This window comes from Apodemus sylvaticus, chromosome 2, assembly GCF_947179515.1.
Source record: "Apodemus sylvaticus chromosome 2, mApoSyl1.1, whole genome shotgun sequence".
NCBI lineage: Eukaryota > Metazoa > Chordata > Mammalia > Rodentia > Muridae > Apodemus > Apodemus sylvaticus.
In genome coordinates, this window is record NC_067473.1 from 146,105,049 (window position 1) to 146,213,164 (window position 108,116).

The following is a 108,116-nucleotide window of genomic DNA, read 5'->3' on the forward strand; positions in this document are numbered from 1 at the left end:
AAACTGGTCCCTCGGTCCACCTGTGATTGAATTTGCAAAGCTCCTCCTTATCTGAGGTCTGGTCTGTGGCTCTGCGTGCCCCCGGGTGAACATGCGGTGGCAGTAGCAGAGGGTTGTCGCCAGGCTTCCGACTGGTCCTTGGCCTGTGGCCAATCTTAGGGCTCCGCCACGGATGCGGGGCGCGACAGTGGAAGAAGGGCGGGGGAGAGTGCCCTGGGGCTGGAGGTGGGCGGGCTCCTCAGCGGCTCCTCCCCCGCGCCCGCCTCCGCGTGCTCCTGCCACCCCCGCGGCTGCCGCCACCGCACCGAGCAGCCTGGCCACCACCGCCAAACTTTCCCCGGAGCTGGTGCGGGTGAGTCGGAGCGCAGCGCGGGCAGGGGCGGGAACCTGGTGGAGGGCGGCGGGCGAGGATGCGCTCAGGCCCAGCTCTGAGTTCCGCCCCCCACACCCCCGCAGGGCGGTGGGGACACCCCGCAGGTGGCAGCACGAGGTGGGCGCGCCGGATGTTCGGGCGGCTTGGGTAGGGTAGCGGGAGCTCTAGCTGCTACGCCCCTGCGCGCAAACACCTGTGGCTTCCCGGAGCTGGGGCCGGGCGCACCCATTAGAGTCGGCTTCCCTACTTCTGGACCAGGGGGGCACCTCAAAAGCTCCCCGAGCTTCCTCGGGGTTTGGCTTTGATGCTAACTGCGAACACAGACGCTCGGTGGAGGTGCGATCTCCGTGCCAAGCTCCGGACATCCACTATCTTTCAAATCCTTCTGAATCTCCAGGACCCAGGTACTGCTAGTATACCCACTTTGCAGAGGAGGAAACTGAGGCTTGGGGAGGGGAAGCTGCTTAGAGAAGTGCCTTGAGCCTGAATTGGATGAATCCAAGTTTCTTACCTAGGTGAACCCCAAACCAGGTGTCTGGGTCTGAGAAGCATCTGAAGCAGCGCTCCCTCCTTTCCTATCTGGTTGTTTCATCTTTTCCTGGCCGAACCAAAAGGCTTGATGCTGTGGTCAGGGTGTGTTCTGGTGGCAGAGATCCTTGAGGGCTGCCCATTCCGGGAGAGCGTTAGGGGAAACCAAATTCTGGAATTTTTGCTGGGTTGCTCTGAAAGTTAGAATCTTGAACCAGAGCACAACTGTTCTTGACAGAAGCCACCTTTGAGGCGCTTGCTAGCCTGGGAGATGGAGATAGAGGATTGCTCCAGGCAGGGTGGCTGTCCTCCGACAGGGGGCTCCCACCTCCAGATGGAATGAAGCTGAGGGAACTGGAAGTATCCCTCCAGAAGATTCCCCAGGCTGAGTGTTTAAAGAGCGCATTCCGTCATTGGGGGATGGGGGAGAGGGAGGGCAGGACCCGGAGCCCAGGGTGAAGGGTGTTACCGGAACAGGAAGGAGAGGGTAGGTGGAGATCCGATAGACAGGTAGGGTTTGAATGCCACACTCTCCGAGGCCACCATCAGTCCTTGGAGACAGAGAAAGAGCCCACCCGAGATGGTTATGGATTACCATAGTTTACACAGCAGCCACGCAGGGCACCATTATTGAGCATTAGGCGTACACTCAGAGAGGTTAAATAGATTGCCTAGAGTTGGCCAGCTGGTCTGTGCTGGAGTGGATTGAGTACCAATCTTGCCTGTATCTTAGACTATCAGTGAAACTCAAGTGGCAGATGGAACCTCAGGTCCTTCTGTGCTCTGGCTGGCAGCTGTGGCTGGCAGCGGTGGAGATAAACAATAGAGGGGTGCTAGGCAACAGGGTCCACAGCGCCCTGCTTCTGCCTCCAGTGGGTTTCTCTGGGTGGGTTGCTGCCGTTGAGTAACTTCTTACAAGAATCCCTGCCCCACCCATGTTGATACCCTGCTGCATCTCAGGACTTGCTGGGCCACCTAGCTGCCCCCAGAACATTGCTCCTGGTGGAGGGCAGGGTTTGTTTGACTTGACTGATGCTGTTTTGAAATATGTCAAAGACCTGCAAAGCTAGGAGGTAGATGGGTATTATCCATCTATGATTTCAGAGCTGTGCTGCCTGCCAGGGTCCTAGTGCATCCCCCCAACCCTGGGCAGTTGTGGCCTGCAAGGGGTCCCCAGCCCTGAGCTGAGGATTGTGGGGAGGCATTTGAATGTGAGCTCCTTTGGTGCCCTCTCTCCTTTCTATAGTCAAGGAGCACCTGGCAGAAACGCAGTGGCTTTTCCTCAGTACCAAGGGATGGCACAGAGGTTGAAGATACATTTCTGGGTCCAGTCACCATGTTGTGTCTTATGCGCCGTGACAAGTTTCTACACCTATTTCTGTTTCCCCATGTTTTGATTGGAGATGTTCATAGTTCCTTCGCCCTGGGGGGGGGGGGGGTATCAAGAGAATTAACCATGTTCGCATTGACACAGCGCTGCAAAGGTACCTTGTAATTCACCAAAGTACCATGGTAAGTGCAGCAGTTGTCACTGTGACACTGACAGACCCAGCGAGGCAAGCCTGCAAGCTCCTGGACACTGTGCACCCCTGGCTGCCTTGGTTTTGTTTTGTGATGCTGAGAATCCAACCGGGAGCCTTTTTTCATGCTAGACAAATACTCAATCACTGAGCTACATCTCCAGCCCCAAGCCTCCTGACTTTCTCAGCTGTAAAATGGGGCTGATCTAGTTAGCTGTTGTATATGGCAAAAGTCTCCTTGCAGCCTCCAATTGTAACAGGTAGAGGACTCCTCAGCCAGCCAGCCCTGCGCCAGGGCCCAGGGAAGCTCCAGACATTGCCGCCAGGCTCACTGACACCCAGACCTGGCTCCTTCCCCCGGCAGGCTCAACGTTGTGCTATTGTGTGTTATGCGTCCTGGGAAGTTTTCAAACACATATTTTCTAAACGGAAGTGGTCAGGCTAGGGTGGACTTGGGGAGTCTTGGGTTGGAGGGCAGAGAAGCTGTTTCCTGTCTCTCAACCTGGATTTGAACTGTGTGGTCATTGTTTGGGTTCCCTGAGGAGAGGCAAGGGTCTCTTGACAATCACGGGGTTAAAGGGCATATGTGAGGTCTGTTGGGCTATTTCATAAGATCTGTCTGCATCTGTCCCAACAGAGGACACTAGCTAGCCACTGCCTCTGAGAGAGTACAGCTGGCTGTGGGGGTGCCACACGCCTTCTGAGCAAGGAGAGTGCGTTTAGGGTTCTGCAGGTTCTCTCTCCCAGAGAAGCACACTCAAGGTTGAAACTTATTTCCACCCCAAGAGCTGAATAACCGTGGACTCCAGTATCCTCATCTGTGAAATGGCCATGAATCATCCATACCGGTATCTGTTTCTCAAGATTAACTCAGATAGATAGGCAAAGAAAGGAAGAAGGGGAGGTGGCTGAGTATATAAATGGCAAAGAATTACATGCAATTGTAAATAATTCTCATTAGCATTCAGGCCGGGCATTAGCTGTAATTGCTCCTGATCCAAGATGCTTTATCTGAAAGCCATACCTGGCAGAGGATCATTCAAGCCTCTGTCACCCGCTGCCCTCTCTTTCACAGTGATGCGGAGCATCGCGGAGTCTCGGGATGTAATTATAACAAAGCTTCTGTATCTTACTTATAAGTGACTCACTTCTGCCATTAATGGTGGCAGAGGACTCGGCCACTCACACTTAGGGAACAATGCTGCTGATGCTGCTCGGGTGGTGGGGGTGGGGTGCCCTGCCTCTTTTGTGCATTCATCAACCCCTTGGTAATTCTCCGATGACCCTGCAGGAGAATCACATGGACTGAAGCTAACAGCCCTCACTTGCTTGCACGGCAAGGAGCCCTTACGCCTCGTTTCGGCTAGAAGAATGTGTGTTAGCAACCACTGTATCTAAAGAGGACGGAGTCAGAGAGGAGGGTGAAGGCAGCTCCCGGGATGAGTTGAGCGTGTGGCCAGTGGTGTCCACTGAAGTTGAGTTTGGATTTGGGGTCTGCCAGTTTGTCTGTGAGGTTTGGATGGGTTCTCAACTAGAGGATGACTCTGGTAGAGCAGGGACTGCACCTGCCTTACGAAAGGCACTCATGGATGCCCAGTGCAGAACTGAGCCTTGGCCTTTTCTTCTCTAGAATGAAGCCAGATAGCACACACATTCCCTAGGGTTTGCTGTGAGAACTAACTGATGAAATGTTGTGGCCAGAGTAAAGGACTCAGTGATGCCTTGGGCGACAGAGACAGACAGAGGAAGGATACTGTTGTCGAATCTAGGAAATAGAATGTTATCCTCTTACCCACAGTCTACAAAGAGCAATAGCACAAGCCAGAAGAATGACCTGTATTTAGGCAGCACTCTACAAGAGTGTTTTAGTATTCATTTCCTCCTACCACTGAGGCTGAAACCCGTTCTTACTTTCAGGGGAAGAAACTGAGATTTAAAAGGATTGATGGAATAGTGTGGATGCGTGTAGCTATTTCTACAAGCAAGATAAATGCACAACAGAGTCTAAAAGCAGTATGAGGTGGAACCTCAGGTCCTTCTGTGCTGTGGCTGGACAAACAATAGAGGGGCTCTAGGCAACAGGGTCCACAGCGCCCTGCTTCTGCCTCAGATGGGTCTCTTTGGGTGGGTTGCTGTGGTTGAGTAGCTGCTGCCGTTGAGTAGCTTCGTACCGGAATTCTTACCGGAATCCTTGCTCACCTGATGTAGATACCCGGCTGTGAGTCAGGGCTTTCTAGACCTTCCATCCAAGGCTACCTAGCTCCCTGCCCTGGCCCCCATTACTGCCCCTGGTGGAAGAAGATACAGTTACTCTGATTTCCAAGTCCCATGTTAGTGTCATGCTCTCTGTTCCCCTCTAGAGGGTGGAATGTGTAGTGTTTAGTCTTTCATGAACATTGTATCTCTTTTCACTGTAGGGTTTCTGTTAGAGCTCTGTTCACCGTTCTAAGAGAATGAATTTTTAATATATCCCCTCTGTCTCTGTGTCTCTGTGTATCTCTGTCTCTTTGTCTCTGTCTGTCTGTCTGTCTCTCTGTCTCTCTCTCTCTGTCTCTCCCTACCTCCCTCTCTCCCTCTCTCCCTCCCCTTCTCTTTTTTTTGGGGGGGGGGGTTGTTTTGTTTTTGTTTTTGAGACAGGGTTTCTCTATGTAGCTCTGCCTGTAACTCACTCTGTAGACCAGACTGGCCTCAACTCAGCAATTCACTTGCCTCTGCCTCCTGAGTACCGGGATTAAAGGCATATGTCGCCACCAGCCAGGCTCTTAATTTTCTCGTGATGGTTCAATACATCTTTTGTTAGACATATTCCCAGGTACTTGATAGCTTGAGGCTGTTGTATCTGTTAGGCAGTTATATCTTTTAAATTAAAGTTCTGTTAGTTTGTTGTTAGGGAAGCACATTTGCATTTTGCAAAATTGATTTTGTACCAGAAATATTGGCTAACCCTCTTACTAATTAAACACTGCCCTAGTAGATTCGTTAGAAAGCACGATGTATACAATGATAGAGATACAATGAGCAACTCCATCCCTTTCTAATTCTTGTTCATCCTAAGACCTCAGTATGATGAATTAAAGAGTCCTGTGGGCACTGAGCCTTTTGCCAGGCCTGTGTAGGAGCTGGTCTAATTTTCAGGTTTGACTCTAGATTTGTGGTAAATCACTGTCAGGTTGAAGAAGTCCCTTATGTCTTTCCCACTGTCTTTCTGGGGTTTTCTTTACTTCTTAGCCATAAATGGAAGTAGACTTTTCCAGATGCTTTTCCTATACCAGCCTGCATGACCAGGCGATCTTTTTCCCCATCATTTTAACTTGATAAATGACCTTGATTTTTGCTCCTTTGGCATAAACCTACCTCTCATCATCCTGTGGCATCTCAGCAGCCGATCTTTTTACCGTAGGCTTGTAATGCATGTTCATGAGTGAAATTCCTGGTGATTTACATATTCAGGCTTATTTATCAGACTTTGGATGCTTTAACCTCCTTCTGTGCTGGAAGCGGTTGCTGGAACAGGGCGCTGTTCTTCCTCGGGTGTTTCCTGGGGGTCACCAGTGAGGCCACACTGGGTGGACACACATGTGGAGGGTGAGGAAGAAAGCCGGTTCAGCCAAATCCCAGAGGAACGTTCCAGCACTGAGAGGCTCCGACTGCCTGGTGCAGAAACGTACAGAGGCTGCCAACCATCCGTCCTGAGTGGCATGGGGTGAGCCCAGTCATTCACACGGTATGAGGTGTCTGCCCACCCGGGACCCTCAGGGGGAGGAGTCTCAGCCAGGAGAGAAACTGGATGCTTGTGGGCTGCAGTTGAGTCACCTCCTGAGCTGGCTCCTGCTGCTGTGGCTCACGATTCATCATTCCCTAGGGTGGCCAGAGACTGAGGTTCTTGACTCCCCCCTCATCCTCCCCCATCCCCCCCCCATCGGTCCTCTTCCAGCTGGTGGCAGGGGGCTTTCCTCCCAGCATGCTAGTTTTTGCAGGACCTAATGCCTTTGACCTAATACTTTGTCTCTTCCTGACGTCATTCCCACCTCCTCCCCCACTCTTCTGGGTAGATCTGGGCTGAGGTTCTCAGATAGAATCTTTCCTTGGTCCTCTTTGCTGGATGTGCCAGGCCCTGTACTGATTTGGATGGTCTTTCTTAGTCACTATAACAACGCTGTGGGTGGTCACTACCTACCTGTTCCAGATGAGGAAAAGTCAGGGTGCTATTTGATTATCTTCATTGGTTTTGTGTTTCACAGCAGAACAATTTGCTTCTTGCCAACAGTTTCCCTAAGGCTCCCTCTTCTGTCTTCAGAATCTTCCTTCCTCCCTTATCTTTCTTCCCTTTCTTGCTTCCTGTATCAGAACTGGATGGCTTTGTGGAGGCACAGCGACAAGTGGAATGCCATGCAGCTGTAGGAACATCAGCAGCATGAGTCACAACTGACACCGGCTGCAGGCTCCTGCCTGGGCTGTGGTGTTCTGCTTTGCCCCACAGCAGAGGCAGGAAACGAGGTGGCTTCAAAGAGCTTGACCAAGGAACTGTTGCTTCGGGCATCAGGGTGAGGGGGTGTGCATGTGTGTGTGTGTGTGTTCTACCTGTAAGCCTAGAGGGTAAGAGAAGGGTATGGTTTTTCAAAGAGAGCACAGCTCAGCACCTGAACGTGCAGCCTCCCTCAGTGACCCTTAGCACAAGGTAGAGAAGGAGTCAGGCAAGAAACACTCATTCTCTTCCCAGCAAGCCTGGTGGCCATTGCTGGCTGGGAACAGGCAGACAGGTGGACTAGCAGACAGCAAGAGGCCTTCTGAGGTCTGTGTAGGTACCGAGGACGTACAGAGGAGTGGGGATTGAGCCGCAGATTTGAGGGCTATTTGTATAGTGTGTATTTTATAGCTATACCAAATGCCTTCCCAGGTGCATTTTATAGCTACCGAATGTATTTTAAGCTCCCAGATGCCCGCCTTCCTGGGCAATTTCCAGGTAGTTTCTTGATTTAGCTTGGCTTCTTTCATTTGCTCACTGGCTTCTCTCTGATCTTGAAGAGGTTCACAGATCCTCAATAAGGAACCGCACACGGGTGTCCCTTGCACAGAGTCATGGCTGGGCCACACATATGACCTCAGGGCTTTGAATGAGACTTGTCCCTGAGGGTCTCGTTCACTGTGGTTTTTGCAGTCCCAGGGACCTCTCTCTGTGTTCTCTGGGTGACTTGGCTCCAGGCTCCCTGGAGGGCTGCAGACAGCCTGGCCCTTTCCAGCGTTTCCCAAGGCTCCCTGTATGAATCTAGGGGAAGGATGATCTTGCATTTAAATCAGGCCATTCCTGTTTCTCCCTGAGAACAGGCATATTTGAAGCAGAAAGGGCCAGAGAGACTGTCACATACACAGATTTGACTGTACAGTGCCACTTGCCAATCCAGCCAGGGCTAGGGACACAGGGCTCTGTGTTGGACCCACCACCTTCCAGACTGTGTCCTGATCAAATGCCCTGACTTATCTGTAACTTAATGGCCTCCCTGTGTGGTTAGCTATGTGACTGTACAGTCTCGTGCCATATAATGATATTATGGGCAAAGCTGGATTAAAGGTAGGTCTGTATCTCCTAAGATTACCGTGAGGCAGAACAGACATTGTCATCACAGGAGGTGTGTTATAAGGCCTTTCAGCAGGACACATGTGATGGCAGAATGCAAGGCCTCAGTTAACATACGTGCTTATGCCTTATGTTTTAGCAAACATGGTTAAAAGGTAAACTAATGATAATGACAATCAAGGCAAGGCCTGTGAGAGCAGCCGCGGGAGGCGGGAGAATCAGGAGTGCATGCTCATTGCTGGCTACAGAGCGGGTGTGAGGCTAGCCTGGGAGACATGAGGCTCTGCCTCAAAAACAACACACACACACACCCCACACCACACACACATACACAGAAACAACCAGCAACTTCCACTAACACATACACACCCAACAACCTCAATAACACATACAAATACACACACACAAACCAACAATCTCCACTAACACACACACACACCAACCTCCACTAACACACCCCCACACACACACTCACGCACATGCACACACAGCTAGTAAAGTGGTTCAGTGGGTAAGAGTGTTAGTTGGGTTCAGTCCCCAGCAGCCACATGGTGGCTCACCACCACCGGAGCCCCAGTTCAGTGGGGTCTCATGCTCTCCAGTCCCATGGTCACTAGGCAAGCACATGGTGCATAGACTCCATTCATGCACGCCCATGCACACACAATAGACACTTTTTAAGTATTATAACCATTTTTCCAGAGGCTTCATGTACACTGTCCCTGAAGTCTCTGGCAGTGAACAGAACTTTCCCTAGGTTTTACGGTCGATAAATCCCACAGTAGTCCCTGCCCTGTAGGATCTACCCCACCGTAAGAGTAACAGCGGGTGGGCCAGTTTTCACTTATTTCATATATTTTGACTGCATCTTTTCTATATCTGGAATATTTATTTATTTATTTATTTATTTATTTAGTTAGTTAGTTAGTTAGTTTTTCCCTTAAAAAACTCTTTTATGTGTTTTGAGAATTTGCTTGCATGTCCATGCATGACTCCCATGTGTGCAGTCCTAGAGGAGACCAGAGAGGTCATCAGAGCCCCAGGGGCTGGAGTTGCCAATGGTTCTAAGCTGCCCTGTGAGCCCTGGGAACTGAAGCCAGGTGCCTGAAGAGCAGCCAGTGCTCTAACTGCTGAGCCATCCCTCCAGCTTCTGTTTATGATATATTTATTATAAACAAAACAAAACAAAACAAAAGTGCCGGGTGGTGGTGGTGCACACCTTTAATCCCAGCACTTGGGAGGCAGAGGCAGGCGGATTTCTGAGTTCGAGGCCAGCCTGGTCTACAGAGTGAGTTCCAGGACAGCCAGGGCTATACAGAGAAACCCTGTCTCGAAAAAACAACAACAAAAAACAAAAACAAAAAGACAAGAGCCTCACTCTGTAGCCCAGGATGATCTTTCTGTGTAGCTCAGGATGGCCACCTGTTAGGTTAGACATGTCCAGATGTCTGAATACTTACTGTGTGTCACTGCCACCTGTGGTATGTGGTGCTCTCACAGACTGTGCTGACTTGCAGCTGGGGGCAATGGTTCGTGCTATACAGCCTAGGTGTGAGGCAGCCTCTGCCAGTCTGGTGTGTTTGTGTGGCAATGGAATGGCACGTGTCTCATAATGAATCGTGTCACATCCCTGTCCCTCGGTGACGCCTGACAATTTACTGCCAGTGTCGTTTATGAGTATTAAATGAGTCATGAAGCTTGAGAGAATTAATATTTGAAAAGCATCTACAACAGGGGCATAGTGTATTAAATAAGTTGATTAATAAACAGCTGCCTGGAACATCTCCTCCCCCCAGGAAGTCAGCTATCGTTTTTTGTCTGGTTGTCGATGTGCAGTGGTATGGCCCTGTCCCTGACCATCAGGGCCCGTATGGCCCTTTCTGAATGGCATTACTGTTTTCTGAGGAGAAGCAGCTCAAGGGCTATAAGCTGCTGGGGGAGCGCCACCGGCTGCTTTGGTAAGGCATGGTACAGCCTAGGGGCAGGTGGGTTTGGTGGTCATCACTGGGACTTCTGAGCCTTATCCTGGACCTGTTTGGCTGCATGCTTGTCTGTACATACTGGTGCACACAGAGACCAGACCAAGAGCATCGAATCCCGAGAGCATCGAATCCCCTAGAACGGAATGACTGACTTATATTTGGGCGCTGGAAATCCTCTGGAACAACAGCGAGTGCCCTTAACCACAGAGGCTCTCTTCAGGCTTTTGGGCTCCAATCTTTGGCTTCAAGGAAGCATTTTAATCTCCCCGGCCTCAGTTTCCTCATCTGGAAAAGGGACAAAATGGTGATACTCATCTTATACCATTATTGAGAGCCCAGTGTCTCAGACCCTGCACCTTCCCATCTCTGGGTTCCCAACTGTCTCCTCCTCAGGAAGGACTGACTGTCTTGCTCCACCCCGTGATCTGAGCAGTCTCTCTTTGGTTGTCTGCACAGCTCCCAGCAACCTATAGGATAGGAACAGTATTTGCTAGCATCCCTTCACCTGCAGTGACTTTGTTAACAGCTGGCACCTAGTAGGTGCACAATAAAAACCTACCAAATGCAAGCCCACCACAGTGTCTCTGCTTAATGCGGGGCTGGCTAGCGTAGGGCCACTCAGACTGTGGAGCTGAATGGCCCAGGAAACCCTGGCCAGGGACAGGCACTCTTCACTATCGGTTCAGGAGCTCAATAAATATTTGTCGGTAATTTATCGATTGATTCTCACAGCACCCGGCACAGGGCTTGACTGAGGCCTTCCATTAGTAAGTCAGGAACAGGAGATGGATGGTGTTCCCTCCTTCGCCTCTCCTGTCGGGGGCTGGGGGAATAGGAGGCATCGCCCAGCTTCAGCTCTGTCCAACTGGAGGAAGATAAAAGACAAGGCAGCTGGAGAACAGAGTGGCACTGTGATTGCCAATCAGCAGGGCCAAGAGTGAGAGGGGCTGGAAGACAGAGCTGGCCGGGTTCCTGCCCAGGTGCAGCCGTGCTGGGCACAGGCCAGGCAGCCCCTCCTTCCTGGGGGGGGGGGGAGAGCCTGGCAACCTATGCACTGCCCACCGGGCTAGCTCTGGCTGAGTCTGTTTGCATATCTCCTTTTAGATCCGTGTGAGTGTGAGCGTGTGCCTGTGTGTGCAGTTGTGTGGAAGGTAAGTGGTAGAAATGACGGGCTCAGCTAGGGTGGGGAGGCATGCCAGCCCACGGCGTTGGGTGCTGGCTAATTACCTGTGTGAGCAGAGGACTGAAGAAATGGGGTCACTGGCCTTTGGGGGGGCTCCCATTCCACGGACAGGCAAGGAGCTGAGCACTTCCCTTCCTTAGGTCATCCTGTTTGCCCGGCTACTTGGGGAGGTGAGCGTTCAAGCACCCACTGAGGCTGGAGGTGGTGGCTGACACACCAGAGGCATGGGCAGACATGGGAAAACTGCTGTGGAGAACCGGGCAAGGGGAAACAACTATGGAGAGAAGGAGGCAGGGCAGGCTGTTAGGAGTCAGTGAATGAACACTGGGCAGGTGGCACGCTGGGGCAAGGGCAGGGGCAAGCGGCCATTGTTGGGGTGGGCTGAAGCTGTGTTCTTGGCTAAGCTCACTGCGTTTGTCTTTTTCTTCATTGGCGGACTCAGGGCAGGGAGAGTCGGTTTTACCCTGAGGGTAAACTAGACACAGCCTCATAGGTGGGGCTTCTGCAACGGATTAGGAATTCTGCAGGCATGGTGTTGCTTGCCCACTTAGAGGAGCTGGGAATGGCGCTCTCTCTGCTGCAGCAGCTGCATGGAGCATGCTTAGTGAGTACAGTCTGCAGGGCTGCAGTGGGGTCTGGACAGACGGGCCGGGGCCCGTAAGAGGTCTGGTAGACATCCTGACACATCCTTTCTGTACGTTAGTTTCCATAGATGACAGGTAGCTGCATCCCACTGATTGCCAAGCCCGTTCCCAGCATTCTCTCTGGTCCTTCCTCAGCCTAGACCTCCACATCCCTTCACTGGACCCTCATGTCTTCCCTGGTGCCTCCCAAAGCCCATCGTTACCACCGGAGATTGTTCCAGGGTAGAGTCTGATCATGTCACCTCCTGTTCCAAACCCAGTGATGACATCTAGTGCCCTTACAAGGAATGAGCCCTAGGCTGAAAACCAAGAAAGATGACTCGGATGAATGCACTGGCAGGTGATAAGTGTCAATGGCAGAATCACACGGACAGCATGCACAGTGTCCCCGTTACTCTTTTGTCAACTTGACACAAACCAGGGTCACCCAGGAAGAGGGAATGGCAATTGAGAAAATGCCTCCACCAGTTTGTCTGTAAGCAAGTCTGTAGGGCGTGTTCTTAATTGCTGATTGATGTGGGAGGGCCCTGGTCCTGGGTGTTTAAGAAAGCATCGAGCTATGGGGAGCAAGCCAGTAAACAATTTGTTATGGCTTCTGCTTCCGTTCCTAACTCTAGATTCCTAACTTTCAGTTCTTGCCCGGGGTTCCCTCAGTGCAGGACTACAAGCTGTAAGCAGAAATAAATCCTTTTCTCCTCACCAAGTAGCTTAGGGTGGTAGTGTTTTATCACAGCATAGAAACCTAACTAGCACAGAAATGAAATAGCATAGTGCCCCGGACACAGCGTGGCTCGCAGGCCCACGCTGACCAGGCAGCTTGGTACCTGTGCACAGAAGAAAGTAACCTGACTCTGCTCAGCCTCCTGACCCGTGGAACCAGAAAGTCTACACCCCAGGGCGCTGCATGTGTGGCAGGTGCTCTGCCTCTACACTGCCAGCCTGTGCTGGGGACGAGTTGCAGCTGAGGCTCACGAAGGTTGAATAGGAGTTGGAGGCTGTTTGTGGGTATCAGGAAATTCTGTGCCCCGGGGACGCTGTACAACTGTGGCCGCTATCCTGATGGGAGACGAGGTGGACAACTAAGAGGGACACAGGGAGGGGGCAAGGCTAAGGGAGAGTCAGAGAGTGAGTGACTCACTCAGCAGCACACAGCTTGGACTGGGATCCTCTGACTCCCTTCTACTGTGTCACAAAGTCACTTGGACTGTGATGCCACCTTCCTGATACAGGCCTAGGAATGGCCACATGTAACCGGTTCCTGCAGATCTTCATGTGGAAAGTCGGGCTGCTTTCCCCCATTTAACCCTCTCCTAACAATGAAGCGTGGGTGTTTGCAGGAGCTGTGTGTGTACCCAATGCCCAGAGACCCCAGGCTGGGCACATGGTTTTGGGGAACCTGATGTTGGTTGTTCCCTGCATGCAGGAAAAGCCTGCATAGACAAGACAGCCAAATACTGAGCCCTGGATCAAAGTGCAGCTTTGGGGAGAGTCACAGACCCAGACAACAGGTTCAGGACTGACACCGGGCTAGCATGCTCCACTGGTGTCAAGAGCTAAGGGTGACCTCAGTGGCTGGTCCCATGCTTCTCAGAGGAGAAATCCCTGCAGGCGTGAGCTTTCCTGTGCTGAGTGTGCCCTGCCCCTTTTTATCTCAGATGCAGAGCTGCGAGTGTCGGATTCTGAATGCCACTCTGAGAACACTTGTTTTCAAGTTGAGCATCTCCACATCTGTGCTTCCTGGGGAAATTGCCCTCATCAGGCCCGCCAACATCACCTGACCCAAGCGGGGTGGTAATGGTGTGTGCTGAGCCTCTGCTGGGAGTTGGGCAGGATGCTGTGCATTTGAATGCCGCCTCATCCACCCTCTGAGCTGCCCTGGGAGGTTGGGATTGCTGTTCTCTGCATCTTTGCGATGAACTGGGAGCCGGAAGAGTTGCATCATCAGTTTGTGTCACCTCAAGGCCCCTGCCCGTGCTGCTGTTAGGAGCCATAGAACCTTTGGGAGTTGAGGCCTAAGAAGAGGAAGTTAGGCCATCAGGGAACCTGTCCTTGAAGGGACAGTGGGACCCAAAGCCCCTTCCCCCCCCTTCCCCCAAATCCCGGTTCCTTGCAGCTACAAGGTGAGCAGACAGTGACCCTGAAGTAACAGTATATGCTGCTGTCATGGCATACGGTGTTAACTCAGGCCCCAAGCAGCAAGGCCAAGTGACCATGGACTAAAACCTCTGTGAACCAAAATATTTCTTATTCCCTTTAAGTTGATTGTCTCTGCTATTTTGTCGCAGTACTGGAAAGCTCACTAGCACAGAGAGGAACCTCTCCAGGGCATAGCATCTGTTGGGGACAGCTCTCCAGGGCATAGCATCTGTTGGGGGCAGCACTAACTCTGAAGCCCAGGTCTCCTGACCTCTAAGGTCACTCTTGTGCTTTCTTTCCCAGGGGTGCTAAGTAGAATTTGGAATTCAAAGCACAGGCTCTATTAAGACTGGCCCGTCCCTGTTCACTTGCTTGCTTGGTCTACACTGGACAGCCAGCTCTCCCCTGCGCATGGCTGAGCTCCGGCCTTAGCTCCATGTCTCTGTTGCCTGCATGGCTTCCCACCCTCTCAACCCGCTCATCCCATGTTCCCACCTGGGTGAGAATTTAAAAATATTTTATTATGATAAAATTTGTATAAAATAGGTGAATGTTGTAAAATGGTCCGTACCTGCACGTCAGTGGTCAGGAGGAGGATCCTGAGTTTGTGGATGACCTCTGTCTGGTAGAGTAACAAGATGACCCTCCTCCACTCAAAAATGGTAAATGTTATGAGGGTATGATTTATATCTCACCAAAGCTGCTTAAAAACCAACCACAGATGACGTCTCCTGTCTGGTGTCCCTTGCCATGGCCTTGGCAGGCAGGCTGGTTCTCCCTGCTGGGGTTGGGAATAGTCACAGTCATGTGAGGGCTAGTTGCCCAGATACGGGGACAAGAGCAAGACCAAACAGTGTTATCACACATGGCATATTCTGTGAGGAGCTAAGGGTCCATTTATGTCCATGCAGCTCCTCAAGACCTGTTGTCCCAATGTCCTTCTGCAGCAAGACATTGTTTTCCAGAACCAGTGCAGGGATAGTGAGATGATCATTGGCTGCCCAGTCCTCTGCTCCTGGTGTGTCTTTACATCACTCTCTTTTTGTTGAGTGTCTGTTCTGCCTGTGTATGCACTCCTGTGCTGGTGTCTGTTCTGCCTGTGTGTGCACTCCTGTGTCTGTTCTGCCTGTGTGTGTACTCCTGTGCTGTTGTCTGTTCTGCCTGTGTATGCACTCCTGTGCTGGTGTCTGTTCTGCCTGTGTGTGCACTCCTGTGTCTGTTCTGCCTGTGTGTGCACTCCTGTGTCTGTTCTGCCTGTGTGTGCACTCCTGTGTCTGTTCTACCTGTGTGTGCACTTCTGTGTCTGTTCTGCCTGTGTATGCACTCCTGTGCTGGTGTCTGTTCTGCCTGTGTGTGCACTCCTGTGTCTGTTCTGCCTGTGTGTGCACTCCTGTGTCTGTTCTGCCTGTGTGTGCACTCCTGTGCTGGCTCCTGGGCTTCCTGCCAGAGATGGGAAGGCTCTATGCAGGCCAGATTCTAACCTACTGTCATTGCCACGCTGTGACTTCTCTTGTCTCATAGTTCCTGTTGTCCCCTCAATTCTATAGGCCTGCCTACTCCTTTCTCTTATGAGTTCTTGCTGTCCTGTGTCCTCTCCTCTGCTGACCCATGGCACTTTTCATCTTGGACAGCTGCTGGCTGTGATGTCTCTTGTCCATGGTCCGTGGCCCTGCGACTCTGCAGCCTCACTGCGTTGTATCCTTGCTCTGTTTTCTTTTCCACCTGCTTAGTTTTGTTAGCCAGGAGCCACTTGGACACAGTTTACCCAACCACACCACATAGAGCCAATGGGTAATTGGCTGTGACTGGCCCTGTTCCCAGTGACCAGAGGAGCCTTGTGACCCATGGAACTTTATTCATTCAACAGATTTCAGCAGGAAGGACTGTTTCACCGGTTCAGTGTTGGGGACCTAAGTCCTGGTTGATAAGGTACAAGATTACAAGATGGACTAGACAAGAAGTCCTGCCCGCCCAGAACTTTGCTTGTGTGTGTGTGTGTGTGTGTGTGTGTGTGTGTGTGTGTGTGTGTATGTATGTGCGCGCACAGGAGTGGTGAGAAAGAGGCCCTTGGTTACTGTACAGTATGGTACCTTGAGCAGTAGGCATGAGGGCAGGAGGGTCTCTGCACAGGAGTAGATGAATGGCCTGGGGTGTAAGGTACATGACACCAAGGTCTTGGGTCCCTGTCCTCAAAAATGACCATCTCACAGAGCAAATCAAGGAGCCTCCCAGCTCCTGCCCAGATAGCCTTTCTCTAGAGACTGCTCAATAAGGAACGTGAATTTCTTCTAGGGAGTCATTAAGAAAGACAAGTTCTTATGTCCCACTTAATCTTGCAAGAGGTGAACAGGCACTGCCGAGGACCTGGGCTGTGAGGATGGAAGGTCTCGTTACCCAGAGAGTGAGAGGTGCAGTTTGGACTGAGAGAAGCCGAGAGGGGCACGCCTGAAGAAGATTCTGAGAAGAGGCATTGGAAAGGCCTTGGGGTGGGAGTCGTTTGGAATGTTCTAGAGGAAAAAGATCTGAGTGGACAAGCATGGTTAGGAAGGGCGACCGTGAGAGGGTCAAGCATGCAGTGAGGACATCCCTGGCCGTTGTAATGTCACGACTTTTGTTCAGATGACCCTGAGAGCCACAGGGGGACTCTGGGCCACCAGCAACAGGACCAAAGGTGGTGTGTCAAATGTCACTCTAGCTCTATTCACCTGGAACTAAGAAGAAAGAAAGCAAGGGGTGGCAGGGAGATTGGGACACTGGTGCTGTTGCAACAAACCAGGCAGATGGGACACAGACCGGGGCGTGGCCAGAGGGCGCAATATGAGGCAGGCTTCGGACATGATCTCTAAGCAGAACTGGGCAGTGTGGGTGCCTTCCTGAGACACCCGTCCTCTCCCGGCTGGAGTAAGGAGTGGGGATGGCAGCTGTACAGTCTCGGGTAGTTCCCACATAGTGACTCAGTCCCGCCGGGCCACCCTCCCTTCGGCAGCCTCTGCCTCTACTCCTGTGGACCATCCCTGCCAGCATTCTGAAGTCGACATCTCCTTGCCAGATGCTGTCATGGAAACGAAGAGATGGAGAAACAGGAGAGGCCCAGAGGAGGGATGGGGGCGGGAGGGACGTCATTCCCTTGCTCACCCTATGGCCCGCTCTCACCAGCTCATTATGCCAAGTGACAGACTCTGAGGAACTAAGTTGGGGCAGGCAGATGGAGGGATGGAGAAGACAAAGGCAGCTGCATAAGCTGGGGCGGGGGTGTAGGGCAGCCATGAGGGCAGCCAGAGCTTTGTCATAGGCTCCTCCTCGGGATTCACGCAGACTGGCGCCGGGGTGTGACTTACCTGGTGACCGCTGCCCACCCGCCATTGCCCATTTGCTCCGTAAAAGCCTGTAAGGTCACTTCCCTTGGGCACTTTCAGTAAGTCATCAAGTCAAAACTTCTGATCGTCCAGTGCCCTTGTCACGGTGTGCGGACAGGAGTTCTTCTATGCTGTTGCCTGGCCCCTTCAGCCAAGCGCCCTTCCGTGCCTTGCCCTGTTCTGGCACCTCACTCTAGCAAGAAGTATTTCCCCTTCTCCACACCAACCCATCACAGAGCAATTGCTGAATCCTTTCTGTGTGTCTATTGTTTGGCCTCCACTGTTCTATTTAAGGAGTCAGCTTCAAGTTTTGTAGGCTCCAGAACTCAGCAGGACACCTGGACTTCCAAGACCATGTTGGAACATTGAGCTATGGGACAGAGGAAAGGCCTCCCTAAGCCTCAGTTTTCTAATCTGTTTAATGGATTGGTTCTTGGATCAGCCTGGTTGGATTCAATGTTTGTTTGTTTTCAGGTGCAGCTCTGTGTAATTGTTATCTGTGCTGTATGTTGCTATTCCCTTTATTACAGAGCTGAAAATTCCTGACATAAGCCCTTTAAGGAAGGAAGATAGGGCAGCAGGCAGATAGGAAGGCAGGCAGGGAGGGAGGGAAAAAAGCTGGTTTTATTTTGGCTCATAGTTCAGAGGGATATAGTCCACTGAGGTGGATAGATGCGCCAAGAGAAGTGTGGAGTGACTGGTCACATCCTGTCCTCAGTCAGTGTGATGTTAATTTCAGTTGTCTACTTTGCAGGATCTGAGAGGAAGTTTCAGGAGGGGATTGTCTAGATTAAGTTGGCTTATGGATATGCCTGTGAGGGATTTTCTTTTTTTTAAGATAAAAAAAAATTATCTATTTGTTTATTTATTTAGTATGTGTGTGTCTCAACTTTAATTGTAAACTTTACACATCCTAGAGTCATCTGAGGGGAAAGCCTCAGTTGAAGACTTACCTAGAGCAAGATGGGCCTGTGAGACGGGCCTCTTGATTCTTAAATGATGCAGGAGAACCCAGCCCATCCCTGCTCTGGGCCTCTCCTGGCAGAGAAACACCCCCAGGCAGATAGTCCTGGGCTGTTAAAAAGCAGCTGAGCCGGAGCCTGAGTTTCTCCCTCAGGTTCCTGCCTTGGGTTTCTGTCCAGACTCCCCTCACGGACAGACTGTGACCTAGAAGTGTAAGCCAAATAAACCCTTTCCTCCCCATAATTTGCTTTTGGTCAGAGTTTTATCACATCAACAGAAAGGAAACTAACCCACCCCTGTGTGTGCATGATACACACGTAGAAGTTGAGGACAAGTTGTGGGAATTAGTTCTCTTCTTCAGTGAGCTGGGTCCCGGGGTTTGAACTTAGGTCTTGAGGTTTGACAGGATGCACAGCATTTACTGGTTGGTCATCTCACCAGCTCTGAGAGATTTGTTTTTAATTGCATCAATTGCTGTGGAAAGACTCACTGAGATGTGCCTGGCACCGCTGCAGGCCAAACCCTGGACTGAATGAAGTGGGACCTGCGCGCCAGCTCAGATGACTCTAGGATGTGTAAAGCTGACAATTAAAGTACACACACACACACACACACACACACATTCAGACTGTGGTCCGATGTGTCTGGCTTCTTCAAGCTCCTGAAGCCTTGGGCCCCTGCCATGGTGGATGGCACCTTGGACTGGGAACTGGAGTAAACGGTCTCTTCCTTAAGTTGTTTTTGTCAGAATGTTTTATGGCAGCAACAGAAAAACAAAATAAGGAAAACAACCAGGAAGCAGAGACGAGAAAAGCGCATCACCTGGAGAAAAGTTTCAGTGGCTCCTCCCTTTGCCCTTTTTATCCAGACCTGATCTCAGTCCGTGGAATGGTGTACCGCATTACCTCCTCAGCTGAACCTCCCTGGAAACACCCCAGCCACTCTCAGAGGAGTGACTCCTAGGCAACTCTGAGTCCATCAGTTAGACAGTCCAGATCACCCTCACGCTCACCTTTCAGAACTCCAGAGCAGTGATGGAGGCGGGGAGCCGGGCTCCTGAGTGGGCTTTGTTTCTGACTTAACATTTCTCTGTGAGGTGGACCCAGTCTACTAAATCCAGTCCTCCCTACCTTTGGAGGGATGTTGCCAGCCTTACTTCATGTTGTTGGACATCCGTCTGCACCTCTTCCTTGGCACCGGGGTGGGGCACAAAGGGAACATGTGCGAATCCCACTTTTGGGTTTGCTGCTTGATGGGGCAGATGCATCTGGCACACCCCGTCTCCGTACTCCCCACATGATCACCTTTGTGCCGTGGTCCAGAGGAACGCAGGACTGTGGGTGCACAGAGTCTGGGGGCTTGCAGCTCGGCCTGAGGCATGTCCCTGGAGGGCCCGGGGTGCTGCTACAGGTGAGAGGAAGAGCATGGTGGGAAGAAGTAGTGTGACGTGTGACGTGTCCATGATATCAGGAGAAGGGAGATTGTGCCGGCAGCTGGAGTCCAGATTAAGGGCAGAGGGTGCAGAAGAGCAAACCAGGAGAGAGCCAGGACCTGCTGCTGTCGGGCTCACAAGTAATGCTCTACCATCCATCCCCTCCTCCTGGTCTAGCCTACCCTCTCTCCATTGCAATGAGCCATCCAGTGCTCTGCTTTGGTGTCCCACCTCGAGTACTGTGTCTTGAAGGCTTGGCTGCAAATCATGTTGCTCCTGGGAAGTGGCAGGACCTTTAAGAGGCGGGGCCTAGTGGGAGATCTGTAGGCCTTTTGGGAGCTGTCCCTGGAAGGGGACTGAGAGGCTTTGACAATTTTCCCTTCTTTCTGTTTTGCTTCCTCAATGCCGCCATTTGCTCCAGCCTGTAGCACCACCTCAGGCCTAGAACAACAGCACCAGCTGGTTCTTACTGGGTTTCAAAGCCGTGAGCCCAAATCCACTGTCCGCTGTGTCGGTGGGTGATTGGTTACAGGCACAAGTGGGGACAAGGAAAGAGAAGCAGGGCCCTGAGAGGCCTTCCGTGGCTTTCAGAGTCTTCTAGAAGTGACCTGGAGCAGTGTTTCCATAGTTGCTCTGGGGAGCGTGAGTGGAAAGGGCCTCTCTGCTGGTTACTCTGGAGACACTTCTCTCAGGGTCTCCCGACCTCCCATGAAGGGGTGGGACCTGGTTGGACAGAGTCTGGCTTTGAGTCTCAACTCTACTACGTGTCATTGGAATTGTGGGAAGTGGACCCTTTCTTGAGATGCCTCAGTCTTCCTGTCTGTCAAATGGGAACGATGGCAGTACTATTGACATGATCTCATGAGATCTGATGGACCCGTACACAGCTAGAAAGACTCAAGGACAAGTGTTGGCTCACTATATGTTAAATACTTGCTTGCTATGATATTTTTATTTCAAAAATTCATTTAAAACATGCCAATTATGTTTTATCTCTAAAGGCTGTCGTCAAGTTACTTTGCTTTATCTGACCCAGTTTTCTGAGATGTATTTTGATTTTGAATTGTTTTCTGTTGTATAACATGGGGTGGGGTGGGCGTGTCCTAGGGAAGTCCTGTGTTACTCATCTGGGGAGACACTCAAGCTTTGGAAATAGTCTGAGGAAACCATTGACTTTGGGTAGGATCCAGTCCAAACAGGAGTTGTCTTTCATCCTTGATCCTTCCCCTATCCTCTGTCACTCAGGAAGAAATGTGTGGGGTAAGAGTGGCCTGAAGTTTTAGCCTAGGGATTGAAGGGCAGAGTCTGAGTTCTAGCCCTGTCCTGGGGATACGCCTGTTCATCCTTCAGTACCTGACTCCAGTGTTAACTCTTACTTCCAGTTTCACATCCTACCTAGGCAGCATCACTTGGCCTTCCTTGCCCAAGGAGGCTCAAGGCCTCTGGCACAGTCTCAACATATACAACACTGACCACAGTTACATGATTGTCACCCTGGCTGGGCCATGACCTCCTTAGCAGATATAATGGCTTCTTCCTAAGGATCCCAGCCAGCTCTTGATGGAGTGCCGGTTTGGTCACCACCCCCAGGGACTGCTCATGTCTCAGCTGGAGGACAGAGGGTGAAGAGAACGCTCAGGGTACCCTGAGGCTTGAGTAGCTATCCTCTGCTTCTGTGGCCATGGGGAAAGGCACACGACCTTGGAGCATGTCACCCATGGCAGGGGGTGAGTCCTGCTGGGGCTGGATCGTAGCCTAGGCTTGTTTAGGGAGGAGAACACCACTGTTTGGCAACAAACAGAGACACCAGGATGAGAAGACAAGCTAATCCCATCTGCTCCAGAACCTGTGTACCATGAGCTTTGAGTCTGGAGGCTTGTCTGGGCTAAGCGGAAGTCCATAGAGGTTCAATCCTGAGAACATCAGGGGTCTCCTGTGTTGAGGGCTGGGCAGAGTCTTGTGTGCAGAAACCTGGCCCATCCCAAGAGTTCTCAGATCAGTGCAGAATCCTGAGAGGCGACCCGACAAGCCTAAAGCCTAAGAATTGGCCCAGGGCTTTCCAAGACCCAACAGTGGTGGGTGATTCAGGAGACAATATGGGGTTTAGGGTGGTAGATGCCCTCTCTCCATTTCCTTCACCCTAGCATGCAGCCAGGAGCTGTGCCTGGATCCAGCTGGAGCTCAGAAGGTCCAGTACAGACATATCTGCTCCCTGGTCCATCTAGGTCAACCCTTTTTCTTGGTGAGCAAGAACTGAGGGGTTGCTATTGCCTGGTCAGGTCAGGATAGGATTGCAGGAGAAATACTAACAGCAAACATAAAGCTATTGAGGCTTAACTTTGGTCTCTATAGAAACAATGGGGTCAACTCCTGTGCCCATTTACAAGCCTTCGGTGGGCCCCTGGCAGCCCATGTTGCAAACAGTTCAGGAGCAGTAAGATCGCCTAATGTTCCCAATTATGTTTAGCTAGTAAGCCCCAGACTGGATCTTTCTGGCTGAGGTCATGGCTCCTGACCTCTAGACTAAAGGTTTATCACCATAGAAAGTAAGCTGGACTCCTCCCACTCCCACACCCAACACTGACAGAGCCAGCTCTTCTGTTTCAGACCACGCCCCTTTCCATGATGTGATTTGTGCCATCCTCCCCAAAACGCAGCCAGTGTCTCTTCCAGCTCCCCCACAGACTTCACCCTGCAGGAGTGGCAGTGGTGTGCTCCCACCAGTGAAGGAGGTCAGAAGGAAACCACCCATCACAAAACGACCATGTTTCACCGTATGGATGGCGGCATGCCCACACCTCACACTCTGTAGTCATGTAAGGCCGGTGGCCTCACAGAGTTAGGGATTCCCTACTTACAGATGTGGCATGGATGCAGTAACACAGCCCAACCCACACCCAGGCTTCCTGCCAATCACACAAGAGCTAGCTGAGATGTTCTGAGCAGGTTAAAGTATGCAGCAGGTTTGTGGCATCATGTTAATATAATTGGGGTTCTGGACTCAGAAAATATAAGCCGATGGTTCTACCTACATCATGGGTAGGAAACACAGGGGAACGCACAATTCCGTGTTGTGTGGAAATTCACTGGGGGTCTTATGTAACCCCCTAATCTTTGTGGGAATTCAGAAAGTTCCTCTAGACCTTTACAGACCCCTAGAGATGGCGTGGAGCCCCACCCCCTTGAAACCCACTCTGTGAGGCTGACAGAGGTGAGGAAGCAATGATAGTCAGCCTGTGGCTGTGCTCCCTGTCCTGAGCTCAGGTCTTCTTTGAACTGGGAAAGGAGAAGAGGCCAGAGTGTCTGCCAGCCCCGGGCCCAAGGTCGTGTAGCAATACTCCCTTAATTCTTACAGGGCCAACTAGCCTGAATGGGATGTGGCTAGATGTGGTGGCTCATGCCCAAGATCCTAACACTTCAAGCGACCAAAGTAGGAGGATCACTATGAGTTCGAGGCCAGACAGTGAGACTAGAGCCAATGAGATAGTCACCCATTATGCTGGGCATAATTAGGGGCCATAATCCTAGTCCTGCTGCGTAATGCTAAGCAACTTTGGAGCGACGGGTTTCTCGCTCTTTTGCTGGCAAACTCGCCTGCGTCCCTCAATACCCAACTTAAATGTCAAGTCACGTGTGAATGGTCCCCAGCTTTAAGCTCCTTCAGAGTCTTCTCTTATAGGATCACTTGGTCAGGCATCAGCCTGGAGAATTGAGTCCTAGCTTCCTTATAAATACACTCACCGTCCTCAGATAAAGTCTGTAGAACTCTCAGCAGCTGCTCTAAGGTGTGGTTCACACACCCAACTACTCTGTGATGTTGTGGTTTTCATGACTTTAGACACAGAGTAATCTAGAACATTTTCATCGCTTCTCCCAAAGAAAACTCCTACCTACTACAGCCGCCCCACCCCCTGCACCACTCCACCCTGCCTGTGGCAGCTGCCAGCCAGTCCCAGTCATCCAGACAGATCTGCCTGCTCTGAATGCTCCACATGAACAGAGTCACACGGCATTAGGTGCTTCGTGACCTGTGTCTTCAGCCACCCGGCCCAGGGTTCTGTTTTATTATTTATTTTAACTTGTATCCATCTATTTCTTTCTCTCTCAGTTCCATGCATAATATGCAATGAACTTTGATCATTTCCCCCATTATCTCCCCTCTGCTGAGCCCCTGAGCCCCCTCTCCATGTCTATTCCATTTCTGAAGCATTTAGCATGAGTTGCCTGCGTGTACCTGGGTGGGAGGAGGGAGGGTCATTTACTCAAATAAGGGCAAGCTAGCTATGGCTGCACCACCAGACGGATACTCTACCTCAAGCAATCATTAGCTGCCAGTCAGTTCGCAGGAGGGCGAGGCCTTATTAACTCATTCCTGCTCACAACTGAATGTTGATTTAGTTTTGTGCGTGTCTTAGCACCGTGTTCTTCAGACCCAGCCATTATGGCAGTGGTTCTTAACCTGTGGGTCACGACCCCTTTAGGGTCACATATCAGATCATTATGTTATGATTCATAACAGTGCCTGTCTTCTCTGTAGCCATTCCCCGCGTCTCAGAACACACCCAGTCTTGGGACATCCCAGGGAGGATCCTTTCCCTCTTGTTTCCTCTCAACGCTCATCACTGCTCTGATTGGAAGTTCTGGGAACTGGGGAGGAAACCTGAGGAAGATGGAAGGCCTTCACCAACCCTGCATCCCTGATGTTCCCATGCTGAGACACTGTCTCCATCCATCAGAAAGCTCTGGTACCATCACATCCAGCCCAGCCCACCTTTGCGAAGTGACAGGGTGGGGAGGCTGAGTGAGCAGAGCCCTGGGTCTGAGAGTCTGTGGGTCTGTAGCAGAAGTGATGGAGGTTGGCATGTCTGCACTCTCGTGATGGGCTGGGGAGCGTTGGCCTGATTCCAGAGTGACTTTCAGGCTTCCGCTGGGCAGTGCGTGAAATGAGGGTTGTCCCAGGTTGCGGGGAAAGGGGGGGACTGCCCCAGGTTGCAGGGAAGGGTGCTCTTGATATCAAGTGCACTCAGACTGAGGGCTTCTGAACTTTCTGCTCTGCCTAGGATCTAGACTTACCTGTGCCCGGTGTTTCATACACGTAGGGAGAGAAACGTAGGCTAGACCAACCCCAAGAAGGATGTGCGCATGCATGCGTGTGTGTGAATGTGTGTGGTGTGTATGTGTAATGCATCATCCTCCCTCTCCTGACTCACAGGGCTTCCTAGGTACTCTGCTCCCCTTCCTGTGCCCAGAGCTAGGGCACAGGGGACACATCCACCCTGAAGCCCAGGGAGTGTGAGAGGTGTTGATGGTTCTTGAGTTTCCCAGAGCCAGGGTGTCTCTGGACAGTCTTGGATAGGTCCTAGGGCATCTATGCTGCCCAGTCTGCAGGGCCTCACAGTGAGGGTGCAGCCAGGCTCCTGCCTGGATGCTGAATGAGCAGACACGTGACTCCCACTAGGTTAGACCCTGGAGTGCAGGCTGGGATGCAGAGATTAGAACATGCAGAACTAGGGTGCAGCTCAGTGACAGAGCAACTACCTAGTGTGTTCCACCCTAGCACAAGGATGGTAAATAATCAGTTAATTAAGATAAAGTCCAGGAGTTCTGGCTCCAGCCAGCCTGCTGCCAGGTTCTGCTCTAACCTGGACTCAGAGCATCAGAGCTGTCCCACGAAGCATGCTTTCTGGCCAGCACTGTGACACATGGTGTGTCCACATGCACACATTCCACAACCCCTGTACAACCTACACATCATATACTGTTACTGTCCCTGTTGTACAGATGAGGAAATTGAGGCACAGAGAGAGAGACTGAGTAACTTTTTCCAAGCTCAGAGGCAGCACTATTTCACTCTGAACAGAACTGTTTGGTTCTGCTGAGTGTCACTTGTTTCCTAAACAGGCAGATGAGGTACTTCCTGCCCTGTTCGTGTCTGAGGCCAGCTTTCTCCAGATGGGCACACATGGTTCCCAGGACAATAAGCCTTCTCCACGGAGTCAGGCATGAGCAGTATTGGGGCGGGGGTGGAGGGTAGGGGGTGGCGTTTCCCAGTGAGCCCAGGCCACAGTCTCCGATTGGACTTACTGGGACAGAGCAGCCGGCGGGTGACTTCTCCCCTGGGACTTCCGCCATTGCTTCTCTGTTGCACTGAGTTTTTAATCCAAGGAAACAGTGCTCACTAAAGAACCAAATGAGACAACACAACAGCTGGCCACTGCAGCACTCCCTGCATACCCACCTCAAATAGCTATCCTGGTCTGGGGTCTATCATGAAAACAGTCTAGTGCCTGGGTCTCCGCTGTCCTGGGCATCCCAGAGTCTCAACAGGGAGAGTAGGAGCCTGGACACAGCGCTAGGATCTCACTAGGGAGTCTCCATGCATGGCCAGCCCAGGCACTATCAATCAGGATTTACCAGACACCTCCTCCAGGAAGCTTCCCCTGGTTCTTCAAAGAAGAGACTGGCTTCCTTTCCAACCCTCAGCACACTGGTTACTGCAGACGATGTGTGTGCTGGGGCCTTTGGAGTGAACACTGTCTCACCTGCTTCTCTGTCCCTGGCACCTGCTGCGCACCTGTTGGGTGTGAAGCTGGAACCCTAAGAGTTGTTCACTGAATACTAAGAGGAACAGACGGACACGTAGCTCTGGCCTGTGCCCGGTGTCCCCCCTGGTCTGGGGTCTGATCTGTTCAGTGCCATGTAGCAGGCTGGGCCTCTGCCCACCTCCAGCCACCCTCTGGAGTTTCCTTCTCCACCCAGTTTCACCACAGCTTTCAGGACTGCGCGGCCTGGGTCCTGGCTCCTCCGAGCAAGACCTAGCCCTGATTTAAGGCTTTTTCTGCCCCAGGGCCCTGAGGTCTAGGAGGGCTTGGGAGAGTCCCACCATTTCCTTCTCCTGCCATGGGAGATATGTGCACTTGGAGTGTAGCTGCTAGAGCTTTAGATTTATTAGGGCTGTCAAGGAGATGGATCACTTATTTCCTGCCAAGTGTAGCTGAAGGAATAGACATTATTTGCTTTAACATGAGGGAGGCCGGTGGGGTCACCATGCCATACCCTTAGACATTGTAACTGTGACTTAGCATCACCCCTGCCCAGCGTCTAGTGGCCGACTACTTGGGACATGGCAGAATCTTTACCATTATCATCTCATAATGGGAGAAACTGAGGCACTGAGAGGTGAGCTAAGTCTGGAGAAGGCTCCCTGACTCTGAGGGAATGAGGGAGGATCTGGGTTTACTGCTTGCAAATCATGGTTCTCCTTGGCCCCGGGGGAACAGGAAGACACCTCTGCATCTCTGGTCCAGAACTAGGTGCCCATGGCCATGTTTACAAAGAGAGTGTTCTGGTCTCTCCCGAGTCACGGGCTTGTTGCAGGTGAATATGGTCCTCGTGAAGGCACCTGCTCTGAGCTGGAGAAGCAGGCAGGCAGGCAGAAACAGACATGTAGGTGAGGTGCTCAGTAAAGGGACAACTTAAGGGCCTCCTGACGAGTAAAACTACAGAGGTAAAACCACAGTAAGCTGAAAGGAGGAAGTCTGTACGGATGTTACCATGGTCAGGTCTGGACAGGTTTCTTAGCCAGGACTTACTCAGTGTTGCAAAAGAAGCAAGACACATTACCAGAGTCAAGCAGTAGTACATACACTGTCATAATTGGGGGGACCATGAATGAGGGGACTCCAGAGCCCTGAACATTGCTTACGACTTCCTTTGACTGCATGCAAGAGGAGGCATGTGGTTCCTAAGGGCCATGGTGCAGGTGGGTCGCTCTTTTGATGAGCGATAGGACTGTGTACTTATCTCCCTATTGTGCATATCCCCTCTCTGATTTTAATCATCTGTGTGCATGGGCAGCAGATGGTAAGTAGGGGATTCTCCCTGAAAGTTCACCTGAGGACAGGTTTTTACTTTATTGTAAATCTAAATCTACCTAAAACCAGTTCAGGCTAGATTGGTACTTCTATTATTTATACCCAGGCATACTGGGAATACACTTGAAAAGAAACTGTCTAAATTTGATTGCTACTAAAAATGGGAATGTTTGTTCTATTGTTCAGAGACTGAAATATATGTAGCCTGCTGTAGTTTTCTGGGAGAGGCTCAAGGTTTCTGATGGTAGGTGCACTGCTCGGAGAAGGGTGTGAGGGCACCGTACCTGCAGGTGAAGGAACTACACTACTAAATGCACTTTTGCAAGGGAAGAGCAGTTGCAAAACCCAAAGCCAAATACAGCCCCAGGCTTTACTCTCCCCTGTGTTTGACTCCCTAAAGTATAACAATCCAGGACACAGATATTTTTTATAAACTCTAAAACCTAACATACTATCAAAGCCCAAAGACGGATGAGTCACTTGAAAAAAAATCATAAACACAGGTCACACAGCCTTGAGGTAAATTTCATAATATGTAAAGAGCCCCTGTCAACCAATAAAGAAAAGATCTTCCCCATGATCTTAGAAATTGCTAAAGACCCGGGATAGAGAAGGAAGTGAAGGCTGCACCGTGTGGAAGGATGCCTCTTCACTCTCGTTATAAGGAGCAGAAGTTAGAGGAAAGTGAGACCGGATTCTAACCTCTAGGGATTGAGAAAGATGGGAAAGCTAGACAAGACATTCGGACTTTGAGGCTGTGTCACAGTAAGCTCTGTTGTAAATGCCAGTGCAGCCTTTTCACAGAGGGCACTAGCACTCACGCAGCCTTGAAAATACAGGTCCTTTGGCCCAGAAGTCCCCTCCTCCTGTAGGTCTGTCCCACAGCTAACCCTGGGAGTGTGTGAACTGGCGATGGTGTGTTGGAAATGCCATGGGTGTGCACTGCAGGTTCTTAAACAAACGCTCATTTATCCTCGTGAGCTTTACTGTGCAGCTGTGGAAGGGGAGGAGGCCAGCGAGTGTGAACAGATGCATGAGGACAATGTCTTCCTGGGAAGGGAAGGAGAAGAAGGGGGCGGGAACAGGAAAGGAAGAAGAAACGGGAAGGAGGGAAGGGGTTAGAAGCAAGAGCTTATTGGTGTTCCCGTACTTTGGAGTGGGTAGCCCTGGCCCTGGAAGGACAGACTGGTCTGTGGCCACAGTATCCGGGAATCAGACCCTCCCCTTAGCTGCTGCAGAATCTTTCTCTCTAACCCTGTGCCTGGATTGAATGGGTAAACAAACAAAGCCCCCTTCCCTCTTTTCCATAAGGATACTTATAGTAAAACAATACATGCTTTTAAAAATCTGGACATATTTTTCAAATAACCAGATTGCCAGACCAAATACTACTGTGTTCTTTTGAATCATCTGGTTATGCCCTATCATGGCCTCTCACAAGGAGTTGCAAATGGGCACTCCATGGCCTAAAGGAATTGGATAGATGAACTTGGCTTGTCTGCTCAAATTTCACAGGAGATTTTGTTTGTAATACTCTTGAAAGAGCACACATACACACACACACACACACACACACACACACACACACGACAGCAATTTCCAGCAGTACACACATCCCTTTGGCACACTTGGCGGTGCTGGAAGGCAGCTGCCCCGCTGGTTGCCATGGTCCCGCAGTTGACCGTTCCCTCTGTCCCATTGTCTGCATGCAGCCAGCTGGCGTAAGCGAGCATCTGAAGATGCCAGGCTCACAAATCCAGGACATCATGATTCTCATGATGCCACTGCTCTAAAGCTCCGTGCCTGGCCTTGTGTCACAGCTCCCAGGCCCCATTATAGATGCACCAGGAACAAGGTACAGAATTAATTGCCTTTGGCCTGTGTGTAAACACTGCATGGGAATCATGACTGAGCTTCTGTTTAGACTCGGGCTCCATTTCCAAGGATGCTTCTGCGTATACAAAATCCCCTAGTCTAGAGGACTTGGAAACTGAAACACTTCTGAGGATTTCAGATTGCTCAAGCTGGTGTGTGGCCCTTGCCCCACCCTACACCTCAAAGCCAGGAACAGGGCTGTTCCCAGACACCTTTAGCCCAACCCTAGATGCTTGTTGAGCAACTGAAGGGGGAGCAAAGTCCACAGGGGGTACTGGGATGTGACACAGTGGCAAAAGCCAGGGCAGAGCACATCTGTAAACTCTTAGGAGCACGTGGCCACAGGCGATGCCTCTGCCTGGACCTTCGCTTTCCACACCCAGGGCTTAAGGGGTCATCGGGAGTGCTCTGAGGCAGATGTTCAAAATGCCTCCCAGGGGGTTCTCTTTAAGGGGGCAAAGAGGAAAAGTGTGGGTGGCAGGCCAGGATCTGGGCAAGAGGAAGTGCATAAGGATGCTGACAGGCTCTTGACTGGTTTGGGGTCCTCACGCTGCCTCATTGCTTTCCTCCATTGATGTCCATAGCCATGAGCCACCCGCCTGCCCCCAAGTGACAGATGACAACCATAAGCCACCAGCCTACTCCCTAAGTGATGAATGGCTCATAAGGAAGGAGTAGAGACAAAGTGTCCAAGATGCAGATCTTGTCATCTTGTCCTTGGCAGGGGCCTGGGTATTGGTGACATTACCACTGAGTACTACAATAGTTCCAAGCTAGAACCACAAATGATCTCCAGATGCCCCCTACAGGGTGGGCATCGAGTACAGTGTTAGCCTCTTAGTACTGGGGAAAGCACAGCTTAGCAGTGGTAGGGAACAAAGATGGAGTGTTTAGACTTTCCAGTTCCCTCAGGTGCGATCTCAACGATCTCCACCCAAAATTTTCTGACGGATGCAGTGAGCTTCCTGTTCGTGGGCCTTTAATCATAATGGTGGCACTCTTTAATGAACTGAGACAGGCACAAATGCCCCCATCTGCAGGCCGAGTGCACCCAAGGATGTATTTTAACCAATGATGTACACTGCAGAGCTAGCTAGCGTCCCGGAGGAGGAAGAGAGCACTCCCAGCTTGGTGTGTGAGAGGGTCCCCTCCCCTCCTGTCCCTCTCCACAGCTGACCCAGCCATTGTATAACATAATGGATCTGCTCAGTCTGCTCTGGTAGGTTTTGCCTCTTTTAGCTCCATCTGGCCTTGTACCGTTCTTCTGTACCGTAGTTGTTGACGCCATCTCCAGTTGATGACGGCAGTGTGCTGAATGGAACTTCTCCAGTTCTGAGGTGGGAGGTGGCCCAAAGTATGGCACTATGGTCAGTGGAGCTACTGGAGCATTCTGGGTCTTTGGGTGAAGGTGCATGCACTTCCTTGTTAGGTGATAGGTTCTTGGTTTTTGTGTGTTTTTCTTTTTTGGAAAGAGATCACAGAGGTCCAATCAGGTCCCAGCACATCTCCTGAGCGGCAAGGCAGTGTCCCAGGAGATGGCCTGCTCTGCAGGGGCCACAGTCTTCTGATCCTCTGTTGCCACCTGCATCCCTTCTGGGCCTTGCTGGCTGTGTTCTTCACTCCCAGGGATGTTAGCAGTCGGAACAAATTTTCATTAGCTTGATTCTCCTTTAAACCAGTCAGAGAAGTCTTGGCTGTATTATTACTGGCTGCATGGTATTCCAATGGTGGTTTTTTTTTTTTTTTTAATATGTCTGACATGAAGAGGAGCTAGAACAAGCCATTTCTTGATTGGTCTAGCCAATACTGTTTTTCCTAACTTACTCATTAAGGGCTGAGAAGGTCTGGTAAACATGAGTGTTATAAGACCCACAGCTCTTACTCTTCCCGAGGGCAAACTAACCACAGAAAATCCTTTTAGAAGTTTCCTGTATGTTAGCGATGTGTTCTCTCTCCCACCCCCTGGGTGAGAATGGTTACAAAGTATTTTTTTCATTCGTTTACTTGTTAGACAGGGTTTGCCTGTGGACCCCTGGCTGGTCTGGAGCTTTCAATGTAGACCAAGCTGGCCTTGAACTAACAGAGATCTGCCTGCATCTGCCTCCAAAGTGCTAGGATTAAAGGTGTGTGCTACTAGGCCCAGCGTCAAAGAGAATTTTAAACTCTCTGATTTGCACACCAGGGATGCTGGTGGCAGGTTGAGGGCCGCTGGTATTCTACTCAGAGGCTCCAGCGTGATGTCTGGAGTTCAGTACTTTTTAAGTAGGTTTCTTAATCTCTTCAGGCTGCCGTAACAACGTGGTATAAGATTAGTGGCTTTTAAAAATGAGAGGTTTTTTTTTTTTTGCCACACTTCTGGAGGCTGAGAACTCTGAGGCCAAGGTGGCAGCACGTTTGGTGTTTGCAGAAGGCTCTTTCCCTCTGTGTCCCCATGTAGCAGAAAGAGTAAGACAGCTTGCCTCAAACCTCTCTGTAAGGACAGGTCATTAGCTACTTTGCTATTGCTGTGCCGGAACACCCCTGCCAGAGGCAGTGCATGGGAGGAGGGCTCTATTGGAACTTATTCATCCAGAGGGATAAGAGTCCAACACCATCACAGTGAAGAAGTGTGGCAGCAGGTAGGCATAGTGGTTAGAGCAGCAAGGTGCAAGCTCACAGTAAACCCTGAGCATGAAACAGAGGCTGGAGAAGGGAGGGAGAGGGAGAGGGAGGGGAGGGGCAAGGAATGCGAGAGCCTCAGAATGGACTCACACACAGGGAATGGCACAAGGCTTTGAAACCTCAAAGCCCATCCCAGTGACACACTTCTTCCAACAAGTCTATACTACTAGAACTCAGCATCACCAACTGGACGGAAGGTTCAAAGTCATAAGTCTATGGGGGACATTCCCATTCAAACCACCAGAGGCACCAGTCCTATTTTTGAGGCCTTTACCATTCCACCTAAAGGCCCCATCTCCAAATTCTTTTGCAGGAGGATTTTGACACAGGAATGCAGGAGAAGCAAACACTCGGGTGTTGAGGTCTGGTCTGTTGCTATGTATTATAATGCTAAATATTGGCCTCCAAGGTCTCGTTGCCCTCAGGACTAGAGAATCCTCATGCACATCAAGTAATGCTTTATGACCTTGTCCCTCAATTTAAAACTATTGGCTGAATAAAGATGCTTGACAGCCTCTTGTAGGCGGGCAGAAGAGAGGTAGGTGGGGTTTTGGTTCCCAGGCTTGGAGTCTGATGAGGACCACAAGTGGAGTAGAGAGAAGATGGAGAGAGGGGAAGATGACATGGGGTAGCGAATCATAAAAATGTGGCCCTGAGGGCTGGCCAGTCAGAGCAAGCAGCCCAGACAGAGCATGGCCAGTCATATCTCAGAGTTATTGTCAGGGCAGTAGACATAACAGCAGAGAGGGCAGACATCTGCCCAGCGTTAGTGCTGGCTAAGACTATTATAAATATAAAAGCTTTGTGTCTTTTACCTGGGAACTGAATGAGCAAAGGTGTAGTAGAACTCCGGAGTGAGATTAAATATTCATTACCAGCAGGGTGGGAACAAGGGGGAAAGGCTCACGGCAGTCGGTCTCCTTAGGTGACTGTTCTGGTGGCTATGGTGGTGAGCGGTCTGGTTAGTGGAGCCATGTGCTTTCTCATGAGGAGATGCCAACACTTCTGGTCTTGGACCTTCAGCTCGCTGATCGCCTGTCCATGTACACATGTAAATGCATGTGCATATACAGTATGCTTACAGGGATAAAATGGCTGCGCCCAAACTGGGGAAAGAGGAGGTGTCCTCATGAGGTGTCCAGGTGAAGGACATTTTTCTGGAGAAGGAGGTGTGACTCGTGTTGAGGAGAGGGTGGTATAGTTAGAGACTCAGAAGGCCAAAGGGAAACAGATCTAGCTTCAAATCCTAATTTGACTTTTTCTGATTCTGTGTATTTAGACAAGGTTTCCTCACCTTTCTCCCTCTCTTCCTTCCTCTCTTATCTCCCCCCGTCCCCATCTCCCCCTCTGTCTGTCTGTCTGTCTGTCTGTCTCTGTGTCTGCATCTATCTCTTTCTCTGTCTCTGTCTGTCTCAGTCTCTCTGTGTCTCTGTCTCTGTCTCTCTCTCTGTGTGTGTGTGTATGTGTGTGTTTAGTGTATGCATTTGTGTAGTGTGTAGATATTTGTGTATAGCTGTGTGTCTTCCTCTGTCAGTCTCAGCCTCAGCCTTACTGCTCTGAGGCAGGCTCACTCACCGATGCTCACTCACTCCCGACTAGGCAAAGCCCGGGATCAGTCTTCAGTGCCCAACTTTCTGGTGACAGGCACACACAGCCATGCCTGGCTCACATGGGCGCTGAGGATTCCTGCTCAGGGCTTCACGCTTACACAGCAGTCCCCTTCCCCAGAGCTGTCTCCCAGCGCCATACTCATTTCTAAGCTTTAACACTCCGGTGTCAAACCCCTCTCACCTTACTGGAATAATTAGAAAATGAAGCATGCATCAAATGACAGCCATTACATTGGGCTCTGACTGCCCCATGCTCTGCCAGATGCCAACTGTGTGAGTCAGCTTTCCATTCCTGAATACCTGAGCTAACCACCTCACGGGAGAGTGGGGCTGCGTGAGGTCCCAGCTGCTGAGCTTTCTGCCCGTGGTCCATCAGTTTGCTCACCGCTGTGGTGAGGCAGAGCACTATGGTGGGAGTGTGGAAGAGCAAAGGGACTCGAGTCCATATCATGTTCCCCATGAGGTCCTCCTCTGAAAGGTTCCTCTGCACCCTCACCCCTCACAGTGCCCAGCTGGGGACACAGAGCTTAGGTGGGAGCCTTCCCAGGACACCAGGTCTTAACTATAGATAGGACTTAATCGCAAGTTTCTCGCCATCTTGCTTACCTCCCACTGCACTGCGACTCACACCTTCATCCAAACCCTTCCTTCAGTTAGGTCTCCTGCCGAGCACTAAGAGCTGTGGAATTACAGTTCCATATGCTTATTTCAACTTTTTATAAAGACACAGCTTCACAGTGTGTGTGTGTGTGTGTGTGTGTGTGTGTGTGTAGGGTGTTCTCTAGCTTCTTTTTTTTTTTTTTTTTTTTTTTTTTGGTAAAAATCCCTGAATCACTACACAGTAACTTCTGTGTTAGAGAGACATTGTGATTCCTGGATTCCTGGTGTTACCTCTATGCTCGCCTGTGGGTGGACAGCCCTGTGCAGGGGTGTGGGTGGGTGGCCTTGTGCAGGGGTGTGGATGGGTAACCCATGCAGGGGTGTGAGGGTGTAGCCCTGTGCAGGGGTGTAGGTGGGTGGCCTTGTGCAGGGGTGTGGTTGGTCAGCCCCATGTAGGGGTGTGGTCCTGTGCAGGGGTGTGGGTGGGTGGCCTTGTGCAGGGGTGTGAATGGGTAGCCCTGTGCAGGGGTGTGGGTGAGTGGCTCTGTGCAGGGGTATGGGTGGGTGGCCTTGTGTAGGGGTCTGGATGGGTGACCTTGTGCAGGGATGTGGTTGGGCAGCCCTCTGTCAAGGTTGTAGGTCCTGTGCAAGGGTATGGGTGGGTGGCACTGTGCAGGGCTGCCCTGCCCCCCAGAGCATTGGTAGCGGGTCCCCCCCCCCGCCCCCAGCCTCTACTAACAGTGCACATCCAGCTGGAACCTCTGTGAGGTCACTTTGACTTTCTCTGAGACAGTTTCCTTTTAAGAAAAGCCTTTTAGTTTCAGAATTCCCCTGTGCCTGTAGCCAGAACGAGGAAAACTGAATCCCAAGTGCTTCTGAGGAATGAACAGCTTCTGGGGGAGGGAGGGTGTTTCTTTTTTTTTCTTTTTAAAATTATGTTTTATGTGTTTAGTGTGTGTTCGAATGTGTATCACTCCATGGTTGGGGGGCGTTCAAAGGACAACTTTTGGGAATCAGTTTTCTCCTTCCTCTGTACAGACTGGGTTTGAAGGCAAGTGACTTCACCCCCGAGCCATCTCTCTGGAATGGGTTTTTTTTTTTTTTTTTTCTGGAAAGAGTCTCATTTGCCTGAGCTGCTTGCAGATCAAATCCAAGACTCACCCTTCCGTATGACTTGAACATGAAGAGCCCCGTGTAGGAAGTTAGGCAACCACAGCAGGCCACAGATGGGCCTGCCTGCCATGTTCTTCTGGCCACCCCGCCTATTCTCCCACCCTGTGCAAGTTAGAAATTGTACCCCAGCCCACCCAAGGCAAAGACAGCAACCTAGCATCCCCCTGCCCTGGCTTATCAGAACCAAGGGACCACTGTGGTGATGGATCACATCACAGGGGTCTAGAGGTTCTGACCTTGTTCCTGCAGGTTGCCTTTCTGGAACTGTTGTATTGTGTCAGCCAGCAGTTCAGGGTACTGAGGAGTTTCCCAGGACCCAGAAAGGGGGAAATCATTTGAAATGTAAATAAAAAATATATCAATAAAAAAAAACAAAAACAAAAAGAAACCGCCTCATCTGAAGCACTCCTCACGGATAGAGAGGCATGACTAGGAAATCAAGGCAGCAGAGAAGGGTGTCAGGCAGGGCTGGAGCCAGAGGCAGCTTTTGTATGCAGATCAACCCAGGACCTCGGGACCTCGTGTAAGGCAAGCCCTCTGGGCTGTTACTGGTTGCACTCGCAGCCCCAGTGACCTCTTGAGTGTCTAATTCTATCTCATCTCTCAAACCATATGTCCCAGTGTTGTGTCCTCGATTCCGTGGGACCCCCAGGAGAGCTCAAGAACCGCTATGCCCGATGCAAATCTGCAAAAGAGTCTCTTTATTAATATGAGTCAGACTCGGATCTCAAACCTTCCCATTCCCATTGAGAGGAGTGTGACTCCGAGCCTAGAGGACTTCACATTTATATACAGCATAGTTGGGGGTTCTTTGGATATTAGGGTGACGTGACGGGGGAGGCGATGAGGCAAGTCAGTTTTCAAACGTAATATAATTTGTTTAGGCGGCAAGGCAGAATCCCTCGACTGGGAGAGGAACTCTTCTGACCTAAGGAGTAACTTTATGGTGCTGTCAGGATCTAGTGTGTGTTTTATGACTAGCCATAGCTGCCTGTGATCCCTAATTATTTCTTTTTCGTGAACCAAATGTGGGACCCTAATCTTCGCAAGGATGTTTGGCTTTTGTGTTTCTCTCCCAAGGACAGGTGCCAGCTGCACCTGGGAAGTGCTCAGCCCTTTCTCAGTGAGAGTGCCAGCCTCGGCTACACGGAGGTGAGGGAGGTTGCCGACTGTCTACTCTCAAGCTGGCATCTGTGGTTCTTGGTAGGGGGGTTCATTAAGGGGTGCCTCTATGGAGACGGGGACAGCGATATTCAGGTGCCAGACCGGGTCCTCTCTGAATGGCCAGGGAGGGGAGGAAGCCTCGGGCTTGCTGCAGGAAGGAGCAGGGAGTAGGGGGAGGGGAAGTTCTCACCAGTTCCCAGTGACCTCTTGCCACAGGGTGATCAATGCCTTTCATGTCTTCCATCCCCAGGAGACTGGAATGCTCTCTATACCCACAAGCCCAGGGAGGAGGCTGTACGCCCTAGTCCTTCCTGCCCCCTTTTGCTCTGCAGCCTGGCCATCTTTGCACAGCGCAAAGGTGTGGGGGCCTTCCTTCCCAGCGCTCTGTAGTGCCCAGGCTCTCTTTGTGTGAACACAGGTCTCCCCAAGCCCTGCCTGACACGCATGCTGCCTCGCTTTGCAGTCTTGGCTGCCACTGGCCCTGTCTAGGACCTCCATGGCCTCCTCCTTCAGTGCCTGGGTCTTCCCTCCCCTTCTCCCCTTCCTCACATGCAGTCATTCACAGTAACGCACTCACGGTACTTGTCACAGAGGCACTTTGCCAGTGTCCCTGGAAGTCTTTTGGATCTTGCTGTCAACTCCCGTCAGCTGTTCCCTCCACAGTGACTGTGGAGTGTCTGCTTACTCACCTGGCACATAGTAGGTGCCCTTCTATGGTGGCAGAGCTAATGCCCTCTGAGACCTCTCGGGCCATCTCAAATGTGAAGCCCTTGTGAAAAACCACATGATTCCTCCAGTGAACTGGACCCTAAACAGCAAGATATTGTTGAGCCAAGTATGGTGGCACTTAATCCCAGCACTCAGGAGGCAGGAACAGTTGATCTCTGTAACTCTAAGGCCAGCCTGGTCTACAAAGAGAGTTCTGTGTCACCCCTGATCTACTCGTCCCCCCAGATTCTGGCTCACTGCTATGACTGCCTCCCAGCTAAATTGTATCTTTGCTCAAGACTGACACTGGGTAGAGGCAGAGCCAGGTCCCTGCCTCTCCCAAGCTGCTCCACCTCCTCCCAGGAACCAAGAACCGACTTTTCCATCTCACCTGTGTTTCTAGATCCTTCTGCCATCTTTTCTTGTTCAAGTTGCTGTCACCTCTTAGCTGGGCAGTGAGCCCAGGCTCCATGTCTCTCCTTTGGTCATCCAGTGACTTTCTCCTCAGCCCATGTCTGCCAGCCCAGGCCAGTATCTGTCACCTCCTGACCGCTCCCTGGGGCTGGGGGCAGCTCTAGCTTGGCCTTTCCTTGGCCACCTGTGCCAGCAATGCCCCCCCCCCACGGTAGCCACACATCTGTAGCGCTGGGGCAGCCATTCATCCTATCCTTGTCTTGGGAATGTCTCCCACACCCACCCCAACCTTCTGCGCTCATTTCTCTGCTTTAGTTGTGGCTTCAGTGTTCCCATGGGAACCCTGGGATTCTTTTCTAACTCATCTGCCTCCCCTGCCTCTGCTCTCAGTCCACTGATGCTTTGTTGAAGAGATTTGCCCAGGATGCTAATCCGATCATCCTGTTCCCCTACTGAACCCTTCCCTGGCTGCTGCCTCCCACAGCCTCAATTCCAGGCTCCCCCAGACCCACGACACATACCACAGTTCATCCATGCTCCGTCTTGCCTTGGTCCCCAGATGTTAGAATGGGCTCAGGGCTGGGCTATTTCCGGCATAACTGTGCTCAGTCTTTGCTTTAATGCAGTTCTGGGGATGGAGCCAGGGCCTCACGTTTGCTAGGCAGGTGCTCATCCATTGAACCACACAGCTCCTATCCCTAGGTCAGCCACTGAGCCTCAAAGATCTCACTTTCCTATTGTGCCTCAGAGAACAGCTCTGCCATCCCACACCAGTCCAATCTAAGCCCCGAACAGTTGCTCAAAAATAGCAGTGATTATTGGAACAATGAGAGATGGCGCTCTTAGCCATTCCCTTGCTCCTTTCCCTTTTGTTCAGTCAGTAAAGAAAGTTCTGGCAGTGGGGCCTTGGGGAGACAGCAGTTGGAGAGAGAAGAGAAAAGAAATGTGTGGCGCCTGGGTAAGTGGGTGAGGAATGGGAGCTGGCGGGGCTGTAGGTGGGGGAAGGGGACGCACAGGAGCTGTGGGCTAGCCTGTGGGCCTGAGGTGACGCTGTGTAAGCACAGGCAGAGTGAAGGCCGAGGGTGGCCTGGTGGCTGTTACTGTCGCGGGGCTCTGCTGAAGCCTGACTCATGGCCTCTTGGTCTCTATACTACAAAAAGGTGAGACAAGCTGAGGGTGCAGGGGTCAGGAGGGGCCACAGGTCATTGGACACCTCAGCCCAGGGTGAATAAGTGACCTCCAGTGACCTCTGGAGTGAGAGGGCTGAGTCCTCATTTCCAGATGAGGAGAGAGCAGACCTGAGAGGCACAGGCAGTTACCAGCTGATAGAAGGCTCAGGACGCCCCACAGCCCCCACTGTGGGAGTCTGTCCCAACCACACCAGTGTCTTCCCAAATGTTTCCCTAATAAAATCAAAGTGGGGACTTCCCAGCCGCAGAGCTGCCACCCGTGGGCTTCCCAGCAAGCTCCCAAGTGACTGCTGTGGAGTCAGGCAGGCACCCAGGCAGGGGAGCCTGCGGTGAGCTGTCGGCCTTCCTCATAAGCTGACGTAAATATCTGAACCAGTGCAGAGGTCATTACCAGATTCGTGCGTTTGTTTCTTCTGGAGCTCCAGATTGGACCATAGTCCTACACATGCCGGACAAATGCTCTTCTACTAAGTGATGTCCCCAACTTTTAAAATTTAATCAAACCAATTCATGGTTAGCGGTGACTTAGTTCATGCCCATTTGCAATGTGGGTTCCTGTGGGTATGGAGTCCTGAGTGTGGCTTTCCAGGGAGGCGCTGTCTGTTAGCCTCTCACAGAGTTGGAGTCGAGATAGTAGCTAGGGTTGGGCTCCACTGAGCAGGAAGGCCTTGCTTCTAAGGACATGGCTGGTTAGGTCGCCAGCAGGACATTGTTCCTGGTGGATTGTTAACTGAGGGCTTCAGTTCTGTGGAGATCAGCAGGGATGGCCCAGAGGTCCTCTGTCTTAGACATGGCCGTCAAAGCCATCAAGGTAAAGACGCACGTGGGATAGAAGAACACACGTGACATCCTCCCACATTTGTTTTGTCTCGATTATCAGAAGAGAGCCGTGTGCCCGGGGAATGGGTGCCAGGAGGCAGGGCCATGCAGGCTGTGTGACATTGCCACCTTGAAATAGCTTTCCAATCCACTGGCCTTGGCATCACCCCTTGCATGTCCCCCATTCCACCGCCTTCCTTGAGGACTTCTGAAGAGGCTCCTAGAGGGCCTACCTTCTGAGTCTCGTCTTCAACCTGCTTCCATCTTAGAGCAAACTGCCAAGCTAGGGCTTTTCAGTGTCCCCTTCTGTATAGCCGATGCTACTTTCAATAGTATAGCTTCCTGTTCTGTGGGCTCAATGTGTTATGAAAGACAAGGTTGACCCTCTCCTGGGGATAATTTTAGAGAAAAATAAATCTTTGTCCTTATAGGACAGGTGTGGAGTTTGCAGTTGCAGTTGGAGTCCCCCAGATTCCGGGAAGCTTGCAGCCTAGAAGAAAGGAGAGGCACCCCACCCTAAAGAGGCAGGCACAAAAGGAAGGAAGCACAGGGACACAGAGAGTACAGGAGCTTCCCTAAGGTGGTCCTGGTCTGCAGCTTGACAAAGTCTATACATCTATACATCTCATGAGCTGGGTCCAGGAGAGGTGGGTTGTGGTAGGGCCTGGGTACTCCATTTCTAATGAGCCAAAGTGACGCTGGTTTGCAGATCATGCTCAGAGTGTGTGAGTGTGAGGTAGCTATTGTTTACTGGAAGCTGGATGCCAAGTACATGCATTATTACCACAAGGGCAGCCATCCTGGTATCTTAATTCGTAAGGCTCTGAGAAGCAACTCTACAAAAGTCTCCATCATTGACCCCACCGCCATTGAGGGGCACCTACTTTGCACCAGATGTCTACAGCCCCGTCTCCATCAAGGGGGCTCTGGAGGAGTGGATAGTAAAACCCAAAGTTGTGGTACCACAGAGCTCTTGGAAAGAGGGACCTTGCACCTCTGCACTGTGCAGAGTTGGCCAGGCTGCAGGGCAGAGAACAGTGCGGGGGGGGGGGGGGGGGGGAGGTTGGGGATACAGCGTCTTTCCGCTTATGAACGGGGCTTGCTGGAAAGCATTTTAGTCTCTTTAGGGCAGAAGACTTGAAAGCTATTAACCACTTGTGACACAAGGTTGCTAGAAACTGGGGCATATGGTCTGAGAGCATAGAAGGAATTAGACACTCAGAAAGTCACTGGCTCTTCAGGGGGCTGATTTCATTGACTGGCTATGCTGCTGACCCTTGAGGAAAGCATGGGCTGTGCCTGAAAAGTGACACACCAAAGGCTGGGTGAGTGTCTTTCCTCAGGCAGAAACTGCCCTGAACTCCAGGCCTGCAGCACAGCCTGGGGCTCAAGAGAGAAGAGCCATGAACTACCATCTCCCGACAGGTCGGGACAGCTGGCTGCATGTCAGGAGGCTTCACTACAGGGGTAAAGACATCTTGGATTGGTGGAGGTCCAGGCACCAAAACTTCCGTCTCAGATGTCTCTGTCCATCTCAGATGTCTCTAGTCAGACGAATGATGGCCGCCTCTCTAAAAGAAACCTTGGCTCTGTGCCCCTGGGAGGGGGCGTGTCTTTATGTTCACCTTTCCTCACCTGGGCACCCTGTTCTCCTGCTGAGCCATTTCTTGAGGACCCAGCAGTCACAGGCCCATTACCGAAAGTGTCTGCACTCTCTCTTCCTCCTCCTCTGTGAACGGTTCTACTTGACATGAGTACTGAGAAGTGGGACTCACTGAGCAGAGGAGGCTGGGCTGGGAGCAAGAGGGTCCATCGGGGACATGATGCAGACTGAAAGCAAGGCAGGCAAGGTTCAGGCACTCCCAGGCCTGAACAGGGAGGGGGAGGGGCAAAAGCATGGCAGGGAGTCAGTCCTGGTACCTCAGTTACCCTCTGTGTTGTTTTATGTTACCGTGACCAAAATATCCGCACAGTCTGAGGACATTTTGGTTTATCATAGTTGGGAAGCATGGTGGAGTGACTCCCTCTGAGGGGCAAGAGGCCATGGAGCAAGAACATGTGGCAATTTTCTTATATCATGGCAGTCCAGGAAGCAGAAGGGTCTGAGGAACTAGGAGCTCAGTGTTACGCTTCAAAGATCCATCCCCACTGGCCTATTTCTTCCGTCTAGGCCCTTCCCCCTCAGGGTCCACAGCCTCCCCAAGAAGTGGCACTCCCAAAATAATGGGAAGAACACATCCCAGATCTGGGCTTGTGGTGACATTTCAGATTCAACTGTATCTGTATCAGTATCGCTGTCTACTTTGGCCACCCAGAGGCCCCCTGGCCATCACATCACACAGAATGCATTTGGTTCAACTTTGTATACCTCAAATCTCAACACTGTTCAACATTTGAAGATTCAAGAGCCTGGAGAGGCTGCTCAGTGGTGGTGCCCTTGCTGCTCTTCCAGAGAACCTGGGTTTGGTTCCCAGCACCTCATCGCAGCTCACAACTGTCTGTAATTCCAGTTCCAGGGGATCCAGTGACTTCTTTTGGCCCTCTGTGGGTGTGAATGCACATGGTTCACATATATACCTATAGGCAAAACACCTTTATACATAAAAGAAAAATAAACAAATCTTTTAAAAAATATCCAAAATTGGAAAATCTGCTCAGAGACTTAAGGCCAGCTCTAGAGTCCTTCTTCCCATCTGGAAAGAACCTTCTGAGCATGCCACCCAGTTTTTCTATTTTAACTCTGAAATCTCAGAGTGAAACCAAACTCTTCCACCTTTCTCCTGCAAACCAGTTAAATTCCAGAGCCCTAAGAACAACATAATGAAGTTTAGTTCTAGCAATAACCCCACTCCTGGTAGCAATTTCCCATAGTGCTCACTTTTGCATTGCTCTAACAAAAGCATCCTGCAGAAACTATGTAAGGGAAGCAGGGTTGGCTTTGGCTCACAGTTTCAGCCTATGATAGGTGGAAATATCTGGGAGAGCAATTCCACAGGCAGGAGCTCTGCTCTTCTTCAGTGCTGCGTTGACTCTTCTGGGGATCTCTTTCCTCAAAGAAACCTTAGGGTCTGTCTGTATAAGTTCACACAGCAGCTTGTTATAATTTTGACAGGGGTTTGTTACGTCTATAGCTAGTGTTGGGAACAACTGCTACTCTAAGACAGCAGTCACTTCGCTCTGTGCACGCAGAGCTGCATTAGATAAGATCAGAGCCGCCTTTCACATTGGCTGCATTCCCACTTCCTACTTTTCTCACGCAAAAGAAAAAGAGCGTTGGGGAGGTTGTCTATCAAGAGTCTGCTGTGTGCCCCAGATTGTGCAATCCTTCTGCACGTAGTACCTGGGGCAGAGGGCTCGGTTCTGCATGGCCTTGTGGGATTGAGGCCATGGAGAGAGGGTGTGAAGAATGAGGACAGAGTATATGCTAGATGCTCCAGGGGATGCTGGTTCACATGACTCTCAGCAGTCCCCAGTGATGACCACCATACCATAGTCGCCATCTTAACACAAGAAAGCAGGCTTGGGTGCTGGTCGGCAGCAGACCCAGGCTTCCTGTCTGCACCTGTTCAGAGCCCCAGCTCATCACCCCACCGCAGCAGCTGCAGCCCTAGCTGCTGCCGGCCACCCCTCCCTTCCCAGGTGTGAGGTGTGAGGCCAGCCCAACCCAGCCCAGCCCAGCCCAGTTCCCTCCAGCCCATTCATTTGGCCCCTGGCCTGTCTCTGTGGCATCCTTGCTTAGGATCCCAGAGGGAAATGTGGGGTCTGGTAATTGGATTCCATTAAGCCTAATTAAGATGCAGATTTGTACAGTGAATAAAGGAAGCAATTTGGAGGCAATTTGGCCCAGGCCAGGTCTCTCTTCGGCTTCCCTTCTCCGTGGGGAGGCTGGGGGGGGATGAGTGCCCAGCCACACACTGGCCATATCTGTCCTGCCTCGAGGGAGGAGCTCTTCCCATTGGAGGAGGACACAGCGTGCAGAAAGAGCCTGTTCACACCATCCCTGGGGAGAGGCTCACTGAGCTCTGACCTCTTCATACCCACCTGCAGGGCCTGCAGGGCCAATGCAGGATTAAGACAATCTGTAGCTGCTGGGCAGTAGTGGCCCACGCCTGTAAATCCCAGCACTCTGGGAGGCAGAGGCAGGCAGATTTCTGAGTTGGAGGCCAGCCTGGTCTACAGAGTGAGTTCCAGGACAGCCAGGGCTACACAGAGAAACCCTGTCTCGAAAAAAACCAAATCCAAAAAAAAAACAAAAACAAAAACAAAAACAAAAACAAAACCCCACAATCAGCAGCTCTGGACTCCGATGTCCTGGACCCAAATTCCATCCCCACAACATTCTACCTGTGCCTCCTCAGGCAAGTTCATGAACTTCTCAGAGCCTGCGTTATCCCAACGTAGGATAATATTAGCGCATCCCTAGAAGATGGCCATGCAGATGAAATGTGGTTATGTGTGTAAAACACTTAGCAGTGATCTGCTGTGTGTGGGGGTTCGTTGTCATTAGCTTTGTCAGGCCCCTGTGTTCCCTGAGACTGGTGCTGTCTTCCAGCCCCAGGTTCATTGGTCTCCTCTTGCTACCAGAGCCTGGGCATGTCCGGGAGCTGATGTCTGTAGGGCTGATTTGGGAGAGCTGTTTCTCAGATTTTTGAGCACCAAAGCTAGCCCTTCAGCCATAACCACTCGAAGCACCTGCTTGTGCCCAGCAGCTCTGGTTTCCACTTGACTCAGTGGCAACTTTTGTTTCCAAATAACTGGTTCTGCTGTTATGGTAGCCAGTGCTTTGTAGCATATTCACCTTGCCAAGAACCTTACCTAAGATGTGGTTTCAGGCTCATGGTTTGTAGACACCAAGACTCAGAGAGGTAAAGTGACTAGCCCAGAGTCACACAGCTGGGAAGACACCAAGTGGAGACTCATACTGTGCTTGTCTGATTCCCAGACACATCCTCAAGCAATTAGTCAGCATGCTTTCTGGTTCCAGGAACCTATTGCTCAAGAGCAGCTTTTTGGAGACCCTTCATCCAGGAGCATAGTAAGGGAGACACATGCAGACATGCAGGAGTGGGCAGAAGGGTTGAAACGCCTCAGATGGGAGCCTGAGGCCGAGGGTCTGTGGGCGTGCTGAATGCTCCGTGTCTTCCTAGGGAGAAGCCAAGGAAGGGGTCGACCAGGCTGCCCTTGGCCTCAGTGTGGAGGGAAGGATGGGGATGTGGAGGGTTTGTGTGGGAAGTGTCCCCAGGGCAGGCAGGGATGAGATGTGGCAGTTGTGGTGGTTTAGTGACCAGGGCCTCAGGATGGGCGGGGATGACAGTGGTGGGGAGACAGTAAAAATGGACCGGTGTGGAAGGCAGCCTCAAAGGAGAACGTGTTGGAGGGTGAGGGTGGTGGGCTCTAGGATCACTTAGGCCTTGATTCCACTCTGCACTCCTCCACTTTCTTGCTGTGTGACAATGGACAAAACCCTTCACCTCTCTGTGCTTTGTTTCTGTCATCAGTGAACTCTCGGGGGTAATTGAGAGCCCTCAGGGGTGGTTGGGAAGATGTGTGAGGAAACACCAGCCAATCTCTGCATGACACCCCCACCACCCCTGTTTTGAAGACATAGGAAGCAGCCGCACGATCAACAGGAGAGGCATTCTGTCCTAAAATGGAAAAGCAGCTTTCAAGTCTGAGAGGCACCAAACCCAGCAAAACGAAACCAATGAGACACTCTAGTAACAGGACAACACTCAGAACAGGCTGAATCACTGGCTCTCTGACTTAAATGATATCACAAAGCTACAGCAGTAGGAGCAGTATGGCATGTGGGTAAGAATAGAAATGTACATCAATGGACTGGACTACAGAGCAGGGGACTACTCACATGTACCGGTTTAACTTATTTTTGACTGTGTCGTTATGAAGAGTGGGTCGTCTTGTCCATAATGGACCTCGAGAGACTTGCTGTCCACGTGTGAGTGGACCTGACTCTCAGCTTCCCCATGCAGGGAAACCACCTCAGCCTCCCCAAGAGAACGCAAGGAAGTCCCTTAATGTGGACCATGGCTCAGGCAACAGCAAGTCAATCAATTTCTTCCCAGCACTGCATCCAAGCAAAGCTGCGTGTAGTGTGGGAACCAGTGAGCAGGCGAACAGTCAGCGTGGGAAAGAGTACCAGGCCGCACATTTGATGAGGGGTGACACCCGAGACGTGTAAAGGAACTTACGCACAATACAGAGCCAGCCATGGTGGTACACATCCTCGATCCCAGAACTCACAAGACAGGAGCAGGCAGATCTCTGAGTTGGAGGCCAGCCTGGTCTACTATATAGCAAGGTCCAGGTTAGCCAAGTTACATAGAGATCTGGTTCAAAAAGTGAAAAAAAAAAAGTAGACAGGGTTCCTTGGATAAACTTCTTTGAAAGAGATGTGTCACAGCTTGTAAAACACCACTCATCAGTGGAGAACACGAACTAAAGCCATGCATGACAAGATGTTGGCTTCTGTCAGTAAACGTGGCTGTTATCCAAAAGCCAAGAGACAGCAGTTCCACAGATGTTGAGAGCAATGTGGAAGAAAGTTCGAGAAGTAAATGGACACAGCCATTATGGAAAACACATGCATTTTAAAATAAAGCCAGGCAGGACAGCGCTCACCTGTAGTCCCAGCTTCTGCAGCCAGGCAGGGGGCGCAGTTGAGCCCTTAAGTCAAGGTCTTCCTGAGCAACAGAGGGACGCCCCACCTCTCATAAACAATATAATAAGGCCAGGCATGATGGTGCACAGCTTTAGTCCCAGCACCGGGGAGGCAGAGGCAGGTGGATTTCTGTGAGTTCAAGACTAGCCTGGTCTACACAAATGTGCTCCAATACAGCCAGGACATAGAGAGACTTTGTCACAACAAAGCAAAACATACATTAGAGTTACACTGTGGCTTAGGTGATCCTCCTTGAAGACTGAGAACCAAAACAGGAAAGGTGGCCACCTTAGAAAGATGTCTGCATGCTGTGCCACTGCACTGTCATGGACAGATGAACGAATGAATGAATGAACGAATGAATGAATGAATGAATGAATGAACAAACGAAATGAGGATTCTTTGTTGGCAGCCATTTATGCCTCTCTCACCCACCCAACTGGAGAGTTTATATCACTATGCTAAGTAAAATAAGACAGGCGCAGGCAGACAGATGCTGCATGGTTTCACTCATTCATGAAGTAAAGAACTGCATCAGAGGGAGGGAGGGAGGGAGGGAGGGAGAGAGGGAGGGAGGACACTTAAGTTATCACCAATGGTAGGTGGTGGGTGAGAGCAGCGTTCATGAACAGCAGGCACACACAGTTGGGCTGGTGGAGCCAAGACCCCTTCTCTGTAGCCTGGCATAAAGGTCCGCTGGACCAGGGACATTTGTTCTGTAAGTAGATTTTAGCTGCTCTTGGAGAAAAATATGTAACTATGAAATGATGAATATATTAATCTCTGTCACCATAGTAACAACTGTCTACATAGTTACTGTCTATACACATCCAGTGAGGTTATGCCAGAGATCCAAATGCACACAAGTAAATCTATTTAAACATTAAAGGGATGCAAGGCACGGAGGATCAAGGGTTCGAGGCCATCCTGTACTACATAGTGAGTTTGAGGCTGTCTAAGCTTATCACAGAAATCAGAGGAGTCAGTGTGTTGGCTCAGCAATGAAGGTGTGTCCTGCTCTTGCAGAGGACGTGAGATAGGTTCCCAGAACCCATGTCAGGTAGCTTGCACCCACCTGCAATTCCATCTCTAGAACATCTAATGCCTTCTCCTGGCTTCTGCAGACACTGTACCTCTGTGCATGGCTGTGTATGAGCACACACACACAAACACACACACACACACACACACACTTTTAATAACACTACAAAGAGAGAAGCATGATTCCCCTCTAAGGCCCTCCTGGCGCGGGTCCTGGTGCTGTCAGGGAGGGTGGGTGGCATAGCTCATCTAGAGCTGAGCTGTAGTAAAGGAGAAGTTTCTCACTAAGGTGTTTCCACTCTGAACTGTTTGCAAGAGCTGGATGAAGCATCGAAAGCTGTGTCTGGCAAACTTGCCCTGGCTTTAGCACACCTTTGCCCGTGTGTCCTACTACTTCCTTGCTCTTTCCCTTTAAATCAACCTTAAGTATGGCTTGCTTCATTTTCTTGCTTAGCTTCCTGCCCCCTCCACACCATATTTATGGAAAGTTTTGGGGGAAAGCACTTGAAATATTTCTCCCAAAGCAAAGCCACTGTGAATATTTTAGGCAACATTTGGTAAGCTTTCTGCAAGCAGGCACACCCATGCAAGTGTGTGTCAGTCGCCTTCCTGTTGCGTCGAGATGGCTGACAAGAGCAGGAAGGTTCATCTGGCTTACAGGTCCCACTGTTCATCGTGGGCACGCTAAGGTGGCAGCAGTCTGCTTGATCTCCTTACATTCATGGCCAGGAAGCAGAACGAGATAGATGCTGGCACTCCGTCCACTTTCGCCATTTTAGTCACACTGCGACCTCGGTCCATTTGGTGGAACTACCCGCTTTCAGGATGAGTCCTCCTACCACACCCTAATCTACGTAACTCCCACAAGCTTGCCTCCTTGCTGATTCCTGTCAGGTGACAGTCACACCTCCCTGTACTGTCCCCTCCACCTGTTCCTCCCGTCCCATGATGACACTCCCTATAGTGTATCTAATCCGTCTGTAAGTGTGAAACACTCCAGAACACCAAGCTTCTCTTGAAAGCTGGGACCCTGTCAAAACTATCTTCTGCCTACAGGCATAGTGCATGAGACATGCATGTCAGTCTCTGCCTGAAGGTGAAGATCATGCTAATTTCAGATTTAGACCCGAGTCTTCCTTGCCCTAGAACTTCAAGTCAGATTCTCAACCTGATACTCTGCTGAATATCTTTTGGTGCCATGTGGCATGAGGTTTTCTCAGAGATGACTTGCTGGGCCAAAAAGGGCAGACACATTTTACATTGTGAATTACGTCACCACTCTGCAGGAAGTAGTGGAAGCCTTATCTTTCCCCCAGTGCTCCCTGCCCTGTTCCCCAGTGCTCCCTGCCTTGTCCCCCCAGTGCTCCCTGCCTTGTCCCCCCAGTGCTCCCTGCCTTGTTCCCCCAGTGCTCCCTGCCTTGTCCCACCAATGCTCCCTGCCTTGTCCCCCCAGTGCTCCCTGCCTTGTCCCACCAATGCTCCCTGCCTTGTCCCCTCAGTGCTCCCTACTTTGTTTCCCCCAGTGCACCTTGCCTTGTGCTGCTCACCCAAAGGCTAAAATGTAAAACACCCACTTCAGAAATACTTATTAACAGAGGGACTTGGGAGTGATGGGTTTGCCTGGGGAGTTTTCACTCTTCTTTGTGTGTTTGACAATGGAACTGCTTCTAGGTTAGAACTGAGTGTGTGTGCATTCCCTAGAGTCTGGCCGCTGCCCCACAGCTCGCAGGCCACCTTGGTCTGTCAGGCCGCTAACAAAGTGCCATCCCAGAAGTGGCCTAGCAGACACTTGTCACCCTCCTGGAGTCTGGAGGCTCATGCTCAGGTGTCAGTGTAGAGGCCTCTCAATGGCCTCCTTTCTGATGCATCCTTGCACAGCCAGGGAGGAACCTGGTGAGTTCATCCTCTTCTTACAAGGACCCTAATCTTAGGATGGGACCACCTAATGACCTCCCCTAAGCCTGATGACTCCCTGAAGATCTTACTCCTAATGCTATCCCACAGAGGTCAAGCTACAATGTGTGTTTGCTAAGGAGGAGTCACAGCATGCAGTTCACAGGACTAGGAGCTGGTGGAATGGATCACCGTTTTGAGGGAGGGGTCTCTTAGCTCTCTTGTGGTGGCCAGCAGACCCTGTTATTTGTTGAACATTTAGTGGGTCAGGTTCTGTGGTAAGGAAACGCTCTTCAGCGTGGGCCTGCGCAGCCTTATAGGCCCCCTTCTCACGATATGCGAGCCTTATTAGCTCCAAGTTTCAGGAGAGACCTGGGCTCAGCAGGGGGGGAAGGAGCCTTAGGGATGAACTCTTGCTCCTTGTTCAGTCTACTGCCCAGGAAGGCTTTGATTTCTGGGAGCTGGGACCTTGGCTTGGTTTCCTGACCCACTCCAGTGTTGAGTACAGGACAATAGTCACACCAAAAGTTAGTAGGCAGCAGCTTGGCTCTGCCTCTTTCTGGTGCCTTTTTCTTTGCTCTTTTCCTGTCTCTCTCTGTCTTTCATTCTCTCCCTTTCAGATTTATTTTTATTACTTTTAGCTCTGTGACGGTGTAGGTGTATGTCTGCATGAAGACACACACATGTAAATTCGGGTGCCTGTGGAGACCGGAGACTTTGGATCCCCTGGGTCTGGAGTTACAGACGGCTGTGAGCATTCTGACACAGGCTGTGGGAACCCAGCTCAGCACCTCAGGAAGAACAGCAGGTCCTCTTGACTGCTGAGCCATCTCTCCTGTCCCCACTTTCTTCTTCAAGATTTATTTTTTTTAAAGATCATTTATTATATGTAAGTACACTGTAACTGTCTTCAGACGCCCCAGAAAAAGAGCATCAGATCTCATTAGCCACCATGTGGTTGCTGGGATTTGAACTCAGGACCTTCGGAAGAGCAGTCAGTGCTCTTAACCACTGAGCCATCTCTCCAACCCCTTCTTAAAGATTTTATTGTATGTGTTTTACCTGCATGTATGTTTGTATACTCCATGTGTGCCTGGTGGCCACAGAGCCCAGAACCGAGTAGTGGATTGGCTGATATTAGAGTTACAGATGGTTGTGAGCTGCCATGTGTGTGCTGGAAACTGAACCCAGGTCCTCTGCCAAAACGGTCGGTATTCTCAGCAGCTGAGCCATTTCCCCAGCCCTTCTCCTTGTCTCTTAAATAGGGATAATCTCTGACTTGTCAAGATGCCTTCAGGACAAAATGAGACAATGTCGCTTGTCCATATTAAGCTATAAATCAAAGCACCTGCCGTTATTCTCTGCCCATGCATTTAGAGGCAAACCCCCTGGATCCAGTGAGCAGGGTACCATGGAACAGATGTGGCTCTGCACGTTAGTAAGACCATGGCTTACCCTCTCAGTCAGTAAACATTAGCTGAATTCAGTGTGATGTGTCTGAGCAGTCCATCGGACGCTAGAATGTAAACCAGAACCAAGTGGAATACCGAATACTCCTAGCGTCTCACTCCTGGAGCTCAGACAACCTGAGGGACACTTCCGGAGCAAGCATGTTAAGCTGAGTTAGCTCAATGCTAAGCACCTGTCTAACGTGTGGCCCCTGGGTCCCATCCTCAGCCCTGGCAGAAATGTAAAAAGTAGCAGGATATGGAGATAACCTGATCATAAAGTGTTTGCTGAACAAGTGTGAGGATCTGAGTTCAGTCCCCAGCACCTATATAAAAACGGAGTGTAAGCCCAGCATTGGGGAGGAAGGGGAAAGACGTGTGTGTGTGTGTGTGTGTGTGTGTGTGTGTGTGTGTGTGTGTATGTGTGTATGTGTGTATGTGTGTGTGTATATGTGTGTGTGTGTGTGTGTGTGTGTGTGTGTGTGTGTGTAGCTTGCTGGTCAGCCGGTCTAGCTTCCAGCTTGGCAACCTCCAGGTTCTGCGAGAGACCCTCTCTCAAAAAGTGAGGTGGAGAGAGACTGAAGAAGGCCCCGTGGTTAGCACTCGTGCCCACCCTCACACTGTGCTTTCCCTGGCCTCCTGACTCTGATGTCCACACCAGTGGGCTCTCACACACTACAGCCTTTGAGAAGGGCTGGGTCAAGGGGACAGCCAATCAGAACAGGTGCAGTGGGATTCATCCTGGGGAGGAATGGTGGGGCACGCTTGCATCCAGCCATCAAATGGCACTTCACTGTGAGCCTGGTGCCAGCTACAAACCCACAGTTATATTTTTTGCCTCAGAGAGATTTGCCACAGGAATCTCAGATGCCAGTTTCCTCCCGCTGTGAGGCAGTTGTCTGCAGGGCTCTGCCTTCTTTCAAATGGGGAGGAAAAAGAAAAGGCTTTCTATCTGTTCTGAGGCAAATGTGTCACTTCAAATGGATTCTTTCCCAGCTTGGACACAGTTCTCATCCCTCTCTGGTGAGTCACCGCAGATGTCGCCTTTTCTCACTGCCTCTGGTTAGCAGAGAGAGGATTTCACAGAACACGTCTCAGGGATAGTCCTGAGAAGCTGATTCTCTGAAGGCCACTGTAGAACTCTGCCTAGTCCTGTAGGGGAGCTTGGTCCTGTGGCTGAGTGGGGCCCTTTTCACTGTAGTGGCTTGCTCCCCTTGCTTGATCATATCCAGCCCCTGTCGTGTTTTCAGACTGCCCGGATGGATGACAGCCTGCTGGGTGTGATGGGAATGGACCCCAGTTTCCTTGTGATGTTCATTTGTATAGTCAGCCAGTCGGTCAGTCGGTCGGTCAGTCAGTCAGTCAGTCAGTCAGTCAGTCAGTCAGTCAGTCAAAGAACATAGCTACCGAGAGTGTGGGTGCTGGAAATCATCTCCCAGGGTTCCTTTTCTCTATTGGGTCAAAACCAAAGTTTTTACCATGTCTCTACTCCACCCACTGTCAGCTCTGGCCACACCTAATTCTTTGCTGTTGATCTTACATGCCAGTGCATGTCCACCCCAGGGTCTTTGCACTGACTGTGTCTTCTTTCTGGGGTGTTCTTTCCCAAAAGTGTCAGCCTCATTGATTGCTTTATTTTTTAGATTCCTGTTTGGAGGCCACCATTTCACCTTGACCACTTTAATCCATCAGTAATACCTCAGAGCATGTTCACTACCTGGCATATTGTTTATTTACTGGGGTTTTTCTTTGTGGCCAGTGTCTCCTCCACTAGAATAATAGCACTTATAAGTAGGACTTCTCTTATGTTCCCATATGTATAATGTACTGTAGAGCCTAGTTCCTTGACTTACTGACTGGCTGGCTGGCTTTGGTTTTTATTAGCTGTGTGATTAGCATCTCTGATCCTTAGTCTGTAAAATGGGCTTGCATGGTGAGAAAGGTTTGCTCAGTTAGAGATATGCATGGCTAGATGTCTGCATGGTTGGAAAGGTTTACATGCTAGACGAGATAGTTTATCTACCTCTAGTCTTTTTGTATAGCTGTCACAAATTGCCTGAGACTGGGTAATTTATTTCCTTTTTTTTTTGTTGTTGTTGTTGTTTTGCTTTTGTTTTTTGTTTTGTTTTGTTTTTTCAAGACAGGGTTTCTCTGTATAGCCCTGGCTGTCCTGGAACTCACTCTGTAGACCAGGCTGGCCTCGAACTCATAAATTTGCCTTCCTCTGCCTCCCAAGTGCTGAGATTACAGGCGTATGCCACCACTGCCCGGCTGAGATTGGGTAATTTATAATAAACTGAAATTTACTTCTCACGGTGTAAGCCCTGTGTAAGGTGTAATCCTGGTGCAAGCCCAGGATTAAGGTTTTGGCAAGTTCCTGTCTGGTGAGGGCTCTTCCTCAGATGACACTGACTGCTCTCGCGTGGCACAAGAGATGAAAAGAGCCGAGACTTTCTGGAGCCTTGACTGTAAAGATTGATTCTGTCCAGGAAGTAGCTGGCATGGTCACTGCCTCTCAAAGGTGCCATATCTTCTTCTTACCATTGTCGACAGTTACTGATATTGGCATCGAGACTTGAACCCAGGGCCTCAAACCCACCAAACTTGTGCTCTGCCTCTGAGCCACACCCCAGTGACCTTAGCAGTTTAAGTTTCAGCTGGGCTGCCCGGAGGGACACAGCCATTCAAACCATAGCTGCACACACAAACCATAGCTACACAATCGTGTAGATACTGAGATGTACACGATTCTCAGTATGCTCAGTCCCAGTAAACGTCATCAGACCATTACCAAGCCCAGCAAAGTAAAACAGCATGCTAAAGAAGATGAAAGAGGCTCCCAAAGAACTGTCATGTGGCCCAAATGCAAAGACTTCTCTGGGCAGGTTCGGTGAGCTGGGCCCCTGGGCATGTGGGATGGTGGCGTAGGGTGCTGTGGCATAGGTGGCACTGTGTGCTGTGGGGCTGGCCAGAAATATTTCCAGAGCATGACGAGCAGGAAGAGCGGAACATGAGGGGAGGCATGCTTTTCCTTGGTGGGAGAGGCGATGCCCTTGGTGCCTTCGGGAAGCATGGTCACCAGAACTTAAAGGGGGCAGAGTGATTCTGAGCCTCCTCAGAGGAGAGGGCTGTGCAACCAGAAGGCAGGTGCCTGAGCATAGCTCTCCTCACTGTCACAGCCCCTCTGGAGGGTGGTGCAAAAGATTACAAGCTTGTTATTCTGATACCAGGGTCACCTGAAAGTGTCATATCCAGAGGAAACCAGTTGGTGGTGGTGGTGGTGGTGGTGGTGGTGGTGTTTCCAGGCACCAGCTATGGCACTGTTTTATAAACTGGGGATCCAGTCCATGAGGGAATGAAGAATGAAGGCTCCCTCTGCCCTTACCACCCACTCTGTGGTTGTGCCCACAACCAACACAGCATGCCTTACTACATCCAAATCCGTGCATTCAGTGAACAGCCTGGGCTTGGCACTCTGCCTCCGTGTCTCTGTCTCATTTTCTACTGGGAGGGAAAAATTCTGTGACTGAAGACATGTGGAAGGGGCAGTTCCTGGTAGGTCCCAGTTGTGTGTCAGCTCCAGGTGGGTTGTCAAGCCGCTCGCAGTAGGTTTCTGCATCCACAATGCAGATTCAGAAGGAAGGAATCTGGTGGTGGGTTAGAGATGGCTGCTTTGTCATTAGGAGGCAGGACAGGGGGATGGTGTTGCGGTACCCTCCCCTGCAGCAGTGAGCTGGCCTCTGCAGGTACTAGGCATCAGAGCAGAATTTTCTAACTCCGCACTGCCCTGTCGGCATGTGCGATGAGGTTAATAACTCATTGTTGAGAACTGTGAAAACTGAGAACAATAATAGTGACAAGAATGGACTCCGAGTGAGAACTCAGTGAGCAGGGTCCCTTTAAAGAAGTGCTGTGCCCAGGCTCTTACCACTGGCTTCCCCTCCTCCTCCCCCTCCCCCTCCACATGTTTATTGCCTGTCCACAGCATTCAGCCTCACTCTCAGGACCCTCAGGCCCACATCTTAGCTCCTCTTTGTTATACTTAGTGATTTTGTTGTTCTTTGGGGGTTTTTTTGAGCCAGGGTCTCTGCTAGGCAGCCCAGGTTGCCCTTGACCCAGAGAATCTCCTGTCTCAGCTTCCTGAGTGTTCGGATTACATGTCTCTTGTATTGGACGTGGTAAAGTGTCACTCCTCAGCCTGTGAGTGGAAGGAAACCCTGCCTCATGCTGCAAAGTGGGTAGACTATAAAACTAGCCTGTCACGAACCAGCGAGAGCTGGACCAGCAGGTAAAGACACTGGCTGCCAAGCTCAGCGGCCTGAGTTCAACTCCTGGGACTTACACAGTGGAAGGGCAAAAATTGACTTTGACTTGTTATCCTATGACCTTCCATACATGCCATGGCGTGGTGTACCACATGCATACATACAATCATACATACATACATACATGTATGTATGCATATGTAACACACATGATGGATGGATAGATAGATAGATAGATAGATAGATAGATAGATAGAGCTGATAGAAATAAAATAACAATAAAACCAATATGTCACAAGAGGAACAAGGCTGTGTGGCTCTACATACATGAGGGAGTCAGGTTCATAAAGATGGAAAGAAGATAGGTTGCTGGAAGCTGGGGAGATGGGAAGTTATTTAATAAGTGTAGAATGTCAGTTATTCAGGGTGGAGGGTTCTGGAAACTGGCTGCACAATAGGAATACACAACATCTTTGACCCGAGTGTTTGCAGGGTGAAGAGGGCACATTTGTCATCGAGAATATTACTTTTTTTTTAACGGTTTTAAGGGGACAGAGAAAAAGACAACTGTGTGAAGTGCCAACCACTTCCAAGAGCTGGGATGTCAGACAACCAGGTGTCCCGAGCCTCCTAGAGAGGGGGAGCTCCTACCAGAGTGCCACAGACCAAACTCAGCAGCAGGATAACCAGGATTCTTTTGGTCCAGGAAGGCACTGGTTCGGCGACATGACACACAGACACCGAGGTGGTTTTTGGATCTGAGTGTCTTTTTGTTTTGAGGCATGAGTCTTAAAGCAATGAGGGTTTGACATTTACATATCAAAAGATGTATCTAGTAAAGCAGGCCCAAGGAACAAATAGCATAACCATTTGGCACAAGGAAGTATAAAATCAATTAGGTAAAAAGGTTTTTCCGTGTAACAAATTTAGAAGCTCGAACACAGACAATATTAATCTTCTTGATATAAACTTTTAAAGAGACTTTAAAGGACATTGTGTTAAACTCCCTGAGTCTAAATGAGTCTCCGTGAGTAATAAGTATCCTGAATTACATCTGGATAAGTAAAGAATGTTGTTTTGGCCAAAGACCCCCTAGGTGGGATCTGCAGGAAAAAAGCAGTTTCTCACAAGCTTCCATTCAGGCAGCTCTGAGCTTTGCACCAACTCAAATGTAAATTCTTCCTACCTTGCCCAACACCCACCTGTTTGGCAAAGACATTGTATAAGGTTCCTCAGATGTAAATATCTTCTAGTCTGGGCCTATTGTTTCAAACCCACCTGTCCTGCAAGGGTGACTATGAGGATGCCTAAAAGAAACTTTTAATTTTCCTGTGTTGCTGGTTAAACTAGCCTCTTCTTAATAACATTATATCTTTTAAATTATGTCCAATGACTTATAAGCTAATATACAGTCAAGACACGTGAAATATACTTATACCATTGTGCTAATTAATGCTTTTCATACCATAGTGTCAGAGCCATACTTCATTTACATACTGTGGGGAGGTGAATGTAATTATGTAAACGACTGGAGCAAAGCGGTGCAGGATTTTCTGGCTAGTGACTTACTTCTAGATGGATTCTTTTACATCTTAATTTGCTTGGTTTTTCTTAGTCACGGCTACTAAGAAGGAAGAGAGTCTAGAAGTAAACTGCCAGGTGAGATTTACAGCTTCTGAATAGAGGTGTTCTGGAGAGCCCCAGGAGGCATTTCCTCACCTCAGTCTGTAAAACTTTGCCTTACAGAGTTTACTGGGGCCACTGCAGCACCCAAGGTGTCAGACCTGAGTCTGAGCTGGTGTCTAGATCTGACCTGCAGAGCACACAGGGGGTGGGACAGTGTGTGACAGTGAGCCCAGGCGTGCACACCAGACTGCATCCCTTTCTATCCGGCGGAACCCCGGATCTTTACTTTTTTTTTTCCAAGACAGGGTTTCTCTGTGTAGCCCTGGCTGTCCTGGAACTCACTCTGTAGACCAGGCTGGCCTCAAACTCAGAAATCTGCCTGCCTCTGCCTCCCAAGTGCTGGGATTAAAGGCGTGCGCCACCACCGCCTGGCTTTTTTTTTTTTTAAGATTTATTTATTTATTGTATGTAAGTACACTGTGGCTGTCTTCAGACACTCCAGAAGAGGACATCAGATCTCTTTTCAGATGGTTGTGAGTCACCATGTGGGTGCTGGAATTTGAACTCATGACCTTCAGAAGAACAATAGGTGCTCTTACCTACTGAGCCATCTCTCCATCTTTTATACCCAGAAAGAAATGGATGGGAGAGGAACTCACATGTTCAAACAAACTGGAAGGGGGCTGGAGAGAAGGCTCCACGCGAAGGGGCACTTGCTTCTCCCAGCACCCACATGGGAGCTCAGAATCATCTATAATTCCAGTTCCAAGGTCATGATGCCCTCCTCTAGTCTCTAAGGGCTCTGCACACATGTGGTGCACATACATACATACATACATATATGTACATGTATACATACTTGCATATATACATAAATACAGGGAAACACTCATACATTCAAAATAAGATTGGGTTTTTTTTTAAGTCTGATTAAAGGTCAGAGACTGAGTTTAGCAGGAGAGGACTTGCTCCGCTAGCATGAGCACTCCCCTGGGTTCTATCTTGGCACCTCAAAAATTTTAAAGGCTTATCAAGTTTTTAAATGGGCGAATATAAAGTCTTGGGGTCCCTCCCTTTCTTCCCCGCCTATCTACCTACCTACTTCTCTCTACCCCTCCCTTTCCTTCCTGCCTTTTTGTGTGTGGGTACATGATCATGTATGTACACAGTTATGTGCACAGGCCAGAGATTGAGATAGGATTTCTTCCTCTATTGCTATCCACTTTTTTGAGACAGGATCTCTTGGTCAACCTGGATATCACTAACTGTCTGGCTAGAGTGTCTAGCCAGACAGCCTCAGGCACCCACCTGCCTCCACCTTCCCAAACTGGAATCACAGGTGCATCTCACCACAGCTGGATTCCCAGCACTGGAATCACAGGTGCATCTCACCACAGCTGGATTCCCAGCACTGGAATCACAGGTGCATCTCACCACAGCTGGCTTCCGAGCACTGGAATCACAAGTACATCCCACCACAGCTGGCTTCCCAGCACTGGAATCACAGGTGCATCTCACCACAGCTGGCTTCCCAGCACTGGAATCACAGGTGCATCTCGCCACAGCTGGCTTCCCAGCACTGGAATCACAGGTGTATCCCACCACAGCTGGTTTCCCAGCACTGGAATCACAGCTGGCTTTTGTGGAATGCTGGAGTCCCTGTGTAAAGAGCACAGAAAACTCTTTACTGACTCATCTCTCCAGTCCTTTGGAGTGCATTTTTACAGACATTAAGAGTCTTTAAAGTTAAAATAACTCACTTGTGGGAGCCATGGGGGGGTGGGAGGGAATGGATCCCAACCATTTCTTTCTAGGTATTCATCTTATAATAATCTATGAATTCATATGTCACATTTGTGCAGTATTTATGTTTTCTTACAAAAACAACCTCTGGAGTAAGGAAGGCAGTGTTGGATACAGTCATCCCAAGGGCTTGGATCCAAATCTGAATTTGCCTTCTTGTGAGCTCTGTGACCTCTTGCAAACTGCTTAACCTCTCCATGCCTTGCTTTCCTGTCTGGAAGAGTAACAGTAATTACCTCTTGGCAATGTGGCGGGAACTTCATAAGACAATGAAGAGAAGTCTTCAGGCTCCACATCTGACCTCAAGCAAGCGCTGCTGATTAGGCGGCATGGAGAGGCCTTGGATATGAGGTCAGCAGCACCACGTTAGCTCCGGCCTGACCTGTGACGTGCTCTGTGCTCTCAGCAAAGTGGCTTCTGTCTGAAGTCATGGGCCCCTCTATGATGACCCCAGTTCCCATCGTGAACAGAGATACTGAGTCTGAGTGACCTGCTCGCTGTAACAGGAGCACCTAGAAATAAGCCTTGGGTTCCTGATCCCCTGGGAAGCTGTGACAAGCAAGAGGAGCAGCGTCATCGTCATTGTCGTCTTTGCCGTCGTCGTCAGTCAGCCTACCACGGGCACCTGTGGGTGAAAATACGTGCTCAACACACAGCTGAGACAACAGGGTTTCAGTCACCCTGTGTGTCAAAATCAAGCTGGCTTTTCCATCCTAATCTTAGACTGCAAACCCTGCCACACACATACACACACACACACACACACACACACACACAGCCTGAGCCAAACTACAAAGAAGAGATGAGTTGAAGGTCACTTTGGCAAGCTCAGAACAGATATCTCAAGATCACTGCAGCAAGCTCCCAGCAGATAGCTCAAGGTCGCTATAGCAACTTGGGAATGGCTGCCCGCTGCTTCCATCCCATCTTCCCCTGTGTTTCTGTTTTCTGTTTGTGTGCATCACTGTGTTGTCTGTCCTCTTCCAGCATGGAACCTGGGACCTCATGAGTATGAGGCAGGTCCTTTGCCATGGAGACACACCCCAGCCCTGTGTGCTGTATTTTTCAAGAGGGCTCCACATCAGTTATTAAACAAAATGTAACAAATACATTCACATTTTACACTGGGGCCTCCTTCAGAATGCTCCTTCTCTCCAGACTGTTGTTCAGTCCATGGGTCCTAGATGCAGATCCTCTGAGAGATGGCGCGTATGTGAGAGGGTTGGAGTGGGCACAGTGCCTGCGGTGTACATGGAGGGTAATGTTATGCAGAGTGAGTGCCTCCAGGGTATACTGGATCCACTTGAGTTCCTACCTCACCTTGGTGAGCTCGTTGGTGGAAGGCCCCATTCTGGCGCTGCCAGGCCTCTCCTGACTCGGCAGTTGTGGTTCAGTGTGAGTGACACGGGGACTTACGGTTCTGAGCTCTTCAGCACCGTGGTTAGTGACACCGATTATGTTCACATGCAGCTGCCTCCCCTGTTCCTCTCTAGAACGCCTTTGCCCTCCCACACTGAACTCTGTTCCCCTCAACTCTAGCTCTCCATTCTCCCTCCCCGTTTCTAACCCGAGGTCTTCTGCATCCATTCTTCTTTAGTTCTGACAGCTCATCAGCTCACAAGAGTGGGCTCTTGGGCCTGGGGAGATGGCTCAGTGGTCAAGAGTGCTTGCTGCTCTTACAGAGAACCTGAGTTCTGTTCCCAGCACCCACATGATATCTCACAACCATTTGTTAACTCCAGTTCTAGTTGATTTAGCGCCCTCTTCTGGCCTTTTCGGGTACCTGCACATAAGTGCCATACATTCACGCAGACACACACAAAATTTTGATTAAAGAATTTTAAGGTGGACCTTTTTATGGTCAGCTCAAGGGATATCAGGACTTGGCATGTGCTAAGCAGGTATTCTGTCACTGAACTGTCTGTGAAACTGGCCCTATGTGACGTGCTCAAGGGCCTCTATGTTGTAGCATGTGGTAGAATAGCTTGCGATGCTCTTGTAAGGCCAAATAGCATTCCACTGTGGATGAGGTACTTTTCTCTGACCCACCACCTGACAAAAACCAGCTCAAGGAAGGGAGGCTTTATTTTCTACTCACGTTGAGGATACGGTGGGTCATGGCAGTGATGGCAGGCACAGCGGCAGGGGCGCGGAGCAGCTGGTCACATTGCACCTGTGCTTTGGAAGTGGAGAGAGGTGAATGCTGGTACCCAGCTGTCTGTCTCCCTTGTATCCAGTCTGGGGCTCCTGCTCACAAGATGGTGATGCACACAGTTAGGATGGGGCTTCCTACATCTGATAACCTAATCTAGAAACTCCCTGACAGATGTGCCCGGATGTTTGCCTCCTAAAAGTGTCTCTGCATCTTGTGAAGTGGCAGTCAGTGTGAACCATCACACCCTGGAAACACAGTGTAACCCCTCTTGTCTGTTGTGGACTTGTGGGCTTTTTCTCCACACAGCTGCTGTGACTGGTACTGTAGTAGCTTTCCTCTGATGGGGTCCAAAGCTGTGGCTGTGTGGTAGAGTCCTTCCCTATCTGTGAAGCCCTAGGCTCTATGCACACCACAGAAAATCGTCCTGTTATCCTTATGTAACCTGCTGTTCCAGGGAAACAGCTCAAGGAGGTGCTCAAGTCAGCTGGCAGCTTCTGCGAACCCCGCCCCTGGCTCAGAGACTAGAAGGTTCTAAGATAGCTGGAGTCAGGGTCTGTGTGAGGGCAGCAGGGCTGGGCTGGGACAAGGGGTCATGACATCCTGAATATTTGAAGTAGTATCCTCCCTGCATGGGGAGGCTCTCCTGGGAGCCATTTGTAATTATTTTCCTCTTCCCAGCATCTGCAACCACATCCCTGAGAAGCAGAACGGTTGCTGTGTGGTTGGACAGCACATTGTCCTGTTGAGTTTTGACTAAAACATCCAAATATGGGCTCCTGGCCTATCGCTCGTCTGTCCAGTTATTGACCTCTCTCAGGGAGTTCACTGGCCCGAGTCAAACTGCCGCATGGGTTCTGGAAAGCAGAAAGCAGGGGGAAATGCAGAAAAGTTGGGGAGCCTGTTTCAGAAGCTGCAGGCAGGAAGGAGCAGTGGCTCAGGTTGCTAACTGTAGCCAGATGCCACTCGAGGAGAAGACAGAGCAAGCCCTGCCCTGCCCAGTGCGGTCGGTCGGAGGCACGGGGAAATCCTCTCTCCATCCTGAACCGGTCCAGCAGGCTGTCTTGCCTGCCTCTCTTCAAGCACTTTAAGGCTTGGTCGCTGTTGTCCAGATGTGTCTGGAAGAACTTCTGTTTCCAGACTGTCCACAGCAGTGCAGAGGCAGTGCCGCCAGGGGTGCTGCCCTCTGTGCTGGGGAATATGGAAGCCCTTCTCCATGTTGCTGAGCTGCTCTGAGTGCTCCCTGAGGGAGCACGGAGCAAGGAAGGTGAGGAAGAGCCCGAACATGGGGCTCTGAAGCCTCTGAGCACATCAGTTCTCACGTATCTGTTTTAGAGAAACATCAACGTGAATCAGCAGTAGCGCTACCCAGACAAAGGGGAGGGGGTGGGAAACTCTCTAGCCTTGATGGATGAAGACGTTGGAAGAAGGGGTAAAATTCTGAGGCTCTGGAGGCCCGTGAGGCTCTGTCAGCAGAGACTGAGACGTCCCCCACCTCTATTTATCCTCACCCTTCCCCCCCAAAAAATAAGTGCATGCAAAAGAAAGGAGACGTGTGCCTCTGCCGCCTGCTTTCCTCTTTTCTGAGCCCCTGCAGTGTGAGACTGGTTAGTGCCAGGCCCTTCTTGCTGACCAAGGCCAGTGTTCTTGAGCTAGTAAACCTGTGGTCTGTGGTCGGGGGCCTGATCACTTGCTATCCTTCAGTTTAGGTCAGGGAGAGAGGAGGCATCTCACCCACTCAGAACAGGCTCGGTGCCTCTCTGGTCTAGATTTTAGGTTAAGGATGTGTCTGTCTGAGGCAATGGTATAGAGGTGTCTTCAGACCCTGCTTCAGGTTGTAGAGGCTCCACATTGTAACTGTATGCAGAGACAAGGGGTGGCGTCTCCTCTGAAAATGTGGCTGAGGGTTAGCTAAGTAAGACATGGTGCCAGGCTAGGGATAAGGCTGAGCTGAGAATGAGGCTCAGGGGCAGACTCTGCCTTCCTAGGGTGACCGTTCACTCTAGACTCTGAGGTAAGGTGAAGATGGTGTGGAAGGGCCCCGTGGCTGCTGGTGTTCAGAACTACCTGAAGGATACAGCACTTGAAAATGTTGTCAAACTGGGCCAGAATCAGATCGGTCCCTCCAAGGCCTTCTGGGGCCGTCCCAAATCCAGGACCCCAGAGTTCACTTGGTTAGGACCAGCAGGGTTGCACAGGTTCTTTGAGGTCAGGGACAGGATCAGGTGCGCTCTGAGGATAGTACAATTTCCACCTTTCTTGCCAGGAAGTTGCCTTTTCTTCCTTGGGGTGGCAGATTGTTCAGAACCACTTGAGAAGGGCCCCAGGACCAGGCCTGGCCTCTCCAGAGGACAAGCAGGGAAGAGAGGACAGAGGCAGTCTTGCAAGGTACAGGCAGCCTCTGAAGCCTCTAAATACCCCAGGGAGAGCCTCCTGGGATCTTGGCACCAAGGACCCAGACATGACTCAGCCCTCTCTGTCAACACCCACAGTCTGAGCAAGTCTGCTTGGCAATTAAGCAATTAGAGCCCAGCTTGATAAGGCTTAGAACTGAAGTATACAGAACTGAGAAAACCCCAGAGAAGGAAGTAGGTGAACTTGCCTTGTGAGGTCAAGGAATACCTGACAGGAAGTGATGTCAGAGCTGGGAGTTAGGAGCCAAGGGAGGGCCTTGGTGTTTCCTGGCAGAGAAAACAGCAGTAGACACAGGTAGGTGGCGAGGTGCACTTGATGGGACTAGGTGTGGAGGCTTAGGTGTCCTAAGGTGTTTGTGTAGAAGCAGCCTCTCTTTTGGCCCTGGGCCCCTCCACAGACATATCTCTGATGGGGGCGTAGGGAACCGGAAGGAGACTCTTGGGGAAAGCCAAGTTGATTCATCGCGCAAATGACTCGGTGTCCGTCCAAGGATCAGGATGAATGACTGTGGTGGGGAAGAGAAGAGAAAGGAGAGCTAAAGGGCACACTGAGTCAGGCTGGAGGTTTTAGGAGAAGGGAGGGAGATTTGAGGGTAGGCACACGTCAGAGCCAGTGGCACAATGGCGTGGATCCCATAGAACATTAGGATCCTGCCTCTTTAAGACCTCAGCAGGGTTTTAAAAATAGGTTTTAGACTTCCTTTTTTGTTTAAATCATATGTATGTGTGTGAGTCTGTGGAGGGAAAATGTGCACGTGTGGGTGAAGGTACTTGCCAAGGGCAAAAGATGGCACCGGGTCCCCTGGAGCTGGAGTGACAGGTTCATAGTCCTAACTGCCGAGCAGCCCTTCAGTCCTCCAGGAGAGACTTTAGTGACTTCAAATATATGCACGGATGCCCGTGTATATAGCTACAGATATATGTCTCCCCATGTGTGCATATTTATAATTCGATGTCGGCTGGAATGCGCTGGGTGGGAAGCACCTGCGTTTACATATAGCTGGGTTTTTGTTTTAATCTGACAGTGAAAATCCGGCAGACCTTGGAGCAGGGCACGGAGGTGGCTGGAGTCGTGGCTGTATGGGACGTTGTCTGGCTTCTGTCTGGAGGATGGATGGAGTAGGCAGTCCAGCGGGGAAGCAGCTGAGGCTTCCAGGGGAGGCTTTGCCCTCAGTTGGCAGTGAGGGCCGGGCATCAATCAGCCCCTCTGTCCGCCAGTGTATGGTGTGGTTTGGGGGTTTTGAGGCAAGGTCTCCTCCCTATGGAGACTGGTTTGAAACCTGAGATGTTCATGGTCCTGCCTTCCCCCTACATCCTGGGCTCATGGGTGCGAGCTGCCCCCAGCTTATGTAGAGAGTTTCCAGGAGAGACTAGGAGTGCCGAGACAGTAGCTGCCAGGAATATCTTCCAACCTGCGGGTAATTGCGAGCTGGGGCTTTTTCATGTCTTTGTGTAAACCCACACCCAGAAAGAAGTCTATGCTGGCTGCACGGAGCTGCAGGGAGGCACCTGACTCGCCTGTCTTCCTGCAGCCGGTGGGGCTGTCGAAGTGAGGCCACTCTGTCCTTGGTCCAGCATCCGGGAACTTCCTCTCTCCTTAAGTGAATACGATCTATCCTTACATAACCTTTCCTTTGGGCAAACAGCCCAAAGTGAGTGAGGTCGGCTGCCTGCAGCCAGAGAAACGATGGCTGGGGAGCCTGACCAATTAACCATCAGGACAGAAAGTTCTTGGAAGAGCTGAAGGCACAGGCCCTGTTCCCCATGCTCCCTAATTCTCAAGGGACCAGGGAGAGAGGTGGGCATCTTGTTTACGGACCCATCTCCAGCAGCTCAGCCAAGCATAGCACCTGCTACCATGTTACTGCTTAATTAATAGTTCCTGAATATATTAATGAATTAGCATAACATGAAACCCAGCAATGGACGACGGTATTGGGTCTGAGCTGGATGAGTCAACCGCAGGACTCACTCACTGCTGGGTCTCTCCGCCTGCTGGGTGTTGGGTTCCGGTGGCAGATTACAATTTTGCGCTACATTGAGGTCATGTGGAGGGTTTCCAAGACTAAACCCTAGGCCAGTTAAGTCAGAATTGTGTCCTAGGTGGTACTCACACCACAGTCCTTAAAGTTCCTTGTGTAGAGCTGAAAACCACTAGGCCAGGTGCTGGAGATGCAGCTAAGTGTCTCATTTCCCTGGCTCATGTGAGGACAGAAGTACCCGTGACTTCATTCATTCGTTCATTCATTCATTCCAGCATAGTGTTAGAAACCTGAAGAGAAACTTGAAATTCCATCACAGCATGATTAGCACTCAGGACTCTGACTTGAGTTTTGAGTCTCGTACCAGGAGAACCCTCAGAACGGAATATCTCACCTCCATAGCTTACTTCTGTCACTGTCTGAGCCTACTTCAGAGCCTACTGAAGGACACAGAAAAGCTTGAAAGACAAAAATAGGAACGTCGAAGATAAGCTTTGTGAGTGGTCATCAGGATGGACCAGCAAGTAAAGACACTGCTGGCAGGCACGGCAACTTAGGTTCACTATGGGACCCTGTAATAAAAGGACAGAACTGATGTCTGCATGCTCTGTATAACAGTCTCTCCTCTCTCTCTCTCTCTCTCTCTCTCTCTCTCTCTCTCTTTCTCTCTCTCTCTCTCACACACACACACACACACACCACACACCGTACACATTCATCAAATAAGTAAACAGAGAAAAACATATAAGCTTTTAGGGCTTTGTAGGCTAGGTAGAAGTCCATTAGCGTGCACAAGCGTGTGCACCTGTGTGTGAACATACTTGCTCACGTGTGCAGAGGAGCTCACACATATGCGCCTGTGCTGAGGCCAAAAGAGAAAGCCAGGCGCCTGCTCTCCATCCCGTCCCTTTGAGGTAGTCTCTCACTGAACTTGGAGCACTCTCACCTCCCCCAGCCCCCGCTAGCCTAACTGGCCAGTAGGTCACAGCAATCCTTCTGTCTCAGCTTGACCTCACTCTCTTGGTACTAGGGTGGCACAGTCACTCCTGGCTTTTCAACATGGATGTCTGGGGTCTGAACTAAGTTTCTTATACTTCTTCTCCCCTCCCTTTCTTTTCTTTAAGTTCTGGGGTTCTAACCTAGGGTTTCATGCATCCTGGCAAAGTGCTCCCAACCCTGGTTAAGAGTACTGGTTGCTCTTGCAGAAAACTTGGGCTCAATTCCCACTACCCACAATGCTGTTCACAACAACCTGGCAATCTAATTTCATGGCATCTGATGCCCTCTTCTGGCTTCTATGGGTACTGCATGAACATAGTGCCCAAATGACCACTTGGGCTATAACATTCATATACAACTAAAATAAATGAATCCTGAAAAAGAAATTTGAGACTCTGCCTTACCACATTGTTTAGGTCTACTCTGAACTTGAGATCCTCCTGCCTCAGCCTCCTGAGCACTGCAGTGACTGATGGGCTTCGCTTTGAGTGCCCTGTAGTGCTCAGGCGGACTTAGACCTTTTCCTTCATGGATGAGAATAGCCGTACTGTGATGAGACATTGTCTCGGTTTGTGTTTGTGTTTTTGTCTCCGCCCTCCCTTTGCTTCCAGGAGCATCTGAATAAAGCTCTGGGGTGGGAGGCGGAGGCTCTGATGCTCTTCTTCCATGGGCTTAGTTCCCCTTCCCCAAGGCTGAGCCTTCTTCACAGGCGCTAGCTAGAATCCTCTAGAGGTCAGGTATGTTCAACTGTTGTCAACACGTTCGTGGCTATGGAAAGTGTCCACGGAACACAACAACCATGCCTGGGCTTTGCATGATATTTTCCCTTCTAATTGCCATCAAATGATTATGTATATTTGGGGTAGAAGATGGCATTTCGATATGCTAAGTCTGCCATCTTGTCCTCTTATCACCCACCCTTCTGAGGTTCTCAGCACCCAAAATCCTTTCATCCAGCGGTTTGGGGATGCTCCACAGAACCTCATTAAGCACAGCTGTCCCACTGTATATAGAAATCTCCACTCAGTAATGAGGCTGAGCCTGGAGACCAGGCCCCCTCAACTCCTACCCTTCCTCCACAGCCTCTGCGAGCCTCCCCTCTCCTCCCTGTCTCTGTTGGTAGTGTCTTTAGATGCCTTGAAGAAGTGACATCACAGAATCTTTGCATTTCGGTAACTATCAGTGACATAAATGGAAGTGCTTTTAAAAGTAGGTTCTTTACAAGATAGGTAAGGCAAAAAAAAATGTGGGCTAGGAAACACACAGATCCAGTAAAAGGGGCGGTGATGGAGGTGATGGAAGGAGAGACGGGTGTAGGTTTAGGGAAATCGCTCTTTGTCTCATTTCTTTTTATGTGTCTGCACCACATGTGCCTGCAATGCTTATGAAAGCCAGAAGATGGCGTCAGATTCCCCTGGAACTTTAGTTGCAGATGGTTGTGAGTCATGTGGATACTGGAAATAGAACTCGGGTCCTCTGCAAGAGTAGCCAGTGCTCTTAGCACTGATCATTTCGCTCCAGCCTCCAAGAAAGGGCCTTCTGATTGATAAAATTTGGGGTCTGTGGGATGTGAGACAAGAGGCAGGCCTTTCCAGTGGCCTGAGAGAGAACTGGAGTTTGAATCTCAGCCTGGACCCAGCAGCCTTCATGCAGGAGAAGGAAATGGGAGGGTGACCAGCATCCAGGCATTGTAGGGAGACCTAGAGCAGAGCCCCCAGGAGGTGGCGCTGGCAGGAGCCCCCACGACAAGCCCATCAGCAGAGGATCCTGGCCTCGGTGCCTTCTTCTGGTGCTTAGATAAAGAAACCACTGGAAATGAAGACAGGAAGCTGTGGGCTCAGTTATTGCCCTGGGGGACCTTGTTCCTGGAAAAATTGGGAATCAATTCACATCTGATTGCTTCTCCCTAAACCTGGCTGAGGAGGCAAGGATTAAATTAAAGACTAGATTCCTAAACCCCAGGCCAGACCTGGACTCTTCTCCAGCATTTGGCCTGGTATATCTTTTCATAGTTGCCTGGGTAATTCTTTTCTCTCTATCGATTAAATTTTTATTATCAGCTTACTTGTGCATATTGTTGGGCCAGAGAATTAAAAAAAAAGAAGACCCACATATATAACGTGTCTCAATTCACTCAGAGCATTGAGGAGTCCCAAAATAACTTCTAAGCCTTTCCAGTTAGTAACTTCACACTCATGTGGCACCGTATGACATCTTCACCACATGTATGCAATGTCACTCCTGCTTCCTTCTTTCTGTGGCTGTGTTAGAGCCTTCAGGATCCTCTCTGTACTTAAAGTAGGCAGCATTGGTCTTTATGAGCCAGTCTACCCCCTAAGCTGCCCTGAAAGAACTGTGCCTCATATTGAGTATGCAGTCTCCCTGTCTCTGTCTCTCACCCCTCCTAGAGTAATCCCTGCCTGGCACTCAGATTATTGTTTTTAGCACATGCTAGATAGCATGCAGCTTTGGTCTTTTTGTGTCTGGGTTATTTACTTTACCCTCTATCCTCCAATCCTCACCCCTCGTTACAACAAGCCATGGGGCACAGTTCTTTTTCATGACTGAATAGTATTTCACTATGTATACACACTGCTTCTTTCATCTCTCCAACCATTGATCTTTTACCCGGAAAGTCTTATGATCTCAGTCTAAATACAAGCATTGTGCAGAAGCTCTGGCTGTAAGGTGGGTGTCAGTGGGGAGCCTGCTACAAACACAGCACTCCAGATGCCGCCTCATGCATTTTAAGTTGAGCCCCAGGAAATGTGTGTGTGTAGTAAGATGCCCAGAGTCCTGACTTAAGCCAGGCTGCTAGTGCACACTTATCATTGCAGCACTTAGGAGGTGGAGCCAGGAGGAGCAGAAGTTCAAAGAATTAATTTGAGGGCAGCCTGAGCTACATGAGGCCCGGTGTCCCATTAGTAATACAGATCAAAGAAGGCATGCAGAATGGTCCCTCGGTTTCCTTCCCTGGGCGCAGCCTGCAAAGCCCTTTCCCAGCATCACGGACAGCGTGATGACATCACTGCATCCTGGGTGCAGCGTGCATGCCAGTGTTCCTTGCCTCTGCTCACCACTCATCTATTGTCTATAGCTTTAATTCGATACTTTCAAAGGTGCTGCATCAACAGAATCATGCAGTGAGCAGCCTTCTGAGTTGGGCCTCTCTCGTCAGGGTGCTCGGGGGGGCATCATTCATTCACATTGCTGTGTCTGTCAGCAGCCTGTCCTCCTGTGCTGCAGAATGGAAGCCAGGGCTTCTCGGAGGCGAGACATACAACTGACCACTGAGCTACACCAGAGCTTCCAGGCCGCTCCTGTTTTAATGCTGAGCGGTATTCTCTGCTCTGCTACATTTGGGGGCTACTAGCACACGGCATCTGGGTGATCCACCAGTAAGCTCTTGTGTAAACACCACTTCCTTTTCTCTGGGACAATCAGGGGCTCATTGCTGAGCTGTAGGGAGCCACATGTTTAGGACTCTAAGTCACGGCCATACCCTCTTCTGTGTGTCTGTGAGGCTTCTGGTGCCCATTGGGAGTATGCGAAGAGCATGGTACAGTCTCTGCATGCTCCCGGGTTCCTGCCGCTGTTCTTTATCTCAGTCATTCAATATGTGTGCAGGCGTGTCTGCTATGCGTTCTGTTTGCATTTCCCTCGTGGACAGTGGCATTGAATGTGGTGTGTGTGTGTGTGTGTGTGTGTGTGTGTGTGTGTGTGTGCTCTATCTCCTGGTGAAATGTCCCTTCATGACATTCCCCTGTCTCCTGATTGGATTGTTTGGTCTTTACTGTTGAGTTTTGAGAGTTTGTTTTTTGGTTTTGGTTTTGATTTGGTTTGGTTTGTGAGGCAGGAGATCATGTAACCTAGACTGACCTCAAGCTCACAGTGAGCTTCAACTTCCAATCCTCCTGCCTCTACTTCCCCAGTGCTGCGCCAATGAGCGTGAGCCACTGTGTCCTGCAGGAGCTCTTCATGTGCACTAGATGCTAGTCCTTGGTGGCCGGGTGACTCACACATAGGTTCTTCTTGGCTTTTCAAACTCTTAGCAAGTTCTATTGCAAAGTTTAGCATTTTGATGAACTCCACTTGGACATTTTTTTCTCCTTTATGCCTTGCTTTTGGCCTCAAGTCTGAGATATACCAGCCTAGCCCTGGAGCTTGGAGGTTTGTAAAGTGTCATATTTTACTGTTTAGTATGTAAACCAGCATGACCCTTAGGTTATGCTTTTTTTGCCTGAGGGCTGAGGGATGCTTCGGTACAGTTAACTAAAGCCTTTCTGCTCTTCTTTAAAGTGCCCAGACACCTCTGCCATGTCTGGGAACGGCTTGCTGGCTGCTGGTCCACTCCGTTGTTCATGCCCACCCCAAAAAACCCCAGAGCTGTAAGTGTTCTGACCATGTGACATCTCAAAACAAGGTGAGCAGGATTCTCTACTTTTTTCCAGAATGTTTCATTTACTCTAGGTGTGGCAGCACATACTCCTGGAATGCTAGCACCTGGCAGGTGGCTGGTGAGGAGTTCAAGGCCAGCTTAGGCTACATGAAACCCTGTCTCAAAATCAAACCAGGCTAGTGAGATGGCTCAGTGGTTAAAGACAACTGATACCAAGACTGACTAACTGAGCTCCCACACACGCTGTCGCATACCCAGGCCTCACTAAAATAAACAAAATATAAATAAACGGCACAATTAAAGTTTGGCGGTTTTATTATTCTAGTTCTTTTGCATTTCTACATAAATGTTAGAATAATCTTTTTATTTAATTTTGATCTTTAAGTGTGTGTGTGTGTGTGTGTGTGTGTGTGTGTGTGTGTGTGTGTTATATGCTTGACTGCAGTGCCTCCTGAGACCAGAAGAGGGCATCAGATCTCCTGGAGGTGGAGTTACAGGCAGTTGTGAGCAGCCTGACCTGGGTGCTGGGAGCCAAATATCCATCCTCTGGAAGAACACAGTGCAATGTTAACCAAGGAGCCATTTCCCCAGCCCTACAACAATCTTACCCGTATGTGTAAGGCTTCTTGCTGTGAACTGAGAGTAACTATATTGAATCTAAATCTCACTGGGGAACTATTGACTGTGCTGAGCCTCATGGTCTATGGTGTGAGCTCTGGGTGTCTCCAGTTACTTCCACCTTCTTAGTTTTTCATCCCTGAGTGGTTGTTCCAGCATGAACATCTTCTTTAAGTTCTTTATCTGAGGACCTGCTGCCTTCTGTGAGCTTCCGAGTGTCCCCACCTACTCCTTTCTCTGCCCGTGTTTTCTCACAAGAGGAGATGTTCTCATGAGAGTAAGATGATTCTTTCAGCTGCTTCCCAGATTTTTTTCCTTTGTCCTTAGTTGCTGTGATTTAATTATCATGTTTCTTGGTGAGGAGTTATCAGAGCTGTAACTCATTTACAATTCGTTTGGTTCTAAATTTGCTGGGTCTACAGTGTGATGGTTTGAAGTGACCCTCACAGGCTCATAAGTAAAAATGTCTTCCATAAACTTAGACAGGGAGTTCTTGTCCCCCAGGTGCAGCACTGAAACCCTGAGGAGATGGAGCCTGCCTGGTGAGAGAGACCACAGGTCCATCATCACATGAATGAGCCGGGGTGATCCCCCTCCAGGGAGCTGTCCCACCATGCTCACCTCCCCTGCTCTGAGGCACTGAAATCCCTCTGAAACCATGAGCTGGGATAAGCCTTTGTTGCATTAGTTGTTTCTAACAGGCATTGGGTCACAGCAATGATGAAAGGAATGGGTTCTGCATCTTCTGCCAACTTTAGGAAAATCTAGCACCTCCCCCCAGTATATTTTTATCCTTGCTATCTTGTATCCTTCTGGTATTATTGCATGAATATTACATCCATTTTATTAGTCCCATAGCTTCTTGGCGCTTGCTTGATTATTTTAAATCTAGGCTGTTTCCCTCTGGTGTTGGAATTGAGTAATTTTTTTTTTTTGATTAATTTTCCAGTTCACTCACTCTTTTTGTTTTGGTTTAGTTTTTTTGTTTACTGTGGTAGATTAGACTGGTCCTGGACTTGTGGCAATCCTCCTGCCTCTGTTTCTTATGTGCTGGGTTTATAGACACGGCTACCTAGCCAGTTTACCTGCCTTCTCTCTGCTCTTGACCTCATCTATGAAGTTTTCATTTCAACTATTATTATTTTTATCCTAAAATTCCATTCAGCTCTTCCTTATATCTTCTGTTTTTCCTGAGACTTTTGTTTTTTTTTTTTTTTCACTTATCTCAGGCACGTTTACTTTTGAACACTGAAATGCTTTATGACAATTCTTCAAAAAGATTTTTTTTAGATTATTGGGAGATTGTTGTTGCTTGTTTATTGCCTCTTTAACTTTTAAATAATGTTATTTAACTTTATTTTTAATGTGTGTGTGTGTGTGTGTGTGTGTGTGTGTGTGTGTGTGTGTGTGTGTGTGCAGGTTCCTGGAAGGGACTTGGAGTTGGAAGAGGGTGTCAGATCTCTTGGAAACAGAGCTAGAGTTACAGATTATTGTGAGCTGCCCCACATGTGTGCTAGGAAAGGAACTCAGGTTCTCAGGTTCTCTGAAGTACAGCAAACATCTTGACCAGTGAGCCACCCCTCTAGCACCCATTTTTGTTTGTTTTTGAAAGAGAGTCTCTTGTATTCCTTGGATAGGCCATGGATGACTTGAAATTCAAACTTTTTTATCCTACCTCCACCTCTAGAATGCTGGGATTGCAGGCCTGCACCGCCAAGACAGGTTTATATAGGACTGGGATCAATCCCAGGCCTTGGATGATAGGCACACATTCTAATGACTAAGCTGTGTTCTCAGCACATGTCCCTTAAAAGTTAGAAAGATCTGAAGGATCTGTTTGTTTTAACTTTTTGTGTATGAGTTTTGCCTGTATGCCTACCTCCATTATGTGCATGCCCACCTCCAGAAGGCATCATATCCCCTGGAACTGAAACTACAGCCATTTGTAGTATATCTGGTGTAGGTGCTGGAAACCAAACTTGGATCTTCTGCAAGAGCACCGAGTCCTCCTAACTGTTCGAGCCATCTCTCCATCCCGTATCTTTTACATTTTTATTTATAGTATGCCCATTATATAACACAAGTGACTTCTTATGGAAATGTAGGTGCTTTTCTAGACTATGTTAGGGGACCTTGGGTCAGGATTCTGTTGTACGTTCTCCGGTAGAAGAAGGAGTCCATATTGGGAGATAATGTTGCACCATTGTCTCTATATAAGAGTGAAGTCAGATACCCCACTCAGCTTCTGCTGGCACTAAAAGAGGCTGGATGCTCCTGTTCCCCAAGTCCATCACCGTGGGAATAAAGGGAACTAGAGACCTGCTCTCTAGTGCTGTCTGTGGGTGCCCCAGTCAGTGTTCTGTTACCATGACCACATATATCTTATAAAGTGCTTAATTGGAGCTGGCTTACAGTTTCAGAGGCTTAGTCTGTGGAGGGGAGCATGGTGGCATGTAGGTAGACTTGTGCTGGGGAACTAGACTCAGATCCACAGCGGGCAGGAAGAGAGTCACCAGAGCAGGACTGTATCTTTGCTGACAAGAATGCTAGCGCCTTCTGCAGGACTTGGCAGGAGTACAGCCATTTAAGACTGAAAGGTTGCCATTTTTCCAGGCTACTACTTTCTAAGGCCTTTAACTAGACACTGTGGGCTTTGCTTGAGGATTCTCGTTCTGTCTGCACTCCTGGTTCCTCCCTGTACCCCCATAGTTCTATTCCTGTGGCCAAGAAAGAGTGCAGAAAATGCATCCTCACATCCTTGGGCTTCCAAGTTTCATGGTTAGTTGGCCTTTGCATCTCCAAGACCTGTCAGTCTTGTGCTTATCTTAAAAATAATGTCTCGTCTGGGTGTACTATATTGCACATCTTTAATCTCAGCACTCTGGAGGCAGGGGTAGCATATCTTTGTAAGTCTAAAGATACCCTGACCTACATAACAAGTTTTAGGACAGCCAGGGTAAAATAGTGAGACCCTGTCTTTAAAAACAAAAACAGTGTCTTGGAGCTGGAGAGGTGGCTCAGTACCTAAGAATAAGAACTGTCCTTGCAGAGGACCCAAGTTCAATTCCCAGCAATTACTAACTACATCAGGCAACTCAGAACTCCATGCAGCTGCAGCTCCAGGGTATCCAGCGCCTCCTGCAGGCTTCTTTGAGCAACTGCACTTGGGTTTATATACCCCACATCCTCTCACACACAATTAAGAATAACAATCTAGAATCCTTTCTGGGGATTGGTCCATTTGCTTAGTATTTGCTTTTGAAATTGATATCATGATGTGCAAGCCTCTCACACTACTGGGCTCAATCAAGTGCTCCTCCTGCCTCAGCCCTCCAGGTCGCTGGGACTATAGGAACATTGCAAGATTGTCTAAGGGTTCCAGCTGTATTTAGTAATAGAAAAAAAAACATGCCCGCCCCATTACTAAGAAGTAGAAGGTACAGAACATTAAGATGCAGTCTGGGAAGGCAGGGGCGATACCTGCTGGTAAGAGCTGCCCACTGCAGGATGGCAGTGGCTGAGCCCTGTCTTTCTATCTAGTCACAAGGAGGATTTCCTTCAATAAAGATTGTGTGAATGAAAGAATGAATAAATGAATGAATGAATGAACAAATGAATGAATGAGTGGGCAGACGGATGAAAGCAAAACCGAGTGAAGGAGCATCAGCTGGCGTCCACAGACACACTGGCTCCCATTTCTGCACGTTCTTGGTTCTGAGACAAACCCCATGGTATTGAGTCTCCCTCAGTGTGGGAGCAGGGTGACAGCCTGTCAGGACTCAGGTTACTTGGCTGAGGGAGACAGATAGGGGAGCACCCAATCCCTGGCGCACTCGCCCGCACCACGCCCAACTCTTCTCTCTTTTGTTCACTGTGGTTTTATAAATCTTTTTTTCCCCTGAAGCAGAGGACATTCTGGGTAACATTGTTTTTTTGAAGTATCTTTCTCAAAGCTGAATCTTCAGGGATTTGAGAAAAAAAAGAAAAGAAAAGAAAACTTCATTCCTCGCATCCTGAGATGATACTCACGTGCTGGGTTGGGAGTTGCATTGACTAGTTCTGTCTAACCTTAGCCTAGATGTTCATATTTTCCATTTCCTGACATGTTTATTTAAAGCATTTATTTCCTTCCTTCTCTTCCAGTGAAAAGGAAGACTAAATTGGAGGTGGGGGGGAGGGTGGCTGGAAGGTCTGGGAAGTCGGTGTGCTGTGGTGCGGCCCTTCAAGCGAGGCACACTCTCATGGCTGCCGGACTGGGTTTATGAAGCCTGAGGCTGGACGCAGGGCCCGCACACTCTGCAGGCACTCTGTCACGGAGTCACACTCCCATCCATTGTCACCCCACCTTGGGTCTCTTGGTGTTGGTGTCAAGCTCTGTAAGCCTCAGTTCTACATCTTAGGGGAGGCCATTAGTGATGTGAGGGGTGAAAGAAGGGACCACTCCCAGTCTGATGGATCCAAACTCCTCCTCCTCACTGATGCCCAAAGCCAGGGGGAAGGAACAGCAGACTGGAGCCTTCCACACATTCCTTTTGGGGGGCCATGTACCTCTCGGCACCCCTTTCCTGCATTCATCTGTCTGTGAGGGCAGCCAGACAATTAAACAGTTATGATCTCCTAAGGCAGTGGTACTCCACCTGTGGATCTTCAGCCCCCTGTAGGTCAAATGATCCTTTTACAGGGTCACATATCAGATATTTCCGTTATGATTCATAACAGTAGAAAAATTACTTATGAAGTAGCAATGAAAATAATTTTATGGTTGGGGGGGTCACCACAACACAAGGAATTGGATTAAAGGGTCACCATGTTAGAAAGTTGAGAGCCACTATCCTAAACCCTCATACCATGGTAACATGGAGAGATGGGGACATCCTGATGACTAACTCAGAAGTCAGCCATGACAACTCAGTGTGTACCCTTACCAAAAAGCTATGAGATTAATGAGGTGTGTGTGCACACTTGCATGTATGTGTTTGTTTGTGTTTGTGTGTGTGTGTGTGTGTGTGTGTGTGTGTGTGTGTCTGTGTACAGTTCCTTTAGTTGTTTGACTGAACTTAGAGCCTCGCACATGCCTGGCCTGTGCTCTCTCCACCACCCATGCAGCAGTTAAGCCTTGGTACTGGCTGAAGCTGTTGCTCTGTTAGTCAGCTGGCTTGCTATCATTTAGATGGCACTGAGGCTGGACATGGCTCGGCAGTTAACAGCACTGTCTGCTCTTGCAGAGGATCCAGGTCTGGTTCTCAGCACCCACATGGTACTCACAACCATCTATAACTCCCCCATCCTCCTCCTCTGACCTTCCCAGGCACAGCACACACATAGTGCAAAACAATCTTAAGCACCCACACACATAAAAATGTAAATTTAATATTTGTAAAAAGAGAAATAAATCGGTGGTCCTCAGAAACTTGGAGCCCATCCTGTTTCCCACACTAGTACAGAGAAGATTATTTTAACAGTTACAGAGATCCAGAGCCCTCCGCAGCCTCTGCCTCCTGCACCTGGCCTGCAACCTCTTTCTTAATGCACTGAAATTTTAATATATTATTCTGGCTTGTGATTTTGAGGTAGGGTTTTACTACACAGCCTAAGCTAGCCTTGAACTTATAATCTTTCTGCTTTGGAGTAATTAAAAGAAAAAGTTCAGTGGCCTTATTGAGACATATTTTATATACTATAAGGTTCCTCATTTATACTGTGGGTTATACAATTCAAATACTAAGGGCCAGAGTGATGGCTCAGTGGTTGAGCATGCTGACTACCTTGTAGAGGCCCAGGTTCAGTTCCCAGCACAGCAGCTCACAACCGTCTTTAAAGGAGTGGATCTGGTGTGCTCTTCTGACCTTGCCAGATCCCAGGCTCATATATGCTGCACATCTCTACAAGCAGGCAACACACACACACACACACACACACACACACACACCAGCTACAGCACATTCTGTCATTCTCCCAAGAGTGGTTCAAGAGTCCTCCAGTTCTTGAAACAATTCCTCACCTGAGCAGTAGCTGACAGGTTCCCAAATTCTCAATGCTTTTTAAAACTTCCTCTATTTTTTTTCTCTGATAGAAGACAAGGTATCATTTTTCCTCTGGGAAGAAATACTATTTAACACAAGTAGAATTGTCAAAGAATGCCATGCGCTGAGAGGAAAGTGACAAGTTAGAAAGAACTGGAGGACTCTTGAACCACTCCTTACAAAGTCCTTACAAACTTTCTGTCTTTGTCTATCTGTGTGTCTGTCTGCCAATCTCACTCTGATTTGCTGATTCTGTATAATCACTGCCTTTGTGTTTCACTGTGTGGAGTTTTGTGTGTGTGTGTGTGTGTGTGTGTGTGTGTGTGTGTGTGTTTGCCATTGTTTTTGTTTTGTTTCTAGACAAGGTCTCTGGGGGCTCATTGTATAGATCAGGCTGTCTTCAGACTAGCAAACACATCTGCCTGCTTCTGCCACACAAGTGTTGGGATTAAGGGCATGCATCACCACGCATGGCTCAGCCTGTCGGGACTTTGTCCCTTCTCACTGATTGGCGTCCAGTGACCCTTTTAATAATAGACTATGTAGTTGGGTTATAGTCACCATCCGTTGTCTTGGGTTTCTCTAGGCCATTGTGAATAACACAGTTTGCATGCCTGTTTCCAGTGGACATACATTCTTGGGTCTCTGGTGTGTGGATAGCATCTAGACATGTGATTTCAGCTCCAACAGAAACTATATGTAGACCTCTGAGGAACCTGTGCAGCCTCCCACAGCACCTGTGGCACTTCACATTTTCCCAGCAGCCCTTGAGGCTAACTTGTCTACAGCCAGCACTGGCTATTGTTCTTTCTTAATTATTAATCAGCCCAGTAGACACAGAATGGTGTGTCACCGTAGTAGTGATTTGCGTTTCCCTAGAGACTCACACTATTGCAAATGTTTTCCTGGAGTTGGAAGGCATTTCCTATCTTTTCAGTCTTTTTGGCAAAATGTCTGTTTAGATCCTTTCCTGGTTGTTAAAGCGGATCCATTCCTCGTCTTCTTGTGGTTGTGTGGGAGCAGTTCTTCCTGAAGTCACATGCGCCCTTCCTGATGATGCTATGTCCTAGAAAGGCTTTATCAGACTGTTTCATTCATGCGATCATGACCACCCAATGTGGTCAGCGCCACCGCTTGTCCACACCCTCCTACATGACCACAGTCACAGCTGCAGTGCATTGTGGGTGCATCCTGTATATGTCATATACAGATGAAATGCAGACCAAAGGAACCTCTGCCTTCCACAGCCCTGTGCTTCCTTTTGAAACACAAGTTTCCCGTGGTGCCCATTTGAGACAAGATCTTGTGTTTCCAAGGCTGCCCCTGCACATACTGTGTAGCTCAGGCTGACCTTGAACTCATGCTGACCTTCCTGCCTCAGCCTCCTGACAGCCAGGTTAAACCCCACACCATGCGGGCTCCATGTTGGGCTGTAAGTCTGGTGTACCAATTTCTCCTTTCAGGCTTGAACCTTCACTATCATATCTAAGAAATGTTATATTTTGTTTTAAAATGTGTTTGTTTTCATTTTATGTGTATGCCTGCTTTGTGCGGATGTGTGCCATGCACAAGCCTGGAGCTGTCAGAGGCAGAAAGGGGGTGTTGGATCCCCTGGAACTGGAGTTACAGGTGCTTCTGAGCTGCCATGTAGGTGCTGGGAACTGAACCAAGGTCCTCTCTCTGAGAACAGTAAACATTCTTAACCACTGAGCTCTTTCTCCAGCTGCCAGACACTAGGATGTCGACCTGCACCCCCCGGAAGATCCCTGAGGGCCTCTGTCAAGCTCAAGGTCACCTGCCAACTTCTGCTTTCACTGAGGCTGACCTCTGCAGCAGAGCGCAGATGGCCTTCCGCTATCGGCATCTGCTCTGTGCACACAGATTGGCACTGCCAAGCCAAGCCTAGGGTGTGTGGAAATCATGCCCTCCTAGACACGAGGAGACTGTGCCATCCTTGGCACAGCCCTGTCCATGGTACTTTTCACTTGGAATGGGAGCCAAGAAATTAATGTTTTTACTTACTCAACTAGAAGTGTCATCTATGCCAATGAAGAGAACAGGCTGGAATGGGGACCAGTTCAGAATGTGCCCAAATGGAATCCTGAATTCTCATTCCTTCTAGAGTAAATAAACCTGTTTTTTTTTTTAAAAAAAAAATACAATATATTTCTTTTATTATTTTCAAATGAAATTTATTTTTGTGTTTTTAAAAAACAAATGTGATTGATGTGATTTTTCCTATCATTAAGTTAAGTCAAATCTCATTTCTTGACACCTTGGGAAATATTAAAGATAATGTTTTTCACAGCCCAGAAAGAAACATAAGTGCAACAGAGGTCTGCCCTTTCTCAGAGCCTTTTGGTCAGTAGAATTGGCACCAGCCTGTACAAACAACACTTTGAAGATTCAGTTTTGTCCTCAGATTTTCCTATACCATCATGAGTAGTCTAAGATTAGAGTCTCTGCTTTAATGACCCCCACTCTCTGTTACTGTAACAAAACGCCCAAGGCAGGCTAAGTACAAAGAAAAAAAGATTGATGCAGCTCAGAATTCAGGCGATCAAAGAGCCATGACTGGGCACTGCCAGTGCAGCAGCCTCTGGTGGGGGCAACTTTGGAGCATGTGTGGAAGGCAAAGGCCATAGCATGTGAAACAGGAAGACAGAGAGAGCCCGGAGTCAGGTTCAGGTTTCAGAGCCAACGGTTCTTCCAAGATTTGAGGGTTTACCTTGATCCCAAAATGAGCAATTCCCCCAGGGGGCTGGAGGCCTTATTGGGCTCCTCCCCTGTTGGTGACTAGAAGCCCTCATAGGCCAGTCTGCATCTGCATACAGACTGCACACCTGCGGGTCAGTCTTTTGGAGCAGTGGAGATCGCCACTAACGGTGGAGATCTGCTTGTTTTGTTCTGGGTTTTTTTTTTTAAGGTCATTAATAGCCAGAGATGACCTTTAACTCCTGTCCTGCCTCTACCTTGCAGGTGTTGAGATTACCCACTGTGGGTCTACCTCTTTCTTTATGTTTCAGATTACTATGAACAATTTTTCTAAATCTGAAGCTTCCAAGGAAGGTTAGGCAACTTGTCTAAATGTCCTGGAACAATACTCACCAGTAAGATAAATGATTTCTAAAGTTCAAGTTAGTGCCAGCGCGTGCCTTTAAGCCCAGCACTTGGGAGACAAAGACAGGCAGATCTCTGTGAGTCTGAGGCCAGCCTGGCCTAAAGGGACTACCTTCTCTTCTTGCTATTGCTTTGGCTTGCTTTCACTTATTTATCTGCTCACCTATTTATTTATTTATTTATTTATTTATTTATTTATTTATTTATTTAGACAGGGTCTTTTAAAAAAAGATTTATTTATTTATTATATGTAAGTACATTGTAGCTGTCTTCAGACATTCCAGAAGAGGGTGTCAGATGGTTTTGAGCCACCATGTGGTTGCTGGGATTTGAACTCAGGACCTTCAGAAGAGTAGTCAGTGCTCTTAATCACTGAGTTATCTCTCCAGCCCCTAGGCAAGGTCTTAATGTAGACCATTATGTAGGCCAGGCTGGCCTCAAACTCACAGGCCATGGGTTCTGTTCCTAGGACTGCATAAAGCTGGGCATGGTGGCACATGCCCCTCTTCCCAGAACTTGGGAGATGGAGACAAGAGGATCGGAAGTTCAGGGTCATCCTTAGCCATATAGAGAGTTTGAGTTGGAGGCTAGCCTGGGTTACATGAGGCCCTGTCTCAAAAAACAAAACAAGGACTGAAGATATGGCTCTGTGTCAGAGTATGAACTGCTCTTGCAGAGGATCCCAGCACCCAAGCCCAGCTGTCTTCAGCTGCGTGTACTGCCAGGCCCATGGCATCCAATGGGTTATCCGAGACTCTGAGAGTACCCGCACATACGCATGGACACACGGATGCATGGACACACACACACACACACCTTTTAAACCCGCAGCACAAGCAAGCCCCCCTTCCTCTGAGACGCATGCTGAGCCCTGGGCTTGACAAATGTGCCATCTCTCTGGGCACATTTTCTTCTGTACCCCAGGGAATATCTGACATTTGATATGTGATTGTCACTCCGAGAGGTAGTGACAATCTGCTACTGGTGCCCCATGCACAGAAACTGGGGCATGTTTGCATAGACCAGGCACAGGGCAGACCCCACCCAGAGTAAGGCACCTCCCAGATGCCAGTGGTACTCAGGTGAGAGACCCAAAGGGAGTACACCTAGACCACAGTCTCTGCAAACACTCTCGAGCTGTGTGTCTTTGGGTAAATTCCTTAGCCTCTCTGAGTGTGGGGTACTCAGATTAATGTTATAGATGTGTGAGAGATGCCCGGGGCTTGGCTTCTTACTGCCTGTGGTCCGGAATGTGGAAGGAACACTGGCCCTGGGCTAGTTTCACAGAACTTGAGCTTGATTGGATTTTACTGTTTGTAATTTCTAAAGAGCCTGCTCCTCCTGAAGGCTTTGGCCTGTATCCCCCACTGTACTTCAGAAGGAGCCTCCTAGCATGGAGGAAGGGAGGGGGAGAAGCAGGGGGTATTGTTTTTCTGCTTTTGATATAAGAATACCTTGCCAGAATCTAGGCTACTCAGTCTCCTGGGGGCTAGGGAAGTGTGTGAGGCTGGAGGGATCCGTGTCCCGCCCTCATCCTCTCCACAGGCCCCTGCCTCTCATACCCCTCACTTTCTCTTCAGTCCCCTGTGTTATGTGAGGTCCGATGGGGGTCCCATGTCTCCCATGTTCTCTTCAGTCCCCACTGGGATATGAGGCCAGGTGGGGGTCCCTGTCTCTGTGTGTCCCCACCCTCTTCCCAGTCTCTTCTGAGAAGTGAGACTGGACGGGGTCTGTCCTCTTCCTCTTTCTCCACAGTCTCTGTGGACTGTGAGGCCACTTGGGGTCTGTGTTGGCATGTCTCTGCCTCCCGCCACAAGTGCCTGGCTCTCTTTTAGAAACTGTGTGCATCTGCTTTTCTTTGGTTTTTTCGAGACAGGGTTTCTCTGTATAGCCCTGGCTGTCCTGGAGCTCACTCTGTAGACCAGGCTGGCCTCGAACTCAGAAATCCGCCTGTCTCTGCCTCTCAGAGTGCTGGGATTACAGGCGTGCGCCACCACCGCCCAGCGTGCATCTGCTTTTCAAACTGCAGATCTGAAAGGAGGGAGGAGCACACTGGCTTCTTATTTCCTGGCTAGGTCCTGTCTAAGGGTTGGATACAGCACAGGTACTGCCCAGCCACTGTGACCCTGTAACCCTGCAGCTGCCCAGAAGGGTCCCCAGATGCTGGCATGCTCTGCATCTCCTGACACCAGATTCCTGATCATTTGATCATTTTTACTTAAGGCTGGAAGGCTTCGGGGGCAGAGCACTTGTCTGGGGAGGGTGACACTCTAGGTTTGATTTCCAGTATTGGAGAACATCTTTCCTTACCCCCCCCCATTTTATTAGTCCTTTGGTATTTTGTTTTCTTTTATTTTAAAGTAGCTGGCCCTGAGTGGAGCATGGTGTGGAGGAAATCTCTCTCATGGGCCCTCTGCAGTTCTCTGTGTGTGACCATACCCTTCTGGCCTAGAACCCATGGGTCCCTGAGGTGTCTCTTTTTCTTGGGAAGTCCCCAGCATTCCCTCAAGCCTGTCCCTGAGGCTCCCACTCCTTTCTTGGAATCACAGCAGCCTTTCTCAGGCCAGGGTTGTTTGCTGGGCTTCCTGTGTGGCCATTTCTTTCTGGGCTGGCAGCCGGCTCACAGAGTTCCCCAAGGCTTTTCCACTTCCATGGAACTGCAGGCGTTCCTCTGGCCTCGCTGAGAAGGCTGAGGAACACTCTTTCCAAGTGTTTCCCAACAGTTCCACCCCATCAGCTCCCTCCCAAATACTCCCCTCCAACAGCTGCCCGCTTCCAACAACAATTCTTGGGCAGTGGCATAAGCGAAGAACACATTTAGCTACTGTACAGGCAAGATTGAAGAGTTACTTCAGCAGCTGTGTGACAACAGAATCCCAAACTGCAGCCTCTGAGGTTTTCTTGACATTCCTAACTACATCCAAACTGCCGTCATACCCCAGACACCCCTTCCTCACTTCCTTTCAGGAGTAGGGTAGAGGGGAAAGGGTGATTTTCGTAGCTTGGCATCTTTGTCACAGAGGGAGAATGCTTTTGAGCCTTGCAGCCTCTTTCTGGTCACCGTTTTGTCTCAGGACCATCAAAGAGGACCCAGATGATGAGACTGTTCAGGGCGTTAAGGACATGTTCGAAATTAGACTCGTACAAGGTGCCCTGGTTAAACTCTGGTATCTAAGTTTTTTTTCTCTGGTTTGTCCACAGTGGTATCTCTGATATTCATAATAATGTCAGGGATCCAGCAACTAGTCCCTGGTGGAATGTGAGGACCCCAGGAACACCTGAGTGACTATGTGGTCCTGATGGTGGGATGGGTGTCCACCGCCCCCAGCAGCTTCCACTCTGACCAGCACGGTGCTCGTAGGTGACCTCTGGTCATCTTGTCCTCTGACCTTGATCTTGTGTCTTTCCCCCCAGGGAGGGAGCCATCGCTGGAGGCTGCCCTTGTGCCAATGAGCCTTCCCAACACCTCCTCTGCCTTTGAAGACAAGATGTGTGAGGGAAACAGGACCGCCATGGCCAGCCCCCAGCTGCTGCCCCTGGTGGTGGTTCTAAGTAGTATCTCCCTGGTCACAGTGGGCCTCAACCTGCTGGTGCTGTATGCTGTGCGCAGTGAGCGCAAACTGCACACGGTGGGTAACCTGTACATTGTCAGCCTGTCGGTAGCAGACCTGATTGTAGGGGCAGTCGTCATGCCCATGAATATCCTCTATCTCATCATGACCAAGTGGTCCCTGGGCCGCCCCCTCTGCCTCTTTTGGCTCTCTATGGATTATGTGGCCAGCACGGCATCCATCTTTAGCGTCTTCATCCTGTGTATTGACCGCTACCGCTCCATCCAGCAACCCCTCCGGTACCTGAGGTATCGAACCAAGACCCGTGCTTCAGCTACCATCCTGGGGGCCTGGTTTCTCTCCTTCCTGTGGGTCATACCCATACTTGGCTGGCATCACTTCATGTCCCCAGCCCCAGAGCTTCGGGAAGGCAAGTGCGAGACAGACTTCTACAATGTCACTTGGTTCAAGATCATGACCGCCATTATTAACTTCTATCTCCCCACTTTGCTCATGCTGTGGTTCTACGTGAAGATCTACAGGGCTGTTCAGCAACACTGTCAGCATCGCCAGCTCACCAACGGGTCCCTTCCTTCCTTTTTAGAAATCAAGCTGAGGTCAGAGGATGCCAAGGAGGCTGCCAAGAAACCTGGGAAAGAGTCTCCCTGGGGGGTTGTGAAAAGGCCGTCAAGAGACCCTAGTGGAGAGCTGGATCAGAAGTCAACATCGGAAGACCCCAAGATGACCTCTCCGACTGTCTTCAGCCAAGAGGGGGAAAGGGAAACAGCCACACGCTCCTGTTTCCGCCTCGACGTCATGCAGACACAGTCTGTGCCTGAGGAAAATGTCAGAGCCTCAAAGGCCGATGACCAGACCTTGAGTCAGCCCCAAATGGATGAGCAGAGCCTGAATACTTGTCGGCGGTTCAGTGAGATGTCAGAGGACCAGACCTTGGTGGACCGACAGTCCTTCTCCCGGACCACAAACTCAGACACCAGTATAGAGCCAGGGCCGGGCAGAGTCAAGCCGAGAAGTGGGTCTAACAGTGGCCTGGATTACATCAAAATCACCTGGCAGAGGCTCCGCTCACATTCCAGACAGTACGTGTCCGGGCTGCACTTGAACCGAGAGCGGAAGGCAGCCAAGCAGTTGGGTTTTATCATGGCGGCCTTCATCTTCTGCTGGATTCCCTATTTCATCTTCTTCATGGTCATTGCCTTCTGCAACAGCTGCTGCAGCGAACCCGTGCACATGTTCACCATTTGGTTGGGCTACATCAACTCCACGCTGAACCCACTCATCTACCCCCTGTGCAACGAGAACTTCAAGAAGACATTTAAGAAAATCCTGCACATTCGCTCCTAAGGGCATACCAGAAGGATGTCACAGAGTGGATAGACAACGTCTGATGTCCAAGAGGGAACCAGAGGAAGAAAGTATGGGTGTCAGCAGACCCCTGAGCGTTAGGAAGTGGAATCTAAGGTTCTGGGCTGAGCAGTATGAAGGCATTCCCAGGGACTGTCAGAAGGAAAGCAGGCGGCAGAGCAATTGTGCCCTGGGTAGAATACAGAGCGTCTGAAAGAGACCCAGGCAGAGCACACCTGGCCCTCAGGGACTGTGGGAGTCTCAGATACTCCTTGGAAGTCAAACTCTCTGACTTAAGTTCCTTAGTAACCGAAGCGGGAATGTGTGGCTACAGTTCTTCTGGAGGGTTAGCCTGGACTCAGACTTCCTGAACAAAAGCTATGTGACTGCAGAGACATGCACACGGACGCTGTCCTCTTGACGGGGGTCACCTGGAGAGGCATGGCGGCTCTTCCCTTGCAGCCACACTTCTCAAAACACAGTCCTTCTGAGCCTCGCCTCTCTTAGAGCTGTCTGTCCCACCGTGGACCCGCCTTACCTGCGTCTCAGAGTTGCTTGGAAATTAGGCCGCTCGTGAGTCCATCATTTTCAACGCTTAGTTTGTTTGGCTCTTAAAATGGAGGCAGCAACAACGACCACACAGTAACAGTGTCAAGAGGAGGAGGAAGTGGTTTCTGAATGGTTGTATTTTACTCAAAGGAAAGGCAAGAGAGCCTTGTTTCTTGAAGACTCCACTAGAGGGCTCTCACTCCAGGCCCATGACAGTCCAAGCTGGGGAACAGCCAAGGGAAAAGAGGCCCCTGGGATCATTTGCCACTCATGTCAGAAACTTGGGGTGAGAACTTTGTATGGCCCCAGCTCCTTGTTTGTCTTTTCCAAAAAGGAAGAAATGCCCCCTGTCATGTGCTCACAGTGTTCCCCAGGAGAAGTGACTGGCATGGAGCACATCTCTCCACAGAGGGTGGCCCTTGGAAGGGACACATGTGCTTTTCTCTGTGAGACTGTGTGGTTTCTAGTCACACATGCTGAGTGAATCCTGTTGATGGCATGGGAGAGTCTGGTTTTATTTATGCCACAGTTGGGTTGTGATTTATATTTTAAAATGTAATGTCAAACATCAACATGTGTGACAGTAGGAACCCCTGTAAAAGCTGATCTTTTGTGTCTGTGTTCCTGTTTGCATGATCTGTCCAAATGAGATATTTTTTGCTTACCTAAAACATGACATTTGGAAAGATACTGTTACATGGCTGCTTTGTATCTGCTTTTCTGAGTCTCACAGGCTGGGGGACAGGTGGAAACAAAACCCTGACAAGGATTTCTGTCTGTTTTCTACTCAAATGTATAAATATCCTTTAAAAGGACTTCTGTTTTCTAGAACATGAGGGGAACAGGACCACCATGGCAAGCCCTCTGCTGCTGCCCCTGGTGGTGGTTCTAAGTAGCATCTCACTCCGTCTTGCATCCTGAGACACTCTTGGCACCCAAGCTTCGGGGCGGGGGTGGGGGGGGGTGGGGGGTGGGGGGGGAGGAGGGAGCCTTGGGGCTATGCTGAGGAAGGAAGGAGCTTTGACTTGGGTCTGACAAGGACGAGCAGGGATCAGTGAATACGAGCTGTCAGCTAAGGGATACACAGTGCCCTATGATGATGCTCAGAGTTTCCAGCACTTACCCAGGAGGCTTTCACATGAACCGAAAAACAAAACCTTGGGGTTAGGGTGATGGCTTGGTGGTTTAGAGCACTGCCTAATCATATGAAGGACCCAGGTTCAGTTCCCACCTCCTACATGGCAACTCACCAGCAACTATAACTCTCGTTCCAGAGGACCCAACCCCTTCTTCTAGTCTCCTCGGGCACAAGGCACACACTTGCTGTACGTGCATACCTAAAGGTAACACACACACACACATGAAATAAATCTAAAAGGTAAAGTTGTGACTGGAGAGATAGCTCAGTAGTTAAGAACCCTGGTTGCTCTTGCAGATGATCCAGGTATGGCGTTAGCACACACATGACAGCTCACACCAGTTCTGGGGATCAAGTGCCCTCTTCTGGCATCTGTGGGTACCACACACACACACACACACGCACACGCACACACACACACACACACACACACACACACGCTGCCACTGCCGCTGCCACCGCCACCACCGTGAGCATATGCCAACAGCCAGGCTTTGTGCCTTATCACCACTGTCCAACACTGTACTGGGCTCACCTTGCTTTCATAGCCAGGCACACTGAGAGGTTGAGCAGTGTGGGGTCCACTGTGCCGCGCTGGGATGCGCTTCCTCTCTGCTCTGCCAGCTGTGGCTGCTCCTGTCTACATGGTTGAATCCATCTAGGAATTATGAAAAACCCTGGACTGCATTGCAGAGGTGAGCTTGAACCCCGCCCATTTGGGAAGACTCGGTGATGGGTGGCTTACACAAAATCCAGAAGAAGCCAGGCTTTTTGCCCTAAATTTAAAAAGATATAAAAATAAAAAATCCTCCATGGAGAGGAGTTGGTGGACAAGAGCCTCTAGACTCTCTGATTCCTTCAGGGTTCTCTCCATGGGCTGATTAACTTCAGGCAAGTTCTCTGGAAACTTACTTGTTAAACTTATTAATTTTACCCAATACTGACTTCTGTTCTAATGCTTTGTCTTACTTGCTTCCAGATGCTGAGGGCCCCCCCCCCAGCTGACTATGATTGGTAATAAAGAATTGCTGTACAGACAATGGCTGGGCAGTGAGATGGAAGCGGGACTTTTAAATTGCTTGGGCAAGGGAACAAGGAAAAAGAGGAAAGGCCGTGACTGGGGAGCAAGGAGAGCAGACTCAAAGGCCCGCCTTCAGGTAAGATTCCAGGAAAGTGGCCAGAGGGGCCATTCCTCCAGTTGGGTCTGGGGTAGCAAAGGTGAAATATAGATTTTTAAAGATGTTAACTCAGGAATAGCAGAGGGGAGCATGTGCTAGCCGAGGGCAGTTTAGAAGTGCTCAGCCATTGAGCTAGTCAAGGCATATCAAAAGTAACTGGTGTGTATGTGCCATTCATGTGTAACTCCAGAGCTCTTGGTCAGGTGCATTGCATGAATTATCTACTGGAAGCCAAAGCAGATTGACTAATTCACCACTACACTTCTGCATAACTATGTGCAAAGGTTATGAATTAGTTTGGGTTTTACTACTCCAACAAAAAATATGAGGCAGATTCCTTTGTAAGGAACAAAGGTTTGTGTTGGCTTATAGCTCTGGTTGTTCAGGCTTGAATGCAGGTTTGTTCTGCTTGGTGCAGGCTCTGTTGAGGATTCCTCTAGGCTGCATTACATCTTGATGTCTGTATATATGTAGGTCTGATCTGGTCTGGTGTGATTTGCTCCCTTTCCTTATTCTTATACAAGCCTTCAGGATTTGGCCATCAAGCCCCACCAATGCCTTATCTATCTTAACAATGTCCCAAAAGCCCTGTCTCCAACCATGCTGATATTCATTTTCACCCTCTTAATTTCTTTAACATAAAACATTGGGGGTTAAACTGCATTATCAAGAGAAAGATCATATTTAAATCATAGTAATGTATAATAACTCATAAAAGGTAAAGTTTCCCCTTTTATGGGGTTTTATTAGGCCTGGCTGGCCCGAAACACACAATAAGTTAGCCTCAAATGTACAGAGATGCACCTGCGTCTGCCTCTCCAGTGCTGGAATTCAGTGTCTGCACCACTCTGTCCAGCTTCAGTTTTCTTGATAATAGCTTGATCCAACTGATGTTATAATAACTGATATTTTATATGATGGGTATTTTCCTGCATGTATTTCTTTCTTTTTTAAAAAAGATGTATTTATTTATTATATGTAAGTACACTATAGCTGTCTTCAGACACTCCAGAAGAGGGCATCAGATCTCATTATGGATGGTAGTGAGCCACCATGTGGTTGCTGGGATTTGGACTCAGGACCTTCGGAAGAGCAAGTCAGTGCTCTTAACTGCTGAGCCATCTCTCCAGCTCCTCTGCATGTGTTTCTGTGCATTGCAATTGAACAGTGCTATGGAGGCCAGAAGAAGGTATTGGATCCCACAGAACTGGAGTCCTAGGAAGTTATGAGCTGCCTGATGTGGGTGCTGGGGACTGAGCAGTCCTCTGGAAGAACAGCTGGTCTTCTTAACCTACTAAGCCATCTCTCCAGACCTATAACTGCTTTAAAACAACTGCTGCCAGTTTACTGCATGAGGGGAAAGACTAAAGCTACGGACAAAGGAGAGGTGGGGGCTTCAGAGGGAATCTATCTCAGTGAAGCAGGAATCCCTGAGGCCTGTGCTGACCTTCACACTGCTTACCTGTGACAAAACAAACATCACAACCAGGACACTACTAAGGTGCACCCAGGTGACATACTTCCTCCAGCAAGGCCACACTTCCTAAACCTCCCAAGCAGTGGCACCAAAGGGGATCAACTTTTAAAATGTCTAGCTGTTCTGACTAAAACCACTACAACATCCAAAATGTGTTTGTTGTAACAGCTTAGAACTCAGAAAGGAAACAAACATATTTCACTGCAATAATTAATTGATTGATTTTTAATTAATTGTTTTGGACCTTTAAAATTCTCTTTTTAAAATATTTATATTTATCCTTCATGATGTGTGTATGTGTGTATGTGTGTTTGTGTGAATGTATGTGTGTGTGTGCCCCACATGTGTATAATGCCTGTTGAGACCAAAGATAACAACAGATCCTCTGGACCACACACACTGAAACTCAAGAAGATTGTGCTAAATGTGAAATTGGGTCAAGGTCAGTGGGAGACATGGCAGAAGTAATTGGCAGACTGCCCAGTGACTGACACACTAACCACAAAACCCAGCAATGATGACTACAGCTGTTGTATCCGCCTCCTCACTCGGCATCATCTTAGTGACCATATAGCAGGTAGGGGAAAGACTCCATATGCCAACGTGCCCTTGAGAAGATTTGCTCCTAGCAACACATGGCCCACATCATCAAAGTATTTCACTGGGCTCTTGGCCCTCAGAGGGGTATTTGTGAACCATGGTTTAAACTCACAGAATGAATGCAGACTGGGGAGCTGGGGTAACAGGAGAAAACACCTATCCCAACATACCACACATCACACAATACACTCATGAGATTGGGGTGTGAGCAGTTACAAGTTCAGACATGACATATATAAAATAAACATAAAACACCAATTTCAGGGTGAAAAAAAGGATAGCACAGTAGTGAAAAAGTTTTACTGCTCCTATGGAGGAATTGTCTATATTTCCATATTTGTGGATGCCCATAATACTTGTAATTCATTTTCATGGTAACTGACATCTTGTGACTTCAAAGGAGACATGCTCACATGAAGAATGTTTAAAACCTCAAACAGAATAACATCGATGAAAAAATTTTTAATACAAATGGTCTCTCTATACGGGATTGCTCTCTCTATTAGAGCATAATATGAGATCAGACTGACTATAAAACACACCTATGGAAAATCAGCAGCCTCAGTCACACAACTCACTTATTGGACAATCGAGTGACTTTATCTTGATGATGCTGTCCTAACTGAAGATAGTAATTACCACCAGACATGGTATCAGTTGCCTGCAGTGTCAGCAGCAAGACCAAAAGATAAAAGGACAGGACAGTGGAAATACAGCAGAAGATAAAAAGTTAGTTGAGGCTAATTCGTGTATGTTGAATTCTGGAAATATATATAGAAATACATGACATTGTGGGTCCTCATAAGGATTTATTTTGATGGAGGTAGATGGGAAACAAAATGTAGCTTTGAGTAGCATTACAGACAAAGGCGTGCTGCGGCTGTTAGCTCTTGGGGACTGGAAAACCCTGCACAGAGAACCTGACTAAGCAGGGTGGCTAGGTGAGTCTGTGTGTGTAGAGGTGAGTGGGGTGTGACATGAGGTACGATGGCCGCCGCTCTCAGATCTGGAAAGGACAGAACCATGTGGCGTGTGTGACTTAGGACTCCCTGCCTGACCACTTGGAGCCCCAGCCTTTGGTGCTGGGCAGCAGCAAATCCCTCTGGCCCTTGAGTCTCGCCCTCTCTCACAGTGCTGGCTTGCAAGCAGACATGGAAGCATGGCCAGGCTTCAACTCGGACGCTCAGGTCTGATCTCTGCTCCTCACGTTTGTGTGGACGGCTCCCTCACAAATGGAGTCCTCGCTGCTTCTTTCCACTCTGCGTTTCTTCCTTCCCAATGTTTCTGCACAAAGCTAATGATACTCAAATCTTGCAGTATGGAGTAGAGGTGGCTTTTGGTGTCCCATGTAACCATGGGACTGCCATGCAACTTCAGAACCCCTGGGAGGTTCTTTATACATACAAATGGAACCAAGGTCTCAGACATACCTCTGCCTCTGTAAGGCCAAGGTCAAACGAAATATGCTTGTACCTCTCATCAACTATCTTGCTGTTTTCTGTTTGCTTGTTTGCCTTCCCTCTTGTGTGTGTGTGTGTGTGTGTGTGTGTGTGTGTGTCTATAATTGTGGGTGATAATGCCTCTTGTAGCACAGAATGGTCTGAAGTTCTCTTAGACCCTCATGATGAATATTAACTCCAATATCCCAGGCTCCACCTTGTCACTTACATTCTGGAAGCCTCCTCCCACATCGTGGCGCTGAGCATCCTGACCCTAGTGCCCACAGCAGCCTTCCTCAGTGAATGAATGTCACAGGACTTGCTTCCATACAAAACTATCTATGCCATTCTGTTGGGTACACAGACTCCCTCATGCCTTGGGCAGCTGTTGAGGACTCTTGTGTTCTAATGAGCTGTGTGGAGGCACTGAACACTTGTCTTTCTGGGCCTCATGATGGCTGAGCCCTTGACTTTCACAGTGGATGAACTCTAAAACTGGGAGTCTACAGTGCACAGCACAAAAGTAGTCTAGAGAGAGCAATGCAGGAAGGTCATGATAATGTGTGGGAAGAGCCTCCAAAGTAGCAGGAGTGCTGAACGTGCCCGAGCACAGCCCTTGGCAAGAAGAATTATCTGGTGACTAGTTTGTGATTTTTATAGCAAGAGTGGTGGGTACTGCTTACAGGTTATGCCTGAAATAAGACGCATGACAGGAAGCCTTGCCTGTCCTCTCTCCCACCTCACAGGACCAGGAGGGAGCAGTGGACCCCTTGATGACATTCTACTTCTTCATCCAAAGGAGAAATGTCTAGAGAGAATGCATGGTATTTCAGAAAAAGGTCAACAACCTACACTCTGCTTAACCTGCTGGCCTGAACAGGCAGGCTTTCACGGGTTCCCAGGTCAGCTGCAGTCAGCTCTGGAGCACCAAAGGAACTGGTGGGGAATACATACATGCATGGAGTAACACACACACACACACACACAAACACACACATACAAAAACACATCTTCCAATTCTTCTCAGTTTTGTGAAGTAGGATGAAGACCTCAGGGAAGAAATGACAACCCAGCCCCAAAACTGTAGGGTCAGGTTCTAACCTGACTTTTCACTGAAAGTGGCTCTGGGATTTTCCACACTGTAAGAGGTTCGCATTGCTCCTGTCTAGGCTGAGGCCTTCTCCCTGTATCTGCCTTCTCCCTGTGTCTGGGAGAGATAGGTATTGTTTTGATTCTGTATCTTTCTCTTGGGAAGGATTCCCCCTACCATCCCTCACACAAGCCAAAAAGGGAACATCTGATGCCCCTTCAAGATACCGATACTTCAGTGAAGGACAACTGTCCCAAGTCATGGCAAGACAATCTGGGAGGGGTTGTTGGGTCAGCATAGCTGGGGGCCAATGGAGTGGGAATACTCAGAAGACTAAACTAGGCTCAACCAACCGGAGAGGCCCTGGTTTCCTAAGTCTCTCTCGACTGGAGCTGCTGTCAGCCTAGCAGCCAGAAATGAACCAGCAGCGAGAGAAGGAATATTGTCTAATGTGGAGACTCCCGTTCTCTCAAACCTTGTGCTTCCTCCCAGCTACTGCGATGGGGGTCCTTGGGCTGACCTCCTTATGGCAAAAGGCCTGGTAGCAGCCGGGAAAACAAACACAGACACGCGCACACACACACACAAACACAAACACTCACCCAATACACAATACACAATACACTAACACACTCAGAGAGAAAAAGAGACACAGAAACAAAAGGCCAAGGAGCATCCCACACACACACACACACACAGACGCACGCACACACACACACCCCATTATACACACACAAACGGCTCATCAAAAATGACAGGCATCCACACATCCTTGCCCTCCTCTGGATTGTCTCCGATTGTATGATGACCTCTGGGCAGCAGTTGGACACTGGCCTGCACCCTCTGTAGCAAGCTTGAATCCTCAGTCCTCTGACTGTGTAGACTTGCTGATTTCCAAACTCGAGTAGGTTCCCACTCCTCCTCTCCAGCATGAAGCCCCTTCCCTGTGTCTGATGGCATCTCTTGGATCTGAGCCAGAAGTTTCACTGGTATTTGGGCTCCAAGGCCTTTGCTCTTGGAGCCAGCGACCCTTGTTTTCAAAGCTTTATGCAGAGCCCTGTCTGTCCTGAATCTCATCCACTGGACCATTAGCTTCTGGGAAGTCTTGCTTGAGTTGGAGATGCCAAAGGTGTGTCCCTGAATTGTTCCTTCACCTAGGACAATGACTCCCTGGAGCTGTAGCTGAAGGCACCTCTGGCAAGATACAGCCTGGAATCTGAGCGTGGGGTGCTCCTAGGAAGAAACTGTCTAGCAGCTGAGAATAGAGGACTAGATCCTGACAGGTGCCCTCCAGTTGCCCGGGTAGGCCCCATTTGGTGGTGGCCTCCAGGGAAAGGAGAGTGCACTAAGTCCTAGTAGCAGAGTGGGCCAGGGATCAGGACCACAGTAGGTCCTGAAAATTGATTGTCTACTCTGTATAGCAGGAGTGCAGTGGTCATATGGCACCAAGAAAGGGGGCATTGCTGACACTGTCACTGCCTGGCCTTGCCTCTCGCACTGAGTGCCTCTTTGGGGTGCATCCTCCCTGGAGTTGGAAGTCCCAGGTGGTGTGTGCCTTGGATTTCAGCTCGGGGAGGCTGAGGAAAGTGACACCCTGTGAGTTGCCTGCCTTGTGGAGGCCAAGGAGCATCCACCTTTCCCGCGAGAACCATGCCACTGCAGAAAAAAGACCACCAGTAAGAGTGGAATCCATGAAAACTGAAGGGCACAACACCTTCCAGAATGTCCACCTGACACTGCAGAGTCCGTCGGTCCCAGTTGAGCCTGAAGGCAGTCGTGCTGGGGTCCTCGGGGGTCGCTAGCAGGACTGCAGCACCTTCCTGAGAAGCATGAGCCAGAGGCTGCAGCAGGCTGGAGTTACACCCCTCTCAGCTAGGTGCTAGGGACCCATTTTTCCCTGGCGCCTGTGCGCATGCGCACGACCAAGAGCCCACATTTGAAAAAGAAAGGAGAGCCTTCCAGCTCAGCTAGGGGACTCCAGCCCGCCCTGGATCTAGGCTTTGCAGAGACCCAGGTAGATGGGGTGGGTCCCGGTTGAAGACAGAGCAGGGCTGCCCGCCAGCCTGCCCGCCCTGCCGCCGGCCCGCCCGCCCGCCAACCGGGTGACTTCAAGGCCAGTGCGGTGCACCATGTCCCCCTGGCTCAGATGCACTTCCAGGTAGGCCTGTCTGCCTTCAGTGCTGGAAAGGCTGAGAGGCGGCTGGGCAGGTGCAGGGCATGGGCAGACAGAGCTTTGGCCCTTCCTTTACAGCAGGGAGAGCGGGCCGCACTGGGCGGCCCTGGCCAGCCTTTCTCGGTGGACGATCGACAGGAGCAGGTTGACGACAAAGGGTGCGTGTTGCCCAAGGACTGTAGGTTTAGACCAATGCAGGAAGTGCCAGGGATCTCCTTAGGTCAAGAGCCTCCAAACTTGCAGGAATGCTGATTCCTCCTGAGCCCTGTTTCTGGCCAAGAACAGTGGTCGGGATGACCCTATCCCTTGGTGACAGAGCAAGACAGGGCTCAAGGGACTGACTGGTGGCTCTTGCTTTCTGGCTGGTCCTGAAATGAGACCTCTGCCTAGAGGCCTGCCCTCTCCCCTCCCTTACCCCACAAGCCCAAAAGGCAGCAACATCTGACGCCCCTTCGCCGACCTGGTACATCCTCGCAGGGCCACTGTCTCAAGGTTCCACAAGTCTATCCAGGAGGGGCTGTTGGGATCACCCGGGTGGGGGACGGATCGCTGGCAATAAATCGGAATTGGCCTCAACCTGCTGGAGAGGCCCTGACTCCTTAAGTCTCTCTCCTCTTGAGCTGCTCTCAGCCTAGCAGCCAGACATGGGCCTCTAGCACAGAAGAAAAAAGTGTCTAACTTGGAGACTCCCACCCTCTCAAACCTTGTGCTATCTCCTCACTACTTCTTTGGGGGGGCCTTTTGCGGTTCTCCTTATGCCAAGAGACCTGGGAGCTGCCTGAATAACACACACAATGCACACAAACACACACACACACACACACGTACACTCACGCAACCACACACAGAAACACACACACAAGTGCACTTGTACACACACACACACACACTCACGCACACACACACACCCCAATATACACACACAAACGGCTCATCAAAAATGACAGGCATCCACACATCCTTGCCCTCCTCTGGATTGTCTCCGATTGTATGATGACCTCTGGGCAGCAGTTGGACACTGGCCTGCACCCTCTGTAGCAAGCTTGAATCCTGAGTCCTCTGACTGTGTAGACTTGCTGATTTCCAAACTCGCGTAGGTTCCCGCTCCTCCTCTCCAGCCTGAAGCCCCTTCCCTGTGTCTGATGGCATCTCTTGGATCTGAGCCAGAAGTTTCACTGGTATTTGGGCTCCAAGGCCTTTGCTCTTGGAGCCAGCGACCCTTGTTTTCAAAGCTTTATGCAGAGCCCTGTCTGTCCTGAATCTCATCCACTGGACCATTAGCTTCTGGGAAGTCTTGCTTGAGTTGGAGATGCCAAAGGTGTGTCCCTGAATTGTCCCTTCACGTAGGACAATGGCTCCCTGGAGCTGTAGCTGAAGGCACCTCTGGCAAGATACAGCCTGGAATCTGAGCGTGGGGTGCTCCTAGGAGGAAACTGTCCTGTCTTGCTAGAGCAGCTGAGACTAGAGGACTAGATCCTGACAGGTGCCCTCCAGTTGCCCGGGTAGGCCCCATTTGGTGGTGGCCTCCCAGGAAAGGAGAGTGCTCTAAGTCCTAGTAGCAGAGTGGGCCAGGGATCAGGACCACAGTAGGTCCTGAAAATTGATTGTCTACTCTGTATAGCAGGAGTGCAGTGGTCATATGGCACCAAGAAAGGGGGCATTGCTGACACTGTCACTGCCTGGCCTTGCCTCTCGCACTGAGTGCCTCTTTGGGGTGCATCCTCCCTGGAGTTGGAAGTCCCAGGTGGTGTGTGCCTTGGATTTCAGCTCGGGGAGGCTGAGGAAAGTGACACCCTGTGAGTTGCCTGCCTTGTGGAGGCCAAGGAGCATCCACCTTTCCCGCGAGAACCATGCCACTGCAGAAAAAAGACCACCAGTAAGAGTGGAATCCATGAAAACTGAAGGGCACAACACCTTCCAGAATGTCCACCTGACACTGCAGAGTCCGTCGGTCCCAGTTGAGCCTGAAGGCAGTCGTGCTGGGGTCCTCGGGGGTCGCTAGCAGGACTGCAGCACCTTCCTGAGAAGCATGAGCCAGAGGCTGCAGCAGGCTGGAGTTACACCCCTCTCAGCTAGGTGCTAGGGACCCATTTTTTCCCTGGCGCCTGTGCGCATGCGCACGACCAAGAGCCCACATTTGAAAAAGAAAGGAGAGCCTTCCAGCTCAGCTAGGGGACTCCAGCCCGCCCTGGATCTAGGCTTTGCAGAGACCCAGGTAGATGGGGTGGGTCCCGGTTGAAGACAGAGCAGGGCTGCCCGCCAGCCTGCCCGCCCTGCCGCCGGCCCGCCCGCCCGCCAACCGGGTGACTTCAAGGCCAGTGCGGTGCACCATGTCCCCCTGGCTCAGATGCACTTCCAGGTAGGCCTGTCTGCCTTCAGTGCTGGAAAGGCTGAGAGGCGGCTGGGCAGGTGCAGGGCATGGGCAGACAGAGCTTTGGCCCTTCCTTTACAGCAGGGAGAGCGGGCCGCACTGGGCGGCCCTGGCCAGCCTTTCTCGGTGGACGATCGACAGGAGCAGGTTGACGACAAAGGGTGCGTGTTGCCCAAGGACTGTAGGTTTAGACCAATGCAGGAAGTGCCAGGGATCTCCTTAGGTCAAGAGCCTCCAAACTTGCAGGAATGCTGATTCCTCCTGAGCCCTGTTTCTGGCCAAGAACAGTGGTCGGGATGACCCTATCCCTTGGTGACAGAGCAAGACAGGGCTCAAGGGACTGACTGGTGGCTCTTGCTTTCTGGCTGGTCCTGAAATGAGACCTCTGCCTAGAGGCCTGCCCTCTCCCCTCCCTTACCCCACAAGCCCAAAAGGCAGCAACATCTGACGCCCCTTCGCCGACCTGGTACATCCTCGCAGGGCCACTGTCTCAAGGTTCCACAAGTCTATCCAGGAGGGGCTGTTGGGATCACCCGGGTGGGGGACGGATCGCTGGCAATAAATCGGAATTGGCCTCAACCTGCTGGAGAGGCCCTGACTCCTTAAGTCTCTCTCCTCTTGAGCTGCTCTCAGCCTAGCAGCCAGACATGGGCCTCTAGCACAGAAGAAAAAAGTGTCTAACTTGGAGACTCCCACCCTCTCAAACCTTGTGCTATCTCCTCACTACTTCTTTGGGGGGGGCCTTTTGCGGTTCTCCTTATGCCAAGAGACCTGGGAGCTGCCTGAATAACACACACAATGCACACAAACACACACACACACACACACGTACACTCACGCAACCACACACAGAAACACACACACAAGTGCACTTGTACACACACACACACACTCACGCACACACACACACCCCAATATACACACACAAACGGCTCATCAAAAATGACAGGCATCCACACATCCTTGCCCTCCTCTGGATTGTCTCCGATTGTATGATGACCTCTGGGCAGCAGTTGGACACTGGCCTGCACCCTCTGTAGCAAGCTTGAATCCTGAGTCCTCTGACTGTGTAGACTTGCTGATTTCCAAACTCGCGTAGGTTCCCGCTCCTCCTCTCCAGCCTGAAGCCCCTTCCCTGTGTCTGATGGCATCTCTTGGATCTGAGCCAGAAGTTTCACTGGTATTTGGGCTCCAAGGCCTTTGCTCTTGGAGCCAGCGACCCTTGTTTTCAAAGCTTTATGCAGAGCCCTGTCTGTCCTGAATCTCATCCACTGGACCATTAGCTTCTGGGAAGTCTTGCTTGAGTTGGAGATGCCAAAGGTGTGTCCCTGAATTGTCCCTTCACGTAGGACAATGGCTCCCTGGAGCTGTAGCTGAAGGCACCTCTGGCAAGATACAGCCTGGAATCTGAGCGTGGGGTGCTCCTAGGAGGAAACTGTCCTGTCTTGCTAGAGCAGCTGAGACTAGAGGACTAGATCCTGACAGGTGCCCTCCAGTTGCCCGGGTAGGCCCCATTTGGTGGTGGCCTCCCAGGAAAGGAGAGTGCTCTAAGTCCTAGTAGCAGAGTGGGCCAGGGATCAGGACCACAGTAGGTCCTGAAAATTGATTGTCTACTCTGTATAGCAGGAGTGCAGTGGTCATATGGCACCAAGAAAGGGGGCATTGCTGACACTGTCACTGCCTGGCCTTGCCTCTCGCACTGAGTGCCTCTTTGGGGTGCATCCTCCCTGGAGTTGGAAGTCCCAGGTGGTGTGTGCCTTGGATTTCAGCTCGGGGAGGCTGAGGAAAGTGACACCCTGTGAGTTGCCTGCCTTGTGGAGGCCAAGGAGCATCCACCTTTCCCGCGAGAACCATGCCACTGCAGAAAAAAGACCACCAGTAAGAGTGGAATCCATGAAAACTGAAGGGCACAACACCTTCCAGAATGTCCACCTGACACTGCAGAGTCCGTCGGTCCCAGTTGAGCCTGAAGGCAGTCGTGCTGGGGTCCTCGGGGGTCGCTAGCAGGACTGCAGCACCTTCCTGAGAAGCATGAGCCAGAGGCTGCAGCAGGCTGGAGTTACACCCCTCTCAGCTAGGTGCTAGGGACCCATTTTTCCCTGGCGCCTGTGCGCATGCGCACGACCAAGAGCCCACATTTGAAAAAGAAAGGAGAGCCTTCCAGCTCAGCTAGGGGACTCCAGCCCGCCCTGGATCTAGGCTTTGCAGAGACCCAGGTAGATGGGGTGGGTCCCGGTTGAAGACAGAGCAGGGCTGCCCGCCAGCCTGCCCGCCCTGCCGCCGGCCCGCCCGCCCGCCAACCGGGTGACTTCAAGGCCAGTGCGGTGCACCATGTCCCCCTGGCTCAGATGCACTTCCAGGTAGGCCTGTCTGCCTTCAGTGCTGGAAAGGCTGAGAGGCAGCTTGGCAGGTGCGGGGCATGGGCAGACAGAGCTTTGGCCCTTCCTTTACAGCAGGGAGAGCGGGCCGCACTGGGCGGCCCTGGCCAGCCTTTCTCGGTGGACGATCGACAGGAGCAGGTTGACGACAAAGGGTGCGTGTTGCCCAAGGACTGTAGGTTTAGACCAATGCAGGAAGTGCCAGGGATCTCCTTAGGTCAAGAGCCTCCAAACTTGCAGGAATGCTGATTCCTCCTGAGCCCTGTTTCTGGCCAAGAACAGTGGTCGGGATGACCCTATCCCTTGGTGACAGAGCAAGACAGGGCTCAAGGGACTGACTGGTGGCTCTTGCTTTCTGGCTGGTCCTGAAATGAGACCTCTGCCTAGAGGCCTGCCCTCTCCCCTCCCTTACCCCACAAGCCCAAAAGGCAGCAACATCTGACGCCCCTTCGCCGACCTGGTACATCCTCGCAGGGCCACTGTCTCAAGGTTCCACAAGTCTATCCAGGAGGGGCTGTTGGGATCACCCGGGTGGGGGACGGATCGCTGGCAATAAATCGGAATTGGCCTCAACCTGCTGGAGAGGCCCTGACTCCTTAAGTCTCTCTCCTCTTGAGCTGCTCTCAGCCTAGCAGCCAGACATGGGCCTCTAGCACAGAAGAAAAAAGTGTCTAACTTGGAGACTCCCACCCTCTCAAACCTTGTGCTATCTCCTCACTACTTCTTTGGGGGGGCCTTTTGCGGTTCTCCTTATGCCAAGAGACCTGGGAGCTGCCTGAATAACACACACAATGCACACAAACACACACACACACACACACGTACACTCACGCAACCACACACAGAAACACACACACAAGTGCACTTGTACACACACACACACACTCACGCACACACACACACCCCAATATACACACACAAACGGCTCATCAAAAATGACAGGCATCCACACATCCTTGCCCTCCTCTGGATTGTCTCCGATTGTATGATGACCTCTGGGCAGCAGTTGGACACTGGCCTGCACCCTCTGTAGCAAGCTTGAATCCTGAGTCCTCTGACTGTGTAGACTTGCTGATTTCCAAACTCGCGTAGGTTCCCGCTCCTCCTCTCCAGCCTGAAGCCCCTTCCCTGTGTCTGATGGCATCTCTTGGATCTGAGCCAGAAGTTTCACTGGTATTTGGGCTCCAAGGCCTTTGCTCTTGGAGCCAGCGACCCTTGTTTTCAAAGCTTTATGCAGAGCCCTGTCTGTCCTGAATCTCATCCACTGGACCATTAGCTTCTGGGAAGTCTTGCTTGAGTTGGAGATGCCAAAGGTGTGTCCCTGAATTGTCCCTTCACGTAGGACAATGGCTCCCTGGAGCTGTAGCTGAAGGCACCTCTGGCAAGATACAGCCTGGAATCTGAGCGTGGGGTGCTCCTAGGAGGAAACTGTCCTGTCTTGCTAGAGCAGCTGAGACTAGAGGACTAGATCCTGACAGGTGCCCTCCAGTTGCCCGGGTAGGCCCCATTTGGTGGTGGCCTCCCAGGAAAGGAGAGTGCTCTAAGTCCTAGTAGCAGAGTGGGCCAGGGATCAGGACCACAGTAGGTCCTGAAAATTGATTGTCTACTCTGTATAGCAGGAGTGCAGTGGTCATATGGCACCAAGAAAGGGGGCATTGCTGACACTGTCACTGCCTGGCCTTGCCTCTCGCACTGAGTGCCTCTTTGGGGTGCATCCTCCCTGGAGTTGGAAGTCCCAGGTGGTGTGTGCCTTGGATTTCAGCTCGGGGAGGCTGAGGAAAGTGACACCCTGTGAGTTGCCTGCCTTGTGGAGGCCAAGGAGCATCCACCTTTCCCGCGAGAACCATGCCACTGCAGAAAAAAGACCACCAGTAAGAGTGGAATCCATGAAAACTGAAGGGCACAACACCTTCCAGAATGTCCACCTGACACTGCAGAGTCCGTCGGTCCCAGTTGAGCCTGAAGGCAGTCGTGCTGGGGTCCTCGGGGGTCGCTAGCAGGACTGCAGCACCTTCCTGAGAAGCATGAGCCAGAGGCTGCAGCAGGCTGGAGTTACACCCCTCTCAGCTAGGTGCTAGGGACCCATTTTTCCCTGGCGCCTGTGCGCATGCGCACGACCAAGAGCCCACATTTGAAAAAGAAAGGAGAGCCTTCCAGCTCAGCTAGGGGACTCCAGCCCGCCCTGGATCTAGGCTTTGCAGAGACCCAGGTAGATGGGGTGGGTCCCGGTTGAAGACAGAGCAGGGCTGCCCGCCAGCCTGCCCGCCCTGCCGCCGGCCCGCCCGCCCTCCAAAAAGGGTGACTTCAAGGCCAGTGCGGTGCACCATGTCCCCCTGGCTCAGATGCACTTCCAGGTAGGCCTGTCTGCCTTCAGTGCTGGAAAGGCTGAGAGGCAGCTTGGCAGGTGCGGGGCATGGGCAGACAGAGCTTTGGCCCTTCCTTTACAGCAGGGAGAGCGGGCCGCACTGGGCGGCCCTGGCCAGCCTTTCTCGGTGGACGATCGACAGGAGCAGGTTGACGACAAAGGGTGCGTGTTGCCCAAGGACTGTAGGTTTAGACCAATGCAGGAAGTGCCAGGGATCTCCTTAGGTCAAGAGCCTCCAAACTTGCAGGAATGCTGATTCCTCCTGAGCCCTGTTTCTGGCCAAGAACAGTGGTCGGGATGACCCTATCCCTTGGTGACAGAGCAAGACAGGGCTCAAGGGACTGACTGGTGGCTCTTGCTTTCTGGCTGGTCCTGAAATGAGACCTCTGCCTAGAGGCCTGCCCTCTCCCCTCCCTTACCCCACAAGCCCAAAAGGCAGCAACATCTGACGCCCCTTCGCCGACCTGGTACATCCTCGCAGGGCCACTGTCTCAAGGTTCCACAAGTCTATCCAGGAGGGGCTGTTGGGATCACCCGGGTGGGGGACGGATCGCTGGCAATAAATCGGAATTGGCCTCAACCTGCTGGAGAGGCCCTGACTCCTTAAGTCTCTCTCCTCTTGAGCTGCTCTCAGCCTAGCAGCCAGACATGGGCCTCTAGCACAGAAGAAAAAAGTGTCTAACTTGGAGACTCCCACCCTCTCAAACCTTGTGCTATCTCCTCACTACTTCTTTGGGGGGGGCCTTTTGCGGTTCTCCTTATGCCAAGAGACCTGGGAGCTGCCTGAATAACACACACAATGCACACAAACACACACACACACACACACGTACACTCACGCAACCACACACAGAAACACACACACAAGTGCACTTGTACACACACACACACACACACACACACTCACGCACACACACACACCCCAATATACACACACAAACGGCTCATCAAAAATGACAGGCATCCACACATCCTTGCCCTCCTCTGGATTGTCTCCGATTGTATGATGACCTCTGGGCAGCAGTTGGACACTGGCCTGCACCCTCTGTAGCAAGCTTGAATCCTGAGTCCTCTGACTGTGTAGACTTGCTGATTTCCAAACTCGCGTAGGTTCCCGCTCCTCCTCTCCAGCCTGAAGCCCCTTCCCTGTGTCTGATGGCATCTCTTGGATCTGAGCCAGAAGTTTCACTGGTATTTGGGCTCCAAGGCCTTTGCTCTTGGAGCCAGCGACCCTTGTTTTCAAAGCTTTATGCAGAGCCCTGTCTGTCCTGAATCTCATCCACTGGACCATTAGCTTCTGGGAAGTCTTGCTTGAGTTGGAGATGCCAAAGGTGTGTCCCTGAATTGTCCCTTCACGTAGGACAATGGCTCCCTGGAGCTGTAGCTGAAGGCACCTCTGGCAAGATACAGCCTGGAATCTGAGCGTGGGGTGCTCCTAGGAGGAAACTGTCCTGTCTTGCTAGAGCAGCTGAGACTAGAGGACTAGATCCTGACAGGTGCCCTCCAGTTGCCCGGGTAGGCCCCATTTGGTGGTGGCCTCCCAGGAAAGGAGAGTGCTCTAAGTCCTAGTAGCAGAGTGGGCCAGGGATCAGGACCACAGTAGGTCCTGAAAATTGATTGTCTACTCTGTATAGCAGGAGTGCAGTGGTCATATGGCACCAAGAAAGGGGGCATTGCTGACACTGTCACTGCCTGGCCTTGCCTCTCGCACTGAGTGCCTCTTTGGGGTGCATCCTCCCTGGAGTTGGAAGTCCCAGGTGGTGTGTGCCTTGGATTTCAGCTCGGGGAGGCTGAGGAAAGTGACACCCTGTGAGTTGCCTGCCTTGTGGAGGCCAAGGAGCATCCACCTTTCCCGCGAGAACCATGCCACTGCAGAAAAAAGACCACCAGTAAGAGTGGAATCCATGAAAACTGAAGGGCACAACACCTTCCAGAATGTCCACCTGACACTGCAGAGTCCGTCGGTCCCAGTTGAGCCTGAAGGCAGTCGTGCTGGGGTCCTCGGGGGTCGCTAGCAGGACTGCAGCACCTTCCTGAGAAGCATGAGCCAGAGGCTGCAGCAGGCTGGAGTTACACCCCTCTCAGCTAGGTGCTAGGGACCCATTTTTCCCTGGCGCCTGTGCGCATGCGCACGACCAAGAGCCCACATTTGAAAAAGAAAGGAGAGCCTTCCAGCTCAGCTAGGGGACTCCAGCCCGCCCTGGATCTAGGCTTTGCAGAGACCCAGGTAGATGGGGTGGGTCCCGGTTGAAGACAGAGCAGGGCTGCCCGCCAGCCTGCCCGCCCTGCCGCCGGCCCGCCCGCCCGCCAACCGGGTGACTTCAAGGCCAGTGCGGTGCACCATGTCCCCCTGGCTCAGATGCACTTCCAGGTAGGCCTGTCTGCCTTCAGTGCTGGAAAGGCTGAGAGGCAGCTTGGCAGGTGCGGGGCATGGGCAGACAGAGCTTTGGCCCTTCCTTTACAGCAGGGAGAGCGGGCCGCACTGGGCGGCCCTGGCCAGCCTTTCTCGGTGGACGATCGACAGGAGCAGGTTGACGACAAAGGGTGCGTGTTGCCCAAGGACTGTAGGTTTAGACCAATGCAGGAAGTGCCAGGGATCTCCTTAGGTCAAGAGCCTCCAAACTTGCAGGAATGCTGATTCCTCCTGAGCCCTGTTTCTGGCCAAGAACAGTGGTCGGGATGACCCTATCCCTTGGTGACAGAGCAAGACAGGGCTCAAGGGACTGACTGGTGGCTCTTGCTTTCTGGCTGGTCCTGAAATGAGACCTCTGCCTAGAGGCCTGCCCTCTCCCCTCCCTTACCCCACAAGCCCAAAAGGCAGCAACATCTGACGCCCCTTCGCCGACCTGGTACATCCTCGCAGGGCCACTGTCTCAAGGTTCCACAAGTCTATCCAGGAGGGGCTGTTGGGATCACCCGGGTGGGGGACGGATCGCTGGCAATAAATCGGAATTGGCCTCAACCTGCTGGAGAGGCCCTGACTCCTTAAGTCTCTCTCCTCTTGAGCTGCTCTCAGCCTAGCAGCCAGACATGGGCCTCTAGCACAGAAGAAAAAAGTGTCTAACTTGGAGACTCCCACCCTCTCAAACCTTGTGCTATCTCCTCACTACTTCTTTGGGGGGGGCCTTTTGCGGTTCTCCTTATGCCAAGAGACCTGGGAGCTGCCTGAATAACACACACAATGCACACAAACACACACACACACACACACGTACACTCACGCAACCACACACAGAAACACACACACAAGTGCACTTGTACACACACACACACACTCACGCACACACACACACCCCAATATACACACACAAACGGCTCATCAAAAATGACAGGCATCCACACATCCTTGCCCTCCTCTGGATTGTCTCCGATTGTATGATGACCTCTGGGCAGCAGTTGGACACTGGCCTGCACCCTCTGTAGCAAGCTTGAATCCTGAGTCCTCTGACTGTGTAGACTTGCTGATTTCCAAACTCGCGTAGGTTCCCGCTCCTCCTCTCCAGCCTGAAGCCCCTTCCCTGTGTCTGATGGCATCTCTTGGATCTGAGCCAGAAGTTTCACTGGTATTTGGGCTCCAAGGCCTTTGCTCTTGGAGCCAGCGACCCTTGTTTTCAAAGCTTTATGCAGAGCCCTGTCTGTCCTGAATCTCATCCACTGGACCATTAGCTTCTGGGAAGTCTTGCTTGAGTTGGAGATGCCAAAGGTGTGTCCCTGAATTGTCCCTTCACGTAGGACAATGGCTCCCTGGAGCTGTAGCTGAAGGCACCTCTGGCAAGATACAGCCTGGAATCTGAGCGTGGGGTGCTCCTAGGAGGAAACTGTCCTGTCTTGCTAGAGCAGCTGAGACTAGAGGACTAGATCCTGACAGGTGCCCTCCAGTTGCCCGGGTAGGCCCCATTTGGTGGTGGCCTCCCAGGAAAGGAGAGTGCTCTAAGTCCTAGTAGCAGAGTGGGCCAGGGATCAGGACCACAGTAGGTCCTGAAAATTGATTGTCTACTCTGTATAGCAGGAGTGCAGTGGTCATATGGCACCAAGAAAGGGGGCATTGCTGACACTGTCACTGCCTGGCCTTGCCTCTCGCACTGAGTGCCTCTTTGGGGTGCATCCTCCCTGGAGTTGGAAGTCCCAGGTGGTGTGTGCCTTGGATTTCAGCTCGGGGAGGCTGAGGAAAGTGACACCCTGTGAGTTGCCTGCCTTGTGGAGGCCAAGGAGCATCCACCTTTCCCGCGAGAACCATGCCACTGCAGAAAAAAGACCACCAGTAAGAGTGGAATCCATGAAAACTGAAGGGCACAACACCTTCCAGAATGTCCACCTGACACTGCAGAGTCCGTCGGTCCCAGTTGAGCCTGAAGGCAGTCGTGCTGGGGTCCTCGGGGGTCGCTAGCAGGACTGCAGCACCTTCCTGAGAAGCATGAGCCAGAGGCTGCAGCAGGCTGGAGTTACACCCCTCTCAGCTAGGTGCTAGGGACCCATTTTTCCCTGGCGCCTGTGCGCATGCGCACGACCAAGAGCCCACATTTGAAAAAGAAAGGAGAGCCTTCCAGCTCAGCTAGGGGACTCCAGCCCGCCCTGGATCTAGGCTTTGCAGAGACCCAGGTAGATGGGGTGGGTCCCGGTTGAAGACAGAGCAGGGCTGCCCGCCAGCCTGCCCGCCCTGCCGCCGGCCCGCCCGCCCGCCAACCGGGTGACTTCAAGGCCAGTGCGGTGCACCATGTCCCCCTGGCTCAGATGCACTTCCAGGTAGGCCTGTCTGCCTTCAGTGCTGGAAAGGCTGAGAGGCAGCTTGGCAGGTGCGGGGCATGGGCAGACAGAGCTTTGGCCCTTCCTTTACAGCAGGGAGAGCGGGCCGCACTGGGCGGCCCTGGCCAGCCTTTCTCGGTGGACGATCGACAGGAGCAGGTTGACGACAAAGGGTGCGTGTTGCCCAAGGACTGTAGGTTTAGACCAATGCAGGAAGTGCCAGGGATCTCCTTAGGTCAAGAGCCTCCAAACTTGCAGGAATGCTGATTCCTCCTGAGCCCTGTTTCTGGCCAAGAACAGTGGTCGGGATGACCCTATCCCTTGGTGACAGAGCAAGACAGGGCTCAAGGGACTGACTGGTGGCTCTTGCTTTCTGGCTGGTCCTGAAATGAGACCTCTGCCTAGAGGCCTGCCCTCTCCCCTCCCTTACCCCACAAGCCCAAAAGGCAGCAACATCTGACGCCCCTTCGCCGACCTGGTACATCCTCGCAGGGCCACTGTCTCAAGGTTCCACAAGTCTATCCAGGAGGGGCTGTTGGGATCACCCGGGTGGGGGACGGATCGCTGGCAATAAATCGGAATTGGCCTCAACCTGCTGGAGAGGCCCTGACTCCTTAAGTCTCTCTCCTCTTGAGCTGCTCTCAGCCTAGCAGCCAGACATGGGCCTCTAGCACAGAAGAAAAAAGTGTCTAACTTGGAGACTCCCACCCTCTCAAACCTTGTGCTATCTCCTCACTACTTCTTTGGGGGGGGCCTTTTGCGGTTCTCCTTATGCCAAGAGACCTGGGAGCTGCCTGAATAACACACACAATGCACACAAACACACACACACACACACACGTACACTCACGCAACCACACACAGAAACACACACACAAGTGCACTTGTACACACACACACACACTCACGCACACACACACACCCCAATATACACACACAAAGGCTCATCAAAAATGACAGGCATCCACACATCCTTGCCCTCCTCTGGATTGTCTCCGATTGTATGATGACCTCTGGGCAGCAGTTGGACACTGGCCTGCACCCTCTGTAGCAAGCTTGAATCCTGAGTCCTCTGACTGTGTAGACTTGCTGATTTCCAAACTCGCGTAGGTTCCCGCTCCTCCTCTCCAGCCTGAAGCCCCTTCCCTGTGTCTGATGGCATCTCTTGGATCTGAGCCAGAAGTTTCACTGGTATTTGGGCTCCAAGGCCTTTGCTCTTGGAGCCAGCGACCCTTGTTTTCAAAGCTTTATGCAGAGCCCTGTCTGTCCTGAATCTCATCCACTGGACCATTAGCTTCTGGGAAGTCTTGCTTGAGTTGGAGATGCCAAAGGTGTGTCCCTGAATTGTCCCTTCACGTAGGACAATGGCTCCCTGGAGCTGTAGCTGAAGGCACCTCTGGCAAGATACAGCCTGGAATCTGAGCGTGGGGTGCTCCTAGGAGGAAACTGTCCTGTCT

The 108,116-nt window shown here is 50.5% G+C and overlaps 1 protein-coding gene across 1 annotated transcript; it reads left to right on the top strand.

Annotated features, from left to right (window-relative positions):
- Positions 1-296: 296 nt before the first annotated feature.
- Hrh1 (histamine receptor H1) lies at positions 297-86,378 on the top strand. Its single transcript, XM_052172638.1, has 2 exons — positions 297-352; positions 83,657-86,378. Exon 2 carries the CDS (start codon positions 83,692-83,694, stop codon positions 85,156-85,158), a length of 1,467 nt encoding a protein of 488 aa, XP_052028598.1. The 5' UTR covers positions 297-352; positions 83,657-83,691; the 3' UTR covers positions 85,159-86,378.
- Positions 86,379-108,116: the final 21,738 nt, after the last annotated feature.

Coding starts and splice junctions, on each gene's coding strand:
- Hrh1 (XM_052172638.1), top strand. CDS start 83,692: ATGAGCCTTCCCAACACCTCCTCTGCCTTTGAAGACAAGATGTGTGAG.